Below are 118,399 nucleotides of genomic sequence, written 5' to 3'. Positions count from 1 at the left end.
AACCCCATTGGCAGGGAAAACCCCCTTGGGGAGGGGGGCAAATGAATGCACTACAACCTTCATTATATAACCCTTGGTCATCCTGTCAAGTTTGCTTGAGATTGGATAAGTAACGACGGAATGTATTGGCATCAAAAATTCATCAGACAGACGGACACACATGGCATATTTTAGTATGATTAAATCACACAGGAATAAAGACACAACAGACAAACTACCATCTGATGATAATCCACCCGTGGTTTCTGCTAACATGCTCCCTAACAAAGCACGCCATCACAGGAGGCCACAGGCCTATCAAGCTTTGCAATAGTTGCCAACCTAGGCTTGTTTATCCGTGCTCTATCCTTTTAATATGCTGAGCATCAAACAAGGAAGCAGCACGTACCATTTTCAAAGTATTTGGTATGACTCGGCCAGGATTCAAACCGCCGACCTCCGAGACTCAGAGCGGAAGCTCAAACAATTAATTACGTCACCAAGTCTGGTTTGAATTTTCTTGAAAAATTCCTACAATAAATTTTGTTTTTTAATATTACAAAAAAAACTATACATCAAGATATATTGTTGAAATGTTTATTTCAAGAAACAAAAAGCATTGTGGCAGCCATACGTATTGGGTCACTGCTATTCCAGGTTGATAAAAGAAATTAAAAAATAAAAGACCAAAGAAAATGTACCCATGGTACCAAAACATGCGTGTTGTTCCATGTTGCCGCCATTCACATATTTATGACCCTTGACAGCTTCTGCACACGATTCAGCAATAGGTCTCCCTTTTTTATCGTCTCCTGGTATTGCCAGTTTTTGCTATCTGGCCTAGATGGGGAACACGGTGACAAAACAAAGCAAACATCAAACAGTTTTACATTTGAAACAAAATCCAGCCACAGAGTCATTCCATACAGGAAGTACATTTTTATAAGCTAATTATATCTTTCGGCTTCACAATTCTTCAATAACCCTAAATTACGAAGAAAATAAAAATGGCTGGCAAAGCAAGGCCAAATAGGTAAATTGTGGAGGCGTAACATCTTATGTAATACTTTTGGTTCGTCTTACTTGCGCATCGGATCCTAAGGAAAGGAACATGATAAGGAAACTACGCAAAATTCATAAAATTGATTTCCATTCACCTGTTAGTTTCCACAATGCCGTTCACCTTGTCTATCTTGCAGTGCAGCCGCCCTGCAGCAATGAATCGTGACAGTTCTCTGTGTGGATGAAGGAGCAGGTGTGAATTGACAACTCTTTAAAAAAAAAAAAAAAACTGATATTTATTGTTATAAAGCACGTCCAAATGAGTTGGGAATAAGGAAACCAAGAACAAGCAACAAATGAATGAATAAAGATAACTAAAGTATGATGATTTAAGCATCCTAAATTGCATGAGCTCTCTCTTGGAACTCATCATGACAGTCATATATGTGAACATGTGACACTCAAATACATGACAACGCATCGTTTTGTTTACGGAGTTTGTTGGCTGGTGTGAACTCCAAGCCATTTTGGGGTTTTTTGCTCTTGTACGCAGAGCCTTCTTGATGTAGGAGGGCAAACATTTTGGTTGTGCTTTACATAATCATGAAAGTAGAGATTTTGTGCCTTTGCGAGAAGAGGGGAGGGGAAGGCCAGGGGCAAAATACAACATCATAGCTGTAAGCAATGCATCCCCTTTGGGCTGATCCAGTGCCAAAAATTGTTTTCATACATAGGGTTATAGCAAAGCTTTGTCGATAATTTTAGTCGATACAAATAGAATGTGGACAACCCAGATGTGTGAAATAGTATAAAGGCCAACACCGACGACTTGCATAGGTTTGACGAAATCTCCAAGCTCGCATGCAAAGCCAGATCCAGAATGCACGCTATTGTGGAAGTCCTAGGGACGACTCAACTACTTACGATGTAAAAAGCCAATTGCCAAGGAATTTCAGCTGCTCCCCATTTGTGTCATTTAAAGGTAGGAAGATCCTAAGCCTGGTGTTGGCTTATCAGTTAGGGTGCCGGCTTGGGATCCTAGGATCCTGGGTTCGAATCCCGGTCGATTGCTGAATTAACGCCAGGGGGGTTGACTCAGCCTGTCATCCTTCCGAGGTCGGCAAATTGAGTACCAGCTTGCTGGGATGAATGATCCCGGTGTGTACCCCGATTTAGAAGATGTACACCGTATCCCTTCGCATCGTAAGAGGCGACCAAGGGTTGGCGTCAGGAAGGGCATCCAGTCATAAAAAACATTGCCTCAAACAGGGAACCATGATTGTCATGGGGCCCGCAAGGCTAACCCCCGCTCTAGCGGGGAAAAATGGCCCTAAAAACGATCATTCATTCAAAGGTAGGAAGATCACCATATGTGGAGGTTCAGCAGCGTACTGCTCTAGAAATACAAGAGCGATTACAAAATAAACTAGAGCAACGCCATCACAAATCTCCATGCTTCCCACCTAAAGCAAAGTTGAAAGATGGCAAAAACATTCCACCAGGATTGTCCTAATATCAAATTTGAAGTTAAAATATTTTTCCTCATTTTGACCCTTTTGACTACAAGGACCCATCCCCTGGGGGCAAATCCAATAAATTGTAACATATTTCATGCGTCCCGTCCCGTCCCCCCCCCCCCCCTCCCCACTTTTGATTGCACATGAAGTTTCATTTAACAATGTTTTAAAATGTGCCCATAATTGCACTTTCCAGTATTTGACCTTTTGATCCTGCTCCAGGAAGAGGGGCCAAAAATGACACTGCTCTTGCACCTTTGTGCCATGTGTTGATCATAACGACCAAGTTTGGTGCATTCATCACTTCACTCTTTCATTCCCCTTTTCTCCCGCCTCTGGAACAAACTCCCCCCCACCCCCCCCTTCAATCCCACGCCCCCACCAGGTCTTTAAAACAGCTGTTCACCACCATCTCTTATCTTCCCCCATCCAAAACCTTGATCTTTTCTACCCCCGCTAATTCACCCCAGATCCACTTTTTTGAAATTCCAACTTCTTTCCTGGAAGTCCTTGCAATGTCCATGTGTTTTATACCTCTCACACCTCACCCAAAGCCCTCCGCCTCCCACATTTCTCCCGATGTCCCTGCTCTCAAATGTTGTGTTTGTGTCCTTCCCCATCTTGTCTGCCGCTCCCCTTATTTTGTGTTTTGTGTGTCGGTTTGACTTTTTGTGTGATTAATGTTCGCTCTTTCACGAGCCTCGATATTGTATACAAAAAAAAAAAAGAAAAAAAAAAAAGAAGAAGAATTTCTGCCCAGCACAACCGTTGAGTAGGACATCGCATGATGGACAGATAGTGATGATTACGATATAATATCCTCCCCCCCCACTCCCCCACCCCCAGTTTTTTCTAAAAACGTGGGGATAATTAATATTTCTAACATTGACGTGTGAATTTAACAGTGCTAAATCCCCACCTCTCCCCAGCCCCTCCCCCCCCCCGCCCCCCTCCCCAAAACCCATAATCTATAAGTGGAACAACAAAGAGAAAAAGCAGGTAAACTTCCCAACCAAGTGCATAAGTGTATGTTTCTCACTGATCCACAAAGTCGACGCTGGTTCCGAAGGCATCGGCCATGTAGGAGAGTGCAAGTGATCGGTACGATTCCAAAAGCTGCGAGTACACCAGGATGCGCATCTCCCTCGCATAGTATCGGTAATGGGGTGCGAACAGTCGGTCACACTTCATCCTCTGCTCCACCGCAGCTGCTCATCACAACACGCGTTTGAGCGCATCAGGGTCAAATGGGTTTCCAGCAAGCTGTTATTATTCCCAAAGCATTAAAAAATGTTTAACATCACTGGCTCGTTCCATCTCCCGAAAAATCACAGCAATCACAGGTTGGAAGAAAAAGTATTGAATATAGGAAGTGTCTTCTGAATCGAATCCATGAGAAACAGGAATGAAAGAAAGTGAAGAAGAAGATGAAGGAGGAAGAGTTCTTGCTTTCATTTAAATTGAAACCGCCACATCTATCGTCACCTTACTCAACTATATCATACTATTTGCAGATTGCACAGCATCTGATTGCTAACGCTGCCAATTTTGTAACGGGGGGGGGGGGGGAGGGGGCGGTGGAGGGGTTACCGTTATTGCCTGATTATGATAATAGTTAACGGCCAGACGCAGGCACACCACGACTGAGCTCCTTTTGTATATTCGATGTAGAATACAGTACTCGTATAATCAGGATGAACAGTGTTACATTAAATTTTTGTAACAATTAAAATTACTTGGCAAAAATGTACCCTTTGCAGTGTACTTGGAATTAAAATAAAGGGTGAAACCGATGGTAATAATAACAAGACCGAAAGTCGAACAGCGACGCAGCGGGGCTTGTAAAATATTATAAACCACAAACACACATGATTAGCTTTTCAAACAGTCGCTAATGCTGTTTATAACATTAAACAAAGAAATTTGGAGGAATCCCGACATTGGTGAGGTAAGTTTTACTTGCAGAACTGAGCGAAGATCTACTGTAATCTATATACCCCACAAGGGTTGGGTAAATAACATGACCCTTCCTGCCACTAAAGTGGCCTTTTGAAACCCACCAATTAAGTTTTTGTTTTGAAAACCACCAATGAAACCCACTTTTCCTGCTGTTTAACATGAAATCGAAAGGGAAGACGACCAGGGTGTTCTCATTTACCAAGCACATAGCTCATCAAGCAGCGCTTGCCAAGCCAGCCATTCCTTAACGGTTTTGAATGGAGTGCTTGCTCGAATGCTTAAACCAAATGGCAATCTCTCCACAAGAAATTTGGTAAATAAACACACCCAATGTTTTTGAGACCCGACCATAGATCGACTGCAATCTATATACCCCAAAGAGGAATGACCCTTCCTGTTGCTCACATAGTGAGCGTATGCACTAGGAAATTAAAATGTTGGTCGGTGGAGTCAACCGTCGTACGCCGTAATGACATCATAGACGTAATGACGTAGCGTGACGGACGGACACAAAACTGCCGCTACTTTAATATATGGAAGATGAATTAGATGATATACTTTAACCTCCAGTAACTTTGCAGTCACTACGAAGGGATTAGTGTTACAATTAGATTTACGATAATATTAACGTTACGTTATCTATTTCGAAAATGATATTACTATAAAAAACGGAGGCGAATTACTTACCTCCGCGGTTATTAGTACCGTACACCGCTTATCATCAATTCATGAACCATACACTGCTACAATCCATTAGCTTTGCATTCACAACATTGGGATTATAGTGTTACGGTCATATTTGCTATATTATTATTATTACGAAAACCAAACTACTGAAACGATACACTACTGTATTAAGAAACCTGGGCTGGATTTGTCCAAAGTGGCCTGAAGGTGAGGCATAAAGCCTAAAGCCTATACCTACGGTGTTGTTGGAAGAGCCGTAACGCTTATGCTTTCGATATTTGATGGTCATTTTAACAATCGGTTTGTTTGTGTTTCACACTGAATGAAAAAATGTAAAGGTAGAGCATGGCGATTGTGATGCATGACAGGTTCGACGATATGTTCGGCCTGAACGAAATTGAAATCAAAATGGCGGTGTGCGGAGCCAGCCACCGTCCCGCCGTAATGACATCAGACGAAATCGCATCAGACGACAACACCGTCATGTGACCAGATCCTCAGCTCTGATTGATATACGTTTAGGGGACATACATACATACATACAGACTGACTGACTGAGTGACTAACTAACACTGCGCTAGACAGTTTTGCCCTATGTGCTACGCTGTAAAAATCACAATCTTCGCATTTCTCCATACATATACCCAACATCAACTCATCTCGTGAATGGAATTCCTTCTTTCCTATCAAAATGCAAAGTACATCCACCCTCTTCTTACTTGCATCTACCAATATTCCTCCTTCTGATATATTTTCTTTCATCCCATCCCTTCTCCATTGTGAATGCGATGTGCTCGTGAAAGTCCACCCATTCCACCCATTCCTTCACAATTTTCACTCATGTAGTTTCGTACCGAGCGCTTGAAAAAATTCCGCGTAGTGGCACTCGTACAAGGAGAACAGGAACCTCCGAATGTCAGGTAAACCATGCAGAACCTCCAGGATCTCAGCACCCTTTATCACCTGAGGTGCAGAACGTCAGGAAGCAATCACTAAACACTAAATCTTAAACCGTACATCAGTGAATGCAAGTTTGAATATGGTGCTTTGCTAGGGATGTGAACACGAATGATGCACACAAAGCGCCAGAAGAGTAGCACATCACAAACATCATCAAGATGATAGTTTATATAAAAGTGCACATGGGAGTGCAATGGGCCTTAAGAATACAAAAAATATATTGACACCTGAAAGACATCAAAACTGTAATTCGGCGACGATGTTTTACTGAGCAATTATTTTTTCCAACAACTTCTTAGTCTTCTCCTCCTTCTCTTCCCATCATAAGTGGTGAGGGCCAATGGTACCACGCTTCTGTCCTACCTTGACCACGATACTCCTCCACTCCCATCTGTCCTCAGCCAACTCACTCCACTCTCCAACCATCCTCACCTTACTGATACCCTTCCTCACACAACCCTCCCATCTCAATCGCCATATACAGTACCTCCTTTCCTCCTACCTTGCTCCCTCAAACTATCTCCTTGAAAATAAAATGGCCAATTCAGTCGTTTCCAGTGCATTGCGTAACTCACGATCTGCCCCCCCCCCCCCTTTTTTTTTTCTTTTTTCTTTTTACTTCAATGATGATTCAAAATGTTGCGCCAATGTGCGAATAGTCTCACAGCATTGTCTCTGCACAAATTTCCAACAAACGATAAATATCGCTTTTGGACGATAGAGCTTTGAACAACACAGGTGCGTTCCAAAGCAGCCATCCCAGGTCACGTGTAAATGTTTACTCTCTTGCAAAGCTGATGCCTGGATAGTTCAAAGCGAACATGCACTTTTTACAAAATCTTAAAAGAAGAGATCAAGCCTTCTTATATTTATCTAAGGTATTCTACTGCAAGTATGCAGGTGTCCTTTCGGTGTGGTAATGCCTTCCAGAAATACACACATCTTGAGGAGACGTCATTCATTATTATAGGACGTGTCATAATCCACAATCTCTGGTGTTGGGCTAGCGGCTAGGGTGCCGGCTTAGGATCCAAGGATCCTGGGTTCGAATCCCGGTCGATCGCTGAATTAACGCCAGGGGGGGTTGACTCAGCCTGTCATCCTTCCGAGGTCGGCTAATTGAGTACCAGTTCACTGGTAATTCCCTGTTTGTCGTTAAAGGCGGCAAAAAGGGTTGGCGTCAGGAAGGGCATCCGGCCGTAAAACATTGCTTCAAATAGGGGACCGAAAAACAACAACAACCACGGTTCCCGAAAAAGGCCAACCCCCGCTTTGCGGGGAAAAATGGCCTCTAAAGGTGGTTTTTATAGGACGTGTAGGATGTGTCATTCCAGAAGCTGCCATTCCATGACAAATGCTTTTACACCTTCATCACTTCGAAACCTGATGCCACTCAGATGCTCAAGTATTCCGAAGAGATGGAGCGGCTAAAGGGCATTAGCACAATATATATTTTTAATCAAAGGAAGTTGCTTGGTATGTGTATAACGAAGCCGTTTACGATGAACTCAGCATAAAATACAGGTAATGAAGCTATAATCCACAATTATTTTTTTTCCTCTGTAAATTGACTTTCGGAAAAAATTACATGGCCACACTAACAGAAGTGATACAGACCTACCGAATAGCTTCAGCATCAAGCATCCACTTGCATACAACTCAGTGCGGAGAGGTGTTCCTGCGAGGAAGGGTACGATGGATACAGGAAGCGGGGTTTGAGACCTTGGCCTCTTGCGAGTTAAGGCACTCGGCCTTTGCACGATGGGTATAAATCATGACTCCATCCTTGAACTTGAACAGACGAGGTGCAAGCACCAGAAACGGACTTGAGCAACTCGCTACATTTTAGAGGGTGGTGAGAATCCCGAAATAATGGACCTCAAGTGAACCCAATGTTTAGGTATGGTTTGTCTGAAAGCCGATACACAACAATTGCAAGCTACAGAGAGAGAGTGCAGATTCTCATCAGTTGGTTTGGTTTTCCAAGTGAAAAAGGCAAGGCATTTTCTTACGATTGCCTCACATCAGAGATGGAATGTTGAACACAGGATAGCTGAAGGTGTGAAGGGATGAACTGAAGAAGGAAATAGAGGACAATGTTGTGAAAAGAGACCGTTTTCAAAGATGAAGAGAAAGTAGAACAATCTGTGGAAAAACGCAGAATGTAGGCCAGACCAATTTCCTGGATTACACCACCAGGTGCAGCGGTGACTTGGCAGTTCCCTGAAGACAGCCAGACACACAGCCATTTTCAAGAGAAGATGATCAGAAGAACCATAGGTTGTTGTCTGAAGAACCATAGGAATAGTAGGAGAGGTCGGAACAGTGAAGGTTTGACAATCAGGTCTATCAAAGTCGAAGCCATTAAAATTAAATGGATAGATTTTGAATCCAACAGACTGGGTGGGGCACATTTTGTTAAAGATTCAGATTCGGCACCATGGGAAGCAATTTTATCATCGACCGTGGGACGGCTGGATTGGCGGCAGTTGTAGTCAACACCGACTAGGAAAAGAGAGATGGGCCTGGCGGAGATTTATATTTTGAAGTTAGCCGAGAGGATCGCATACACAGTCATCACAGTTAAGAGCATTAAACCAAATGCTGAACCAATACATTGTTGGTGAGACAACTTGGATCCAGAGGTAATAGGTCAGGATTGATATGGAAAAGGTGTTCTGGGGAAGGAAGCCAGTGACACACTGCAATGCGGCCGCCAGCACAATGAAGGTGTCCATCAAAGCAGTACAATGAATAACCAGAAAGAGAAAAGAGGACAGCTAAAGGATGTCCTGCGAGAAAAGAATTCATCAGAAGGATGACACCTGGAGATGACATAACCAACTCGAGAGTAACATTAACAAAGTTGGAGTATACTGCTTTGTTACTGTTTACCGAGTTCACTGCTTGGACCTTTACTGCTTGACAGACTATGTTTAACTGGGTGAGTGGAAGGAGAGTAGATCAGAAGGAGGTGATCAGTTATGATAAAAACAAAAAGTGCAAGTTAACCGTCAACTTCCCCAATTCCACGAGGTAAAGGCTCAAGAACAAATGGCATGTAACAAGTTGAAGCAGATTTTAATCACTCACTACTTTCTTCTTTAAAATGTGCAACGAGAGACTACAAACAATCAAAAAGGTGAAAATGAAAAACCTCATGAATGATGTAAACTACATGTACAACCTAGAAGTGTTTTGCATCAAAACATTACCTCTCATGCACCTTCAAAGCTTTCCAGAGCTCATCACAAATGGCGAGCGATCGCTCGCACGGATCCGATACTGTACTCGCTTTGCATTTGTTTGGGTGAGTAATTTTTGCTTGTGGTTTTTTTTATTGTAAAGACAGTCAAGGTTTGTGGAAGACCTGGCACACTGAAGAGATCAGGATGCAACAGTACCAAAGGCTAAAGGATGAAGTTTACTTCTTCTTTAGCCTTCAAAGGCGAAAGTTTACTTTAAAACAGCTGTTCACCACCATCTCTTATCTTCCCCCATCCATAACCTTGATCTTTTCTACCCCCACTAATTCACCCCAGATCCACCTTGTTTGAAATTCCAACTTCTTTCCTGGAAATCCTGGCAGTGTCCATATGTTTATACCTCTCCCACCGCCCCCCCCCCCCCTTCACATGCCTCCCCCCCAAAACCCTCTCCCTCCCACAGATCTCTCGATGTCTCCATGTCTCTCGGTCCCTGCTCTCAAATGTTGTGTTTGTGTCCTTCCCCCTCTCTCCCCATCTTGTCGACCGCTCCCGATGTTATTTGTTTTATGTGTCTGTTTGTCTTTCTGTGCGATTAATGTTCGCTCTTTCACAAGCCTCGATCTTGTATACAAAAAAAAAAAAAAAAGGAACAGTAGAGAGAGAGGGGGGGGAGGAAGGAGGGATACTATTAGCAGAGTTGAAGGACAAGATAGAGGGAGACTAGGACAAACAATGGGGATGGGAAGGAATTGGGGGGGAGGAGGGGAACAGGAAAGGACATGTGGGATGGACAAGATGGATACAGAAGGAAACTCTCAGGAAGGAAAAACTGAAAATTTGGAAGGAGGGCTTGGCGAGTTAACGAGGGTAGAAAATATCATGGTTTTGGTTCGGGGATGATCTGAGAATGTGGTGAACAAGCGTATTGAAGACTTGGAGGGATTATCTCCCCTTTGCCTTCCCAGCCCACACATTAATTGAGTAGCCCGTCCAAGACATGAAGTCTTGGGAGCCTTTAGTCCCTCTACTCTCAAAATGCACCATCAAATTGTCTGTGTACATTCATTATTTCACGAATGTTCTGTAATGATTTCTTTCGTTATTACTCCTGTATTCATCATTACTTTGGTTTCAAGTTAACAAGTAAACTCCTGTGAATTTACAAGATCATTTGATCATTTACTTTTTGATCAGATAGTTTGATCACGACTAGATCGTTTACCTTTTGCTTATTAGCTTTATTGCTTATATGGAGTTACTTCCGCTTAAATTTAATCACTCTTCTGCTCGTCTAGGAGAAAATTTGAGTAATCACTTAATGCTGGTCAGAGCAGGAATTTGTAATTTGTTCATGGTGCTGGCGATCCCTCTGCTGGATAGGGAGGAATTTGTAATTTGTTCATGATGCTTGTGATCCCTCTACTGGATAGGGAGGAATTTGTAATTTGTTCATGGTGCTGGCGATCCCTCTGCTGGATAGGGAGGAATTTGTAATTTGTTCATGGTGCTGGCGATCCCTCTGCTGGATAGGGAGGAATTTGTAATTTGTTCATGGTGCTGGCGATCCCTCTGCTGGATAGGGAGGAATTTGTAATTTGTTCGCGGTGCCGGAGAAAGCTCCCCTACTCTTCGTGAAGGGCAAAAATGGGGTCTTTAACGTTCACCAACTAATGCCAGCAGACGGGACACCCAGTTTAACGTCCATCTGAGAGACAGCATAAACACTGACAAATCACCCTGCCTGTGAAACACCGGACTGACCGTTTGCGGCTGGGTCGGGATTCAAACCCAGACTAGACGCGGCTTAGAGGAGGGTGTGCGTACCTCTAGTCTAGGCCATCCTGTCAGCCGCTTCCCATAATATACACAAAGAATTAAGTTAAGCACCCCCCCCCGTTTTTTCACAACCTCGCACATTACAAGTTTGTTGTCGTCAAAACAGTGTAATATACCCATGATATTGCTATATTTTCTGGAGAAGTGATATTATGGTCACATAAAAACATAACAATCATGCCGTTTTCAATATTTTATTCTGAATAATTTAAGGTGAAAATTTTTGGGAATTTTAGGCATATTTCCACCTCAATTTAAGTATGGAGCTATAGGTCCATCACGGACAGTGTGGATGACGTTTATGTTTTCTAACGTACAGTCATTGTTCTGAGAAGACCTCTAGCGATCTTTGCGTCAATAACGTGTGTAGGACCCACGTGATCGGATCACTGACTCAACCCTACGTCTCATAGACCCTGTAAGCCGTCGTATGCGTTGCTGTGGCAGGTTGAACCCCCTCGAGCACGTTTGGGACATGTCGGGACGACAAATTGCGAAGATGGTCCCTCCAATAGCCAATCTGGATGAATTGGAACGTGCATTACATCGGGAATGGAACAACCTGCCACAGCAACGCATACGACGGCTTACAGGGTCTATGAGACGTAGGGTTGAGTCAGTGATCCGATCACGTGGGTCCTACACACGTTATTGACGCAAAGATCGCTAGAGGTCTTCTCAGAACAATGACTGTACGTTAGAAAACATAAACGTCATCCACACTGTCCGTGATGGACCTATAGCTCCATACTTAAATTGAGGTGAAAATATGCCTAAAATTCCCAAAAAATTTCACCTTAAATTATTCAGAATAAAATATTGAAAACGGCATGATTGTTATGTTTTTATGTGACCATAATATCACTTCTCCAGAAAATATAGCAATATCATGGGTATATTACACTGTTTTGATGACAACAAACTTGTAATGTGCGAGGTTGTAAAAAAACGGGGGGGGTGCTTAACTTAATTCTTTGTGTATAGAAAGCAATAATTTATACACACAGAAGTACAATTATATTTCACGCATAAATATTAAAAGTACAAGGGAATAAAGCTGAGGCAATGCATTACACAACTTTATTTGGAAACCTATACCATGCACAAATATCGAGTACAGGTAGCCAACATACTCACCTTTTCACGGAGTTCAGGCCGGGCGAGAGCGATCATGCAAACATAGACAGTGTATGTGACAAAGGTCTTGTAATCCATCAGCTCATATGACGTGAAGGTGGAGACCGTGTCCAGGAACAGTTCTGCTGCACTCTTGAAATCGCGAATGGCAAGAGAGTAAAGACCTTGGTAGACTTTCAATCGATTGCGTCGATCCCAATCACCTCCTTCCTCGATGAGACTAGCAGTGGGGAGGTTTGGACACGACAGACGAGTCAAAGCTCAAGGTTACTCAAGAGGCTTTGACTTGACAATACACGATTCAACAAACTTCAATTCATCATAATTATATAATGCACAATGCAATTATACACAATGTAAACTGTTACGTCGGCTTTTGAATGGAAAACCAAATGCTCTAAAATGCAAATCCCAATTTCAAAAATCTCATTGTATGGGGTTAAGTGCCTTGAGCAGTTTTAAAAGTTATGCATTCCAAGTTGACAACAGACATATTTAATTGAATAGAACAAGTCAACATAAAATTGAGGAATCGTGAGGTTTATTGCAGAAGATAGTGGATTAATCCGATAGGGAGGATAAATGTTTGATAGATATTAAAACAGGTTTTTGCTGCTATTTGTAAGCTAATATCACCAGGGATGTATTAAAATCACCAGGGATGTACATATCACCATCGATGTAATATATATCACCATAGATGTGTGAATATCACTTGTTGAACTAAGATTGCCAGGGATGTACTAATAGCACTAGTGAAACTAATATCACCATGGATGTGCAAATATCACTTGTTAAACTAGAACAGCACTCGGTAGAGCACGTACCTCCGTCAGGCTGAACAGCTTGTTTTGTATCCCAACCATAGGCCGGATCTGGATTCGGACCTGAACCAAAATCTAAACGACTTGTTCTTGTCACCTAACAAACACATCCACCTAGTTTTGTCATGAGTCATACATAAGATCTTGAGATATTGTGCTATGAATCGGTTTTATCCCCATCACTCAATGGTGAAGAATCACTTGAAAATTAAATAACTCTCGTATTCGAATCCATATTCAGATCTTCACCAAAATCGAATCGATTAGTCCTGGTCACACACACAACTTGTCCAACAAGTTTTGTCCAAATCCGTCAGCAACTTTTTGAGATATCCTGTTATATATAGTTTTTGACCCTGTCTTCCAATAGTGAAGAATCACTTTAAAAATTCAACTAGCCGGATCCAAATCCGGATCTCCACCAAAATCGAATCATTTCGTCCGTGTCACATACGCTACATCTCTGCCAAATCTCGTCCAAATCCGTCCACAACTTTTTGAGATATCTTTTTCACAGACAAACAGACAAACAAACAAACAAAAAAAACACTCATAAAGCGGCACTTGGAAAAACAGAACAAAGTAGAATGGCACTCAGAGCATCCTTTTGACCTCAAAAATAATTAGTGGTTTTATTCAGTGACCTGATATGCAAATAGTCTGCAAAGTTTAAGTTAATCAGAGAAAAATTTACAATTTCATAAATTTGGCCTATGTTGACCTTTTGGCCTATGTTGACCTCAAAAATAGTTGGTGGTTGAATTCAGTTAGCTGATATGAAAATCCTTTTCAAATTTCAAGTCAATCGGATAAAAATTTGGAATTGTTGTTGACCTTTAGCCGATGTTGACCTGAAAAATATATAGGATTGTCGGACCACGAACTCTACCATTTGGTGAAGTTTCGTGAAGATCGGTTTAAAATTGTGACCTGTAGGCAAGTATAAGTGAGCGGACAGACAAACACACACACACACACAAACCAGAGTGATCAACATCCTTCTCCAAAATTGTTATTTTTTTGCCAAGTAACAAACAGAAAGACAGATGGACAGACAGAGGTGAAAACATAACCTCCATTCACCTTTGGTGGCGGAGGTAACTAATATCACGAGGGATGTACATATCACCATCGATGTAATATATTGTTGCGGATTTGTAATTGTTGTAAATATCACCCTCTGTAAGTGTAATGAATTCTTGTAAATATCTCCGTTTTGTGTGTAAAGGTCAAAGGTCGTCCTCTTAGTTACTCCATATACATACACGTAGGCCACCATATACCCTCCTAAATAGTTATTTCCTTATTATGTGTATTAGTATCAGGTTGTGTTTCCCATTAGTTGACTCTACATTGCACCGAATTCAGATAAGACAGAATCCCTTTTCAAGTCTCCCCCAATCCTCTCAGTGCATTGGGCGGTTTTCTTCACCCCAAACTCCATTACGCACGCGGTCAAGCCCACGAACAAGGGCGTTGCCCGCCCCTCGTCATCGGAAGGTGGAGCCAGCGAGCTCCCACCAGCCAATCAGGGCTGGTGAGATACCATCACGGGCGTGGCGCGGGTTGATCTAAAAGCGCGTTATAAAAGCGCCCGCGCATGCCTTTTTGAGAGTGCGTAAGAGTCCAGTTGAGGAGAAGCAGAGAGAGGGATTTGAGGGAGGTGCGCTGGACCAGAGGCAGATTCTGCGGAATAGGAAAAGAGCGTCGGAGACGCAGGAGGCGGAGGACGCGTGAGACAGCTGCCGGTGTGAAACCAAATACGTGGAGCTGCCGGCTCCTCGCTGCCAGCCCGAAGCGGAGCTGTGTTTGCCGGGTTTTCGCCTCGACCCCAAAAGCGCGGATCGGAGCGTGCGCTTGGAGCTGGACCTCGACGCCTACCATCTGCCTGGACCCTCTTCTGCCGTCCCAAACCATTCCTGCCATTCCATCCTTTTGTGGACGTGAGTTTGTTTTGTGTGTCTTGTCCCTGGGTATAAGTTAAGCCTGTTTAGATAAGTTAGTATTTGCACTGTGTCTTCTGGTCCTTCCATCCTTTCTGTCTTTATTTTCTTATCCTTCCTTCTCCTTGGTTTCTTTTGATTGTGCACATAATATTAGTAATAAATTATATTTGTATTTCCTACCTTCGTTCTTCTTCTTCATGATTTCCCAATTGAATACCTGTGGCACGATTTGGCCAACGAATGAGAATCGGGTCTAGTTCTCGTTAATGGTTCGTGCCGCGGTTGCTAAACCGCTCGGCAATTAACATCTGTCCGCGGTTGCAAACGAGGTTGCGCACCTGCCTCTCCGGAGGGAGCTTGTGCAACTTCAGGACTCACGTCGGTCAGTCAAAAACAAAAGGGGATTAATCCCCCCTCGATAAGGGGAAAAGAGGCCGATGGAGAGATCCGCAACAATATATATCACCATGGATGTGTGAATATCACTTGTTACACTAATATCACCAGGGATGTACAAATACCACTTGTTAAAGGTACAACAACAACAACAACATGCATTTTAAAGGCCATTTTCCCTGCTAGAGCGGGGGTTAGCCTTGCGGTCCCCATGACAATCTTCTCCATTTTGCCCTATTTTCTGCATCTCTCCTTGTCAACCCCCTTGTTAAAGGTAGAAACAGTAAAAAAAAATTATCTTGCATCTCTCTGTGAATGCGTCATTCATCAGTGTGAAAACATTTTGTTGTGAAAACATTTTGATGTGAAAACATTTTGTTACCTAGGAGACATGCTGAATGGAGAAGGTGGATCAGACTCGGCAACGGTTGCTAGAGTGAGATGTGCATGGAAGAAGTTTCAGGAACTGAGTGGCGTGCTGACGAGGAGGGGAGTGTCGTTGAAGCTGAAGGGAAAGGGGTATGCTGCATGTGTGAGAAGTGTTATGATTTATGGGAGCGAGACATGGGTAATGAACGTAGAGCAGCAACGAAGGCTGGAAAGGGGTGGAAATGCGAATGGTTCGGTGGATGTGCGGAGTATCATTGAGAGAGAGGAAGACAAATGATGAATTGTGAAAGATGATGGGAATAGAGCCTGTGATTGATGCTGGGAAGAGGAACAGGTTGAGAGGGTTTGGTCAGGTGTTGAGTTAGGAGGAAAGTGACTGGTCGAGAAGAGTGATGGAAATGAATGGAGAAGGAAGTAGAGGATGGGGAAGACCGAGAAAGACTTGGCTAAAGATGGTGGAAGAAGAAATGCGGGCAAGGGGGTTAACAAGGAGAGATGCCGAAAATAGGGCAAAATGGAGAAGATTGTCATGGGGACCGCAAGGCTAACCCCCGCTCTAGCAGGGAAAATGGCCTTTAAATGCCTGTTGTCGTTGTTGTTGTCTCTGTGAATGCTCACTCAGGACGAGATTCAATACAATTTCCAAAATTCAGAGCCAGTGTACTGCTAAACTGCAGGTTTGTGTTCCGATTCATGTTCTAGTGCTAAAAACATATAATTCAATTGAAATCAAGTAGTCCCTCGATCATAGCCTCATGTTTGCAGACAGACAGAGAGAACAAATTGCTTCACCCCTCTTTGTGCTTTGCATGTGGGGTAACAATGGTACAAAAGAGTATTGGTTAATACTTGGCAAAAAATGTGAAAATGGCCCAACTGCACATTTCACTTTGACCATTAAAGCATAAACTTTCGCAAAATTCTTCACAAAATCTAAATTTTCCCATTCACATATTGCAAATCATATTTGGCACTTTTGGACCAATTCATGCAAGACGTTAAAGCAAGTTTGAGTTATTTTGTGACTTTTCTGGTTTTGGTATCTGATGTTCTTTAAAAATCATGTGATGTAAATAACAATTTCACCACTTGCAGCATCTACATCCATCCATCCATGTGATATGTGCACAACGTGGTGGCAACGAAACTGTTTTAGCTGATGGGTTACCCTAACTCGTTAATTAGCCACCTTTATTAAAAACATGGATTTTGAACGATCGGGAATCGAAGAATCATTGAATGGTCATTAATAATCTACCGGGAAGAAAAGCATATTATGAATGAACCAGAGTGACTCAAATGGATTTGATTCAAATGACAATAACGAGCATGGAAAGGGTATTATTCTCACCTCTTTGCCTTTTCTATGTTGCGTGTGACGAGGTCACTGTCCATATAAAAAAGACCGATGCGAATCAGGTAAAACACTATATCCAGACGATGTCCAAGTGCAACCGTTTTGTCAAAGGTTTTCCTGAAGGCAGTGAGGCAACGCTCCTATATGAGGAGAGAAGCATAATTGAACACAAGGAAAGAGAGTCGGATGCAGTGAGGCAGAAGGTGGCTGAGAATTATTTTTTAAAGCAAATACCTTTACGGATGCAGGAACTACTGTTACAAAATGTCAAATTAACTGGAAAAGTGTCAAACTAAAGTTTTTGTCCCACCAAACATACAAACAAAATCTGACTCTCCAGCCACTCCACTCCAGGCAACCAACCATGATAACTCCCCCATTTTGTTTTTCTCCAATGTTGAATGTTTGTTCAGTTATTCTCGATTAAACACAGTGCTTTCCCTTTAATACATCAATATCAATTCATATTCTGAGCTGGTACACCTGCTTTGATGCTTTCAAACTTATAAAATGCTAACAAATGGCTAAAACTGCAACAGTTTTTAAATGTCGATGATATAAGATCAGAAAAAAAAGAGATCAGCATTAACATAATATCAAAGATTCAAAGGGCAGGTGACATGTTTCTGTATATTTGCATTAATGACAATCAGTGCTCAAATGTGACACCACCACATCCAGCATTTACATCCACCCTCACACTGGTCCCCTTATAATATAAATCACACTGGACCCCATATAATATATTTTTGAAAAAAATCATACTGAACCCTCCCCCCCCCCCCCCCCCCCCCATTGTGCACAAATCACATGGATGGATGGATGGATGGATGTAGATGCTGCAAGTGGTAAAATTTTTATGCAATATAAATGCATACATACAGGTAGTGGACAAAAAAAAAAAAAAAAAAAATGGAAGTAGCTGGGAAACAAAAGATGAAAATTTTAACTGGACACGGACACGGACACGGACACGCACACGTGGTAGGTAATTAATTTTTTTTATGGCTGATGGGTTACCCCATTGGTACCAAAGGTGAGGCCCAGCTGACTACAATATATGCTATGTTTGTGGTTTAAGAGTAACATTCCACTTGGCTACTGAAGAGGCTTACCTGAGAAAATAGAGAAAATTCTGTTTGGCCTTAACCCTGCTTCAATGTCTGAATTCTCCACAAATAAATTTTCATCCGAATCCAGCTTAATCACATTCTCAATCGCTATTTTGCTGGTGACATCCTTTTTCATTTTACTATTCCCAGGCTTTTTGAAAACCAACACCAAAAAATATTAATAAATAAATAAATAAACGCATGGGGGAGGAGAGGATATCGTTTTAGCTCCGTCTGTCTCGCTTGTCTGTCCGTCTGTCCATCTGTCACACTATCTCCTCTGAAACAGTTGGGCAGAAATTCACCAAACTTGGTCGTTATGATCACCACATGGTGAGAAGGAGCAAGAGCAGTATCGTTTTTGGCCTCACCCCCTTGGGTGCGGTCCCCAAAAAATGCAATTGCGGGCATATTTTTAAACATCCGTTAATTAAACTTTGTACATGCAATCAACATTGGGAGATGCATGAAATATGTAACAATTTTCTGGGATGAGATCCCCCAGTTTACAATGGTTCACCATCATGCTCTGTCTAGTTGGGATTGTAAATTGAAAGGGGGTGGGGGTGAGGGAAGAGGGAATCAAATGTTTTGTTTTTTTATGTTTAACATTGTGATTAATGACTGACTTTCCATCCAATTTCTCCTGTTATTAGTCCCCTACCCGGTGTACACCGGAGGGGACTATAGGTTTGCACTCCGTCCGTCCGTCACGCAAAGAACAGTTTTCCGGACTTTTTTCTAAACTCTTAATGCTAATGATTTCAAACTTGGTACATGGTTTCCTCATGATAAGTTACAGATCAAGTTCGAACTTCACGACGTTTCGATCATTTTTGACAAAGTTATGGCACTTTGAACTTTGGTAATTTCCCCAACAGTTTTCCGGATGACAGACTGCCGGTAGGGGACATATATTGCAGCGCAATACTCAGAATGCTTGTTATTCTGACCGCTTTGTTGTCAAAGCCCAGATCACCTTGGCTATTGTAAGGGAGCAGCCTCAACAAAAGCAGAATATGGCTGTTCGCACAGTACTAATTTCTCTCTCAAAATAATTGGACCACCATTTTCACAGTACCCGATATTGATTCCACCAGGGAATATTTTCACAAAAGCCAACTTTCTCCCATGTACTCGTTTATCCCAATCCACATCAAGCTACCCGATCCATCCTCTAAGCCCTGATACACCAAATCCTCTGAAGAGGCAGTTGCAGTCAATCAGCTTGCTTTGTCAACATGGAAAGCTAACCCAACTGAGGGTAACTTTCGTTCATTACATAAGGCTCGCAACAAGTGCGTGTCTATCCCGAGGCAAGCCAGGAAACACCATCTTGCAAATCTCAAGTTTGAACTCTCCAAAAAAAAAAAAAACTCCTTCCTCCAAGTCATAGTGGTGCCTTGTCAGGTCCATCTCTGATGTATGCTCCCCCTCCATCTGTCATTCCCTCCCACACCTCAAACATCTTAAATGAAAATTCTGCTCAAGATAATGCAGAATGTCGAAATTCTGTCTTTGCCTCAAAATCTCATGCGCCCAACGCATCCCGCTCTGTCCCCATATTTCCCCCCTCAAACCCAATTTCTAATTGCCTCTGTCATTCTCACCCGAGTAGGTAGAGAAAGATCTGTCTGGCCTTTACCCTGCTTCAGTGACAGGCCCCTCACACCCTCCTATCTCCTTCCTTAACAATCATCTTGAATAAATTCAATCACTCAAATGTTTGGGCCTCACTATCAGCTATGATCTGGTTGAATGAAGCCATTAACTTTTGTAAGTCATGGTAACCGAGTAAAATTTGTACTTTATGGTCTGGTAGCTTGTGGATTCACCAATGGGTATTCACTAGCCACCAGAAGTCTATGCAATGGAAGCACGAGGACTTCTAGCCTCAAGTTTTTAACATATCATGTGCCTTCGGTACAGTCTGGCACCCCGCTCTGCTCACCAAACTCTCCTCCTATGGTATCCATGGAAATCTCCACGCATGTCTTGCTGACGTCCTCTCTGGTCGTAGTCAACGTGTGGCCCTGAATGGATTTCTCTCATCTCCCCTTCCTGTTCAGGCTGGAGTTCCCCATGGCAGTGTTCTGGGCCCTGTGCTTTTTTTTGGTTTTCATCAATGATCTCTCCGACTCTGGAAAATCCTCTCTATCACTTTGCTAATGACTCCACTCTCTGCCGCTCCATACCTCATACCTCAGATCGGCAGTCTGCAACCCCCTCACGCTCTGCAGACCTGGACAAAATCACAGACAGGTCAAACAAGTGGAACATGTCTTTCAATCCTGACAAATCTCACACTCTTACGATGTCTCTCCAAAAAGACTGACTGGACAACCCTGCAATCTACTTTCTGAATAATCCGCTCCAAGAAGTTCTGTCGCTCAAGCTTTTGGGTCTCACTATCTGCCAAGATATTTCCTGGGAAACGACATTTCCAAGCTGGCCTCCAAAGCCAGTCGCTGACTGTGCATCCTCCGTCGTGCGAAGTCCTTCCTTCGCACACCTGATCTCCTCACCACATACAAGGCTTTCCTCCGCAGCTTGATGGAATACTGTTCCCCCTCTGGGCTGGTGCTCCTGCCTCACACCGAGCTCGGCTTCATGCTGTTGAAACCAAAGTTTTCAGAATCATTGGAATCTCGCGCGATGAAGCCAACTCCGAGGGCCTTTCACTCACTCACCGCAGGCAGGTTGGTGGTCTTTGTCTTCTACCGACTCCTCTCCGGCCTAGCTCTCCCAGCTCTGTCTGTGCTCTATCCCCCCAAATATTCCTACAGGTCGCACAATATCTGCCAGCAACCCTCTTACGGTTACAACAACAACATGCATTTTAAAGGCCATTTTCCCTGCTAGAGCGGGGGTTAGCCTTGCGGTCCCCATGACAATCTTCTCCATTTTGCCCTATTTTCTGCATCTCTCCTTGTTAACCCCCTTGCCCGCATTTCTTCTTCCACCATCTTTAGCCAAGTCTTTCTCGGTCTTCCCCGTCTTCTACTTCCTTCTACATTCATTTCCATCACTCTTCTCAACCAGTCACTTTCATCCTTCCTCAACACATGACCAAACCATCTCAACCTGTTCCTCTTCACAGCATCAATCACAGGCTCTATTCCCATCATCTTTCACAATTCATCATTTGTCTTCCTCTCTCTCAACGATACTCCGCACATCTGTCGAACCATTCGCATTTCCACCCTTTCCAACCTTCGTTGCTGCTCTACATTCATTACCCATGTCTCGCTCCCATAAATCATAACACTTCTCACACATGCAGCATACACCTTTCCCTTCAGCTTCAACGACACTCCCCTCATCATCAGCACGCCACTCAATTCCCGAAACTTCTTCCATGCACATCTCACTCGAGCAACCGTTGCCGAGTCTGATCCACCTTCTCCATTCAGCATGTCTCCGAGGTAGCAAAATGTTTTCACACCTTCCAGCTTCACGCCATCTCCAAGATCCAACTCAACATTTCCTCCATCTGCAGCTCCCTCTGTGCACACCTTACATTTGAATGTAGCTGCCACACTGGTTAATGACCCTCTCAGACCACTACATTTTTGATGAACCCACTCAGCGCACATTGTACAATGAATGGAGTTCACTCTGACACCCTTCCTACACACAGCACAGGGCCACTTCCCAGTTCTTTCCACCTCACCACATGCTTTACCACTTGCCACCACCTTCGTCTTTCCGATATTCACCTTCAGACATTTTGTCTCCATACATTCCTTCCACGTGTTCATCTTTTCCTTCAGTCCATCCATACTTTCCGCAATCAACACCAGATCATCTGCATACAACAACTCCCACGGTAAACCCTCCTTTACGTTCTGAGCCAGCACCTCCATCACAGCTACAAATAGTGGTGGACTTAGTACCAACCCCTGATGCACTCCCACCTTCACCTCAAACTCACCACTGTTCCCGTCCTTCGTCCTTACAGCTGTGCGCGCTCTTTTGTACATTGCCCTCTTACGGTTAAACTGCCAAAATCAAGACTCTCTGCTCACCTTCACTCTTTCATTCCTCTTTTCTCCCGCCAATGGAACAAATTCCCTCACTCTCTTCAATCCCACTCTTCCCTCCAGGTCTTTAAAACAGCTGTTCACCACCATCTCTTATCTTCCCCCATCCAAAACCTTGATATTTTCTACCCCCGTTAATTCACCCCAGATCCACTTTTTAGAAATTCCGACTTCTTTCCTGGAGTCCAAGCAGTGTCCATATGTTTTATACCTCTCCCACCCACCCGCCTCCCCCTTCCCATGCCTCCTGCACCCCCCAAGCCCTCTCCCTCCCATAGATCTCCCGATGTCACTGTTCTCTGCTGTTGTACTTGTGTGCTTCCCCCTCTCTCCCAATCTCGTCTCCCGCTCCCTTTATCATATGTTTTATGTGTCAGTTTGTTCTTTTGTGATTAAAGTTAGCTCTTACACGAGCCTCGATCTCGTATACAAAAAAGAAAAAAAAAAGTGTAATCAGCCAAGATCATCAATCTCACAGCTGGCAAGATCATGATATCAATGTTTTGCAATGTCATGAGAATAGTTTATGGCAGCTGAAGCTGCCGGTTGGTTATTTTGCATGTACATTTCACTTTTCTTGATTCAATACCGTCACAGTTCGATTCAATACTGATTTTCATCTTACTATAATTCAACAAATGTCCATAAGTCTGTTTGAAGGTACCGTAAAAACTGCTGAACCAATCGCAAATATATTTTGGGTGGGTAATCCTGGGACCCCTGGGAGTAAAATAGGCTATTTCGTTTTCCCAATTTCAGCTTTGGTCTCCAGCATTCACAGGTTTGGACTCCTGCATAACGTTCATTGTGACGATGTTCTCATTGCGACGATGTTGTGACGATGTATGTGTTCATGGTAGTGTTTGACGTGACGGTGTGAACGTAATTTTGTAATGTTTTTCGTTTCATAATCCTTTAATGAACGTTCAATGTTTAATAAACGTTTAATGCCCTTCGATGCCCGGGGCCGCACGCGCGCTACACTGGACGGGCCAACGTGTACCTTGCCCTTCGCAGTCAAGCTCAGGTAAACCACTGAGCCCCATCCATGATGGTGACTGGGGCTTGAGACAGTGTCCCACGAACGAGGAATTCCCAGTAAGCACGAGTCATCACCTCACGTTGATTAAGTCCCTGCCCTTTGTACACACCGCCCGTCGCTACTACCGATCGGACTGTTTGATGAGATCCTCGGATCAGCCCCTGCACGGGCCGTTCTCGGCTCGTGCCGGTGCACCGAAAAGATAAGCGAACTTGACTGTCTAGAGGAAGTAAAGTCGTAACAAGGTTTCCGTCGGTGAACCTGCGGAAGGATCATTATCGGGACAACATGAGAGCGAGCGAGACGCACGTGGTACGTGATCGTCCATGTACTGTTTAGCCATGTACTGTTTAGATTTTGATGATTTGCGTGCGATATGATTCAATGGATGTTTATATGAATCGTTTAAAATAAAAAAAGCGATAAAAGCATTGAAGAGTAGAAAAGCGGGAGGGCCGACGGCAGTTGTGGGAGATATGTTTAAGGCAGCGGGAAATTGGGGTGTGAAGAGAATGACAGAGATCTGCAATCTGGTGGTGAAAGAAGGCCGCATTCCAGTGGTTTGGAAACTGAGTACCCTCGTCCCTCTATACAAGGGGAAAGGTGACCATCTGGACTGTGGCTCGTATCGAGCGATAAGGTTATTGGAGCATGGAATGAAGGTATTGGAAAGGGTGTTGGAGAGGAGGATAAGGAAGAAAGTGAAGATTGACGAAATGCAGTTTGTATTTATGCCAGGAAGAGGAACGACAGACGCGCTTTTTATTGTGAGGCAGTTGCAGGAGAAGTATATGGAGAAGAGGAAGAAGTTGTTTCTTGGGTTTGTTGATCTGGAGAAAGCATTCGATAGGGTTCCACGTGAAGTAGTGACATGGGCATTGAGGAAGATAGGAGTGGAGGAATGGTTGATCAGAGTAGTGATGGCAATGTACAAAAGAGCGCGCACAGCTGTAAGGACAAAGGATGGGAACAGTGGTGAGTTTGAGGTGAAGGTGGGAGTGCATCAGGGGTCGGTACTAAGTCCACTACTATTTGTAGCTGTGATGGAGGTGCTGGCTCAGAACGTAAAGGAGGGTTTACCGTGGGAGTTGTTGTATGCAGATGATCTGATGTTGATTGCAGAAAGTATGGATGGACTGAAGGAGAAGATGAACAAGTGGAAGGAATGTATGGAGACAAAAGGTCTGAAGGTGAATATCGTTAAAACGAAGGTGATGGCAAGTGGTAAAGCATGTGGTGAGGTGGAAAGAATTGGGAAGTGGCCGTGTGCTGTGTGCAGGAAGGGTGTCGGAGTGAATTCCATTCAATGTACAATGTGCGCTGCGTGGGTTCATCAAAAATGTAGTGGTTTGAGAGGGTCATTAACCAGTGTGGCAGCTACATTCAAGTGTAAGGTGTGCACAGAGGGAGCTGCAGATGGAGGGAATGTTGAGTTGGATCTTGGAGATGGCGTGAAGCTGGAAGGTGTGAAAACATTTTGTTACCTTGGAGACATGCTGAATGGAGAAGGTGGATCAGACTCGGCAACGGTTGCTCGAGTGAGATGTGCATGGAAGAAGTTTCGGGAACTGAGTGGCGTGCTGACGAGGAGGGGAGTGTCATTGAGGCTGAAGGGAAAGGTGTATGCTGCATGTGTGAGAAGTGTTATGATTTATGGGAGTGAGACATGGGTCATGAACGTAGAGCAGCAACGAAGGCTGGAAAGGGTGGAAATGTGAATGGTTCGGTGGATGTGTGGAGTATCGTTGAGAGAGAGGAAGACAAATGATGAATTGTGAAAGATGATGGGAATAGAGCCTGTGATGGATGCTGTGAAGAGAAACAGGTTGAGATGGTTTGGTCATGTGTTGAGGAAGGATGAAAGTGACTGGTTGAAAAGAGTGATGGAAATGAATGTAGAAGGAAGTAGAGGACGGGGAAGACCGAGAAAGACCTGGCTAAAGATGGTGGAAGAAGAAATGCAGGCAAGGGGATTAACAAGGGGAGATGCAGAAAATAGGGCAAAATGGAGAACATTGTCATGGGGACCGCAAGGCTAACCCCCACTCTTGCAGGGAAAATGGCCTTAAAATGCCTGTTGTTGTTGTTTAAAATAAAAAAAGCCTTCAATTTCTGATATTTTACCTTTTCATTTGGGCTTCCCAATTGAAGGCCCGCCCGTAGAGCGGGTACTGTTGCTAGTAGAGTAACAATTTAAAACAGCTACATTTTGCCCTCTTTTCGACAAATCCAACTTCCACCACCGAATGTTGCACCATCATTTCGTTGTCGGCGGTATAAGTAGCTCAGAGCTTTGGGTCTGAATGAAACCAAGAGTGCAACTTTTAAATGCCACAAAATAGTTTAAATTGATTATTAACTTAAACTTTTCCCGTCACTGGTTATATTAGACCATAAATCCAAATTATTGCATCAAATGGCTGATTTTTGACACCACCATTACTCAAACAATAGTGGATCAACAAAACAACTCAAACTGAAGATTCTTTAAAATAAAATAAAAACATACAAATGCATCAACACTGGCTCAAATTCTGATCCAACTGACCTTGTCTCCAATGCGGCACAAGTACTCTGCGCGTGCCAACATGGCATCACGAATCTCACTTTCTCCAAGATTCTTTTCAGCATCCTCTAGGGCAGCATCAAGTTTTACCAACTCGGCCTCATTAGCAGCCCGCATCCTCGCAAGAAGTGCTGCATCCAATGACCAGTCCAACTCTCGGCATACTTCCTCATAGTATGGTGCCATGTCTGAGGAGAGGAACAGGTGCTTGCTTGTGATTGCGAAGCAAAACCATAACAGACATGCTTAACGACCCACTCTTGTACTGGGTTAACCATACTGTAGCAAAGTGTCAAAAGAGGGGGAAAAAATAAACAAATAAATAAGATGATAACCACGGTGATAGGTGGTTTACATATTTACAATGACAATTTGCATTAGCAATGTGGATTCAATAAGCAGTAACTAGAACGGCACTCAGTAGAGAGCATACCTCCTCCAGGTGAACAGTTTATGTTTTGTATCCCAGAGTAGACCAGAAAATCACAATACAGAATCACATTTAATCAAAATCATCCGTTCACAACGTTTTGAGTTATCCTGCTTTGTATCGTTTTTGGCCCTATCTCCCAATGGTGAAGAATCACTTTAAAGTACCAGCCGGATGCGGATCCGGTTCTCCACCAGAATTGAATCGTTCTTCCTCATCACACACAACCTGTCCACCAAGTTTCGTCCAAATCCAACCACACCTTTGAGATATCCTGCTATGTATCGTTTTTGGCCTGATCTTCCAATGGTGAAGATTCACTTTAAAAAAAAAATTCTCATATCCAAATCCATATTCAGATCTTCACCAAAATGGAATCGATTAGTCCTCGTCACACACACAACCTCTTGCCCAAGTTTTGTACAAATCCGTCCACAACTTTTTGAGATATGCTGCTATGTATCGTTTTTGGCCCTATCTCCCAATGGTGAAGAACAACTTTAAAAAATTCTAGTAACTGATATTCCAGGATCCGAATCTGGATCTTCACCAAAATATAATCATTTCGTCCTTCTCACATACGCTACGTCTCTGCCAAATTTCATCCGAATCCGTCCATAACCTTTTGAGATATCTTGTTCACAAACAAACAGACAGACAGGGGTGAAAACATAACCTCCTTGGTATGCGATAGAGCAGCTTGCGTTAAAACTGACCACTGGATGAAAAGCTTTTAAGGCTGTTTATATGCTTTATTTTATGTTTGTAGGCTAATAAATTAATCAGTGGTTGAACGACATTGGCGCAGCCAGGAACAAACCGCCGGAAGAAATTAATGAGCCCTATAATTTTGCGAAGAGAGTTTGGTGAAGGAAATTTGCTGACAACTGCAACCTTGTCAGGTAGTGGTCAGATACCGTTGGGGTTCATCATGTGACCTAGGAATGTCAGTGAGGGTACTAGAAATTCACTCTTGGCTGGATTAATGAGCACCCAATACTGGGATAGGTGATCAAGCAGCAACCTTATGTGGAATTAATGTTCCTCGAGATGTGCCATCAATAAGGTTGTCAATACAAGTATAGACGAAAGGTCGACCATGGGTCACTTTGTCAATGAGGTATTGAAAAGTTTTTGTGACAATGCATAGCCCAAAGGGCAAGCGCACAAGCTCAGAGTAAGAAGGACGTGGTGATGGCTGTTTTATGCACATCTGCCATATCCACAAAAAATCTGGTGGTTGGGTTTGACGAGGTCAAACTTGGGGAGAGAGAAAAAAAAATCCCTTCAAGACCAGAGGCCAAATCTGGCAGAAGCAGATTCCATGGCCTCCAATCACTTGGCATCTTCTTCGGTACCATGTATAATGGGGATGACAAGTTGCTGCTCTAAGGTTATCAGTAGTGTATATATATGTTGCTTCTGGGACACTCATTTTCCCATTGACTTACATGTTAACTTTCCTCTTAACCTCATTACCCATTAACACCTCTATTTCTCCCACCCTCATCTTTATGAACCTTTTGTCTATAGTACCTATCCTTAATGTTGTTCATTAGACAACTCAAACACTACAAATATTTGTTTTCCCTTATAGACCTATAATCCTTCTTCTACATATCATCTGGCAGATTATCTTTGACCCACTCAAACATCGACCCATTCACTTCCATGTTAATTTTCTTCTCACCTCTTTACGAACCTTTTAGCCTTTTGACACTCAAACAATGATTCCCCCTTGGTCTTATGGTACTCTTACTATCAATGATCCCGAGTAGACCACTCAAACATCGATCCTACAAATATTTGTTTATGCGTGGGAAATAATTTAATTCTCTTGCCACTCCCTTCACCATCTAATATATTAACAAAAAAGATGTTTGAGTTTGGTTCTTTATTAAGATATTTTAACTGAGCTAAGATAAAATGGTAAACCTCCCTCAATGTTCTTGTTTGAACGCCTCCAGTGCCACACACTTTTTGGTAGGCTCTGCCCACCTTTTGTTAAGCTCCGTCCACTTTTTACTAAGCCCCGCCCACTTTTTGTTACGCCACGCCCACTTTTTGTTAAGCCACCCCCATTTTGGCTAAGCCCCGCCCACTTTTGCTAAGCCCCACCCACTTTATAAACTCTTCAGCATTGTATCATTTCCAGGTAATACATTACATCATTTTCAGGGAATTCCCATCACATCATTTCCAGTTAAGACACGCCCAGGGAATTTCCAAAGGAAATGACACACCCAGTCCTTATAAAAGGCACCGACCACACAGGCTTTTTCAAACACGCTTTCTGCTTCACTTGAGAATGGACTACTATGCCGAAATGGAATGGGATAACTTTGCTATTCCTTGGAGTCCTACTACCTGTGTAGAACTCAACCTTCAGATTGATGAACTGGACTCGAACCTCTTATCAATGGAGGTAAGTTTGTTTATTTATTTATTTATTTATTTATTTAATTAATTGTGTATTTAATTATTTATTTTAATTTTTTTTTTTTTTTAGATGAGACTCGTGTAAGAGTTAACAAAGTTTATTTTAATATTCATAGAGCTTGATTTATACAAATAAAAATATTGTATTAAATTAATACATTGTTATTTTCTTTCACAGGAAATTGTATCTACCTTCGCACAGGAAATTGTACTATTGTATTGAAATAGATACGAAATGAAAATTCTGCTTTTAACACAACTTGGGATGAAGTTATTTTTTTGTTTGAAGACATTTTGAACAACCAAGACCCCCAGAACGAGTTCTACCTTGATGACCCAGCCAAAGAGTTATACCTTGGAGATCCACAAAATCCTGAAAAAGAGTTTTACCATGATGATACTTGTTGTGAGTTATCAAAACAAAACCCACTGAACAAGTTCTACCTTGATGAGCCAGAATACAAGTCATACATTGGAGACCCACAAATTTCTGAAAATTGGGAAAGGGGAGTTCTCCCTGATGGTCCGCAGTTATACTATGTGAGACACATCATAGAAACCCTAAAAAATTGTGAAACGGGAATTCTCCCTGATGGTCCGCAGTTATACTATGTGAGACACATCATAGAAACCCTAAAAAATTGTGAAACGGGAATTCTCCCTGATGGTCCGCAGTTATACTATGTGAGACACATCATAGAAACCCTAAAAAATTGGGCAAGGAGAGTTCTCCCTGATGGTCCGCAGTTATACTATGTGAGACACATCATAGAAACCCTAAAAAATTGGGAAACGGGAATTCTCCCTGATGGTCCGCAGTTATACTATGTGAGACACATCATAGAAACCCTAAAAAATTGGGCAAGGAGAGTTCTCCCTGATGGTCCGCAGTTATACTATGTGAGACTTATCACGGAAACCCCCAATATTTCTGAAAATTGTGGTTCTACCTTGGAGACTTGGAAAGATGGTTATATTTTTGGAGACTCGGAATTGGGGTTTTGTTTTGATGACTCGGAATGTGATACCTATCTTGGAGGCTCAACAGGAATGTGGTTATACCTTGGGAACTTGGAAAGTTGGTTTTATTTTGGAGACTCTACCTGTGGGGTCCATCTTGGAGACTTTGGATTCTAAAGCAATGAACAATGTTCTTTGTTTAATGACGCTTGATTTAAGCAATATCAAGAAAGTTCGAGGAAGAAAATGCTGGAAAATTCTTTCTTCCCATTTCTACTTCTTCAAACTTGAAAGCCTTGAAAGACAGAATTGGAGGAAGAGGAAAAAAACAAAAATGAAATACGTATTTTTAAAAAAGAAGAAAAAAAAGATTATGTTAGGGTTTGGGTGGGATTTTGAATGTGAGGGTTAGGGATGGGGTTCGGTTAGGGATGGGGTTGGGTTAGGGTTGGGATTTTGAATGTGAGTGTTAGGGTTGGGGTTGGGTTAGGGATGGGATTGGGTTAGGGTTGGGATTTTGAATGTGAGGGTTAGGGATGGGTTGGGTTCGGGATGGGGTTGGGTTAGGGATGGGGTTGGGTTAGGGATGGGGTTGGGTTAGGGATGGGGTTGGGTTAGGGATGGGGTTGGGTTAGGGATGGGGTTGGGTTAGGGATGGGGTTGGGTTAGGGTTTGTATATTATTATGACTCACTCACACATACACACACAAAAGTTAAGCCCAAACTGAAAAGTTGAGGGATTCTGTGTTTGGGGTTCACAGATCTCAAGAACGTATCCCCATTATACACACACAAAAGTTAAGCCCCAACTAAAAAGTTGTGGGATTCTGTGTTTGGGGTTCACAGATTTAAAAACGTATCCCCATTATACACACACAAAAGTTAAGCCCCAACTAAAAAGTTGAGGGATTCTGTGTTTGGGGTTCACAGATCTCAAGAACGTATCCCCATTATACACACACAAAAGTTAAGCCCCAACTAAAAAGTTGTGGGATTCTGCGTTTGGGGTTCACAGATTTAAAAACATATCCCCATTACATTTTATTTATTTATTTATTATTTTCAAGGGTATTATCTGCTTACTTGTGTTTTTTGTAATTCTTGCGAGTAAAATGAACCCAAGATTTCTTCTCCATTTAAATCATATAATTTGTAGGTCCAAGGAGCTGTATCCATTACATCAATGATTTTAAATAATTCACGAGTCCATTTTTGTGTATAACCTTTCTCAAAATGACTTTTCCATTTGTATATTCTTACAATATCACCAACTTTAAACTTGGGCTTTCTCAAATTAATCTCCTTTTCATATTCTAATTTTGTAAATGTTTCCGATGGTTTTGATTTTGTTGATGAATGAACTGTATTATTGTAATTATCGACAATATCCTGAATTAAATACACCCATTTTTGAGAACCGAGTTGTGTGAATTTTTTATATAGTCTCTCTTTCAAAGTACGATTAAAACGCTCAATAACAACTGCTTTTCCTTCATTAAAGGTGCTGTATAATTTAATACCCTCCCCTTTAAGAAATTTCATAAATATTTTGTTATAGAACTCTGTTCCCTCATCGGTCCATAACTTCTTTGGTTTCCTTTTATTCCTATCAAATATTAGCTTAAAGGCTAACATTAAAGTATTACCTCTCTTGTTTTTCAAAGGAACAACCCAGGCAAATCTACTCCTCAAATCAATAACGGTTAAAGCATACCTGTATCCCTTATCATTATTTAGTTTGATTAAATCAGCGGACCATATGTGGTCGGTGTATTTAGAATAAACTTTCCTTCTTTTAAACTTTGTGATTATAGGTTTATGTAATTCATTAGCCAAAAGCTCCTCAGTCTTGATAACATCATTGGAGTTTAATAGTTTTTTGGGAAATAACCAAGACCAAGTTTCAATTTAACACTTATCATTTTTTTCACAATAAACCTATCAACTTTCTCTCTCAATGTCGGATTTCGTATCAAGGACAAATTATACAACATTTCTCTGTCTGCTTCATGTTTTTCATCCAATGTAGTGGTATTCCCATAAGCAATATCATGCTTCATACACACTTCATCAACCCTATTTATAGGTCTGGACCAAGGTTTAGGATTGTCAGCCTCATCTAATCTTTTATCCAAGTTTGTTCCTGGACCACAGAAAGAATACCCTGGAAGGTGTAATTCCCCTGGAATTCCAGTTGTTGTAAATTTACTTCCTGACAGAAACTTTTGTATGTCTCCTCCACTTTTAGGAGAGATGAATTGGCACTTTTTAGAGCCACACACTTGACATATTCCCATAAACTCTATTATTTTTAGCTTTAACATAAGAGATATTTTTAGATTTAGTTTTCTTTTTACATTTGAGACAATAACTCATATTTATTTATCAGAAAAATTCCGACAGAGTATCAAAACCTTTTTGGTTTTTAACATATACATTTCAATCTTTATTTTTAAAACATAAAGAATCCTAAGGAATGCCTTCACTCTCTCCTCCATTTATTTACAAATAAAAACTAACTAAAGTCAATTACACCGACATCATCAACCACATAATATTTTCCTTCTTCTTCTTCTTTATCACCACTTTCTCGTTTAAATCTCCTCCCTGAAACTGAAGACATTGACGTCGTTATTCTTGAAAATAATATTTTCATTAGACTTCTCATTTCTTTATTTTCCTCCTCAGTGCGTTGAGTTTGATTTATTTGCTGTAATACCTTCAATCTTTTATTAATCTCACTGATTTCCATCTTTTTATATTTTTCCTCCCTCTCTCTTTGCTCCCTCTCCTCCTTCTCTCTTTTCTCCCTTTCCTCCCTCTCTTTTCTCCCTTTCATCCCTCTCCTTTTTCTCCCTTTCCTCCTTCTCCTTTTTCTCCCTTTCCTCCTTTTTCTTTTTCTCCCTTTCCTCCTCCTTTTTCGCCCTTTCCTCCTTCTCCTTTTTCTCCCTTTCCTCCTTCTCCTTTTTCTCCCTTTCCTCCTCCTTTTTCTCTCTTTCCTCCTTCTCTTCTTCAACTCCTTCCTCATCCCTTGCTACCCTTGAGTTTGAGCCCCAAAGAATATTATACATATACTCATCTGGATTTTGAGATATTCTTGTATCTATAATAATTTTTCTCATAATAGGATACCAATAAGATTTGTTGACGATTTCTAAAAGAGTTTTATATTTCATAACTTTGAGAAGTTCATTTTTATTTAATATTTTAAACAAGTCTCTATTTGTGGGTTTAACAATATCAGTATAAGGCCAGTTTTTTATGACAAAATTCCCATGCATATGCTCCAAATCATAAGGTATGTAATACCGAGCACCCTTTTCTTGTAGGTATCCTTGAATACAAAAATTATAATTCTCTTGTAGTCTTCTTCCTGCCATTTATGTATCAGAAATATATGTGAGATTAATATTATGACAGGTAATACCACCCCATCTTCCCACTACCAAATCGGTTTGTATTCCTCGGCTTTCTATCCTTATCTCATTACCTTCCTTCTTTGTCATGCTAACCATCGCTATACTATCATATATTTTTCTTTTCTTAAAACCATGTATTTGCTGTTTATTAATTGTACTTCCACATAAATCCTTATCCTCACCAAGTGGATAATATTCTTCTTTACGAGACTGATTAAAATCATGTAGGTCTTCTATGTTTATTGAAAAAGACCAATTATACCCTAAATCAGGCATATCATACCCCCATTTATTAATTCGCATATTAACTACAGACTTGGCATTTAATATGGAATTTTTTTTTTCTTCTTGACTTGGGTTTACTTTCTTAACTCAGTATATCAATCTGGTGAGTTTCTTTTACACTTTGGTGATTTATTTGTTAAAAGAACCATGTCACTGATTGTCTGTCGCAGCAAGAAGTCAACAACAGGATTATATCACAGGTGGCGTGGCAAAATGTACAGACAGGTGCATTTGATGATTGGCTTCACAGTCGGGTATACAAGGGTTGTTGCGTTCTGTATTAGTGGAAAACATCTACAGCACGTCTCCAAAAGTTATTGCCGCTTCCTCTGGAGATGGTCCGTCAACTCGACAATGCTGTTTGTCATGGAGTGGTGGCTTTACGAAATTACGGCATGAAACAGCGTGCTATTGCTCGGCAGTATGGCATCACTCAAGGTCAGGTGTCAAAGATCCTGAAACGAAATGCTCAGAGGGGTGTCCCTACTCCAATACCGAGGCCAGGACGTCCCCGCAGAACCACAAGGAGGCATGATCGCCAGCTGAACCAGTTAGTCTGCAATGGCCGTGCCAAGTCAGCTAATCGGCTTAGAGCTGAATGGCAGCAACTGACAAATGTGCCTGTATCCAGAAGGCTAGTCAACCAACGACTGGTTCAAGCAGGCTATCGTGCCAGGCGTCCCCTGAGAAAGCCACGCCTGACCAGACAATACCGCCAGCGCCGATTGCAGTGGGCCAGAGTGCACCGTCAATGGCAGCCAGGACACTGGAATCACGTGATCTTCAGTGACGAGTCTAGATTTCTGGTCTATCGTCAAGATGGCCACGTCCGAGTGCGCAGACAAGTGCATGAAGCCTACAACAAAGATTGTATAGTGCCAAGAGTCCAAGCTGGAGGTGGTGGGGTGACCGTTTGGGCTGCTTTTCATGCAGGGGGCAAAACTGACCTGGTTGTTCTGAATGGAAACCTGAACCAGTTCAAGTACAGGGCCATTCTGGAAGAAACATTGCTTCCATTTGCTCGTGCAGCCTTTCGAGGAAACTTTGTCTTCCAAGATGACAATGCACGGCCTCATCGTGCTCGCATGATCCAACACTTTCTTGCTGACCGTGGTGTAGAGCATATGGAGTGGCCTGCCATACGGATATGAATCCGACAGAGAACTTGTGGGCAGAATTAACGCGTCAAATCGACCACTTGGACCAGCAGCCGACCTCTGTGCGTGAATTACAGCAGGCTATTGTCACTGCATGGCAAGCGATTCCTGTCCAAACCTTGACAAATCTCGTGAACAGCATGCCTCAACGTGTACCTGCTCTCCTGAATGCTCGTGGGGGTTACACGAAGTACTGAACTGTAATTTTACTGTCCGTAATCCCAGTCGTAATTTAACTTTTGTTTTTGTTAAAAAAAATTTTGGCTAATGTGCAAAATAAAGAGATACTTCTGGAAAACGTACAGAAGTTTAACACAGTAATGTCCATGAATTGAGTTCGATATCAGTTTACATCACTTTCAAGGATCAATTTATTTGTTTCGAAATATCAAATGTGGTTTTTGTTTCTTTTAAAGGTCACATTAACAAAATCTCGAATAATTTAAACATAATTCCAATGAACTTTTTGTTCTAAGACATCTTGAAAAGTAAGTTCACCCCCACAAAAAAAATATTCCATATTAAATGCCAAGTCTGTATATATGTCCTTCTTTATAAAATTCAATTGTAAGCAGGTAGTTAAATTCAATGAGGAAAGGTGTATAGTCAGTATAACCAGGTGTTGTGGTTGTAAATTTTACTTGTTTAACAAAACGTGCTGTTTTCTTTAAAAATATATATCTATCTATAATTCCAGCAATCTCTGTGTGTCTGTGTGTCTGTGTGTCTGTGTGTCTGTGTGTCTGTGTGTCTGTGTGTCTGTGACCGCTGTTTCTCGACAACCACGGGTCCGATATACTTGAAACTTGCCAGGTATATTGCTGGGGACCCGAGGATGTGCCTTTTCAAGGTTTGAAATTAATCGGACAAGTACTTACCGAGCTATGTCCAAAAAACGCTTCAACCAATCAGAGAGCAGCGAGCTATCACGTGTGCCGAACGTGGCGATCAGACTCTGCCTCGGACGGCACATTTGACAGCGTATTCATTTATTTCACGTTGGAAAACTATGTTGCCGTTAAACTATGTTTTAAAACGAATTCAAACTGCGATTAAATTAAAACGATTCATCCTAACTGCGATTTGCGAACTTCCGGACAGTGAAGACTTCACTTCCGGCAGCCAATCACAGAACGCTTTGTTGCGTAGGCGTGGCCGATGTCAGAGCGAGCGTGTGCGCCATTACGTGCCTTTTCAAGGTTTCATATTAATCGGAGGAGTAGTTACCGCGCTATGGCGATTTCTTTACCAAACTCCGCAAGCCGTTCGCTTTGGACCAAACCATTGCATGTAAATAGAGGGGGGGGATTGTCACCGGACTCGCAAGCCGTTCGCTTTGGACCAAACCATTGCATGTAAATAGAGGGGGGGGATTGTCACCGGACTCGCAAGCCGTTCGCTTTGGACCAAACCATTGCATGTAAATAGAGGGGGGGGGATTGTCACCGTACTCGCAAGCCGTTCGCTTTGGACCAAACCATTTCATGTAAATAGAGGGGGGGGATTGTCACCGTACTCGCAAGCCGTTCGCTTTGGACCAAACCATTTCATGTAAATAGAGGGGGGGGGGGGGATATAATTTTAGATATATATATAGTACGGGCATTGGCAAGGAACGGGCACCCACGTACGGGCAATGCCCTAGTTGTGTTAAATCACTAAATCTAATTAAGTCATTCGCATCTGTAGGGTTTGGATAATTGATTAATTTATAAGTATTCTTCATATTAATATTTTTACTTACACTATATTTTTGTCGTTCAGCCTGTGCCTTTGTATAATAATTTGATAAATCAATATCCTGAGAGGATTTTCCAAAGATAGAACCATCTTTTCCAACATAAGTCATTTATATTAGATTAAAAATGATATAAAAATTTTCATTATTGTTGAGTTGAAATAATACATATAAACATAATTGACCACAACATTTAGAATTAATTTCTTGAACTTGAAATGTTTGATAAACACCATTCTGTAAGAATTGTATTACTTCAACAGGTGGTGGCATACCATAACTATCAAAATAATATTTATCCTGACTATTATGAATACAAACCCAATGAGAACCATTCTGTGTGTCTAAATTCATAATAATATTCTTTGTATTCTTATTTATATGTATTAATTCATCTCTCATACAAATAACCACATTATCAATTTTTAGTGTTTTACAATACTTAGCTAGTTCTATATTTGACGTTGTATTCTTTCCAAATTGTTTAAACCATTTATCCATTTATTTATGAGAAAGATACAATCCATTACCCCATTTAGTTAGTTTAACACCCGCTTGAGCGATAGAGGTGAGCATATCTCCAACCAACAATCTAGCTTTATCAGGAAGACTTTCAAGTTTTTGAGCAAAATCTACAATTACACCACTTCCACTAATTTGTTTCTCCAACTCCTTGTTATGTCTTTCCAATTCTTTTTGAGCTTTTAGTTGTGCCTTCCTTTCGTTAGCAGTTTTTACCGCTGCTGAAATACCACCAGTCAATGCTCCCGCCGCACTTAAACCAGCAAATAAAGGAATTAGAAACGGGAGAAATCCTCCTCTTGACTCGTCTATTGAATATTTCTTTAACATAGGTTTCGTCATTTTAATTCTAAGTGAACCAGTATCATTTAGTGTTTTTACTTGTGTGTGTGTGAGTAAATCATCAATTCTTACAGCTCCTTTTCTTTGAATTGTATTAACATTAATAATACAAGGCTTTTGATTTTGAATACAAGATGTTAATTTATTCAGATTGATTTGATTAACATACACCCCTACCATTTATTTATGAGAAAAAACCTATGTGATATTAATCATAACACCATTATCTGTATTAATCTGTAATTCTGTTTCTTCCAAAAGCAAACAATAAGCATTAACTTCTTCATTCTCTCCTCTTTCAATGTATAGAGAAGTATCCACTCTATTAGACTTTATAGTTTCCTTTTGAGAACTCAGGTCAATTGTGTCGATTGTATAAAGTTTTTGAAATGCAACCATATCCAAAATAGGATCATTATTACCGTTGCTTTCACACACCTTTTGGTAAGACTTGTAGGCTTCCGCATAATCATTTTTTTCCCAATCAATTTCCAATCTATCTCGCGGATAAAATGTGCCATCAAGAGAAACCCAAAGTTGTTTCACCTTAGCATTATCACTCAGCGCATTATTCTTTTTAGTACTGTCCTCTCCATCTGGTTTTAAAAAAATGAGCCAGAGGTATCGTGGCTTTCCTTGAACACCCAAATTCCAAGTGTAGGTAGTGTGTTCCAGTTTAACGTGTTGACATCTTCTTTTAAGGTATGATACATTTAGCGGTTTCTTTGAGTTAAGTCTTCTATTTAACATCTCTTCCGTTTTAAGATTAGGAGTATATTCACTGATATACCAACACAAATCATTAATAACAAATTAATTGTTGTCTCCAAAAGCATTTTCAACCCCAAAAAGCAACCTATTTACATTATCATTCCTTTGTAGTTGAAATCTAATTTTAAGACCATACAAAACTTTGTCATAATCACAAAATCCAAATATACCTTTCAGAGGTACTGCTACGGTAAAACTATTCTCTGGTTTTGTGTCATCATTATACATTGCCTTCCTTTGACTATAACCAGGGTCTGTGTTTGTACCCGTTGACATATCAGGAATAAAACCTTCAACAGCTCCCTTACCCATTCTATCACTAAACGAATATAGTGTAAATTTCATCATTTCAGATGTAGCAGAGACATAATCAACCGCTTCAACCTCTTGTGTTCCAATATACAGGCGGACACTATCAAACATTTTCCAGAAGAAATCATTTATGAGTGTAGCATTAGTATTATTCGCAGACTTAGTGAATTTAAATTTACACAGCAAGAAACTATCAGCTATATTCAAGTAAGTTTGTTGATTATTTATTTCAAAACTTTTTGTTCCATTTGAATTCCAGTCTGTTCCTGTTATAGCATTTACCTTGAAATAGTCTTCCTTTTTAGTAGAGTTTGAAATGATAATCGTATCATCCAAATCATAGATACTATCAATCGCTTCCATACTTGTATTTATATAGCATTAAAATTGTTGAAACCCTGACCCAAGTATTTTAATGATTTTTTGTCGTTCTTGTGAAGATAGTTGAGTTTTACCTTTTTTTATTTCTTTGATTGCTTGTAATTTATGAGACTCCTTTTGAGCATCTTTTATACTCTTTATAGCACCCGCAACTGAACCCACGGCAGAAGCAGTTGAACCAATTAGGTCTTTATGTTTAAGGATGGTTGAACCAATACCCATTAGAGTATCAATTATCCCATCTCCTTTATTTCGAAATTGATGACCTACTGGTTGAACCAATACTGGTTGAATTGATGACCTACTGATGATGACCTACTGGTTGATTGATGACCTACTGGTTGATAATTGATGACCTACTGGTTGAATGGGATGGTTGAACCAATACCCATTAGAGTATCAATTATCCCATCTCCTTTATTTCGAAATTGATGACCTACACCTCGTTGTCTCTTCGGTTTATAGTATCCTCTCCCAAGAAACATACCTTCACCCTTATAGTATGGTGAAAGGTACATGCCCTCCCCTGTAATTATTTTATATTTTCCCAACTCGTGTTTTCTCACAATAACCATTATTTATTTATTGAAAAACTTCACGTAGGTGAATTCTGATGGATATAATTTCATCATTAAAGGATATCATACGATTATCTTGGTCGGTTATCCTAAAATTTACTCTGTATATGGTTTTTCCTGACACAGGTAAATAGACAAGATTTTTTGGTTCCATATTAAATTTATAACCAATCGGGGTTGAGTATGCACTGAATGAAAATATTGTATTCGTTCTTATTCCATCGTTATAAGCACCATCAATCAAATCACAATGAATTAATACTGAATTTATACCGGAGGATATTTGGATAACATTATCACTGTAAAACGTCCCGTTATTTTCAATCTTTTTTGGAGAAACCCAATAGCTCTCTAAACGAATTTTCAATCGTGAAATCAACTTTATAATTATTTTTAAGTTTAATAGTTGATTTTGAAGTGTGTTTTTGAATATCTATTACCATATTTTTTGGTTCATCACCTTTTTCTTTCATAAGGCGAGAGACTTCAGAAAATATTTGAGAAATCTCGTAAGCTCCAGGTGAAACGGTTATAGTTTTATATCCACTTCTAGGATTGTAACTAAACTTGTTGTTTTTCTCTGTGATATTAAAAAGGGTATTGTAAGTTTCCATTGACAACAAAGAAGCCTCATATTCTTTTGTGGGGTCAAGTTGTAGTGGGTAAGGGAATGAAGCTGTGTAATCACTCGTTGTGAAATTAAAACTAAGAATTGTGCTTCTCATCTTATTTAATATCTAATAAAATATCTTTGTATTGACATTTATTAATTATTTTCATATTCATCAACTGGTCTAAAATGGCAGATGTTTCATTAAAACAATTGTTGTTTCCAGCCTTCTTACTACCTAACAACAATAATAGCCTATTAACTAATTGTGATGGGTCATTTGGAAGAAAGCTAACACCCGAACCAAGCTTACTTAAAGCATCAATAATACTGTTGCGGATATGAGGAGGATTGTGTTTTTTTATTGTGTTGTATTGTATAGTAAATTGTTGTAAGTATCACCCTCTGTAAAATGTAATGATTCCTTGTAAATACCTCCGTAGTGTAAAGGTCAAAGGGCGTCTCGGTAGTTATTCCATAAACACCACATTGCAGGACCCGATAAAACCCTTGTTCAGTAGCTTATATCTTATTATGTGTCTTAGGGTAAGGCTGTGTCTCCCATTAATTTAAATACTCCATTGCACCAAGTGAAATAAGAATAGGTCCCCTTTCATTTCATTTCAATGGCCAACTGCATTTTGGGTGGTTTTCTTCAACCACCATTGGCCACGAGGCAGGGTTGGGGAAGAAAGGCGTGTCTCCACCTCGTCATAGAGGGGAGGAGTGAGCCAGCCCCGAACAACCAACCATGAACAAGGGGTTTGGCTTGAGAGGGCGGAGGAAGAGCGATCGGGGAGGTTCGCAAAGGTTGAGGGGCGGGGCCTATATAACCCGCCAGGGGGGCGTTCCCCAAGCAGATGAGCTTTTACAGAGGAGAGACGAAGAGGTCCATGACAAGAGCTGAGTTGGTCGTCAGGGGTGGTCAGTGGTTGCGTTGAGTGGTTGTGTTGGAGAAAGAGTGGTTGGACAAAGAAAGAGAGAGGAGAGAACCCGTCACGCCAGACCCCTCACCAGCGCGTCGACTCCGACCGTGATCCGACCCGTGATCCGACCCGTGATCCCGCGCACACGACAGGATCGGTGGCATCAGCGGCCGTCGAGGTCCAGCCCGACGTCCCGTGCGGAATCAAGCTCCAGCCAGCTCCGTGCCGTCCCCCCCCTCCAGCCACACACCTCCTTCCAGCCAATCCACTCTGCAATTCCCCATGTGAGTCGTCTTTGTTTGTTCTGTCCTGGGTAGGTAATTAAGCTTGTATAAGGAATTCACTGTGTCACCTGCGTCTCATGTCCCTGTACATAATCGTGACTGCTCCTTTTTGCTTGTGTGTGTAAATAGTAATAAATCCCGTTACTCTTATGTACGTCTTCTTCCTCTTTGCATTCGGTCGCTTTAGAGTTTTCCAGATTGAGTAGCTGTGGCGCGATACGGCCAACGTTTGGGGTGAATCGGGTTTTAGTCGGGGAATAACTGTTCGGCCGCGGTTACACCACCGCTCGGTAAAAATAACATCTAATCCGCGGACCGTAACAATACGTTTCTCCTTCTCATTCTTCTTACTTTTACCAGCAACAGAAACTCTATAATCAAGTGCGTTTAGTAAATCAATATATACCCTATCTTCCTCTCTTTCCATATCAAGTGGTTCCTCAAAATATTTTGAACCGCTGAATCCGGAGTTTGTTAGAAGAAACATTAATCTTGGAGTTAATGCAACATTTGGTTGAGCAGAACTTAATAACACCAATTTATCATTAAATATCAATAACTTTTCTTTCACAAGATGGAACTGTGCTGGTTCTTCTGTTGGAATGAGACCTGCTCTGGTTTTTGAACCCGCCGAATATTCATTGTTTTGAAGAGCTTCCACAACATAATTAGGTGGTTGATTTACCTCCTCAAGTTTCCGAAATAATCCTTCATCATCATATTGTAATTCTCCAAGTTCTTGCTCTGTCATTTGACTAAAATCTTTGATCATTTGAAGTTTTTTTGGAGTAAATTCTACTGTGGGAACTGTATGTGAGTGTTGAGTTTTCAAAAGTGGTTTAAAGAATTTCTCTTGTTTTCTTTCAAAGACTTCTTCGCCAGTCAGTTTTTGTCTCCGTTTCTTCTTTATCCCTTCCTGTTGTTTAACAACTTTTGAAACTAATTGTTGATGTTCCTTAAACTTTCTTGCTCTTTCTTCGGCATTCATTTAGTATTGAAAAATATCATTTAATGAATTGTAAAGATCAATGGGAAAATTTTCCTTTTCTTCATCATTATAGTAAATGTGTTGAAATAAATCCTTTTCTTTAAATATTTCATCAAATTCTTTATTGGTATTAATACGAGTTGTTATTTCTTCTTCACTAATACTTGTATCTCTGCTTTTCATACGTTTGCGTTGAGTCTCCTCATCGATATCAAAACCGAATGATAAAATCTTAACTCCATCACCACACAATTGTTTAATAATTTGTCTCATTCCTTCAGGATTAGTTTCTAAAATCCCAAGACCATTAGATTTTACTTTATTTAACTCACTCTTACAATGTGAATATTTTGTAAAACCAAGAGAGACCTCCTCAAATATTTGACCTTCGTTCCTCAATCGCATATGTTCCTCCATTGAAATGTAGGAATAATCTTTCCCTTCTACTTCTCCTGGTCGCTTTGCTCTGGTTGTAGTACTCACAAAACGAATCATAGGGTGTTTTTAAAAAAAACTTACAATCTTTTCATTTTTACTATTCAAGAGTTTAGATTTATGAAAGTTCTTTCCTGAAGCAGATTTACCCACAAGATTAATAATAATAGTTATCATTTATATATGTAATTATGTTTAAAATAAAAATACATCCTTTAATATCTCATCTCGTTTCACAACAATATATTTATATTTTCCAATCGTGTGTTTCATATAATTTTCAAATTCTTTTTTACTACATAACGTAGAGCAATTATCTCTCCAAAAATTATTTACATCTATTGAATTTAACTTAAATAAAATAAAAGTATTGGCATTGTTTCTTATTGAGTGTCGAGGGAGTTGAAAATATGACTGACTAAGATAAATACAATTACAAGAAGAATGTCTCCCTCTTGTATAGTAGCTGTCCATTACTGTTTGGTTTCTCTCATTAACACAATCATCAAAGATGACGAGGTTCTTTTTTGATTTATCTAAATCTTGAGGTGAAGGTATATCATCCGTATTATCACTGAGAATACAAGTTATGGGTTTTGGTTTCGATTTTGATTTCTGTGTATCACAAAATAATTGTATTATATCTTCAATATTATAATCATTTAGTTTGTTTTGAAGTTTAAATAAACCGATAATGTCTTCCTTTTTAAGACCCGCATTAAAACCTTGTGATAGTTAGTAGTTGATACTCGGGTTGAAAACTTGACTTCGTAAAAATTATTAAATTATCATAATCTAAAAAATTAGGACCAAGGAGCATCTTTAAAAGTAAACAGGTTTTTCCACATCCGCTTGAACCAACTATTAGACATCTCAATAATAATAATAATAATGCATTTATTTTATATAGCGCTTTTCAGGAAGGCTGTAGGCTTTTCAGGAAGGCTGTAGGCCGCACCTCATTTTGTCGAATAAAGTGGTATGCGGGTGGTTCCGGTATTTGGGACCGTAGGGACGGAAAGTGCAGGTTCGGGGTGCCAATCACTCTCGCAAGCCGGCCCGCTCTGAAGGCTCGGATCGGGACACCGGGATTCATTCCGGTCGCCCGGTCGGCCCGGAGGTGGGGGTGCGGGGCCTGTCACGGAACGTCAAAACAAACGGCCTGCCGGGGCCGCCCAAAAGTCGGGCGTGAGGGGCACGTCCACTAATGGAACGCCTCTCGCTTCCCAGATCGAGGGCCACGTGGTCAGGAGAACCTCGTCCCTTCTGGTTGCCCTGCCGTCCCGCCGTGGGCGCTGGCAGGGTGTACTTCAAACTAAGCTTAAGTGTCAAGTGTTAAGTTCCTCCTTGCCCTCGCAAGGGAAAGGCTAGGGTCAAGCTCTTCCAAATTTCCAAACACTAGGAATCGGACATCTCAAATTAATTAATTAATTTGTTAACACATCTCAGTCGCCCGCGACCTCTAGCGCGGGCGTCGAACCAGTTCATTCCCGGTGCGGCCGGGCCGAATATCGGCCCGGACGTGGCTGAAGCCATTGATTCCGCCGTAGCCCGCTAACGCGTAGGCTCGCGCGTCCCCGGTCCGCCTGGGCTCCGCGGGTGTCCTACCGTGCCCACGTCGCCATGCTCGCTGAATAAGCGAGCCAGGCGTGGTGCCCGGGGACGGACTTTCGCTGTCTAAACATGGTAGCGCTAGGCCAGTGGGACCGCCGGGACCCACGTGCACTCACAAGTTGTTCTGCGCGTGGGCGGCAGTATCAGACTGGGGCGCCCAAACGCTCCCCGGCTAAAGTTCATCCTGAAAGCGCCCACATTGTGCGGACAAACCAAGTCAAGGGCCACGTGGTCAGGAGAACCTCGTCCCTTCTGGTCACACTGTGCCTATCGGCCGGCCTCGAAGACCGAAATTGTGACAGTGTCACCCGAATTTGAATTCGAACAATGAATTTGAACAATTTGAACAATGAATTTGGAATGTTTTTATGGTTATTAAATTTTATCTTATTTTCCCAAACGGGTAAAAAATCATTCATTTATATATTTGGAAAACAAGTCATCTAACTTTTTTTGAGCTATTTTAGAAACTCTATATTTTATCCTGAGTTCGGGTTTAATTTCAAAATAAATCATTATTTTATTTGATTTGAAATCATTGCGGTCCGGTCTGAAGAGGACGCAGGCGTCACATGCTCGCCGCTTCTTCGACTGGGCCACTGTCTGTGGCTTGCTTTTTTGGTGGTCGTGCGGATTTTTTGGCCATTGAGTCTGCCCTCCGCATAGTCCCGGCTCTGCTCCTTGCTTCGCCTACCCGGCTCCTTCGCCTGCTCGCTGTTTCCTCGGGCACGCTCTCGTGGGTTGTGTCCTTCGCAGCGGTGTGGCGGCGGTTTTCCCGCCGTGATCTTGATTTGTAGCGGCAGCGGTTGATTGCCGCTGCATTTCCCGCTTTGCCGTGATCAACCTTGGCCTCGTGATCGTCTCTTTGCTCCTGTCTGCCCTCTGCTTGGTCCCGACTCTGCTCCTGGCTTCACCTACCTGGCTCCTTCGTCTCCTTCATTTCCTTGGGCCTGCTCCCATGGGTTGGGACCATTGTTTCACCTCCTCAACCTTGGCCTCGTGCTCGCCTCTCCGCTCCTGCCTGGCATGGCTCTGCGGTACTCCGCCGCAAGGCTCCTTCTGCTCAATACCCGCTCCACCCCATCATGCATCTCTGCCATCAAATCAAATGGACTCCTCCGACGACCCAGGTACATTCACCGTGGCTCCGGTCGTAAGTTTGTATATGTACAATCAGGTCACTCCATCCCCGTCCTCTGGTCGGCTCAGCGCACTCTCACTCTTCGTCCCAGCACACCTGGTCACTGCAACGCACAAAATCGCACCTCCTGCCTGTGAACCCTGGCTAAATCACCTGAATTCATCCCCGCTGTTCAAAACAACATCAAGCTCACCCTGTTCAACACCCAGTCCCTCAACAACAAATGCCTCATCCTCAACGACTACATCCTGGATAACAAACTGGACTTACTCTGTCTCACCGAAACCTGGCAACAACCACTGGACTACTACACGCTCAACCTCACCACACCCAATGGATATTCCTACGTCAATAAACCACGCTCGGAGGGCCGAGGTGGTGGAATTGCCGTTATCCACCATCAAGACATCAGGACCAGCCTCATCCCCATCGCCTCATCCTCATCCTCATCCTCATCCTTTGAACACCTGGCTTTTAAACTCTCTCGTCGCACGCAGTCAGTCATGGCTGTCGTCTACCGCCCTCCCAAACCACACCCATTATTCCTGTCTGACTTCTCCTACTTTCTGACCCAGCTATGTTCCCTCTCCCCCTCAATCCTCCTCCTTGGTGATTTCAATATCCACATGGACTCCACTGACTTCACTGATTTACTCACCTGCTTTAACCTCACTCAACATGTCAACTTTCCTACGCATATCCGTGGTCACATTTTGGACCTTGTCTGCTCCACTGGATTAATTTTGCACCATCTCTCTGGCTCCGACCTCACCCTCTCTGACCACTTAGCCATCACTATGACCATCAACATCCCCACCCCAACACCAAGACATTATCGCACTATCAACTTCCGTAAGCTAAACGCTCTTTCACCTACCTCATTCTCATCCACCCTCTCTGAAAAAATGTCCACTTCTCCCTTCATTGACCTCCACACCCCTTCCGACCTCACTGACTACTACAACCACACTCTCTCCTCCTGCCTTGACCAGCTTGCACCTGTAAAAACCAAAACAGTTTCTTTCACCCATTCTGCTCCCTGGTTTACCCCTGAACTCCGCCTGATGAAAACTCGTGCTCGCCAACTTGAAAGACTCCGCAATAAAACAGGTCTCACAGTTCACTCCCAAGCCTACAAGGACCACCTACAACACTACAAAGATGCCCTCTCCCACGACCGCTCCGCCTACTACTCTCAAATTATCCACTCTGGCTCCGGAAACCCAAAAGCACTCTTCTCGACAATAAACAAACTCCTCCGCCCCCTGGACACCACCACCCAGTCATTCACAGTAGATAACTGCATCTCCTTCCTTTCTTTCTTCCAACGCAAAATTGACAACATCTACAACAGCTTGACCACCGCCGCACCCGCTCCCCCTCCAACCACCTGCCCCCCCTTATCCTGCCTTCCCCTGTCTCAATTCTCCCCGGTCTCCCCTACTGACCTCTCTGAACTCCTCATAGGAATGAAAACTGCCACCTGCACTCTTGACCCCATCCCCTCCAGCTTTGTCAAGGCCTCCCTCCCTGCTCTCTCTCCACTTATCATTGCAACAATAAACTCCTCCTTGTCTACAGGCATCGTCCCACCTTCCCTCAAAATTGCTGCTGTCACCCCCATTCTAAAAAAACCTGGTCTAAACCCTGACACCCTAAACAACTTCAGACCCATCTCCAACCTACCCTTTCTGTCAAAAGTTTTGGAACGCGCTGTAGCCACTCAACTCAAACATCACCTCTCTGCCAATAACCTGTATGAAACATTCCAATCCGGATTCCGCTCCAACCACAGTACTGAAACTGCTCTCCTCAAAATCACCAACGACCTTCTCCTCTCCTCTGACGCTGGCAACCTCAACATTCTCGTCCTCCTCGACCTCAGCGCTGCCTTTGACACCATCGATCACACCATCCTCCTCACCCGACTTGAATCCACCTTTAACGTTACCGGCACTGCCCTCTCTTGGATTAAATCATACCTCTCTGACAGACGCCAGTTCATCTCCATCAATAACTGCAAATCCCCCACTGCTCCCCTCCCCCAAGGTGTCCCCCAAGGTTCAGTTCTTGGCCCCCTCCTCTTCATCCTTTACCTGTCCCCCCTCGGTCACTTAATCCGCCGTCATGGTCTCCAATTCCACTGCTTCGCCGATGACATCCAGCTTTTCATCTCCACCAAGTCCGTCTCCACCGACACCCACTCTATCCTGACAAACTGCATCACTGAAATAAAATCCTGGCTTCAAATCAACTTCCTCAAACTTAACTGTGATAAATCTGAAATAATCATCATTGGCCCAGAAACGCTCACAAAATCCACCCATAACTTTGCCCTCAACATCGACGGTATCCCAGTATCCACCTCCCCTCACATCCGGAATCTTGGCGTCATCTTTGACCAAACCCTCTCCTTCGACAAATACACTAAACAGATCACAAAGTCAGCCTTCTTTCACCTGAAAAACATTGCCCGTCTCCGCTCATCCCTCTCCTCCACGGCTGCAGAAACCCTCATCCACGCCTTCATCACCTCCCGTCTGGACTACTGCAATAGCCTCCTCTATGGTTCACCCTCAAAAATCACCAATAAACTCCAATACATTCAGAACTCCGCTGCCCGTCTACTCACCCATTCCCGGACCCGTGACCACATCACCCCCGTCCTTAACAAGCTTCACTGGCTCCCCATCCCCCAGAGAATCCAGTACAAAATCCTCCTCCTGACATACAAAGCCCTCCATAACCTGGCCCCATCCTCCTACCTGGCTGACCTCCTCTCCAGACACACTCCCACCCGCAACCTCCGCTCTGCTGGTACCAACCTCCTGACCCCCTCCATCCGGACCAAATTCAGATCCTGGGGGGACAGGGCCTTCTCCATCGCTGCTCCCACCCTCTGGAACTCACTACCTCACACCATCAGACTCCTCCTCACTCACCACATTCAAAACATCACTAAAGACCCACCTGTTCAACACTGCATCCAACATTCAACCCACAGCATTTAACCCCTGACTATCGCTTCTCCTCCCTCCTTTTGCTTTAAATATTTCCCTATTGATTCTTGTCTTTTTGCAATTGTTGTTTTCATGTATTGTTATGCTTTATGTTTTCCACTCTGTCAAAGCGCCTTTGGGCTTCTTGAAAAGTGCTATACAAAATAAATGAATTATTATTAATTATTATTATTATTATTATTTATATAATATCTTGTATTAACATTTCCATGAAAATTATTTTGAATAATAAATATCATTAAACCCTTATACATTTCCTCAATACAAATAGTCTCTTCCCTTGAAAGAAATGGTGTATTATCATCACAATACAGTGGAACCTTGACTTACGAGTTTAATTCGTTCTGTGACCGAGCTCGTAACTCAATTTGCTCGTTTCTCAAATCAAATTTCCCCATTAAAATGCATTGAAATGCTATTAATCCGTTCCAGCCCGCCAAAAACCACACCAATTTTTTTTTAAATATACAGTATATATAAAAATATCTCGCGCTTTATATTTCACCTGTATGCAGCATACAAGTTGGCAGGATGGCCTGGACTGGAGGTACGCACACTTGACTCTAAACTGTCCAGCCTGGGTTTGAATCCCGACCCAGCTATAACCTGTCATGGGTGAATCACAGGCAGGGTGATTCATCAATGTGTGTACCGCTAAACTGGGCGCCCCGTTTGCGTCCCATTAGTTGTTGGATGTTAAGGATCTCACCGTGTTTTCCACAAAGAGAAGGCGAGCTATCGCCGGCACTCTGAACAAGTTGTGGCCTGGCATGCTCTTCTCCTCTGCCGTTATATACGTCCTCCTCGGCATCTTTTTCCAGAAGAGCCCTGTCTCGTCACAGTTGAAGATTTGCTGGGGGATGTATCGTTCGGCTTCTATCAGTTCGGCAAAAGTTATAATAAAATCTTCAGCTGCCTTCACATCCGCCTCACCAAGTCGACAACACGCACACCTCGCTCATGTTTTTCGACGATTGCGTGTTTTATATCCAAGCACATCATCCTCTTCTTCTTCTCAGTACTGCCCTTGGCACTCAATTTCTTAGGACCCATGGTTAAAACTAAGAAATTTTCCAAAATAACCAAAATGCGAAAACAAAGCAGCAGCGATATACGGCAGAGATACTTGCACGGCAAGCTAACCACGTGACCGGAACCCACCTGGTGGCGGGTAGCGTAAGCTCCAAAATAACCAACATGCGAAAACAAAGCAGCAGCGATATACGGCAGAGATACTTGCACGGCAAGATAACCACGTGACCGGAACCCACCTGGTGGCGGGTAGCGTAAGCTCCAAAATAACCAACATGCGAAAACAAAGCAGCAGCGATATACGGCAGAGATACTTGCACGGCAAGATAACCACGTGACCGGAACCCACCTGGTGGCGGGTAGCGTAAGCTCCAAAATAACCAACATGCGAAAACAAAGCAGCAGCGATATACGGCAGAAATGCTTGCACGGCAAGATAACCACGTGACCGGAACCCACCTGGTGGCGGGTGGCGAAAGCTCGTAACTCAGATCTCGGCTCGCATCTCAAAGCAATAAACCGCCCGAGCGACGGCTCGTATCTCGGAAAACTCGTAAGTTGGTGCACTCGTAAGTCAAGGTTCCACTGTACTTAACATTCATCTCTTATTAATCTTGTAAAGTAATTCATTTTTGGTTCTAATTTAAAAGTTATATATATATATATATTTTTTATTATCATTAATTAAAATTAAATCACAGAAAATACATTGTTTATATGAACCCTCATTATTAAGCCCTATTCTATCACAAGCCGGGACAATTCTCTAATTTATCATATGGAGAGTCTGGAAATTCTAAATATCCTTCAGAACTTATCATATTTATATGGTAAATTTTTACTTAAACTAAATGCAAGTTTATTCATTAATAAATACAATGTTTCAAAGCACAAAAGACAAATTTCAATCAATCTCTACTTCGGTGAAAGATATAGAAAAATATGTCAAAGATGTTAAATTGAACAAAGATAAATATGGAAATTTTTGGTTAAAACCAGTTACGAAAAATAACATGAGCCCCTCTATTTCATTTAAAGGAAGAGCTCTAACTATACCTGGAAAGACATCCATTAAAGTAAATCTAACAAAAGTTTCTCCTCTACTCCTGGCAATTTATTCAAAGCTGTAAAAAGTGATCGATCGCGATACTTTGAAAAAGAATGATAAGACCATCAACAATACTCGTGGAGAAATTTGTATTTACTTTAATAATCCAAAGGGTGTAGATCTTAGTAAAATGAATGATGTTAATATTTCTGGTGAATTGTCATTTCGTTCTATGATAGTTAGAGATTATTTAAAGATAACTTTTGATATTAAAAATGTAGAGATTGAATCTGTTAATGAAAGAAAGTATATAGATATTGATGGGAATGTTTTTCCTGCTAATTAAATATGAGTCATTACAGCAGTGAAGATTTTACTATTTTATTGAACTCGGACGATGGTGATGATAGTATTTCATTGAACCCAAATGATAGTTATGATGCTAATAGTTTGTGCTCAAATGATAGTTATGAGAGTAGCTTTATTGATGACCGAGTATGATTCTGAGTATTCATGTGATAGTTATGACTCAGATGATTCTGAGTGAAAAAGTGTTTTAGTTTAAGTATAGTTTCATCTATCTATAATTCCAGTAATGTGTGTGTGTGTGTGTGTGTGTGTGTGTGTGTGTGTGTGTGTGTGTGTGTGTGTGTGTGTGTGTGTGTGTGTGTGTGTGTTTGTGTGTCCGCTGTTTCTCGACAACCACGGGTCCGATATACTTGAAACTTGCCAGGTATATTGCTGGGGACCTGAGGATGTGCCTTTTCAAGGTTTCATATTAATCAGACAAGTAGTTACCGAGCTATGGCGATTTAGCCGTTCGCCGTTCGCTTTGGCTTTGCGAATGGACCGAACCATTTCATGTAAATAGAGGGGGGGGGGGATTGTCACCGTACTCGCAAGCCGTTCGCTTTGGCTTTGCGAATGGACCAAACCATTTCATGTAAATAGAGGGGGGGGATTGTCACCGTACTCGCAAGCCGTTCGCTTTGGCTTTGCGAATGGACCAAACCATTTCATGTAAATAGAGGGGGGGGATATAATTTTAGATATATATATAGTACGGGCATGCCCTAGTATATAAAAAGCCTGTAAAAAGGCACTTTCTTATATAAGTGTTTTACTTTAAGCACAGTTTCATCTTTTAAAAAAGCCTCTAAAAAGGTGTTTTACTTCAAGTATAATTTTGCTATATAAATATGATCAAAGCAACGTATTGCGACGTTTGTGAACAAGAATATAAACAATACAAAAGGCACCTTAAAACTAACAAACACACATTTAATCTACTTCACCTACTATCTCCTATTCAGAAGGAAACAAAACACTGTTCTGCCTGTAATAAAAATATCCTCAAGAAAGGCTTCAAAATCCATCTTAAAACAAATCAACATTTATCAAATTGTAAAATTGTAAAATTTCTGGTGAACCGGTCCTCATGTGGGAGACAAAAGGGGGAAAAGACAGATGAGCGAGGGGCAAGGTCACAAGGGTACACATCAATAAGGCAATGCAAGGCGAAGTGCGTACGGAGAGTGAAGTGAGAAAGCTCGTCCCTACCGTACGTCACCCCCCCTGTCACCTACTCTACCCTTGCCCTTACCCCATATTTACAAAATCTACACATTTACAAATCCGTCGCTAATGTCACGTCTTTCCCATATTTCCCCTATACCAAATTCGTCTCCACAATCCCTCTATCCAAAATTTGCCATCACCCAATTCATCATCAACCCTCATAAGGAGGAAGAGATGGAACATCAAGCACAATGTCACACCCACGTCATGATGCGTCTCACATTCCAAACATTTGCATCAAAATAATAAAAACATGGCATGGTGCGGAGTTACGTCACCCCAGGTGAGTGGATGAAGATGGTGCGAGGAGACTTCATCCTAACTACTTTCTAATGACATTAACACACTTTACACTACCCGGGGTCTTTCCCTGCCAATCCATTGGCCAACTTACACTATGGGTTCTAAAAACCAATTCCCATTGACCAACCTGTGGTGCTTCTCAATTTGGGGTCTCACTCCCCCGATTCATCTCCCTGTGCCCTTGCACAATTTCCGGGCTGGGTCGTGTAGCTCTCTTAGTAGGTCTACCCACCTGCACACCTCCACCACTGTAGTTGCCACCCGAGCTTACCTAGCTCCTCACCCTAACCTATCTAACTGGGGAAGGCCCCTCCTGGCTCTGTCACCCCTTGGTGCCCTCTGGCACTGGGCTACCCGGGTCCGTCCTCCGGATCCTCGGGCCCCATCCACAACAACTCTACCGGCTCCCAGAGCCCACCTACGGCCTCACCTGGCCGACATCCCCACAGTGGTGGAGTGCCCAAACCAACTACACACACTAACAGGCTACACGCCCAGCCATTTCCACAACACTAATGCACCCATCCTAATACCATTCTCTCACCTGCACCACAGATGCCAATATCCAACCACAATTTACCTATACCCTCTACCTAACACTAAACTACCCTCCCCGGGTATTCGTGATGGGGGTCCACTCTTCCCCCATTCACGCCTCCGCACCATCCACTCCACTCCACAGTTTCCATCATACTCACTCCACGACCATCCATTCCAATACTCCATACAACATGTCTTTCACACAACCATTCTCCATACACCTGCCGTTGCACACCTGTGCAATCACACCTGGTGCCACCTGCACCCTCCTTCCTTCCTGGACCATTTGGTCAGCACAACTCACATCACTATCACTCACTCATACACTGCTCCATACACCTGTTCAGTTGCACACCTGTGCAATCACACCTGTTCACCATACACACGGCATCATCTAATCTACCTGGTGCCCTGCTAACTTAGTGCTCCCCGTCTTCCCTTTAAACTAAGCACATACCACGTCATTATCATCCACTCTAATCTACCTGCGTCCCCACTACAGGTATCATTGTCACTAACTAATCTTAACGTTACCTATTGTCATCTTCTCTAGATCCCTACACATTATTCAAACCCTCCCGGGCTAGTTTTCACTGCCATAAACCCCATAAGTCTAGTGCTCCTTTGCCCCCTCTGTGAGAGATGGCAGAGTTGCCATCCCACCACATCGGGTATCTCTCACTACCAATTTTGCACACCAAATTCCAGCCAATCAAAAATTTGCCAATCACTACCAATCCTCTGCCAATCATCACTCTGCCAATCCTTTTAGACCGCAATGCAATGAGCAGAAAGAGCTCTATTTCTTGACTTTTGCAACCACCATCTGGCAACTACTTGAAATTTTGTAGAAAGATGAGGAAAAATACATTGAATAAACACACAAAGTCATCAAGGATAAAACTTGCACATTATTTAGTAATAGTAATTTAAAATTTCAGAACTTCTGTTTGTCGCCCTCTTGAGTCCTGTTGGGGGATTGTATAATAAGGATTATTACTGACTGACTTCCAACGGAATCCTCTCCGCGGGTACGTGATATACGAATTTGGTATGAAATCTTGAAGACTCAATTTTTTTTTTTTTTTTTTTTTTTTTTTTTTTTTGGATACAAGATCGAGGCTCGTGAGAGCGAACATTAATCACACAGAAAGACAAACCGACACATAAAACATATAACATCGGGAGCGGTAGACAAGATGGGGAGAGAGGGGGAAGGACACAAACAAACACAACATTTGAGAGCAATGGACCGAGAGACATGGAGACATCGAGAGATCTGAGAGAGGGCGAGGGCTTTGGGGGGGGGGGGGGCATGGGAAGGGGGCGGTGGGAGAGGTATAAAACATATGGACACTGCCAGGACTTCCAGGAAAGAAGTTGGAATTTCAAACAAGGTGGATCTGGGGTGAATTAGCGGGGGTAGAAAAGATCAAGGTTTTGGATGGGGGAAGATAAGAGATGGTGGTGAACAGCTGTTTTAAAGACCTGGAGGGAGGAGTGGGATTGAAGGGAGTGAGGGAGTTTGTTCCAGAGGCGGGAGAAAAGAGGAATGAAAGAGTGAAGGTGAGCAGAGAGCCGAGATTTCGGCAGTTTAACCATCAGAGGGTTGCTGGCAGATCTTGTGCGACCTGTAGGAATATTTGGGGGACAGAGCACAGAGAGAGCTGGGGGTGCAAGGCCGGAGAGGAGTCGGTAGAAGACAGAAAGACCACCTACCTGCCTGCGGTGAGTGAGTGAAAGGCCCTCAGAGATAGCTTCATCGCGGGAGATTCCAATAATTCTGAAAGCTTTGGTTTCAACAGCGTGAAGCCGAGCTAGGTGTGAGGCAGGAGCACCGGCCCATAGGGGAGAACAATATTCCATTGAGCTGCGGATGAAAGCCTTGTATGTGGTGAGGAGCTCAGGTGTGCCGAGTAAGGACTTCGCACGACGGAGGATGCCCAGTCGGCGACTGGCTTTGGAGGCCAGCTTGGAAATGTGGTTTTCCCAAGAAAGATCATGGCAGATAGTGAGACCCAAAATCTTGAGCGACAGAACTTCTTGGAGAGGATTGTTGAGAAAGTAGATGGGAGGGTTGTCCAGTCGATCTTTTCGGAGAGACATAGTAAGAGTGTGAGATTTGTCAGGATTGAAAGACATGTTCCACTTGTTTGACCAGTCTGTGATTTTGTCCAGGTCTTCAGAGAGTGAGGAGGCAGCAGACTGCCGATCTGAGGGAAGAGGAATGGAGCGGCAGAGAGTGGAGTCATCAGCAAAGAGATAGAGAGGATTTTCGAGAGAGTCAGAGAGATCATTGATGAAGACCAGAAAAAGCACGGGGCCCAGAACACTGCCTTGGGGAACTCCAGCCTGAACAGGAAGAGGAGATGAGAGAAACCCATTCAGGGCCACACGTTGACGACGACTAGAGAGGAAGTCAGCCAGCCATGCGTGGAGATTTCCATGGATACCAAAGGAGGAGAGTTTGGTGAGCAGAGCGGGGTGCCAGACCGTGTCGAAGGCACGTGATATGTCGAGGGAGACAGCTCTAATTTCCTGTTTGGCATTGAGGACCTCCATCCATTGTTGAGACAGCAGAAGCAGCATGTCCAGAGTAGAGTGACCTGGTCTGAAACCAAATTGATGATCAGAGATCAAGCCATTGGAGAAGAGGAAAGATTTCATATCCGAAGCAATGATGGATTCCATGACTTTGCTGATAATTGGGAGAAGGCTGATTGGTCTGTAGTTGCTATGATCTGTTTTTGCACCTTTTTTGTGCAAAGCGGTGATGTTGGCTGATTTCCAAGCAGATGGCAGTTGACCTTGAGCAAAAGGGAGGGTGAAGAGAACAGAGAGAGGGTGAGATAGAGCAGCAGAGCAGGATTTTAGGACCCGTGGGCTGATGCCGTCGGGTCCAGTTGCAGAATCAGAGTCGAGGGTTGACAGAAACTTTTCCACCTTGTCAGGAGGAAAGGACACGGAGTCCAGGAGCAGCAGGGTACGACTGGGTATGGTGGGTACAGAGAGGGATGGGTTTGGGACACAAGATTTAGAGGCAAACACAGAGTTGAGGCATTCAGCTTTTTCACGTGCGGAGTCAGCTGTGTAGCCGTTTGAGGTAAGGGAGGGGATGGAGGGGGAACAAACACCAGAAACGGATTTGACCAGACGCCACCAGGATTTGGAAGAGGGACACAGATAAGAGAGTTCGGTCTTGAGAACGGAGAGATATTGTTTCCTGGCTCTCCTGAGGGTGGACACACACTTGTTTCGGGCATTGTGAAAGGAAATGAGATTTCCTTCCGTTGGATTTGCTTTCCAGGAGACGAAGGCAAGTTGTTTCTGGGCAACAGCCTCACCACAAGATTCCGTGTACCATGGACGGGAGGAAGGGTATGACAACTGAAGACGAGATGGGATAAATCTGTGCATGAGAGAGAGCAATTTACTTTGGAAGAATTCCCAGGATGAGTTGATGTCAGAGGTGGTAGAGATGGGAGACCAGTCCAGATGATTGATGGCTGCTTGAAGACCGTGCCAGTTGGCCTGAGTGAAATGCCAGACTCGTCGACGCTGAGCAGGCTCCCTGAGGATGGTCAGAGAGATGTCCACTTTAACAAGGACATGATCAGATGATCCGATCGGAGCAGAAGAAGAGCAGCAGACATTTTCAGGGAAGTTAGTCATAACCAAGTCCAGAAGAGAAGATGTTCCGTTGACTGAGATCCGGGTCGGGAAATTGACAGATTGTGTCAGTCCCAGTGAGTCGCAGAAGTCCTTTGCTGAGGAGCCATGGCTGGTTAGAGAGGTACCCACACCCAGCCAACTGGCATGATGACAGTTGAAATCACCACATATGAGGAAGAGAGAGTTGGGATGAGTAGATAGAAGTTGGTCCATATCATCAGACAGCGAGATGTAGATGGAGTCATCACTGTTTGGTGGACGGTACAACACACATATGAACAAGAGGTGGGAGCGAAGGGGAAGCCGTAGCCAGAGGTATTCCTGGGGGTGAGGTGGAGAGAGTGCAGTGCAGGGCGAGTGAGGAAGAGAGTTTTTGATAAAGATAGCAACCCCGCCTCCAGGACGAGGCTCAGGTCTATCATACCGGAGGAGGGAGTAGCCCGGGAGAGATACTATGGAATCAGAGACATCATAAAGGAGGAAAGTTTCTGTTAAGCAGATCACGTCTGGTTTGACAGAAGCAACCTGTATGGAGAGCTCAGTTAAGTTTGAACGAAGGCCCCGGATGTTTGAGGTCCATACCGTTAATGAAGAGGAAGGGGGAGCATCAGATACAGAACAGGGGGGAGGAGGGGTAGGGTAAGATGTGGAAGAGGTGGAAGAGGTAGGGAGAGCTGTTGAAGGTGTGTCAGAGATTTCAGAATAGCTCGGAGAAAGGGAAGGATGGGGCGGACAAAAGGTTTGATGGTGATTGGGTGAGCCACAATGAGGTGTTATTTGAGGAGGGGGAAGAGCGAGGCAGAAGGTTGGGGGAGATGGAGGTGAGAGTTTGAAGGGGGAAGAAGCGGGGAGGACGCTTTGAGGAGGGGGAGTGAGAGGGGGGAAATTGAGAAGCGATGAGGGTGGGGAGATTTGAAGGGGAGGAGTGAGGGGGGAGTTTGGGAGGGAAGGGACAAGGGGAGGGATTTGAAAGGGATGGGATATGGGGGAGATTTGGAGGGGAGGGGTGAGGCAGGAGTCTAGGAGGGGAGGGGCGAGGGGGCGTCTTGGCGGGGAGGGGTGAGGGGGCGTCTTGGCGGGGAGGGGTGAGGGGGTAGTTTAGGAGGGAGGGGGCAAGGGGGGAGATTTGAAAGGGATGGGTGATGGGGAAGATTTGGAGGGGAGGGGTGATGGGGAAGATTTGGAGGGGAGGGGTTATGGGGAAGATTTGGAGGGGAGGGGTGAGATTGGATTTTTGAAAGTGTACGATTTATGGGAAACGAACATTTATTGCAAAATGAGTTTCTTGTGACCTTCGAGTTAAAAATACGTTTAAGGACGCTGGATGGAGGATGGAGTGCAGGAGAGTTTAGGGAATGTAGAAAAAAAGCACTATAGGAGATGGATATTTTTTTTGGGATGAATTGATTTGGTGAGCAAGTCGAAAGCAGCCTTTTAAAGAAGAAGAAGAAAAAGGTGTTATAAAATATGACGGAATACATAACTTGAGGGGAAAGTGTAAACATTGAAGGTTAATGAGTGAAAACTATCTGGGGAAATGGGGGAGAAACACGTGGTCGAAGAACGAACGAATGAATAAGAATGAATAAACGAAAGAGAACAGAGAAGGGAAATTTTTTTTTTTTTGTTTTTTTTTTTTTGAGTTGAGATTTACACAAGGAAGTAGGCTATGGGTGAAAAGCCTGGGAATACAGAGAACGAAAGTTATTGGATCACAAACGACGGACCGCTGAGAGAAAAACAAAGCCTCAAGGTTGTACAGTGCACACTGTACAAGGCCTCAAGACACGACACGAATTAACACGATTTTCAATACAGGTATGAAAGATTTGCACCGAGAAATCTTCGTCGGGACACAATATACGTACAACACCATAAATAAATACAGTTTTAACGAAAATACAAATGGGAACAGTCACTTAACTTCGATTTCAAATCGTTCGCGACGCGGCAAAGGCCTTGCTCGCGACACGGCAAACAGACGATCAATTTATGAAAGATAAACACCGAGAAACAACCAAAGTTGCACACAATAACTTCACACACCGAAAGATAAATACAGTTTCAACAAAATACAATTGTGAACAGACTTAACTTCGAAAAACGTGGAGACCGTGTGGAGCTTCGAAAATCCCTCCCACCGTCTCCGAGATCTCGCGAGACCGAGATTTATTATTTTCCGAGATAATTTATTTTCTATGATCCAGGAACACATTTGAGTTTACATCCTACCCAAAGGATGCTTGGATAACTATGATTTACTGTATTTTCTTTTCTATAATCACTGGTGGATTCTTTGAATGAATAATGGCAAATAGAGCTCCCATCCATGGCATATATGTGCTATTACTCGTCAAAGAAATGTTACATGTGGGTGTTTTTTTATGCAAATTAATTTACCATGTTTGGTTTTACATCCTATCTGAAGGATGCATTGACAACTATGATTTAGTGGCTTTTTTTGGTCTAGAACCACCAGCGGATTTAAAAAAAAAGAATAATGGCACTAATAAAATACAACACCAATCCATAGCATATTTTGTATATTACAGCTTGCTAACTATCCAAGAGATGCCCCATGTATTATTTCATTTAATATTCAATTACTTTCTTTATTTTTTGTCAAAACCAGTTTGAATATTCTATGACATGGTCATTTTTTTCTCCCTCCCCTCCCCCCTTTCTCTTGTCTATTATCTGCTACATTTTATATGTTCTGCTTGAAATGAATTTTCTCTCTTCTCTGACATCGGGTTCATCAACAATTCCATTCATCTATTCCACTTCATCAAATCCACTCTTCACATCTTGTAAAATCACTGAATTTCTAATTTCCTTTCCTCTCGCAACATACTCCATTACAACAATGAACAAACTTTCCATTTCCCTTTGTCTCATTCAATTTGTTGTGAAATAACAGCTAATTAATTTAAATGCACATTCTTTTTCATTAATAAATGTTTTATTTGTGAACATGACACATGCAAACCAAGCCTCTTCATTTATTTCTGTTGTTGTTTTACTATCTTATTTGAAATTGACTAGGGCGTGCCCGTACGTGGGTGCAAAAAAACATGCGTGCAAACAACAACAACCAAAAAAAAACTTTGAAACCACGTGGCAGTAACGACCACAGAACCCCCCCCCCCCTTCTATTTACATGAAATGGTTTGGTCCATTCGCAAAGCCAAAGCGAACGGCTTGCGAGTACGGTAGAACCCCCCCCCTCTCTATTTACATGAAATGGTTTGGTCCATTCGCAAAGCCAAAGCGAACGGCGAACGGCTAAATCGCCATAGCTCGGTAACTACTTCTCCGATTAATATGAAACCTTGAAAAGGCACATCCTCAGGTCCCCAGCAATATACCTGGCAAGTTTCAAGTATATCGGACCCGTGGTTGTCGAGAAACAGCGGTCACAGACAAACACACAGACACACACACATACACACACACATACACACACACACACAGAGATTACTGGAATTATAGATAGACTAGGGCATGCCCGTACTATATATATATATCTAAAATTATATCCCCCGCCTCTATTTACATGAAATGGTTTGGTCCATTCGCAAAGCCAAAGCGAACGGCTTGCGAGTACGGTGACAATCCCCCCCCTCTATTTACATGAAATGGTTTGGTCCATGAAATGGTTTGGTCCATTCGCAAAGCCAAAGCGAACGGCTTGCGAGTACGGTGACAATCCCCCCCCTCTATTTACATGAAATGGTTTGGTCCAAAGCGAACGGCTTGCGGAGTTTGGTAAAGAAATCGCCATAGCTCGGTAACTACTTCTCCGATTAATATGAAACCTTGAAAAGGCACATCCTCGGGTCCCCAGCAATATACCTGGCAAGTTTCAAGTATATCGGACCCGTGGTTGTCGAGAAACAGCGGTCACAGACAAACAAACAAACACACAGACACACAGAGATTACTGGAATTATAGATAGACTAGGGCATGCCCGTACAAAATTATATCCCCCCCCCCCTCTATTTACATGAAATGGTTTGGTCCATTCGCAAAGCCAAAGCGAACGGCTTGCGAGTACGGTGACAATCCCCCCCCTCTATTTACATGAAATGGTTTGGTCCAAAGCGAACGGCTTGCGAGTACGGTGACAATCCCCCCCCTCTATTTACATGAAATGGTTTGGTCCAAAGCGAACGGCTTGCGAGTACGGTGACAATCCCCCCCCTCTATTTACATGAAATGGTTTGGTCCAAAGCGAACGGCTTGCGAGTACGGTGACAATCCCCCCCCTCTATTTACATGAAATGGTTTGGTCCAAAGCGAACGGCTTGCGGAGTTTGGTAAAGAAATCGCCATAGCGTGCACAACGCGCAGGAAAGCGAAAGAATCGCAAATTAGTTTTAATTAGTTTTAAAACATAGTTTAACGCCAACATAGTTTGCCAACGTGAAATAAATGAATACGCTCTCAAATGTGCCGTCCGAGGCAGAGTCTGTTCGGCACGTTCGGCACACGTGATAGCTCGCTGCTCTCTGATTGGTTGAATCGTTTTTTGGACATAGCTCGGTAACTACTTGTCCGATTAATATGAAACCTTGAAAAGGCACATCCTCGGGTCCCCAGCAATATACCTGGCAAGTTTAAAGTATATCGGACCCGTGGTTGTCGAGAAACAGCGGTCACAGACAAACACACACACACACACACACACACACACACACACACACACACACACACACACAGAGATTGCTGGAATTATAGATAGATGAACTGTCAAAGACGAGACAAAAAGCTTTAAAAGCTTTTTAAGTGCCAATATGTATCAAAACAAAACTGAAACGTTTCGGAGGCAATGTCCATCATACCATAAACCACATCCAATACTAGAATGTATCTCCAGATAAAACAATGTTATTCTTTGTGTCAAAGAAGAATAGAAATTAAGACAACAAAATTTCATAACCAAACACAGTTCAATCATTAAATTACATGTATATGGTAATTGTGCACCATATGAGATGTACACATTAATATGTTTAGTTGACAAGATAAACATTGAATATTTCATAATTTCATGGATTATGGATGCTGTTACACATACCTAACCATCTTTGTCCTGTTTCAGAATTACTTATCAATAACAAATATAAATATGCCCTTGGCCAATCACTAGCAAGCATTTTGGTGAGTTGTAACAATTGTCGGAACAAATTAAAACAACTTCTTATGAAATGAGACACTTGATTAAACTTTATGTAGTAGTTGTTGAAAATTAGATTGAGATTTATAGTGAAATCACTACAGGGATGTACATTATATAGTGGAGATATGATACTCATCCCCACATAACATCTTCCACAAATATGACCAAATGAAGATCATATATTCACAAAGTGTTTGTCATTCTACTGTTCATAAATTAATGCTTTCTGATATATCTTGCGCTCTGACAAGTACACTGGCCTTTACATTATCTAGCAAAATGTACGCATCTAGCAATTGATAAAGAGCATCAAAGGATCACCATGCATGTCTGTAGGCAATCTTTCCTCTTGTAATACCCTGATGTATCACAGGCCAGTAAAATATTCAAGTAATTGCACATTATGTATTGTATTCTTTATGACAGGAACATGTTTTTTTTACCCCTGCATGTCTGACATGACCTTTACAAGCAAAATTACATTTGTGTTCATCTATTCAACTCACATTTCATTTAGTATGTCTACAATAAAACATGATTGTACTACATGCAAAGGATGATGGCAAACTTCTAATCTATAATCATCCCAATAATAGTAATGATAAAAGGAATACATGCCCCAAATTATGGCAAAATACATGTCACACAATTATGGCAAATTGGTAAAACTATGTATGTACACAGAGGGTATTCTGGTGACATAGCTTCTGGCACTGTACATTCAGTGGTTAAACTGCAGCTTCATACATTTCAACTAAATAATGCTTAGAGCAGTGAGTAATATCTGTACCCTATTAGCAATAGTCTTTCTGTCTAGAGGTACACAACAGTACTACATACAGCATACCTCAAGGAATCTATCTAATACATTATCATTAATTGGCAACCTGTTTGTTTTTTACAGCATACATACATGTACACATCATTGCCAATAAGCAATCGGATAGGAACTTTGAATGTGGTGGTAACTTGTATATTTGGGCATTCTGTAAAGAAAAAAAAAATCATTACTTTGACTGTAAACGGCTTCAAACTATTCCAAGAAACAGAATGAAAGTGCTTCAATTAATCAATGTTTGAATGCTTCAATGAAGCTCTATCCTGTGCCCGCCTTATGGTCGTAATGTTGCAGAAATGCCGGTAACAGTCTGTGTGGTATCCTGGTTGACCACAATGTTTTCTAGATTGGAAAAAATAAGATAAAGTGTATAATAAGGAACATAGCTTTCAGGACCAGTTCGGTCCATTTTTAAAAATGAATTCATCTCATGCTGGAAATTGAGAGCGAGACATTACGTATGCTGTACACTATTGAGTACAGCTTACATCTCTTATGACAGGGCTAGTTGCTAGAACCATCGTATCCAAAAATCGACAAAATTTCACTGATTTATCATGGAAGTGTGTTGTTAAACACCATCATGGGGCATCAGAGTGTAACATCATCACCTCGTCAAATAATTTTTTCACACGACTGATGCGACAGATAAAAAGTAAAACATATCAAAAGACCAAGGTCTCGATCTATGCAACGTCAGATTTATTGGACTAGATTTGATGTGACAGATTCAACTTTGTAGCTGTGTTAACTTTCAACGTTTTAGGTACCAATTGTTTTTCCTATTAGTGGCAATGCATTAGCCTATTACTATTAGTAACCTACACCCATATGCATTACCGGTAGATGACGAAGCTGCCATTACAATGTTGCAAACATATCAGCTGAGGAAGTTTAGAAGGCACATTTCAGAATTATTCTTGCAGCTCTTTTTAAACATTTATTCAGCTTCAGCATCGTATTGTGCGATTCGTACCGTCCTCCCTAAATACTACAACAATATTCTAGATGGCAAAACTAAGCTTGTAAAAAGAGTGTGCAGACTGCTTTGGGGAACACAGTCGCGAATTCTATTGAGCATAGCCAACTTAGAAGAAACGGTTTTCTTTACGTATTGAAACATGCGGGGTCCATGATTAGATCTAATTCTTATCTGTATCGGTAGTGTAGGTTTCTGTACAATCCAGCAAGGTTATCATGACTTGAGTTGTACCTGTGTACAGTGACTTGTGCTTGTGTGCAAATTGCTGATGTTGTGCCAAATTAGTCATAAATATAAAGCTTCGTTCAACTGGGATACATTTTATTTATCCAGCTCTCATATTGCTTCCACATTTGATGAGTATTTGACACATGTTATGTCCTTCCGGCAGGACATTTCATCCACAATTGCCGCTCCTCATCAGGACGGTGAACAGGCTTTGATGAGTAACAGAATAGAATAGAAAAGAATAGAATAGAATAGACTTGTGGACCGTGGGCGGTGTAATTGTCAACTGAATTTGATTGAATTTTTTACTTTCAATCAGGATTTAGTGTTCACACTGTTCTCGTGTTGATCTGATGATCATCGATCATGAGCAGAGAAGATAACACAGGGTGACAACGCTGATACTGATAGTGATACGTGATAGACCTTGATGAGTGTTACGTTGGTAACAAATCTTGCTGCCTTCTTTCTACTCAGCCACTGCTGGCCACTCTTTGTACTCAAAGCCGAGTCAGATCATACAGAAAGTATCCTGGCCTGACTCGAACCGAAGTTGAGCCTGGCTTGACTTGACAAGAGGAGGGTCGAGACTAGCTCCGACGGTCGGCGACCGACTATAGACCCCTAATTTATTTGTTTTAAAATACAAATTAGACCTAATAAACCATGACATTATACAACGAAATTGACTCTACCAAAATACACAATCTAAAACACTGTTTACGAAGGCCTACCGTGTGGAATGTCCACTTTCAACTTCACTTGATCCTGACCCATGGCGTGATTTAATGCGAGCACCATCCCGGTCGAATTCCAGACTTTCTGCATTCACAGCAATCGCACTTTCCGGGCTCCCATCCAACTCTTTCCACAGCTCGGCACATTCTTTGAATTTTTTTAAACTTTTCTCACTGAAAGAAAGAACCTTGCCATGCGTGTCTACTGTGTGCATGTAGCAAAATGCAGAAGATTTTCCTTCGGAATCTGCCTCAGACGACATGGAAGACACATACGGCATGTAGGTCGCCATGTTGTTTAGTATCGCGCAAATGTAACAAGAGGCATAATTGGTTAAGAGGAGATGGCGATTGCGGTTTCGCGTAAGACACGCGCTGTGATTGGTCAATATTTTGGATAGGAAAAGCTAATTTTTTGTTCGTTTTTTCTCATTTTCTCTCTTTTGTGCAAGTTATATTCTTGACGAGTTTCACAAACTTACTGAAATATATTTATATACATCATGTTAGGATATTATGTAGTTGCAGCACGGTGGTCACAAAAGTGAAAGATTTTCGGGGTCAGCATGCAGTCTACAAGTCTTAACTTGTTTCGCCACATTTCATGTGAACTTGTGACCATTCTTAAGTTGCCCCATCTCGTGTCATGTGAACTTGTGACCATTCTTAAGTTGCACATCTCATGTCATGTAAACTTGACCATTCCTAAGTTGCCCCATCTCATGTCATGTGAACCTGTGACCATTCTTAAGTTGCCCCATCTCATGTCATGTGAACCTGTGACCATTCTTAAGTTGTCCCATCTCATGTCATGTGAAATTGTGACCATTCTGAAGTTGCCCCATCTCACGTCATGTCAACTTGTGACCATTCTTAAGTTACCCCATCTCACGTCACGTGACCTTGTGACCATTCGTAAGGTACCCCATCTCATGTCATGCGAACTTGTGACCATTCGTAAGTTGTCCCACCACGTCATGTAAACTTGCCACCATGTTGTTTTGTACATGGTTGTTACCATGCTGTTTAAGGAAACCTGGGGATGTTGGAAGGAGTGGGGAGGGTTGAGGGGGGGATACGATTCCCTTAGTCACTGTGGCGTCACACAAAAAGAGCAACTATGTTTGAGATACATCAAGTTTAAGGTTTATGAGACTTTCTAGTGGCAGAATTTACCTGCCCTACCTACAAGTTTATTGGCGTTACCACTTGTCCGACGGACAAAGTTCCCTGTCCCGGACAATTATTGATTTCGAGCACCGAGGTGACAAATCTCCACTTTCCAAATGTGTCTGCAAGTAGAGGAAGGTTTGGCATCGACTGGTTAAACTTCTATCGCGAATGGAAGGGACTTGTGAATGAGTCCTGATGTCACAATGAATGAAGTCATTGACAAAATAGACTTCAATAACATTAACAGTCGGGATCAAACACTTGGAATATCAATATGGGATGTCGTTAAACCCTGAGAAATCCCGCCCAAAGGACCAAATACCTCATATGATACTCAGGCCGATTCAATGCAACAAAACCGAAAAGGTTTGTGGGTAATTTCGTTGACGCATCGCACACACCGCCCATTTAAATCGCCCATTTCGATACCTTTGATTGATCGGGAGTGAACAAGAGATCTTCGGCCTAAGAAGGCAACATTGGAAACAAACATGTTCACTCAGTGTGACGTCAAAATAACCATTTTAAACGTTCCTGAACTGACCGTGCTCACGGATGTCGGCCAATAGCTGAGCGCGGGTGTCTGGGTCGTTGTGGTGATCATTTAGGCCCAGGAAGAAGCGGCCTTGAGCAACACGCAGGTCTGGGTTCTTCGGCAGGCCTTCGTCCTCCTCCGGAACGTCCTGTATCTCCACGGGCATCGTCGTGCTCTTCCTGAGAGAGAACGTCCTTTCAATAGCCGCTTCCTAGTTCCTGCCTGTTCGGCCAAGCAAACTTACTCGATTCAAATTCCGATTGATGTCCTTGTTTTGAATTATTCCTTCACGGATACGACACTTTTTAGCGAACAATTATCATCTCACCTCCACGAGGATTAATTTCTTCAAGCAAGCAATGTCCAATGAATGACACGGCGATTCGCGATAATGCGCTTCCTTCCTTTTTTAACCCTCAATATAGGGTTATTTGCAGACATTCAAAAAGAAAAGTATAAAATTAAACAGGCTAACAGTCTATTCTGCGAAATATGAGAGAGAAAAAAAAAATCTTAATCCGTTCCAAAAGACAGCAAGGAACCTACTGCGAACTATACCGTCATGGCTTTTAAACGGTGAATGAATGAGCCGGTACCTGTTTTACCCCATCACTCTGAAGGAGCTGCGCTCCAACGCGAGTCGAAAGAATTGAAGCGACCAAAGACGGAATTCGTCCGAGTTGCTTTATTGAAACAAAACAGCTCAGGTATTCTGACAAGCCCGTTTATCGGGCAGCAATATATATACACATTTATGCCGGGGCGTTTGCCCGGGAAAACCGAGACCGGGCATGCCTGGGTGTCAAGGGCGAGTCCTGGAAAGGCGAGTCTGGACATGCCCGGGTGTCCTGGACGCGGCCTGGCAAGTCGAGGCTGGGCGTGCCCGAGCGCTCTGGGCGAGCCCTGGAAAGGCGAGAGCGGGCATGCCCGGACGCTCTGGGCGAGCCCTGGAAAGGCGAGTCTGGACATGCCCGGGCGTCCTGGACGCGGCCTGGCAAGTCGAGGCTGGGCATGCCCGGGCGCTCTGGGCGAGCCCTGGAAAGGCGAGAGCGGGCATGCCCGGGAAAGACGAGACCGGGCGTGCCCAGGAGGTTCGGGCGTGCCCGGGAACAGCGAGTCCGGGCATGCCCAGGAGAGGCGCGTCTGGGCCTGTCCGGACGAGCCCGGCGTGGCGATCGCGCCCTGGCCGCGTCCTGGCAGGTGCAAGGCGATTGTGTACATTCAGCGGGAACCGCTACACACGCCCCTCCAGAATCGACCTGCACCGGCAGGGTCAATTTAAGGGGGGTCCGGATGACCCGGCTGAAGCGACCCCTAGAGGGTCGTGGGGGGGGGGGTCCGATCTGGTGGTGGGTAGTCGAGCGGGGGGAACTGTGAACGGGGGGCGGCCTCGCCGTGGAGGAAGGGCCAACCGTGGTGATCGGTCGACGTCCACGTGCGCCGGTTTGAGGCGGTCCACAGAGATCCGGTCCGACCGGCCGCCGACGTCGACGACGAAGGACTTGTCGACCCGTCGCAGGACCCGGAAGGGCCCGTCGTACGGCGGCCGGAGTGGCCCCCGGTGCGCGTCATGATGCACAAAGACGTACTCCGCTGTGCGAAGCGCCGGGGGGACATAGGACTGGGGGCCACCGTGGCGGGACGTTGGCACGGGGGCAAATCGTCGGGCGGCCTCCTGGAGGTCCGAGCGCTGGTGTGCGGCGGACCAGGGACTGGTAGCGTCGGGCACGAACTCGCCCGGGACGCGGAGCGGCTGGCCGGAGACGAGCTCGGCGGCGGACGCCCGGAGGTCCTCCTTGGGGGCCGTGCGGAGGCCCAAAAGGACCCACGGCAGCCGGTCGGTCCAACCGTCGTCCTGAAGGCCGGCCATGAGTGCGGCCTTCATGGAGCGGTGAAACCGCTCGCACAACCCGTTGGCTTGGGGGTGGTAGGCCGTGGTGCGGTGCAGCGTGACCCCCAACGAGCGGGCGACCATGCCCCAAAGTTCGGACGTGAACTGTGGGCCGCGGTCGGACGAGATGTCCGCCGGTGCGCCGAAGCGTGCGACCCAGGTGGCGATGAACGCCTGCGCCACGTCGGCGGTGGTGGTGGAGGTGAAGGGCACGGCCTCCGGCCACCTGGTGGTCCTGTCCACCATGGTGAGCAGGTGGGTGAACCCCCGCGATGGGGGCAGGGGACCCACCAGGTCCACGTGGACGTGGTCGAAACGCCGTGCAGGCACGGTGAAAGGTGCTAGCGGGGCCTGGGTGTGGCGGTGGACCTTGGCCCGCTGGCAGGCCGTGCAGGCGTTGGCCCAGTCGCGGATGTTCCGTCGAAGGCAGTGCCAGACGAAACGCGCCGACACCAGCTTCTGAGAAGCTTTCCGGCCCGGGTGAGAAAGGCCGTGGATGGAGGTGAAGATGCGGCGCTGCCAGGAAACGGGCACGATGGGGCGAGGCTGGCCCTGGGAGACGTCGCAGAGCAGGACGGTGCCCGCGAAGGCGATGTCGGCCAGGCGGAGGCCCGTGTCCGCCGCCCGGAGGGCCTGCACCGAGGTGTCGGTGGTCTGGTCGGCGGCCATGAGCGCGAAGTCCACGCCGAGGTGGACCGCGTTTGCGCTGGCCCGAGAAAGACAGTCGGCCACGGCGTTGTCTTTGCCGGCGACGTGCCGGATGTCCGTGGTGAATTCCGACACGGCGGAGAGGTGGCGCTGCTGGCGGGCCGACCACGGCTCCATGACTTTGGCCATTGCGTAGACCAACGGCTTGTGGTCGACGAAAGCCGTGAACGGGCGGCCCTCCAGGAGGTGTCGGAAATGGCGAACGGCCAGGAATAGACCGAGCAGCTCGCGGTCGAACGTGCTGTATTTTAACTTGTTCGGCCGGAGTTGCCGGCTGAAAAAAGCGAGTGGCTGCCAAACCCCATCCACCCATTGTTCATGGACGGTGCCCACCGCGTAGTTGGACGCGTCCGTAGTGAGGGCGATGGGCGCGTTGAGCACCGGGTGAGCCAGCAGCGTTGCGTCGGCGAGGTCCCCGTTTTGCGCTCGCAAAGGCCGCGTCCATGGCCGCGGACCAAACGATGTCATGCTTGGCCGGCTTGCCCCGGAGGGCCTCGTAAAGGGGCCGCATGAGCTGAGCAGCGCGGGGCACGAATCGGTGATAAAAATTCACCATGCCGAGGAACTCTTGTAGGGCCTTGATGGAACGGGGACGCGGGAACGTGGTGATGGCCTCGACCTTGGTCGGCAGCGGCACGGCCCCGGTCTTGGTGATGCGGTGGCCCAAAAAGTCAACGGTCGTCGTGCCGAAGTGGCATTTGGCCGGGTTGACAATTAAGCCGTGCTCGCTGAGGCGACCGAACAGTGTTCGGAGGTGCAGGAGGTGCTCGACGCGGGACGTGCTGGTGACGAGGATGTCGTCCAGATAGACGAAAAGAAATGGCAGGTCGCGCAGCACGCCGTCCATTAAGCGCTGGAACGCCTGGGCCGCGTTCTTGAGGCCAAACGGCATCCTCAAAAATTCGAACAGGCCGAACGGCGTGATGACGGCCGTCTTCGGGATGTCGGCCGCCCGGACAGGTACCTGGTGGTATCCCCGTATCAGGTCAATTTTGGAAAATATGACCCGTCCCGCCAAACGGGCGGAAAGGTCCTGGATGTGCGGGATCGGGTACCTGTCGGGGGTGGTAGCATCGTTGAGGCGGCGGTAGTCGCCACACGGGCGCCATCCGCCCCCCGGCTTTGGCACGATGTGCAGTGGTGAGGCCCACGCGCTATTGGAGCGCCGCACGATGCCGAGGTGCTCCAACGCGTCGAACTCGGCCTTTGCCACGGCGAGCTTGGCCGGGTCGAGGCGGCGGGCCCTGGCGTAGACCGGCGGGCCTGTAGTGGGTATGTGGTGCTCGATCCCATGCCGCACTGCGATGGCCGAAAATGTCGGCCGCGTGAGGGCCGGGAATTCCGCGAGCAGGCGAGCGAACTCGTTCGCCGTCGGGAGGGCGCACGCCAGTTCGGTCGGCGTGGAGCTGCTCATCGTGCACGCCAGGGAGCTGAAGGTCTCGGCGTTAAGGCGACGTCGTTTGACGTCGACCAGCAGCCCGTGCATGCAGAGGAAGTCGGCGCCCAGCAAAGCCATGGGGACGCAGGCGGTCACAAAGGTCCACTGAAAGCGCTGGCTGCCGAAGCAGAGGGTGACGTCGCGCGGGCCGAAAGTGCGTATGGCCGAGCCATTAGCAGTGACCAAAGAGGGGCCGCAAATGGCGTCCCGCCTGTCCTGCTCGGAGGCGGGTATGACGCTCAGTTGGGCGCCGGTGTCACAAAGGAAACGCCGCCCGGACGCTTTGTCCCGAATAAAAAGCAAGTTGCCCGAGTGGCCGGCGCTCATGGCTGGGAATGAACGCCAGCCCGGCCGTTTCCCGACTTGCCGAAAGTGCACGGGGGTCGGAACGTCCGAGCCTTGTGTCCGAACCTGGCGTGGTAATAACACCACGCCTGGTCAGGTGGAGGCCCCGGCCGTCGTGTCGGTAGCTGTCGGCGCGGCGTGGCGGCCGCCAGTTGCACCGGCAGTTCGGCCTCCAACCGCGCAGGGCGCTCGGGTGTCGTGGGCATCGCCTCGGACGGCGGCAGGCTCCAGGTAGCCGCGCCGATGTGTTGGCCCGCCGAGGAGATCTTATCGGCTTCCCTGGCGAGGGCGCGGGGATCGGTGATCGACATGCCAGCCAGGGCGAGGCGTACCGGGTGAGGCAGCTGGCGAAGGAACAGCTCACGGAACAAAAAATCCGGAGAGTGCTCACCGAGCAACGAGAGCATATAGTCCATGCGCTCGGACGGGCGCGTGTCTCCGAGCTCGGGCAGGTCGAGCAGGCACCGTGCGCGTGCCGCCAGTGAGAGGGCGAAAGCGTCGAGGAGGAGCGTCTTCAGCGCGTCATACTTGTCAGCAGCCGGCGGGTGCTCGAGGAGGCTTAGGGCGCGGGCCACGGTGGCGGAACCGAGCGCTGCCATGACATGGTGGAAGCGGATGTCGTCCGCGGTGATGCCTCGCAGGGCGAACTGGGAGTCCGCCTGGGCGAACCAAACAGCCGCGTGAGCCTCCCAGAAGGTAGGCAGTTTAAGAGTCACTGCCGTGTCCATGTCGGTAGGTCACCAGTGAAGGAGCTGCGCTCCAACGCGAGTCGAAAGAATTGACGCGACCAAAGACGGAATTCGTCCGAGTTGTTTTATTGAAACAAAACAGCTCAGGTATTCTCACAAGCCCGTTTATCGGGCAGCAATATATATACACATTTATGCCGGGGCGTTTGCCCGGGAAAACCGAGACCGGGCATGCCCGGGTGTCAAGGGCGAGTCCTGGAAAGGCGAGTCTGGACATGCCCGGGCGTCCTGGACGCGGCCTGGCAAGTCGAGGCTGGGCGTGCCCGAGCGCTCTGGGCGAGCCCTGGAAAGGGGAGTCTGGACATGCCCGGGCGTCCTGGATGCGGCCTGGCAAGTCGAGGCTGGGCGTGCCCGGGCGCTCTGGGCGAGCCCTGGAAAGGCGAGAGCGGGCATGCCCGGGAAAGACGAGACCGGGCGTGCCCGGGAGGTTCGGGCGTGCCCGGGAACAGCGAGTCTGGGCATGCCCAGGAGAGGCGCGTCTGGGCCCGTCCGGACGAGTCCGGCGTGGCGATCGCGCCCTGGCCGCGTCCTGGCAGGTGCAAGGCGATTGTGTTCATTCAGCGGGAACCGCTACAACTCCATTATTATTAGCTCACCTTGAACGAAGTTCCGCGAAGCTTATACAATGGCCGTCCGTAAAGACGTGAAACTTGTTCGCCGAAACCGCTGATGGGATTGTGACCAAATGTGGCACAAATGATATTTGTTACGTTGTGACTAAAGTTTTTTCACGGCATGAAACAATTTGGGCCCTGAAGGGGTCAAAGGGGGAGAGGGTTGCCCCCCAAAATAGGTATTTGCTTTCTTCACAGAGACTGCACATACAATTCTAATGAAACGTGACCACAACATTCCGTTCATCACCTGTGAGGTACTGTGGATGCTGCGCACACACAACTCGATTGCCAGAGAGGTAGGCCACAACGCGTTTGTATAACAAAGTCTTTATTCCAAAGCTCGTACTGCAGCACTGGGCGGGCTCGAGCTTAGAGCCCGCATATATGTGCCGAGGCCACGCCTAGTCCCCGGGCATGGCCGATCGTTCGAAGGGCGGGGCATGTGCCTTCGATCCCCGCCTGGGCGCTCGCACCACCCACTGGTGCGCGGAATTATTGCCCCTTGTGCCCGCCACATGCGCCCCCCCAGAATTCCTGTGCACCTGAAGGGTGAGTTTGCGGGGAAACCGGATGACCCGGCCGAAACGCCCCCTCGCGATGGGTGCAGGGCTGGGGGGTAACGGGCCGGCGGGGCTGGGGGATGCCGGGGGTCAGACCGCCGGGGGGCGGCCTCGACGCGGAGGCAGAGCTGCTGGCGGGGGGTGGTCTGGATCGAGGTGGGCCGGCTTGAGGCGGTCCACGGAAATGCGATCCGGGGCACCGCCGATGTCGATGGTGAAAAATTTGTCCCCGGTCTCCAGCACGCGGAAGGGCCCGTCGTACGGGAGCCGTAGCGGTGCCCGGTGGGCGTCGTGCCGGATTAAGACGTACTTTGCCGTGCGAAGCTCTGGAGCGACGTGGGAAGGCGGGCAACCGTGGTGTGCCGTTGGCACCGGGGCGAACCTCCGGGCGGTCTCCTGAAGGGCGGAGCATTGTTGCGCCGTGGACCAAGGAGCCGTGGAGTCGGGGATAAATTCACCCGGTACCCGCAGTGGTTGCCCGAAGACCAGCTCCGCCGAGGACGCGCGCAGTTCATCCTTGGGCGCCGTCCTGAGGCCAGCAGGACCCAGGGGAGTCTGTCGACCCAGCCGCCGTCACGGAGGCTGGCCCGGAGCGCGGCCTTCATTGAGCGATGAAAGCGCTCGCACAGGCCATTGGCCTGGGGGTGGGAGGCCGTGGTGCGGTGTAGTTTCACCCTGAGCCCTTGCGCCACCGCGGCCCAGAGCTCCGAGGTGAACTGGGGGCTGCGGTCGGACGACATGTCCGAGGGGGCACCGAACTGGGCAACCCAAGTGGCGATAAAGGCTTGCGCCACCTCAGCCGCAGACGTCGCCGCCAATGGGACGGCCTCCGGCCACTGTGTGGTGCGGTCGACCATGGTGAGGAGGTGGGTGAACCCCCGCGAGGGGGGCAGAGGTCCCACCAAGTCGACGTGCACGTGGTCGAACCGACGCTCGGGCACCGCAAACGGGCCCAACGGGGCCTGGGTGTGGCGGTGGACCTTTGCGCGCTGGCACGCGAGGCACGTCCTGGTCCAGTCGCGGACGTACTTCCGGAGGCCATGCCAGACGAATTTCGCCGCGATGAGCTTCTGGGATGCCTTCGTGCCCGGGTGGGACAGGCCGTGCATGGCGTCGAAAACGGGGCGCCGCCAGCCAGCGGGCACGATGGGGCGAGGCCGGCCGAGGGAGACGTCGCATAGGAGGGCCGCGCCCGCGGCGTCGAACGGCACCTCGGTGACGCGGAGGCCAGTGACGGCGGTCCACAAGGCCTGGACGCTGGGGTCGGCGGTCTGGTCCTCCGCCATCCGGGCATAGTCGACCCCGAGGTGGACCGCGTGCACGACGGACCGGGAAAGGCAATCCGCCACCGGGTTGTCCTTACCCGCCACATGACGGATGTCCGTCGTGTACTCGGACACGGCAGAGAGGTGACGCTGCTGCCGTGCCGACCATGGCTCGGTGACCTTGGCCATCGCAAACACACGGGGCTTGTGGTCGACGAAAGCCGTGAACGGGTGGCCCTCCAGCAGATGGCGGAAATGTCGGACCGCCAGGTGGAGCCCGAGCTGCTCGCGGTCGAAGGTGCTATAGCGGCGTTCGTGCGGGCGAAGCTGCCGGCGAAAAAACACCAGCGGTTGCCAAGCACCACGCCCCCATTGCTCGTGCACCGCGCCCACCGCGTAGTCCGACGCGTCGGTGGTGAGGGCGATCGGTGCATCGGGCGCCGGGTGCGCCAGCATGGTGGCGTCGGCCAGGGCCAGCATTGCGCCCGCAAACTCCACGGCCATCGGCTCCGACCAGGCGATGTCACCTTTGCCCGGCTTGCCCCGGAGGGCCTTGTGCAAGGGGCGGAGGAGCTGGGCGACGTGGGGCACGAAGCGGTGGTAAAAATTTACCATGCCCAGGAACTCCTGGAGCCCCTTGATCGTGCGGGGCCACGGGGAATCCCTGACCGCCTCCACCTTGGCCGGTAAAGGGATGGCCCCATGCCTGGTGATGCGGTGCCCCAAGACGTCGATGGTGGCGACGCCTAAACGGCACTTGGCGGGGTTGATGATTAGGCCATGCTGGCCCAGGCGTTCGAAAAGCGTGCGGAGGTGGAGCAGGTGCTCCTCCCGGGACGCGCTCCCGACTCGGATGTCGTCCAGGTAGACAAACAGGAAAGGTAATTCACGCAAGACGCTGCCCATAAGCCGCTGGAACGCCTGGGCCGCATTCTTCAACCCGAAAGGCATTCTTAGGAACTCGAAGAGGCCGAAAGGGGTGATGACGGCCGTCTTCGGGACGTCGTCCGGTTGGACGGGGACCTGGTGGTAGCCCCTGATGAGGTGCACCTTAGAAAACACGGTCGTGTTTGCCAACCGGGCGGAAAAGTCCTGAATATGTGGGACCGGGTAGCGGTCGGGGGTGGTGGCATCATTGAGCCGGCGGTAGTCCCCGCACGGCCGCCATCCCCCGCCGGGCTTTGGCACAATGTGCAGAGGAGAAGCCCAAGCGCTGTTGGAGCGCCGTACGATCCCCAGCCACTCCAGCGTGGTGAACTCCGCTTTCGCCACGGCGAGCTTCGTAGGCTCGAGTCGGCGTGCCCAGGCATAGACAGGCGGCCCGACCGTGGGGATATGGTGCTCCACCCCGTGTTTAACGGCCACCGCTGAGAAGGTGGGCCGCGTGAGGGCCGGGAAACTGGCGAGGAGGCGGGTAAAGTCGTCCGCTGCCGGAAGCGTGCAAACTAAACTCGCTGGGACGGAACCTTCCAGCAAGCCGCTTGGCAAGCCGCTCGGTGAGCCGCTCAGCGAAAAAGCGAGCGAGCTAAAGGTTTCGGCCTGGACGAGCCGTCTGCGCTTCACGTCGACCAACAACCCATTCGCACATAGGAAGTCCGCACCAAGCAGTGCCATTGGCACGCTGGCGGTCACGAACGACCATTGAAAGAGCTGCCCTCCGAACCGCAGGGAGAGGCAACGCTTCCCGAATGTGCGGATGGGTGTACCGTTGGCGGCAAGCAAAGCGGGGCCTTGGCCCGCGGTTTGCTTGTTGGACGCGGAGGCGGGGAGGACGCTTACCTGCGCTCCTGTATCGCAAAGGAAACGGCGCCCGGACAAGGTGTCCGTGATGAAAAGGAGGCTGCCGGAATGGCCGACGCTCATGGTCGCAAGTGAGCGCTGGTCGTTTCCCGACCCGTCAAAAGAGCACGGCGGGCGATACCTTTTAGCCTGCCGGCCGAACCTGGCATGGTAGTAGCACCAGGTTTGCGGCGGTAACGGCCGCGGCGGCCGTGCCAGCGGCTGTGGTGGTGGCGGCGGCGGTAGTGGACGGGGCGTAGCAGCGGCCACGAGGGAAGTCGGGAGCGCTGGAGCCTTCGCGCCGGGATCCACTACGGCAGCACCATACACCGACCGCGTGTCGCAGGCCGCGAAATACTTGTCGGCCTCTACGGCCAGGGCGCGGGTTCCTTTATTTTGGAACCGGCCAGCGCGAGGCGTACCCGTGCAGGTAGCTGGCGTAGGAAAAGCGTCCGGAATAAGAAATCCAGGGGCTGGTCTCCGAGCAAGGATAGCATGGAATCCATCCGGACGGATGGTCGTGTGTCGCCGAGGGCGGGAAGGTCCAGGAGGCGGTCGACCCGTTCGATCTCCGTGAGGCCGAACGTGGCGATGGAGACGTTTGAGCGCCTCGTACTTGTTGTCGCCCGGCGGGCGCCGAAGGATGGACACGACTCGGGCGGCAGTGCCGGGCCCGAGGGCGGCGACCACGTGGTAGTACCGGGTCTCGTCCACCGTTATGCCTCGGAGGTGGAATTGAGCTTCGGCTTGCAAAAACCAAATGTCGGCGTGCGCTTCCCAAAACTCGGGGAGTTTGACTGCGACGGCGTTGGTAGCCATGGCGCGTTCGGTGGTCAGCAACGGCTGAACCAATCGGGGTCACCAGTGTGGATGCTGCGCACACACAACTCGATTGCCAGAGAGGTAGGCCACAACGCATTTGTATAACAAAGTCTTTATTCCAAAGCTCGTACTGCAGCACTGGGCGGGCTCGAGCTTAGAGCCCGCATATATGTGCCGAGGACACGCCCAGTCCCCGGGCGTGGCCGATCGGTCGAAGGGCGGGGCATGTGCCTTCGATCCCCGCCTGGGCACTCGCGCCACCCACTGGTGTGCGGAATTATTGCCCCTTGTGCCCACCACAGTACCAAAATTTAGGCCCATATGGGGTTCTACGCGGGGGTTGTGGACCCTTTGACAGGGAGACGAGATGAAAGGGTTCTGTTGAGAGTCACACGTTGGCTGCGAGAGTAGAGGTAGTCAGTAATGCAAGAGTGGAGTTTGCCTTAGATGCCACGGACAGTTTGGAAATCAAGGCAGGCCCTGAGCTCATGAATATGTCCAGATACGGCCCTGATCTCATGTCTGACATTAAAGGCCTCAATTCATTGTTGGGAGAGTCTAAGCAGCTTGCCCAAGTTGGAATGATCTGGTCTGAATCCAAATTTATGATCTGAAATTAGGCTGATGGAGAAAAAGCAATGATTTAAGGTCAACTGCGATGATTGGAAGTTAGCTGATTTCCAAGCAGATGGAAGAAGACCGAGGGCAAATGGCAGGGTGAAAAGGAAAGAGAGAGGATGTGCAAGAGCAGCAGAAGAGGATTTTAAAACACGTGAGCTGATGCTGGGTCGTCCAAGTGCAGAATCAGTCGAAGGTTTAAATAACCTTGTCATGGGTGAGAGGTTGGGGACACAATATCTAGAAGCAAACAGAATTGAGGCATTCGGCCTTCTCACGGCTGTGATGTCATTTGAAGAGGGAAGGGATGGAAGTGGAGCATACTCTGGACACAAACCTAACAAGGCACCACCAGGTTTTAAAGGAGGGAGACAAGTTTGAAAGTTCCTTCTCGGGGCTGGACTTTGCGTTTGAGTGAAAAAAATTAAGTTTTTTAAATTTGTTTTTATTTTTGTGAAGCGAGGAGGGGGAATAAGATAACGTTGAAGTGCAGAAAGGATTAAATGTTCGGTAAAAAAAGGAAAAGAAAAAGAGGTGGACCAAGAAACAACCTCAAAAGTGAGAAACTTTGCTCGGGGTGATCTGAGGAGTAGGCCTGAGCTACAAGTAAAAATGTATAATCGGGCTACAAGTAAAAAAAAATTTTGTATGCAGCGCTTTCAGAGATATAGAGGTGCAAAGTTTTTTGGTTTTCCCAAGATGGCGGCCGAACCACTTGGACCTATGACGTCATAATTGTCATTTAAAAATTCTTCAGGTGGAGTTGCACCTATGGTGAAAATTTCCTGTCAATCGGACCAACGGTTGCAGAGAAAATCATATTTATTCTGTGCGGACAAACAGACAGACAAACAAATGAAAAATCACTCAGAGCGACACTTGGAAAAACAGAATAAAGTAGAATGGCACTCGGTAGAGCATCCTTTTGATCTCAAAAACAATTTGTGGTAGAATTCAGTGACCTGATATGCAAATTGGCTTCAAAGTTTAAGTTAATCGGATGAAAATTGACAATTTTAGAAATTTGGCCTATGTTGACCTCAAAAATAGTTGGTGGTTGGTTTCAGTTCGCTGATATGCAAATCCTATTCAGATTTCAAGTCAATCGGATGAAAATTGAGGATTTTAGAAATTTGAAATTGCTGTTGACCTTTTGGCCTATGTTTATCTCAAAAATCGTTGGTGGTTGAATTCAGTTTGCCGATATGTAAATCCTTTTCAAATTTCAAGTCAATCGGATGAAAATTGAGGATATTAGAAATTTGAAAAAAAGTGGTTGATCTTTGGCCTATGTTGACCTTTGGCCTATGTTTATCTCAAAAATAGTTGGTGGTTGAATTCAGTTTGCCAATCTGTAAATCCTTTTCAAATTTCAAGTCAATCGGATGAAAATTGAGGATATTAGAAATTTGAAAAAAAGTGGCTGACCTTTGGCCTATGTTGACCTTTTGACCTCAAATACATATATATGATTTTGTCGAGCCACGAACTCTACCATTTGGTGATGTTTCGTGAAGATCAGTTTTAAATTGTGACCTGTAGGCAAGTATAAGTGAGCGGACAGACAAACACACAAACCGGAGTGATCAATATACTTGCAAATTTTTTTTGGGTTTTGCCAAGTAACAAACGGATTCAAATGCAATACCCTCTCCTCAGGCGAGGGTAACAATGGGGGATGGGAACAGGAGGATGTGGGAGGAATAGAAACGACATGGAGGACATAAATTGAAAATTGAGGACATAAATCAATGAAAACTGCCACCTGCACTCTTGACCCCATCCCCTCCAGCTTTGTCAAGGCCTCCCTCCCTGCTCTCTCTCCACTTATCATTGCAACAATAAACTCCTCCCTATCTACAGGCATCGTCCCACCATCCCTCAAAATTGCTGCTGTTACCCCCATTCTGAAAAAACCTGGACTAAACCCTGACACCCTAAACAACTTCAGACCCATCTCCAACCTACCCTTTCTGTCAAAAGTTTTGGAACGCGCTGTAGCCACTCAACTCAAACATCACCTCTCTGCCAATAACCTGTATGAAACATTCCAATCCGGATTCCGCTCCAACCACAGTACTGAAACTGCTCTCCTCAAAATCACCAACGACCTTCTCCTCTCCTCTGACGCTGGCAACCTCAACATTCTCATCCTCCTCGACCTCAGCGCCGCCTTTGACACCATCGATCACACCATCCTCCTCACCCGACTTGTATCCACCTTTAACATTACCGGCACTGCCCTCTCTAGGATCAAATCATACCTCTCTGACAGATGCCAGTTCATCTCCATCAATAACTGCAAATTCCCCACTGCTCCCCTCCCCCAAGGTGTCCCCCAAGGTTCAGTTCTTGGCCCCCTCCTCTTCATCCTTTACCTGTCCCCCCTCGGTCACTTAATCCGCCGTCATGGTCTCCAATTCCACTGCTTCGCCGATGACATCCAGCTTTTCATCTCCACCGCCACCCACTCTATCCTGACAAACTGCATCACTGAAATAAAATCCTGGCTTCAAATCAACTTCCTCAAACTTAACTGTGATAAATCTGAAATAATCATCATTGGCCCAAAAACGCTCACAAAATCCACCCATAACTTTGCCCTCAACATCGACGGTTTCCCAGTATCCATCTCCCCTCACATCCGGAATCTTGGCATCATCTTTGATCAAACCCTCTCCTTCGACAAATACACTAAACAGATCACAAAGACAGCCTTCTTTCACCTGAAAAACATCGCCCGTCTCCGTCCATCCCTCCCCTCCACGTCTGCAGAAACCCTCATCCACACCTTCATCACCTCCCGTCTGGACTACTGCAACAGCCTCCTCGATGGTTCACCCTCAATAATCACCAATAAACTCCAATACATTCAGAACTCCGCTGCCCGTCTACTCACCCATTCCCGGACCCGTGACCACATCACCCCCGTCCATTACAAGCTTCACTGGCTCCCCATCTCCCAGAGAATCCAGTCGAAAATCCTCCTCTTGACCTACAAAGCCCTCCATAACCTGGCCCCATCCTACCTGGCTGACCTCCTCTCCAGACACACTCCCACCCGCAACCTCCGCTCTGCTGGTACCAACCTCCTGACCCCCGCCCCCCCCCCCCAATCCAGACCAAATTCAGATCCTGGGGGGACAGGGCCTTCTCCATCGCTGCTCCCACCCTCTGGAACTCGCTACCTCACACCATCAGAGACTCCTCCTCACTCACCACATTCAAAACATCACTCAAGACCCACCTGTTCAACACTGCATTCAACATTTAACCCACAGCATTTAACCCCTGACTATCTCCTCTCCTTCTCCCTCCTTTGTGCTTTGAATATTTCCCGATTGATTCTTCTTTTTTTGCAATTGTTTTTATGTTTTGCTGTGCATTATGTTTTGCTAACATAATGTGTTTTGCTAACATAATGTGTGCATTATGTGTAACCAAAAAGGCTAACCCCCGCTCTAGCAGGGAACATGGCCTTAAAATGCATGTTGTTGTTGTTGTTGTTGTGCATTATGTTTTGCACTCTGTCAAAGCGTCTTTGGGCTTCCTGAAAAGCGCTATATAAAATAAATGCATTATTATTATTATTATTATTATAAAAGAAATGATAAAAGTAATGCAGGTGCAGATCCGGCCTATCAGTGGGACACAAAACGTACATGTTCAGGTTGGGGGAGGCATGCGCTCAACCGAGTGCTCTTAGTTCGACATTCATCCTTTACCCACCACCAATTCAGTATAATCATTACATTACAACTATTTTGTGGGTTACCTGAGTTAAAGGATTTTTTTTTTACAGAAAATTACATGAACAAGCCAAAAGACTTTTCAGATGATTTTGGTTCCATAAAACGTTCACATGAAAATACATTGGCATTATGTTTTGGGTTTGTCCATCTGTCGGTACGGGCTAAAACTCGTTTTTCTCAGCAACCACATGTCCGATTGAGACAAAACTTTTTCATGGTAGGAGTGACACCCATGCAGAATGTTTTTATGATAATTGTGACGTCATAGGTCACATGGTATGGCAGCCCATCTTGGATTAAACGCAAATAAATAAATAAAATTTCTCAGAAACCGTTGAATGGAAAAATTTGAAATTTGCCACATTGTCAAGTATGCCCAATGGGGGAAAAAGCACGATAATGATGACATCATAGGTGAAGTGGCATACCAGCCATAAATGTTTTAATCAAATGCCTTATCCTAAAAATCTGAAATTGCATACACATGATCTGACCCATTTGTATTGAAATATTAAATTTATGACATCATAGGTCACATGCTTTCGCAGAGATATTGGATTGAAGGAAAATATTAAATAATTATATCATTGAAACCGCTTACCCTATCAATGCGAAATTTTACAAATATCATCTAACAGCACTGTTACATATAGTATGAAAATGATGACGTCGTAGGGCACGTGGTTTGGCAGCCATCTTGGATAGGAAAACGAACCTTATCCGATCAACACGAAACGTCACAAACGTGATCCCCTCCCCAAACATATGCAGAGTGTACATTTTTGACGTCATATGTCATGTAGTTTGGCAGCCATATTAGCTTGAAAGCAGTTTTTTTTTTATTATCCCTTCTCCGAAAACGCTTCTCTGATCGATGTGAAACCGGTCCTGTGGTAAAAAATGTGATGCTTCAAAACAGCTGAAGGGATTTAAACCAAACTTGTTTATTTTAGGACAGTGAATGAGGGCATCTACCCATTGTCACGGGCAGGGACTACGTGGAGGCATATTGGTGACACAGTCACTGTTTTTGTATAAAATGTTTAACATCACTTAGCAAATCATTATGTATCTTGAGAGAGGTTTAGCCATACTTTACATCAAGGATATGAGTCAAGGATGGAGAAAATAAATGTACAACTTGAAGACATACAATACCATCAAGGAAATAGTGTACGTCGTGTCAAACAAGCAACATGGGCAAGTGCTAGGATAGCCTAGGGACCTAGGCCCTAGTGGGTATGTGCATTCGCTTGCCTTTGAGCTCTCTAGCCTGGGTTTGAACCTCAACCCAGCTACAAATGGTCATCCTCCCGTTTCACTTTAGGATAACATCATAATAGTTTAGAGGTGTACCAGTGTGTGCGCCATCTGTCGGATGGACATCAGCACAGAGGATCCACCTGCCCAAACACACTGTATGTGGTCCATGTTAAAGATGCCACAATGTCTTTCGCAGAGAGTAGCCTAGTTATCATAATTACCCTGAAACAAATTCCAAATTCCTCTTACCTTCAGTCAAACATCAGGCCTAGCCAGCCGATTCGTGAAAGAATTGGACCAAAAACGTACCCTGGCCCACCCTACCAAAAAGGTAAGAATAATTGGGGCTGTTGAAAAGAATAATCACAGTAGAAGTAAAAAAACAACAATAATTTGTAGCTCAGCTGGAACGAAGTTCAGGGGAGCTTATGCGATGGCACGTCGTCCGTCCGTAAACACTTGCAACTTCTTCTCCGAAACCGCTGAAGGGATTGTGACCAAACTTGGCACAAATTATATTTGTTGTGTTGTGACTAAAGTTTTCACGGCATTTCAAAAGGAAAAAGAAAAAAAAGAAAAATCGGGTTCTGAGGGGGTTTACCGGGGTCAAAGTGGATCCAGGTTTGACCCCCCAAAAGAGGCTTTGGCTTTCTTCTCAGAAACTACACACACAATTTCAATGAAACTTTACCACAACCTTCACCACCCTTGATGTACCAAAGCTTGTTCACGGCATTTAAAACATATGCCCCTTTGGGGGTCTATGGGGGGGGGGGTTGCCCCCCAAATTAGGTATTTGCTCTCTTAGAAACTACACAAGCAATTTCTATGAAACCTCACCACAACCTTCATCACCAGTGATGCATGATGTGCCAATGTTTGCTGAAAGCATCAGAAAAATTTGGGGTCTGAGAAGATATATGGGGTTGGGGGGGGGGGGGGGGGGGAGGGTAGAGAGAGACTGCCCTCCCAAATAGGGTTTTTTTTTGTTGTTTTTTTGTCATGATTATGTTAGTGTGATTCTCCATGCTGCCCTGTCTTCTAGCAACCATTGAAATTGGTTTAAAATACCTTTAGTCAGTGCAGTATATTGTTTATTCTACAAGGTGAGCACCAGGGGTATTGCCCCTATGTTTTCTAAATTATACTGTAGAGATATTTTAATGCAATTCCTTTCTCAACCATGACCAAAAGGATTAAGCATACAATTATGATTACTTCTTGGTTCTGCACATTGATTTGCCAAATTTCATACATTCAAAAGCTCCAGGTTTTCACACAACGTTTTGTCACCGTATCGAATGTTAACGTGATAATGAAAAAAAGGTATCCCGATTTACGAGAGTTGCAATTGTTGTTCAGCTCGAGGAGAGCAAATCCAAACATGGATTCGTTAGTGACGAAGTAGAGCAAGCGCACATGGAATTCACACTGCATCTTCAGCCTCACGATGTATTTTCCCACTGTATTTGCCTCTCGTCGCCTTTGGCAGCTCAACCAGACTCGGACAAGGGACCTGGCCAGGAACCTCACAGATGCAGCGGCGCAAGCAGTTGTGGACTCGAGGACCAAAGTTTGCAGTATTCATCTCTTGCTTCGTCTCACTTGCCTGTATGTCCTCTCTGCACGACACAAAACAATATTAAAGCTACAGGGAGCCCCGAACATTTACGAACACCCGGACTTACGAACCAACCTCCATTCGGTATTCTTATTATTGTTATTTATTTAATCTTTTTTAGCGTCCGAGATATGAATGTCCGCTCGGACGTATGAACCGATCGTGGTCAGAGCCACTCGGGACTCATTGGTTTGGCTCACTCTCTTCAGCGAGATGTAAAGAGTCTGAGCATCATATGGTCTACAGTATCCCATGTACTGTACAGTAGTACTGTACTGCTCGCAGCTGCATTCATAGTGCTACAGATTTTATTGTGACAACACACAGTACTAATAAATATGAATTTATATATGACATGATTTATATATAACATTTATATAACATTTACATATTTCATGATTTATATTCTAAATCGGGGTACACACCGGGATCATTCATCCCAGCAAGCTGGTACTCAATTAGCCGACCTCGGAAGGATGACAGGCTGAGTCAACCCCCCTGGCATTAATTCGGCGATCGACCGAGATTCAAACCCAGGATCCTAGGATCCTAAGCCGGCACCCTAGCCGCGAGCCCAACACCAGGGATTTAAGATGGAAAACCAGGGAAACACCAGGGGAAAGGCAGAGTTAAGGTGATGGAAATAACAGGGAGCGATTGTTAAATGTTTGGATCAAAGATGAAGGTCAATGGAGCGTGCCTGCGAGTTTGATGATGAATTAATAAATGAATGATCGTTTTAAGGCCATTTTTTTGCGGGCACCATGACCTCATGGTTCCCTTTTTGAGGCAATGTCTTTATGGCCGGATGCCCTTCCTGACGCCAACCCTTGGTCGCCTCTTACGATGCGCAGGGATACGGTGTACCTATTCTAAATCGGGGTACACACCGGGATCATTCATCCCAGCAAGCTGGTACTCAATTTGCCGACCTCAGAAGGATGACAGGCTGAATCAACCTCCCTGACGTTAATTCAGCGATCGACCGGGATTCGAACTCAGGATCCTAGGATCCCAAGCCGGCACCCTAACCGCTAAGCCAACACCAGGCTTCCGCGAGTTTGATGACGATACAGGAAAAAGCAAAATAGCTATTTCGGGACTTAAAGAATGAGCATGCCGAGAGTTCAACGATGGAAACCCTATCGGCAAGCAGTGGTTGCTTTCATGGGTTCACACATCGTTTCAACATAACATAAATAAAATGACTGGTGAGGCCGTAAAGCAATACCAGCAACATCTTAAGTGGGTAAAAGAAGAAGGTGACTACTCTCCCCAGCATTTTTTCAATTCAGACAAAACCGGTTTACATTGGAAATGAATGCCGGCTCGCACGTACCTCCCCAAAGAAGAAAAGTTAGCCCCAGGCTTTAAAGTTGCTAAAGATCGCACGACTTCTACTTGGTGGCAATGCTTCAGAGGAGGTGTAAAGCTCAAGCCTTTATCAGCGTACCATTCAGAGACTCCATGGTCCTTAAAAGGCTATTCCAAGAATAACCCCCCCTGTCACTTTGGGGAGCAAATAAAAAACCCTGAATGACGATGTCTGTGTTCTGTGTCTTTTTGACATCATACAATAAATTAATTAATCACAAAATCTAAATCAGTTACTTTTTTCCTCAAAGTGTACAATTCATTGAAAGGCAATCCTAATTAAAAGAATGAATTAATAACAAATCCTAACCCCACCATTCAATGCATCGAACTTTTAGCGAAAAGCATTGGTGAAGTCTAACTTCATAATTTGTAACTTGGGCACAAATTTAGTGATATTGTAGGCCCACAAATCAGTTCCCAAAGATATCCGGCAAATTGAATGCCCATGCAAACTTTTCCCCCAATGGCTTCCTTACTGAGACCGGCCGACCAACGCTTGCACACGCTCGTGGATTTCCATGAAGGTCTTTCCTTCGACATCCAGCATAATCTGTTCACCGTTGTCTGTAAAGTGGAAATACTTCATTCACTCATGTTTTTTTTCCAATCAGCAGTAACAATATCTGAGGTTACATTTTAGAACGTTTGATTACACAACTTACCGAGGTAGAAACATAGAAATGGCGATGGTGTTATGTTCCTGAACATCACGATCTGGACTCTGGGGTTTTTGTACTGGATCTGAGGAACCTTGAAAGTTATATAGTTCCTAGCAAGACAAAGGTTGGTGTTAATGGTTACAAGGTCATCAAATGTAACTTGCATCACCTTCAGTACTCGGTGCAAATCTATTATTGTGGAAATATATGAGTGAGGTGCGTGAGTGAGTGAGGTGCGTGAGTGAGTGAGGTGCGTGAGTGAGTGAGATGCCTTTTCTTTGATTTCCATGAAATTCCACACCACTGTGCCAATCTCCCCCAAATTTTGCAAATGTGTTGGGGTACCAAGGTTCGGTCATGGGCAAGAAACCCTCCCCCTACCTCGCAGGAAAATAACGACAACATAAGACTACTCAATGAGGTCATTTGGCCTGAAATTGCTGTGCTGCACTCCCAGGTTAATCTCTGCTATCACCGTTAAGCATGAATCTTCTTGATGGTTTATCAAAAGTCTAAATAACCTGGTCTTGATCAGGTGACCCAACTTGTCTCTATAAATTTACATCGTGAAATAAAACGATGCTCGCATATACATATGCGTGGCTTTCAAAGACTTCGTTGTTAAATTGCCAGCCCAATCGCTTGAGGGAGAGGAATCAATCCACGGACACATTTTTTGATCAATGAACGTCATCCCTCTTTTTGTTTTGTTTTTAAGTTGAAAGAGAAAAAGCATTTTAACGAAGATAAGCACATGTTATTATAGCCCCAAGACTAAAATAAACCATTAAACAAAGCTTAACTCAAACTAATAGTAAAACTGTACACATGTACCTTTCCCATCAGGCCAAAGTTCATGGTCATACAAAAATACGTACACCTTAGCCTGAAGGACCAAAATACTGTAGTACATGGTTATCCTGCACAAAAATTATCCTACGTTGAAGAAACTTTTTTAAAACATCAGTTAAATTCTCCTATCTTACTATAATTCACCAAATGTCTGTCCGTCTGTTCCCAGGTACCGGAAAAACGGCTGCACCGATCACAACGAAATTTTGGGTGGGTAATCCTGGGACCCCCTGGAGTAAAATAGGCTATGTTGTTTTTCCAACTTTTCCAATTTTCCCAAACACGATGGAATAATATTTACCGATATGAACAGTGACGTGGCTTTTATTGAAATTCTACAAATACTGTTTAGATTTTGATGATTTGCGTGTGATGTGATTTAACGAATGTTTATATAAATAGTTTAAAATAAAAAAAGCCTTCAATTTCTGATATTTAACCTTTTCATTTGGGCCTCCCAATTGAAGCCCCGCCTCCCAATGGAAGCCCCGCCTCCCAACTGAAGCCCCGCCCGGCGCCCATAGGCCGGGTACAGTTGCTAGTTATTTACATTCTCCCAACCCTGTGACGTCACACGTGCCTTGCCTCAATCAACGTTACGATCATGATCTCGTTTTCCCGCAATATTTGCACCACTTGGATGCATTCCAGACATTCCCGCGAAATCTCCCAATTCAAGCATGTCGTCGCAAACCCAGAATCGCACGCAACATCATGTTAGTGAATAGTGGGGTCACCCACTCAACATGCGATGATGAGCGCGAATCGCCATCGACGTCACTCTGGTGTCCTCAAACCCCATCCATTCCTGGTCCAGGAACGCCCAACAACCAAATCGATGTCTGCGCCGGTTTTATGAACGAACCGCACAACTGCTAGGCCTCGCACTCGACTAGCCAGCCGTGCGAGGTTCGGGGCTCGAAGAGCCGGCGGGACCCACTCACCTTGCGCCTGCGCTTGCCTCGCTCCGGTTCTGATAATTCACCGTCATAACCTTCACCATCGTTTTCAAAACCACGTCTCCTTCACGCAGATATTGCAACGTTCGCGTCACCGGGTATCTTCCTTTCATCAACATTGTCCTAATATAGTAATAAGCGTGGTAACGTTCGACTCCTCTTGATAACCAATAATTATTTAATTTACTTAAACTATGGAGTATGGAGGAACCGCAAGATTAGTGTTGATTTAATTTTAGAGTTCGACACCGTTTATCATACATTTATATATTTAATGTTGCACGGACTCTTTTTCATAAACTTTTCTCGGTAATTCGACGACGAGACACGAAACCACCAAGAACAAGCGCAGCTTATACACCGCTTGTCACGCTCCCCTTTATTTCACAAACTCGCCGTAACTCTGGCAGGATTGTGACGAAAAACTACAAACAACTACATGGTATTCATAGAATACTTACCCTGCGCAGTCAACTTGTTGTGAGCCAACTCTTCTGTTTTTGAACATTGTTTTTCTTTCATCCAACATGGCTGCCAGACTACGTGAGCGATGACATCATAAATTTATATTCTCTAATATAATTGTTGCATAGATCACGCTCAATACATTTCAAACTGATCAGACTAAGCGTTGTCCCTGTCGAATTATGACGTCATAATTATGGCACCAATGACGTCATCGTTAACAACATCTATTCCCCATATGGAGTTCTTTCCAATGAGCCATGTTTAAATTTTTTCCAAGCAGTGGTTTTGGAGATATAGAGGTGCAACATTCTTCGGTTTTTCCAAGATGGCGCCTGTACCACATGACCTATGCCGTAATGATTATCATTAAAATATTCTAAAGAAGGAGGCGCTCCTATGGTGAAAATTTCGTGTCCATCAGACCAACAGTTGCTGGAAAAAAAATTCACAATGATCGGATGGATGTGTTGTATTTATCGAATTATGATGTCATAACAAAGGCACCGATGGCATCATCATTAACATATCTTACTCCCCTTTGGGAGTAGTTGACTGAGCCAGGTCTCAATTTTTTCCATTGAGTGGTTTCAGAGATATAGAGGTGTGAAGTTTTTCCAAGATGGCGCCTGTACCACATGACATATGACGTCATGATTATCACTAAAATATTCTACGTGAGGAGGGCCTCCTATGGTGAAATTTTCGTGCCCATCAGACCAACAGTTGCTGAGAAAAGAAATTCACAATGATCGGATACGTGTTGCACTTGTCGAATTATGACGTCATAACGAAGGCACAGATGACATCATCATTAAAATATCTTATTCCCTAAGGGGGGTGCTTGACAATGAGCCATCTTTCAATTTTTTCCATGGCGTGGTTTCAGAGATATAGAGGTGCAACTTTTTTCGATTTTTCCAAGATGGCGTCTGTACCACGTGATCTATGACGTTATAATTATCACTAAAAAATTCTACAGGAGGAGCCGCTCATATTGTGAAAATTTCGTGTCCATCGGTCTAACAGTTGCAGAGGAATTTTTGTTTTATTCATACTGATAATTATTCATACTCGTCCACTCCTCCCTCCAGGTCTTTAAAACAGCTGTTCACCACCATCTCTTATCTTCCCCCATCCAAAACCTTGATCTTTTGTACCCACGTTATTTCACCCGATACACTTTTGTGATATACCAACTTCTTTCCTGGAAGTCCTTGCAGTGTCCATGTGTTTTATACTTCTCCCACCCCCCAGATCTCCCGATGTCCCTGCTCTCAAATGTTGTGTTTGTGTCCTCCCCCTCTCTCCCCATCTTGTCTACCGCTCCCCTTATTTTGTGTTTTATGTGTCGGTTTGATTTATTGTGTGATTAATGTTAGCTCTTTCACGAGCCTCGATCTTGTATACAAAAAAAAAAACTAATAAAAAAAAACTGATCAGATCAAGCATTGAAAATGTCGAATTATGACATCATAATTAAGGCACCTATGACATCATCATCAACATATCTTATTCCCCATGGTAAGTACTTGACAATGAGCCATATTTCAATTTTTTCCATTGAGTGGTTTGGGAGATAGAGGTGTGACGTTTTTCCAAGATGGCGTCCGTACCACGTGACATATGACGACATAATTATGAATAAAAGAATTATACAGGCGGAGGCGCTTCTATGATAAAATTTCGTATCAATCGGACCAACGTTTGCTGAGAAAAGGAATTTTTAAAATGCAGACAAGTACGGCCCACGGCGCACGTACGCACATGAATGCTTAACTCTGATTTTCGCTTCGCGAGCGCAGGGTAATAGCAATTAGCAGCAAAATGAGAATCAAGACACGACAAACAACACAATAAAACAACAAAGCATCCCAAAATACATAGCAGGCCGTGTCTAAAGTAAAACCTGGCGAAAACAGCTGAAAATTTTTACTTACAAAATGGATGATTTTTCAAGTATATATTAGTCGGTTGACTGTTTTTCTGTCTGGTTTTTGTCACTCACCTACAGGTCAAATTCTAAACCGATTGTCATGAAAGTTTACCAATGTGCAGAGGTAGTCACAACTGAGAATTCACAACGAGAGGTAGTCACAACTGAGAATTCACAACGAGGGAGTCACAACTGAGAAATCACAACTAGAGGTAGTCACAACTGAGAATTCACAACTAGAGGTAGTCACAACTGAGAAATCACAACTAGAGGTAGTCACAACTGAGAATTCACAACTAGAGGTAGTCACAACTGAGAATTCACAACGAGAGGTAGTCACAACTGAGAATTCACAACGAGAGGGAGTCACAACTGAGAAATCACAACTAGAGGTAGTCACAACTGAGAATTCACAACTAGAGGTAGTCACAACTGAGAATTCACAACTAGAGGTAGTCACAACTGAGAATTCACAACTAGAGGTAGTCACAACTGAGAATTCACAACTAGAGGTAGTCACAACTGAGAATTCACAACTAGAGGTAGTCACAACTGAGAATTCACAACTAGAGGTAGTCACAACTGAGAATTCACAACTAGAGGTAGTCACAACTGAGAATTCACAACGAGAGGTAGTCACAACTGAGAATTCACAACGAGAGGGAGTCACAACTGAGAAATCACAACTAGAGGTAGTCACAACTGAGAATTCACAACTAGAGGTAGTCACAACTGAGAATTCACAACTAGAGGTAGTCACAACTGAGAATTCACAACTAGAGGTAGTCACAACTGAGAATTCACAACTAGAGGTAGTCACAACTGAGAATTCACAACTAGAGGTAGTCACAACTGAGAATTCACAACTAGAGGTAGTCACAACTGAGAATTCACAACTAGAGGTAGTCACAACTGAGAATTCACAACTAGAGGTAGTCACAACTGAGAATTCACAACTAGAGGTAGTCACAACTGACAATTCACAACTAGAGGTAGTCGCAACTGCAAATTCACAACTAGAGGTAGTCACAACTGAGAATTCACAACTAGAGGTAGTCACAACTGAGAATTCACAACTAGAGGTAGTCACAACTGAGAATTCACAACTAGAGGTAGTCACAACTGAGAATTCACAACTAGAGGTAGTCACAATTGAGAATTGCAGAGGTTCATTTTTCATCCGATTGAGGATTTGCAAATTGGGTCACTGAACTGGGAAACCCTGTGTAAGGTCAAAATTATAATTGTCAACTCAAGGTCAAACTTTTTAAAATATCAATTTTCATCCGATTGACTTGAAGATTAAGCAGCAATTGCATATTGCACCACTGAATTGGGAAAAACTATCTCATGACTCATCAGCAAAGTCTCATGACTTATTGCCAAAACACACAAAGCAAAGTTCTCTCTTGCTTTGTCTGGGTATTTATCGACGTGAATAATGAAAATGTTTTTGTCCAAATCAAATTTTTCTTCATCCTGTACTGCCAGGGGCACTTGCTGATTGATATTGATGTGGTAATGATTCCTACTGGGTTAAAGATGCTCAATATAGCGTTGGGAATTTTGAGGTAGGGGCATATATAGATTTAGGTAGATCTGAATTGGTATCATGCTTCGACTGCCATGATAGGGAATCTTGATGTAATAAGTTCTGTAGCCCGAATGTCGGATTAAGCTTGTGTCTTCGTCCCCGCCACGTGGGGGGTGGGGGGGGGGGGGCTTGTTAACCAGAATTAGGGCATAAGGATAAGATTCCATTGTACGTCGTCCCCTCTGTGATCATTCCTGTGTCCCGTATGGCAATGCACTAATAGACAGTAGATAGATCCATTAGTGCACACACTAATTAAATCCCCCTCCGCCACAGGACGATAAAACTGACCGGAAAAGCAGACAGGAAGCGGTCATGCACGACCCCGGCATGCCAGGCAGACATCGGACAGGCAGGCTGAGGCCACGCCCACCTCGGGATGGATTAACACCACGGCGCAAAGCGCTCGGCCAATGGGAAGAACGGACGCGAGAAGAACATTCGAGAGGTCGAGAAGCGAGGCGGGGATTGGAGAAAAAGAGGGCTTACGACGGGCGAGCCGACATTTTCCCTTCTCGTCCCTGGATCCATCCTATCCGGACCTCTGTCTTAACCCTTCTTCTTGCCCTTGTTCATCTGCCTTTGCCTTGCCCTGCTCATTTGGTACCTTCACCTTCGACCCTCTCGCCACGAACGTTGGGTGCATTGGAGGGCCGTGCCGAATCCGAGAGGACGTTGCATGGCTGCGGAGGCCGGTTGCACGCCGCTCGCCTGCTTCGCGCGGGAGGCCTTGTCGGGGCCTAGTGGACGGGGGAGGGGGCGTCGAGGCCTGCTTGGGCCGACGCCAGAGCCGCGCCTGGACGACGTGAACGGACCCTGACTACTGATCGAGCTAAGACGCATCACACAGAACACAACGTTTTATTTTATTGATTCCTCCTTTGTCCTGTTGTTTAAGTCTGGTGTGGGGACGTCCCAACTTAGGATTTCGTTTTTATCGTCGCGTTTCCTTGTCCCAATAGTTCTTGTAAATAAACCTTTTATTATTTTCCCTTTCTATTCGAAATCCGTGTTCGGTTTGGATTATTTCCCGCAGGTTGAAGACTGCGCGAGATCACTACAGGTAAAAGCTTCCCGCTTCTTCTTCCTCCCTTCCGCCCGCACATACAGAGTGAAGTCCGCCATTGATCGTCGCCTCATTAACACTCGATTGCCATTCGTGATTTCCCCGGTCTTAACCGAGTGGGAGTCGTGTGACAATAGCATAGTTATTTCCTCAAAGTGAATGCCTAGCAGCAGCAATTAAGTAATGTAATTAGTTGTGATATTAGATATGTGTTGCTTATGCAATAGCTCGTCGACGGCTACCCATCCCTATGTCTGTTTTTAAAATCATCAACCATTTTGACCCCATTTTTACCATTATCCCTTCTGTAATATGTCATTTACAGTGCCTTCAGAAGGTATTCACACCCCTTGACTTATTTTGCACCGTGCTCCTTTCCTATTCCATCTCCAGGCGCTCCACGACGTCATCGCCTGGCACCGATGGGGGCCCGGTGATGATGTGCGCTGAAAGGGAGGACTCAATTTTCACTCAGGTTGTTTGTTTGTTTGTTTTCTTGCTTTCTTGTTTGTTTGTTTGTCCAGGCGATATCTCAGCCATCCTTTGAGCTAGGGAGCTGAAATTTGGGCACAATAGTGAGTAAGTGCTTTGGCAAAAACGGTATTTTTTTTTTATTTTGATTTTATTATTAATTGATTTATGAAGCACTTATTTATTTTCTTTCTCATCTGGGCAATATCTCAGGCACCTTTTGAGCTAGGAAGCTGATATTTGGACATGACAATGACCAAGTGATGTGGCTGGCTATAAAGGGTATTTTTGATTTATTGATTAATCAATTAATTGATTAATTATTTAATTGCTTAATTACTCAAAAAGTTACACATTCGGATGAAACGGTGGTGGTTTGGGTATTCTCTTAGCCAATTGATTAATAATTGAATTATTTTACAATTATTATTTATTTATTTTCATTTTAATCACTTAATTCTATCTCAGGCTCATTATTTCATTTTCACCCCAATTCCACTTTTTTGAAATACCAACTTCTGTCCTGGAAGTCCTTGGTGTCCTTGTGTTTTATACTTCTCCCACCCGCCCCCCACCCCCAACCCCCTTCCCACGCCTCCTCCCTCCAAGCCCTCTCCCTCCCACACATCTCCCTGCTCTCAAATGTTGTGTGCTCTCAAGTGTTTGTGTGTTTCCCCTTCTCTCCCCATCTTGTCTTCCGCTCCCTCTTTCTGTGTATTTTGTTTGTCTGGTTGATTTGTTTGTGAAGTAAATATCAGCTCTTTCACGAGCCTCGATTCAGTATACAAAAAAAAAAAAAAAAAAGGCACCTTTTGATATTTCGACATGACAGTGACCAAGTGATTTGGCTGTAAAGAATATTTTTGATTTATTGATTAATCATTAATTGATTAATTATTTATTGATTAATCAATTAATTATTTCATTTTTTCTATTAATGACTTATTTAATTAATTTTCAAAAAGTTACAGCTTCGGATGAAACACAGGTAGTTCAGGTATGCTATTAGCCAATTGATTAAGAAATTAATTATTTTACAATTGTCATTTATTGATTTTAATTACATAATTAATCAAACCATTTTTGTACACCTCTCCCTCCCAATACCGTCTCCATGTGCTGCATGGCGGTATCACCCCGGCAATGCCGCGCCCTGGATGTTATTTATTTATTTGGCATGGGAGCGGTGTACTTTGAATGTATCTGTACTTGTTTCATTTTAAATGATTTTATAATAGTTTCTAAAAACAAATTCCACTTTGACATAATGCGCAGATCAGTGCCAAAAAAAATCTCCATTTTAAATTCAGGTTATAACATAACAAAATGTGAAAAAAGTCAAGGAGTGTGAGTACTTTCTGAAGGCACTGTGTGTGTCGTTTTCATGTTCACTTGGCCACCAGGCGCAAGTCCAGGTGGCAACGGAAACAAACGTCGCGATCGCAGCCACGGTTTGTGCCCGAGCTGTGGGGGGAAAGATTGAGGCGGTGTCGTTTTGCCCATCAGAACAATCAGTACCAAATGGTAAGTGGGTGGGGGTGAAAGACGATAAAATCGCACAGAGTGGGGTCAAGGAGGGGGAGTGATGAGGAGATGCTCGGGATGAGTAACGAGGAAGACTGCTCGTTGTAAACTGCTCACACTGGGGAAAGCCGTGCCCCACCCAGACGGCCACGCCTCTACTCCTCAAGGACGTCACTGCACGGTGATCTCCACATCACATAGAAGACTGCGTTGTGTGAATTTGGTTGCTCGACCTAATTCGAGTCACGTGATGCTGGACCATTTTGGGGCTCCCAATCTGGATGGTAATGCAGCATTCAGATGGAGATCCGACAGGGGGAAAGGGAGAGGAGAGGGCGTCTTCAAAACGGTCGACCATCATGGGGGCATTGACGTGACCCACCAGGTTTGAACCAGGTGACTGGGACGAGTCTGACAGCTGCAACAATATGGTACCATTTTCAACTTTGTGCGACCAGTGGTTTGGAAAGAGATACAAAACTGACACACAGACATTGGATGTTATTATACAGATAAGATAAGATAATTATATAATTATACATTATACAATTATATAATGTATAATATAATTATACAAAATGATTGAAAAATTAGTTTACTTAGGTCAAAATGGATAACAATAGTGTAATATATTACTTCATACACAAAGTGATGGACACGTGTTTTTTCACCAATGAACACGATTACCAGCATTTATCAATTCGATCATATTAACAGCTGTTATGTATAGTGCACCTGGGTGATTGGAATAGAATCAATAGATCTGATGTTCAGATGTGCAAGAAACAGTAGCCAGTTGATGTTGTCTGCACAAGTGTGTTGTGTATTGTGCAGCCTAATCCTATGTTTGATCCATGCATTGTGTTTGCTGCAATTCAAAAAGGGATGGACCAAGTTGTGAGATTCGGCCACTCCCCAGGCATTCTTCCCCTTTGTAAAAAACAGCGAACTGTAAAAAAGAAAAGGAACAGAAAAAGAGTAAACATATAAACTATAATGGTTAAAGCTATTTGTTTCCATTGCAGGCCTCGAATACACAGTCACAACAGAGCAAATGTACAAAGAGACATGATTATCATCTGATTTAATGTTACTGTAAACTGGACATCACTGCCTTCCCAAAGATAATAAATACAAGTAATATGCAAACATCTTCGTGTCCCATTTTGAGAAGCAAACTCTTGCCAATGAATGACAATGCAGCCACAATGACACTATTTATAGAACACTGCCTCATCCTGTATTGGTCCCCACCTTCACCTCATCCTGTATTGGTCCCCGCCCTCACCTTTTTTTTTCTTTTTTTTTGTATACATAATCGAGGCTCGTGAAAGAGCTAACATTTATTTCACAACAAACAAATCAAACAGACAAACAAAATATATAAAAAGAGGGAGTGGAAGACAAGATGGGGAGAGAAGGGGAAGCACACAAACACAACATTTGAGAGCAGGGAGATGTGTGGGAGGGAGAGGGCTTGGGGGGAGGAGGCGTGGGAAGGGGGGAGGGGAGGTGGGAGAAGTATAAAACACAAGGACACCAAGGACTTCCAGGACAGAAGTTGGTATTTCAAAAAAGTGGATTTGGGGTGAAATTAGCGGGGGTAGAAAAGATCAAGGTTTTGGATGGGGGAAGATAAGAGATGGTGGTGAACAGCTGTTTTAAAGACCTGGAGGGAGGAGTGGGATTGAAGAGAGCGAGGGAGTTTGTTCCAGAGGTGGGATAAAAGAGGAATGAAGGAGTGAAGGTGAGCAGAGAGCTTGATTTTGGCAGTTTAACCATAAGAGGGTTGCAGGCAGATCTTGTGCGACCTGTAGGAATATTTAGGGGACAGAGCCCAGAGAGAGCTGGGGGGGCAAGGCCAGAGAGGAGTCGGTAGAAGACGGAAAGACTACCCACCTGCCTGCGGTGAGTGAGTGAAAGGCCCTTGGAGTTAGCTTCATCACGGGAGATTCCAATCATTCTGAATGCTTTGGTTTCAACAGCGTGAAGACGAGCTAGGTGTGAGGCAGGAGCACCAGCCCAGAGGGGAGAGCAGTATTCCATTGAGCTGCGGATGAAAGTCTTGTATGTGGTGAGGGGCTCAGGTGTGCCAAGGAAGGACTTCACACGACGGAGGATGCCCAGTCGGCGACTGGCTTTGGAGGCCAGATTTGAAATGTGTTTTTTCCAGGAAAGATCATGGCAGATAGTGAGACCCAAAAGCTTGAGTGACAGAACTTATTGGAGAGGATTATTCAGAAAGTGGATGGGAGGGTTGTCCAGTCGGTCTTTTCGGAGAGACATCGTAAGAGTGTGAGATTTGTCAGGATTGAAAGCTCATCCTGTATTGGTCCCCACCTTCACCTCATCCTGTATTGGTCCCCACCTTCACCTCATCCTGTATTGGTCCCCACCTTCACCTCATCCTGTATTGGTCCCCACCTTCACCTCATCCTGTATTGGTCCCCATCTTCATCTCATCCTGTATTGGTCCCCATCTTCATCTCATCCTGTAATGGTCCCCACCTTCACCTCATCCTGTATTGGTCCCCACCTTCACCTCATCCTCTATTGGTCCCCACCTTCACCTCATCCTGTATTGGTCCCCATCTTCATCTCATCCTGTATTGGTCCCCACCTTCATCTCATCCTGTATTGGTCCCCACCTTCACCTCATCCTGTATTGGTCCCCACCTTCACCTCATCCTGTATTGGTCCCCACCTTCACATCATCCTGTATTGGTCCCCACCTTCACCTCATCCTGTATTGGTCCCCACCTTCATCTCATCCTGTATTGGTCCCCACCTTCACCTCATCCTGTATTGGTCCCCACCTTCACCTCATCCTGTATTGGTCCCCACCTTCACATCATCCTGTATTGGTCCCCACCTTCACCTCATCCTGTATTGGTCCCCACCTTCATCTCATCCTGTATTGGTCCCCACCTTCATCTCATCCTTTATTGGTCACCATATTCACCCAACCCTCATCTTTGGCTCCAATTAGCTGTTCGCTTGTGGCAGTGGCCACACCCCAGTAAACAGCTTCGACAGACGGGCAGAACCACATGAGGGTAGCTGTCGGGTCGCCTACCCTCGGTGACGTTGGGATTTGTCTACCCGAGCATGCAAACACTGATCCTGCTGATTGGACGGCTTAAACAAACCTAAGGTCCAACAGTCTTGAGGGCCGTTCAGCACCATGTTATGTAATGTGCAGGGCACAATGAGACACAGAAATCATCTTGGTCATCCACTTCTTCTATCTCCAGCCGTCTAGACTCGTCTTTCCACTGAATAGGTCAGGAAAAGAGAGTGAGGCTGACCATGTGCAACTGTCCCTCACTATAATACAATTCACACGCAACTCATGTTCATAATCTTTCATCATCATCTTCATCTTTCATCTTCATTTATCCATCGTTTGTCGCCAAGTCCTGTAGCGATGGCGAGAGGCGTAGCAGAAGATGTGGATATATGGGGATCTGTAGCCGTGAACCTGCGCACAGGCAGTTCAGGCCAATGGGTCGTTTTTCACTTGAAGGAGGCAGAAATGGAAATCGGCAGCGACTGATCAGTCCATTTCAGGCTCACTTCCCGAGCATGAGGAAGAGGTTAGAAAAGCTGCCCTAAACATTGCTTGCTTCACTTATCCTGGCCAGCAGGCCGCAGCTGGCGGGAAACCTACTGAAGCGGTCGAAAGTCAATCTCGAAAAAGAAAGTAAAGGCGACACCGCACCCACTACCAAAGCACACACGCACACAGGCAAACAGGTTTTCTTTAGGAATCACTCAAAAATGCTACATGGCCGAGTTTATATTTCAATTATACAACAACAACAACAACAACAACAACAACAACATGCATTTTAAGGCCATTTTCCCTGCAAGAGCGGGGGTTAGCCTTGCGGTCCCCATGACAATCTTCTCCATTTTGCCCTATTTTCTGCATCTCCCCTTGTTAACCCCCTTGCCCGCATTTCTTCTTCCACCATCTTTAGCCAAGTCTTTCTCGGTCTTCCCCATCCTCTGCTTCCTTCTACATTCATTTCCATCACTCTTCTCAACCAGTCACTTTCATCCTTCCTCAACACATGACCAAACCATCTCAACCTGTTCCTCTTCACAGCATCAATCACAGGCTCTATTCCCATCATCTTTCGCAATTCATCATTTGTCTTCCTCTCTCTCAACGATACTCCGCACATCCGTCGAACCATTCGCATTTCCACCCTTTCCAACCTTCGTTGCTGCTCTACATTCATTACCTTCGCAAAAGCGGAAGGTTATGTTTTGATCGCTGTGTATTTATTTGTATGTCTGTGTGTGTGTGTGTATGTTATTCGCATAACTCAAAAAGTATTCAACCGATTCGCATGAAATTTGGTGGGATGATAGGTTATTATCCGGGAACCATTTGATTAGATTTTGGAATCGATCGGGTCAAAGGTCAAGGTCAAGGTCATGAAAAGGTCAAAATCGTCTTTTTACCATAGCGCGGTCAATTTGTGTCCAATTTGTATGAAACTAATGCCAAAATGCTTTGCTACACAGATCTTGTAGTCTTTTATTTTGGCAACAAAAGTAGCTGCGGCGAAGGTATGCGCTCTACCGAGTGCCCGTTCTAGTTACCCATGTCTCGCTCCCATAAATCATAACACTTCTCACACATGCAGCATACACCTTTCCCTGTAGCTTCAACGACACTCCCCTCATCATCAGCACACCACTCAGTTCCCGAAACTTCTTCCATGCACATCTCACTCCAGCAACCGTTGCCGAGTCTGATCCACCTTCTCCATTCAGCATGTCTCCGAGGTAGCAAAATGTTTTCACACCTTTATATTTCAATTATGTTGTTTGATAATAACAAAATGTTATTCTCCAAAGAAGGAACACAAGTGCAATGTACTAATTGTACTATCCACAAATTGTTCCATAAAAAAAGAAAATTTATAACAAAAATCGTTTTTCCTAAAGTACTAAAAAAGTAAAACAATAATCATGTGACCATCAATTTCATGTCTCACCTGTCCAGGTGTTATTGCACGAGCTGGTTTTGTGGCCCTCACCCAAGCTGCACCATCATCCAACAGTTTCAGGGTGCAGGGAGCTATACACATGGTTGAAGAACACACAAGGGGGAAGGAGTAAAAGGGTGATGGTGAGGGGCCATTGTGAGGATGAGAGTGTTGTGTAACACGTTATAGATCCTCAACACCCACTCATAACCATTCTCTGTACAATCACAGAGAAGTACATCATTCTGTATGTAGATGAGTTAATCGTGGTGCCACAAAAAATAAATGGAGCAACAAAAAAAGGTTCTTAACAACTACTAACAACAAACATAAATGCAAGTGCAAGTAAATCATTCATTAATCTTCCATTCATCATATGTACTGCCATTGGATCAAAACTAGTGAGGAAACATTTAGACTGGGTCCCAATGGAGCGATAATGCTTCCCAGACGGAAGAAGCTCAAAAAGCAGATTTGCCAGGTGATATTGGTCCCGAATTATATCAACAGGTCAGCCAATTACCTGACTGTTATACAAGGACTGCACATTATGCAGTCCACCACTGCCAACTGTCCGCTGTGCAGTCCACACAATTTTGTGAATCCAGCATCGATCGTCCACCACAGCATTGCCATACCAGAGAGTGATAGAGAGCATCAAGATGCGTCGATCGTCCATCACAGCATTGCCATACCAGACAGCGATAGAGAGCGTCAAGATGCGTCGATCGCCACCACAGCATTGCCATACCAGACAGCGATAGAGAGCGTCAGGATGCGTCGATCGTCCATCACAGCATTGCCATACCAGACAGTGATAGAGAGCGTCAAGATGCGTCGATCGTCCATCACAGCATTGCCATACCAGACAGCGATAGAGAGCGTCAAGATGCGTCGATCGTCCATCACAGCATTGCCATACCAGACAGCGATAGAGAGCGTCAAGATGCGTCGATCGTCCATCACAGCATTGCCATACTAGACAGCGATAGAGACCGTCAAGATGCGTCGATCGTCCATCATAGCATTGCCATACCAGACAGCGATAGAGAGCGTCAGGATGCGTCGATCGTCCACCACAGCATTGCCATACCAGACAGCGATAGAGAGCATCAAGACGGGTCGATCGTCCACCACAGCATTACCATACCAGACAGCGATAGAGAGCATCAAGATGCATCGATCGTCCACCACAGCATTGCCATAAAAGACAGCGATAGAGAGCATCAAGACGGGTCGATCGTCCACCACAGCATTGCCATACCAGACAGTGATAGAGAGCGTCAAGACAGGTCGATCGCCACCACAGCATTGCCATACCAGACAGTGATAGAGAGCGTCAAGATGCGTCGATCGTCCACCACAGCATTGCCATACCAGACAGTGATAGAGAGCGTCAAGACGCGTCGATCGTCCACCACAGCATTACCATACCAGACAGCGATAGAGAGCGTCAAGATGCATCGATCGTCCACCACAGCATTACCATACCAGACAGCGATAGAGAGCGTCAAGATGCGTCGATCGTCCACCACAGCATTACCATACCAGACAGCGATAGAGAGCGTCAAGATGCGTCGATCGTCCACCACAGCATTACCATACCAGACAGCGATAGAGAGCGTCAAGATGCGTCGATCGTCCACCACAGCATTGCCATACCAGACAGTGATAGAGAGCGTCAAGATGCGTCGATCGTCCACCACAGCATTGCCATACCAGACAGTGATAGAGAGCGTCAAGACGCGTCGATCGTCCACCACAGCATTGCCATACCAGACAGCGATAGAGAGCGTCAAGATGCGTCGATAGTCCACCACAGCATTGCCATACCAGACAGCGATAGAGAGCATCAAGATGCGTCGATAGTCCACCACAGCATTGCCATACCAGACAGTGATATAGAGCATCAAGATGCGTCGATCGTCCACCACAGCATTGCCATACCAGACAGCGATAGAGAGCGTCAAGACGCGTCGATCGTCCACCACAGCATTGCCATACCAGACAGCGATAGAGAGCGTCAAGACGCGTCGATCGTCCACCACAGCATTACCATACCAGACAGTGATAGGGAGCGTCAAGATGCGTCGATCGTCCACCACAGCCTTGCCATACCAGACAGCGATAGAGAGCGTCAAGACCCGTCGATCGTCCACCACCACATCGCCATACCAGACAGCGATAGAGAGCATCAAGACGCATCGATCGTCCACCACAGCATTGCCATACCAGACAGCGATAGAGAGCGTCAAGACGCGTCGATCGTCCACCACAGCATTGCCATACTAGACAGTGATAGAGAGAGATAGAGAGCGTCAAGATGCATCGATCGTCCACCACAGCATTGCCATACCAGACAGTGATAGACCGTCAAGATGCATCGATCGTCCACCTCAGCATTGCCATACCAGACAGCGATAGAGAGCGTCAAGATGCATCGATCGTCCACCACAGCATTGCCATACCAGACAGTGATAGAGAGCATCAAGATGCGTCGATCGTCCACCACAGCATTGCCATACCAGACAGCGATAGAGAGCGTCAAGATGCGTCAATCGTCCACCACAGCATTGCCATACCAGACAGCGATAGAGAGCGTCAAGACGCGTCGATCGTCCACCACAGCATTGCCATACCAGACAATGATAGAGAGCGTCAAGATGCATCGATCGTCCACCACAGCATTGCCATACCAGACAGCGATAGAGAGCATGAAGACGCGTCGATCATCCACCACAGCATTGCCATACCAGACAGTGATAGAGAGCATCAAGATGCGTCGATCGTCCACCACAGCATTGCCATACCAGACAGCGATAGAGAGCGTCAAGACGCGTCGATCGTCCACGACAGCATTACCATAACAGACAGTGATAGAGCGTCAAGACGCGTCGATCGTCCACCACAGCATTGCCATACCAGACAGCGATAGAGAGCGTCAAGATGCATCGATCGTCCACCACAGCATTGCCATACCAGACAGCGATAGAGAGCGTCAAGACGCGTCGATCGTCCACCACAGCATTGCCATACTAGACAGCGATAGAGAGCATCAAGACGCGTCGATCGTCCACCACCACATTGCCATACTAGACAGTGATAGAGAGTGATAGAGAGCGTCAGGATGCATCGATCGTCCACCACAGCATTGCCATACCAGACAGTGATAGAGCGTCAAGATGCATCGATCGTCCACCACAGCATTGCCATACCAGACAGCGATAGAGAGCGTCAAGATGCGTCGATCGTCCACCACAGCATTGCCATACCAGACAGTGATATAGAGCATCAAGTTGCATCGATCGTCCACCACAGCATTGCCATACCAGACAGTGATAGAGAGCGTCAAGATGCATCGATCGTCCACCACAGCATTGCCATACCAGACAGCGATAGGGAGCGTCAAGATGCATCGATCGTCCACCACAGCATTGCCATACCAGACAGCGATAGAGAGCATCAAGATGCATCGATCGTCCACCACAGCATTGCCATACCAGACAGCGATAGAGAGCATCAAGATGCATCGATCGTCCACCACAGCATTACCATACCAGACAGCGATAGAGAGCGTCAAGATGCATCGATCGTCCACCACAGCATTACCATACCAGACAGTGATAGAGAGCGTCAAGATGCATCGATCGTCCACCACAGCATTACCATACCAGACAGCGATAGAGAGCGTCAAGATGCTCTCCACCACAGCCCGATATAACTTAACCAACAGTGAATGATCAGCACCAAAACTCTGAAGGCGTCTCAAAAAATTACAATCGTTGCTGCGCTTCTTTATCACAATGATCACTATGGACTGACCATTTCAGATCTGCTGAAATAAAAATTCCAAGGATTTTAAAAGATTCAACAATCTCGACTCTATTCCCATCTATAAAAAGAGGTTGGATTTCAGAATCATTTCGCCGAAAGTCCACAATAAGTTCCTTGGTTTTCACAACATTGAACCCCAGATTGTTTTGAGAACAGCAGTAAACTATAATTTCCACTTGATCATGAACGCTTGGATCATTGATCATGAACCATACACCGCTTCAATCCATAAACCTTCAATTCACGACATTGGGATTAAAGTATTATGGTTATATTTACTATATTATTATTATTACTTTTACAAAAACGATACTACTGAAACGATACACTACTGTATGAAGAAACCTGGGCTTAATTTGTCCAAAGCGGTCCGAAGATGAGGCATAAAGCCTAAGGCCTATACGTACCGTTTTGTTGCAAAAGACATAACGCCGATGCTTTCGCTATTTGATGGTCATTTTAACAATCAGTTTGTGTTTCACACAGAATGAAAAGCATAAAGGTAGAGCATGGCGATTGTGATATATGACAGGTTCGACGATATGTTCGGCATGAACGGCATATACATCAAAATGGCGGTGTGTGGAGAGTCAGCCGCCGTGCCGCCGTAATGACATCAGACATAATCACAACCCCCTGTCATGTGACCAGATTCTCAGCTCTGATTGGTATACATTTGAGGGGACATACATACATACGTACAGACATACATACATACATATGGACGGACAAACACTGTTCTAGACGGCTTTGCCCGATGGGCTACGCTATAAAAATAAAAATGTAAGAACAGCTGTATACACAAAGGCACAATAATGTATGTGGAGTAATCCTAAAAAAAAACTTCAATATCCCAGTTTCAGAAAAATAATGGAAGCCCAAACAAAAAGTGACAGTTGAAAATGAGGTCATGGTTGTCACGTACAACCTGACCATCCCAGGAACCATGCACACAAAAACAAAGCATTCAGATCAGACGGACAGTACTCAAAAAGGAAAGGACGGCATTGCTAATCCAGTTGTCAGTACCCAGCGACTTTGGTCTAAATAACATGGAAATTAGAAAAGTGACCAAGTACCAAGATCTGAAAAATGAAGTCAAAAGCAATAATTGGAAGCTGAAGAACGCTAACATGGTAGCAGAAATAGTTGGAGCAATGGGAGTAATAAAGAAGAACCTGTATGAGATCTTAAAACTATACTGGGGGAAATGACTACAAACATACTACAATTGCAGGATGTCCAGGTTTCAGTGACAATTGTGAAAAGAACCCTCGGATCAAAACGATGATAACAACCAAACTTCACAACTTGGTCGATGAAACGTGATCCTTTTCAGAAATCCATGAACAGAAATCCATGCAAATGGGGATTACAACCAACGAATGTTCATTAAGAAATAAGACAACAGGATAAAATCCCTGGACAGCAGGAGAGGCTCTCTAATCGTCAATAGGAGGAAAGAGTCAAATATAACAAGACACAAAAAATTGCTACACCATGTGGTGAAACATACCACAAATCAGCACAAGGGTAAATGCCGGGTGGACGATTGGAGAGGGTGAAGAAGGCAATGTTAAGCCGAAAAGAGACTGAATGCAGGTGGCAAGTGGAACACGGACGGGCAGGAAATGCAAAAATACTCAAATTCAATGTAACAAGAACCGCACGGAGCAGAGGCGTCAGGAGATGGACAGATTGCTCAGGAAACGTTTTTACCACATTTTGCACACGGTCGCTTGAGGGATTCCAGGTCATCACATCATAGTTCAAACTCAAGTGGCCGGAGGCTTTTCACAACATAGTCCACACAAATTTAACAGTTTCTCTCCCATAATAATGAGGGCCAGGGTGACTGAATGACTAGGGCTGCAAAATCCTGGTATAAATGGGTCATTTGTGTACACATGGACAGACCATGTTGCAATTTATTTGTTGAACTTATCAAAAACAATATCCTTTTTTTGTATATAGTGCCGAGGATCGAAGAGGAACTACAATACAGAACCAATCAGGATTCAACAAAACGATAAGCACAGCAGAAATAGAGGTGGGGAAACATGGTGTTACGCAGAAAGGGGTGGGGCGTGGATCCATAGCTTGACTGTGGTAAGTGTAGGATGTATGGTCCGTGTGTTTCTAGTAGGTTTTTTTTTTTGTTTGTTTGTTTGTTTTTGTATACAAGATCGAGGATCGTGTAAGAGCTAACATGAATCACAAAAGGACAAAATGACACATAAAACATAAGATAAAGGGAGCGGGAGACAAGATGGGGAGAGGGAGGGAAGCACACAAGTACAACATTTGAGAGCAGGGACATCGGGAGAACTGTGGGAGTGAGAGGGCTTGGGGGGAGGAGGCACGGGAATGGGGGCGGGGGGTGGGAGAGGTATAAAACACATGGACATTGCTTGGACTTCCAGGAAAGAAGTCGGAATTTCAAAAAGGTGGATCTGGGGTGAATTAACAGGGGGAGAAAAGATCAAAGTTTTGGATGGGGGAAGACAAGAGATGGTGGTGAACAGCTGTTTTAAAGACCTGGAGGGAGGAGTGGGATTGATGCTCTCTATCACAGCACCTTTTTATCCACTTGGTCTGTTCTGAACTGTGAGTCTTGTGCACGTTTTCCCCGCATCTATATATACTAGGGCATGCCCGTACGTGGGTGCCCGTTCCTTGCCAAAAAAAAAAAAAAACGCTACCCGTACGCTCTACCCCGCCCGTACGCCCGTACGCCCGTAAACAAAAAAAACAATGCTCTTCGCTTCCGCCCTTCGCTCTGACTGAATTGGGAGAAATAATGCGCATAAGAAATCGAGAAATTATTATTTTCTCCGGAAGAAATCGAATTACGAACCGTAATGGCGCACGCGCTCGGCTCGGCTCGCTCTCACATCGGCCACGCCTACGCAACAACGCGTTCTGTGATTGGCTGCCGGAAGTGCAGTCTTCACTGTCCGGAAGGTCGCAAATCGCAGTTACGATGAATCGCAAATTAGTTTTAATTAGTTTTAAAACATAGTTTAACAGCAACATAGTTTTCCAACGTGAAATAAATGAATACGCTCTCAAATGTGCCGTCCGAGGCAGAGTCTGTTCGCCACGTTCGGCACACGTGATAGCTCGCTGCTCTCTGATTGGTTGAATCGTTTTTTGGACATAGCTCGGTAACTACTTCTCCGATTAATATGAAACCTTGAAAAGGCACATCCTCGGGTCCCCAGCAATATACCTGGCAAGTTTCAAGTATATCGGACCCGTGGTTGTCGAGAAACAGCGGTCACAGACATACAGACATACAAACATACAAACATACAAACATACACACAGAGATTACTGGAATTATAGATATACACAAAGAATTAAGTTAAGCACCCCCCCCCCCCCCCCCGTTTTTTTACAACCTCGCACATTACAAGTTTGTTGTCGTCAAAACAGTGTAATATACCCATGATATTGCTATATTTTCTGGAGAAGTGATATTATGGTCACATAAAAACATAACAATCATGCCGTTTTCAATATTTTATTCTGAATAATTTAAGGTGAAATTTTTTGGGAATTTTAGGCATATTTTCACCTCAATTTAAGTATGGAGCTATAGGTCCATCACGGACAGTGTGGATGACGTTTATGTTTTCTAACGTACAGTCATTGTTCTGAGAAGACCTCTAGCGATCTTTGCGTCAATAACGTGTGTAGGACCCACGTGATCGGATCACTGACTCAACCCTACGTCTCATAGACCCTGTAAGCCGTCGTATGCATTGCTGTGGCAGGTTGAACCCCCTCGAGCACGTTTGGGACATGTTGGGACGACAAATTGCGAAGATGGTCCCTCCAATAGCCAATCTGGATGAATTGGAACGTGCATTACATCGGGAATGGAACAACCTGCCACAGCAACGCATACGACGGCTTACAGGGTCTATGAGACGTAGGGTTGAGTCAGTGATCCGATCACGTGGGTCCTACACACGTTATTGACGCAAAGATCGCTAGAGGTCTTCTCAGAACAATGACTGTACGTTAGAAAACATAAACGTCATCCACACTGTCCGTGATGGACCTATAGCTCCATACTTAAATTGAGGTGAAAATATGCCTAAAATTCCCAAAAAATTTCACCTTAAATTATTCAGAATAAAATATTGAAAACGGCATGATTGTTATGTTTTTATGTGACCATAATATCACTTCTCCAGAAAATATAGCAATATCATGGGTATATTACACTGTTTTGACGACAACAAACTTGTAATGTGCGAGGTTGTAAAAAAACGGGGGGGGGTGCTTAACTTAATTCTTTGTGTATAGATAAAACACAGTTTGTGTGTGTGTGTGTGTGTGTGTAATGTTACCGATAGACTCCGAAACGGAGAGGCTCACGTGCTTGATATTTGGCATAGACATGGCCATTGAGCCTGGGACGAACATGGCCGAGACAATATTTGACGAGATCCATATTTTTAATTAATATTTACCTCAGCGCATTTCAGCGAAGTAACCGCTAATCTCAGCCAGTGCGAGCAGCTCGCTGATTCGCTCAGAGCGATCACGTGATGTTCCATCCCGTCACACGTCACACGTCATTCAGGGCGAAAAGCCATTGCGTTTTTCACCTTTATGCGACCGTGTTTTGTGTCGACTTTGTGCGATATGAATTAAATTTTAATTCATATTTAGTGTTTACGAATTCGAATACGAAGGATTTCCCCTTTCCCCTTTCGATTTCGAATACGAATCGAATACGAGCTTGAGTCGAGAGGGCGAATGTACGGGTTGGGAATGTACGGGTCTCCCCTCCCCCACCCGGCAATGCCGGGTACTTCTGCTAGGATCACGTGATGTTCCAACTTTGCCGCCATAATCTCACAGTTATGCGTTCGCACGTAATTCAGTTTTTTCACATTTCGGCAAGGAACATTGCCATTCACACCACATAGGTTTTTTTTCACTTTCATCTGATATTTGTGATTTATTTCAAACAAACTGTATTTCCCATCTACACGGCCATGTATTCCTATTAACGTTATGTAAAGTACATAAATTGTGTGGATTACATCATTTCTGGATGTGATCAATTGCCAGTAACCATCTATATCCCTCCCCTCCCCTTCCCTCCTCCCCCTCCCTTTCCCCCCTCCCCCTCTCCCTACCCTTCCCCCTCCCTTCCCCCTCCACCCTACCCTCTCCCCTTCCCCCTCCACCCTACCCTCTCCCCTTCCCCCCTCCCCTCCCTTTCCCCCATGCCCCTCCCTTTCCCCCCTACCCCTTCCTTTCTGCCCTACCCCTTCCCCATCCCCTCCCCCTCCCTTTCCCCCATGCTCCTCCCTTTCCCCCCTACCCCTTCCTTTCTGTCCTATCCCTTCCCCTCCCCCCCACCCTCCCACTCCTCTCCCCCTCCCATCCCTCCCCTCCCCCCTCTCCTCCCCTCCCCCCTCTCCTCCCCTCCCCCTCCCTCCCACTCCTCTCCCCCTCCCATTCCTCCCCCTCCCCCCTCTCCTCCCCTCCCACCCCCTCCCCTCCCCCCATCCCCCATCCCCCCTCCCCCCTCTCCTCTCCCCCTCCCCTCCCCCTCCCTCCCCCTCCCCTCCTCCCCCTCCCTCCCCCTCTCCCTCCCCCTCTCCCTCCCCTCCCCCTCCCTTCTCCCTCCACCCTACCCTCTCCCCTTCCCCCCTCCCCTCCTCTCCCCTCCCCCTCCCTTTCCCCCATGCCCCTCCCTTTCCCCCCTACCCCTTCCTTTCTGCCCTACCCCTTCCCCATCCCCCTCCCTTTCCCTCATGCTCCTCCCTTTCCCCCCTACCCCTTCCTTTCTGTCCTACCCCTTCCCCACCCCTCTCCCCCTCCCCCTCACCCTCCACCTCCCCCACCCCCTCCACCTCCCCCACCCCCCTCGCCCTTCCCCTCCACCTCCCCCTCCTCCCTCCCCCCACCCTCCCACTCCTCGCTCCCCCCACCCTCCCACTCCTCCCTCCCCCCACCCTTCCACTCCTCTCCCCCTCCAATCCCCCCCTCCCCCCTCTCCTCCCTCCCCTCCCCCTCCCCCCCCGTTCCCCTCCCCCCTCCCCTCCTCCTCCCCTCCCCCCTCCCTCTCCCCTCCCCCCTCTCCTCCCCTCCCCCCTGTTCCCCTCCCCTTCCCCCTTCCCTCCCCTCCCCCGCCCGGCAATGCCGGGTACTTCTGCTAGTTTTCAATAAAACAAGCGTTACGCCTAGGTCCCCCGTCGGGGAAGTGATGTGAGTTGACAAAGTGGAAGACGCAGAAAACATGCTTTGATATGATATTTCGCTCACAAGGTTCAGACATACATGGCGGCGGCCATCTTGGATTTTGACGTGGCGACCCAATTTTCAATAGGGTTCTTCCTTATGCCTATATACACCCACACACCAGATTAGAAGTTAGTAGTTCGTTTATTTTTCCAAGATATTCTGCTCACAAGGTTCAGACATACATGGCGGCGGCCATCTTGGATTTTGACGTGGCAACCCAATTTTCAATAGGGTTCTCCCTTATGCCTATATACACCCACACACCAGATAAGAAGTTGGTACTTCGCTCATTTTTCAAGATATTTCGCTCACAAGGTTCAAACATATATATGGTGGCGGCCATCTTGGATTTTGACGTGGCGACCCAATTTCCAAGAGCGTTCTTCCTTGTACCTAGATACACCCACACACCAGATTAAAAGTTGGTACTTCGCTTATCTTTCAAGATATTCAGCTCACAAGGTTCAGACATACATGGCGGCGGCCATCTTGGATTTTGACGTGGCGACCCAATTTTCAATAGGGTTCTTCCTTATGCCTAGATACACCCACACACCAGATTAGAAGTTGGTACTTCGCTTATTTTTCAAGATATTTCGCTCACACGGTTCAGACATATATATGGTGGCGGCCATCTTGGATTTTGACGTGGGTTGCACCCACACACCAAATTCGAATTCTCATGACCCGAGATGGTGGTGATTAGCTGTCTTTTAAGACCTTGAGGGAAGGAAGAGATTGAAGAGACTGATGAAGTTGGTTCCATAGGTAGGAAACAGCACAAACAACAACATGCATTTTAAGGCCATTTTCCCTGCTAGAGCGGGGGTTAGCCTTGCGGTCCCCATGACAATCTTCTCTATTTTGCCCTATTTTCTGCATCTCTCCTTGTTAACCCCCTTGCCCGCATTTCTTCTTCCACCATCTTTAGCCAAGTCTTTCTTGGTCTTCCCCGTGCTCTACTTCCTTCTACATTCATTTCCATCACTCTTCTCAACCAGTCACTTTCATCCTTCCTCAACACATGACCAAACCATCTCAACCTGTTCCTCTTCACAGCATCCATCACAGGCTCTATTCCCATCATCTCTCGCAATTCATCATTTGTCTTCCTCTCTCTAAACGATACTCCGCACATCCACCAAACCATTCGCATTTCCACCCTTTCCAGCCTTCGTTGCTGCTCTACGTTCATTATCCATGTCTCGCTCCCATAAATCATAACACTTCTCACACATGCAGCATACACCTTTCCCTTCAGCTTCAACGACACTCCCCTCCTCATCAGCACGCCACTCAGTTCCTGAAACTTCTACCATGCACATCTCACTCTAGCAACCGTTGCCGAGTCTGATACACCTTCTCCATTCAGCATGTCTCCGAGGTAGCAAAATGTTTTCACACCTTCCAGCTTCACACCGTCTCCAAGATCCAACTCAACATTTCCTCCATCTGCAGCTCCCTCTGCGCACACCTTACATTTGAATGTAGCTGCCACACTGGTTAATGACCCTCTCAGACCACTACATTTTTGATGAACCCACTCAGCACACATTGTACATTGAATGGAGTTCACTCCGACACCCTTCCTGCACACAGCACATGGCCACTTCCCAGTTCTTTCCACCTCACCACATGCTTTACCACTTGCCATCACCTTTGTCTTTCCGATATACACCTTCAGACCTTTTGTCTCCATACATTCTTTCCACTTGTTCATCTTTTCCTTCAGTCCATCCATACTTTCTGCAATCAACACCAGATCATCTGCATACAACAACTCCCACGGTAAACCCTCCTTTACGTTCTGAGCCAGCCCCTCCATCACAGCTACAAATAGTAGTGGACTTAGTACCGACCCCTGATGCACTCCCACCTTCACCTCAAACTCACCACTGTTCCCGTCCTTCGTCCTGAGAGCTGTGCGCGCTCTTTTGTACATTGCCATCACTACTCTGATCAACCATTCCTCCACTCCTAACTTCCTCAATGCCCATGTCAATACTTCGCGTGGAACCCGAACGAATGCTTTCTCTAGATCAACAAACCCAATCAACAACTTCTTCCTCTTCTCCATGTACTTCTCCTGCAACTGCCTCATAATAAAGAGCACGTCTGTCGTTCCTCTTCCTGGCATAAATCCAAACTGCATTTCGTCGATCTTCACCTTCTTCCTTATCCTCCTCTCCAACACCCTTTCCAATACCTTCATTCCATGCTCCAATAACTTTATCGCTCGGTACGAGCCACACTCCAGAGGGTCACCTTTACCCTTGTATAGAGGGACGAGGGTACTCAGTTCCCAATCCACTGGAATGCGGCCTTCTTTCACCACCAGATTAGAGATCTCTGTCATTCTCTTCACACCCCAACTTCCTGCTGCCTTCAACATATCTCCCACAACTCCCGTCGGCCCTCCCGCTTTTCTAATCTTCATTGCTTTTATCGCTTCCTCAACCTCCTTCTCAGTTATCTTCTCTGCCGGTCCTAAAACTGGGTTACTCTCTATGTTGCCATCCCATTCATTCTCTGCATTCAACAGCATTTCCATATATCTCTTCCATCTTCCTTTAATTCCATCTGGGTCCACAACGATTTGTCCCACTTCATCCTTCAAGCAACTCACCCCCATCACATCAAACCTCTCTTTCGCTATCTGCTTTGCAATCCTGAATACCGCTCTCTGACCCTCTTCCGAATCCAAGCGTTCTCCGAACATTTTCCTACATGCCTCCTGCGCCTTTGCTACCTCTTTCTTTGCAGCCTTCTAACTTTCATGCTCTGCTTTTTTTGCTCCCGTACCCTTCGCCTTCTGCCACTCCTTGAACTTATTCCTCTTCTCGTCAATCCTCTTTCCAACTTCACCATCCCATCACCATGTTTCCGAGTGCCTCGGTGGTCCTTTTGTCCATCCACATACCTTACCAACGGCTCCCAACAGAATATCTTTCATTGACATCCAACCACTTTCAAGCTCAACCACATCATCCTCTGCCCTACTCAGCCTCTCTTTTAATCTCTCCCTCACTGTCACCTCTTTAAACATCCACACCATCATTCTCGGTTGGTACTTCACCCGCCGAGCTCTCCTCGCACCTTGCACCCTTATGTCGCAGACAACCAAGTGGTGCTGTGAAACAGCCTCCTCCCCCGGGATCACCTTTGTGTCCCGGAGGTGCCCCCTATCTCGCCTACGCACAATCAGGTAGTCAACGGTTGTCGTCGACCTACCTGACGTGTATGTAACAAGCTTATTATCCTCTTTCTGGAACTGAGTATTACAAATCAACAAATCAGCTCCATCAGCAAACTCCAAAATCCTTTCACCTTCTCCATTTCTCACACCATATCCGTAACCCCCATGAACTCCCTCAAAACCGTCCATACTCCTTCCCACATGTCCATTTAGGTCTCCCCCTACTACAACAACTTCCTCATCTTTCACGTTTTCCATCAGCTTCTCTATCGCACACCAGAACTTGTCCTTCTCTTCATCGCTCCGACCAACCTGCAGAGCATATCCCGAGATGACGTTCACCAAGAGCTTTCCAATCATCATTTTCACCATCATCAACCTATCACTCACTCTTGTCACACTCACCACACTGTCTACAAACTCCTCACAAAACGGGACACCAACACCATTCACGCCCTCCGGGCACCCTTGCCACACAAACTTGTATTTCTGTCCCTGCCTACCCTTCACTATTCTCACACCACTTCCCTTCCATCTCGTCTCTTGCACACAACATATGTCCACTCTTCTTCTGACCAATACTTCCACCACTTCTCCTGATCTCCCTGTCATTGTCCCTACATTCTATGTCCCAAACCTCAGAAACGGATCTCCACTTCGGGCTGTACCCTCCCCATATGTAGTTGTAATTGTCATGGTTCTCTTTTTGAGGCAATGTTTTTATGCCCTTCCTGACGCCAACCCTCTTAGTCGCCTCCTACGACACACAGGGATACGGTGTACCTATTCTAAACCAGGGTACACACCGGGAAACGTTTAAAACATGGAAATTCTGGGGGGGGGGGGGGGGGGGGCGTCAGCATCACGGCTGCGGGGGCCCGGTCAGCACCACACCACACACCACGTCGGCCCGATCAGCACCACACCACGTCGGCCCGGTCAGCACCACACCACGCCGGCCCGGTCAGCACCACACCACGTCGGCCCGGTCAGCACCACACCACGTCGGCCCGGTCAGCACCACAGCCGGCGGCCCGGCCCGGCAGGAAAATAGGAACAAATAATTGGAGATGAACAGTGAGTCTGGATTCTGTGAGTTTCACCACAAAGGGGTTACTCGCAGACCACATGCACCCTCCAGAAACCTGGGTAGACCAGCGACCTGTCCGCGATGGGAAAGTGATATGCCCAGAGACTCATTGCAGGAGATTGCAATGATGTTTAAGGCCTTGGTTTCCACAGTGTCATGCTGAGCAAGGTGTGAGGCAGGGGTGGAAGCCCATAGGGGAGAGCAGTACTCCATCAAGCTGCAGATGAAGACCTTGAGGGTAGATAAAAGTGCAGGTGTACAAAGGAAGGATTTTACATGACAGAAGATGCCCAGTCGGTGAATGGCTTTGGAGGACACCTTAGAAATGGGGTTTGCCCAAGAAATATCATGGCTGATAGTAAGAACCAGGAGTTTGAGTGTCTGAACTTTAAGAGAATTATTGAGGAAGTATATGGGAGGGATTGCCAGATGGTATTTTTGAAGAGACAGAGTCAGGGTGTGAGATTTGTCAGGAATAAAAGACATATTCCAAGTGTTTGACCAGCTTGTGATCCTATCAAAGTCTAAAGAAAGGTAAGAGGCTGTTGCATGCCTACTTGAAGGATGAGGGATGTCATGGCAGAGGGTGGAGTCATCAGCAAATAGATAAAGAGGATTTTCCAGAGAGCCAAAAAGATCATCGATGAAGATCAAGAATAGGATGGCACCCTGAACACTGCCCTGTGCACTCCAGCCTTGAGAGGGATGGGAGATGAAAGGATTCTGTAGAGACCACACATTGGCTAAAAGAGTAAAATAAGTCAGTAAGGCATGTAGGAAGTTGGCCTTGGATGCTATCGGCAGAGATTTTGGAGGGTAAAATGGGGTGCCAGACTGTGTGGAATGCTCAAAATATGTCCAGAGAGACGGCCCTGATCTCATGTCTGATATTGAGGGCCTCCATCCATTGTTGGGAGGGCAGAAGCAGCATCTCCAGGTTAGAGTGACCAGGTATTAATACAAATTGATGGTTTGAGATCAGGCTGTTGGAGTTAACATTTATTCATTGAATAAGTTACCATTTTCTTGGGGAGTTTTCTAATGACAAAAATGCAAATTGACAACAGTTATCACAAAGTGCTCTGGTAACCTTTTCTTACATTCAGCAATAATAACTTTTATATACATGTTTTCATTTTCTTTCAAAAGCAAAATTTACTTTCAAAAATACTGCTTGGAATAAAGAAATTCTTCAATGCGTCACTAATTTCTCACCAAGAGACATTTGATGCCGAAAACGGAATTCACATTCCATTTCCGTTGCAGACACCAGCTCTTCCGGTATCAGCCCGGATATCCAGTGAACCTGCCGCATTCCAAATGAGTCTCGAAAGAGAGCAGGATGTCTGCTACCAGGTGCCTTGAGGTGAAAAGGACGAGGAACAAGGAAATGAGTGGAGAAACAGAGAGGGAGAAAACACAGAAACTTGGACACCAAGATCCAGGGGTACTTTGTTGTACTCCTGTGCTCAAAGAGGTCAACAACAAAGTTTTCAACCGGATCTGGGTCTCAAAAAACGTCAACCGCATCCGGATCTTCACCCAAATCGAATCAATTTGTCCTCGTCACACACCCAACCTGCCCATCAAGTACCATTCAAATCCATCCATAACTTTTTGAGATATCATGCTCACACACAAACAAACAGACAGACAGACATACAGACGAACAGGGGTGGAGACATAACCTGCAAATTAGAGTTCAAATTGGAGAGAGAGAAAATGGAGATAAGAAGAAGAGAGACAATATCAGATACTTCTAACTCGAGTTATGGTCTACATTATGATTTTCAATTATCGGGTGCCCAATGTTAGACCTTGGACCTTGGATCTGTTGAACCCCAAATCCAATCAATGAATCCTTGTATTATGACTCACACTTGTGCCAAGTTTAGTTCCTGCAGTGGTTCACGAGGTATCATGGAAACAAAAACCGATAATGGATGGACACATGATTGGACGGTCAACCCGAAAACATAACGCTTTCAGCCTTCGGCTGCGGAGGCATAAAAATTACCACAAACACATCTCCAGTGTGAGGATTCTTGTTCACCACAAACCACGCTTCAGAATCAACTGCAATCTTAGCCCGTTGGCCGATGGTAAAGAGAAATTGTCCTGCACAACAGAACAACAAAAAGAGCAGGTTTATAACATGGCGAGAACAGGCTGGGCACAGATCACTATGAGACTGCACGGGTTCAGCCAGTGACGTTTCCAGTGATGAATGTCATTGTTTTTGCTCTGCTGCCCGCTGGTGTGGTAGGACGTGCCATTATGCGTTCCCATCTTCCTCCCTTGCTCCACACAGACAAAGTTTCCTGGTCTCGGATCCAAATACTGTCGGAGAAAATCCAAGATAGGGTGGTGATGAGAATAACAAAGGGTGACAACAAAGGTAAGCTGCTAATTATTGCACTTGTAAACACAAAAGTCAATGTGCATGCTTTTTAAACAAGGCTGAAGCGTGTATTTAAACTTTACCAGCGAGACCCGTGGAAAATTCCACTTTTAAAAACGTAGGTTAAAGGAAAAAAGTGAGTGTACAAAACATGTCACAAAAAGAGTTTGTACACCGAAGTTTGGACAATACATCACCCAGGTTATGGACCTTGACAGGTTTATATCCATTTGGTGACATTATTGAGTCCCCAAAAGAAAGACCGATGTGTAACGTTGACTATCTCTCTCCAGACTGTGACCCTGTGGTAGTGTGGTATATTCACTACTTTTTCCGAGAGGAGATTTAGGCTGGGTTCAGTGTACGTTGCATGCCAAACAACCTCGATTCTGATTCTGCAACTGGACCAGACGGCATCAGCCCACAGGTCCTAAAGTCCTGCTTTTCCGCTCTATCTCACCCTCTCTCTGTTCTCTTCACCCTCTCTCTTGCTCAAGATCATCTGCCATCTGCTTGTAAATCAGCAAACATTATGGCTTTACACAAAACATGTGCAACAACAGATCATTGCAACTACAGACCAATCAGCCTGCTCCCAATCATCAGCAAGGTCATGGAATCCATCATTGCTTCGGATATCAAATCCTTCCTCTTCTCCAATGGCTTGATCTGGGATCATCAATTTAGATCCTGACCAGGACATTATACTCTGGACATGCTGCTTCTGCTGTCTCAACAATGGATGGAGGTCCTCAATGCCAAATAGGAAATCAGAGCTGTCTCCCTTGACATATCTCGTGCCTTCAATACGGTCTGGCACCCAGCTCTGCTCACCAAACTCTCATCCTATGGTATTCATGAAAATCTCCATGCATGGCTTGCTGACTTCCTTTCCGGTCGAAGTCAATATGTGGCCCTGAATGGAATTCCTCATCTCCCCTTCCTGTTCAGGCTGGAGTTCCTCAAGGCAGTGTTCTGGGCCCTGTGCTTTTTCTGGTCTTCATCAATGATCTCTCCGACTCTCTCGAAAATCCTCTCTATCTCTTTGCTGATGACTCCACTCTCTGCCTCTCCATACCTCATCCCTCAGATAGGCAGTCTGCAGCCTCCTCACTCTCTGCAGACCTGGACAAAATCACAAACTGGTCAAACAAGTGGAACATGTCTTTTAATCCTGACAAATCTCACACTCTCACTTTGTCTCTCCGAAAAGACCGACTGGACAACCCTCCCATCTACTTTCTCAACAATCCTCTTGAAGAAGTTCTGTCACTCAAGCTTTTGGGTCTCACTATCTGCCATGATCTTTCTTGGGAAAACCAGATTTCCAAGCTGGCCTCCAAAGCCAGTCACCGACTGGGCATACTCCATCGTATGAAGTCCTTCCTTGGCACACCTGATCTCCTCACCACATACAAGGCTTTCATCCACAGCTTGATGGAATACTGCTGTCCCCTCTGGGCTGGTGCTCCCTGCTCTGTCTCTGCTCTGTCCCCCAAATTTCCTACAGGTAGCACAAGATCTGTCAGCAACCGTCTTCTGGTGAAACTGCCAAAATCAAGACTCTCTCTGCTCACCTTCACTCTTTTATTCTTTTATTCCTCTTTTTTCCCGCTTCTGGAACAAACTCCCTCACTCTCTTCAATCACACTCCTCCCTCCAGGTCATTAAAACAGCTGTTAATCACCATCTCTTATCTTCCCCCATCCAAAACCTTGATCTTTTCTACCCCCGTCAATACACCCCAAATCCACATCTTTCAATCTCCGACTTCATTCCTGAAATTCCTTGTAGTGTCAATTTGTTTTGTACCGTGTACCGCTCTCCCCCCCATCCCCCCCCCCCACCTCCCCCCACTCCAGCCCTCTCCCTTCGAACAGATCTCCCGATGTCCCTGTGCTCCACTGTTGTGCACTTGTGTGCTGCCTTCTCTCTCCCCCATCTTGTCTCCCCTCCCTTTATTGTTTTATGTGTCCGTTTATATTTTTTGTGTTTTATGTGCTAATATGTGTTTGATGTGCTCGCTCTTAAACAAGCCTCAATCCTGTATTCAAACAAACAAACAAAAAAAAACCATCAAACTGCTCAAAGGCAAATGGTCCGTTCA

At 45.3% G+C, this 118,399-nt stretch overlaps 3 protein-coding genes across 3 annotated transcripts; all 3 read right to left on the bottom strand.

The window, feature by feature from the left end:
- Positions 1-562: 562 nt before the first annotated feature.
- Positions 563-66,656, bottom strand: PSMD6 (proteasome 26S subunit, non-ATPase 6). Its single transcript, XM_068097653.2, has 9 exons — positions 66,493-66,656; positions 66,174-66,343; positions 25,945-26,150; positions 17,194-17,339; positions 12,287-12,506; positions 5,999-6,107; positions 3,538-3,706; positions 1,137-1,214; positions 563-819 (listed from the first exon to the last, which is right to left on the bottom strand). Exons 2-9 carry the CDS (start codon positions 66,328-66,330, stop codon positions 723-725), a joined length of 1,182 nt encoding a protein of 393 aa, XP_067953754.1. The 5' UTR covers positions 66,331-66,343; positions 66,493-66,656; the 3' UTR covers positions 563-722.
- Positions 66,657-81,628: 14,972 nt separating this feature from the next.
- On the bottom strand, positions 81,629-87,787 carry MRPS25 (mitochondrial ribosomal protein S25). The gene is made up of 4 exons (XM_068097652.2): positions 87,425-87,787; positions 85,632-85,738; positions 85,446-85,533; positions 81,629-83,593 (listed from the first exon to the last, which is right to left on the bottom strand). The coding sequence occupies exons 1-4, from the start codon at positions 87,556-87,558 to the stop codon at positions 83,398-83,400; spliced, it is 525 nt and encodes a 174-aa protein (XP_067953753.1). The 5' UTR covers positions 87,559-87,787; the 3' UTR covers positions 81,629-83,397.
- Positions 87,788-95,074: 7,287 nt separating this feature from the next.
- On the bottom strand, positions 95,075-116,266 carry LOC137412383 (mitochondrial tRNA-specific 2-thiouridylase 1-like). Its single transcript, XM_078775425.1, has 5 exons — positions 116,165-116,266; positions 115,909-116,009; positions 115,107-115,251; positions 99,508-99,590; positions 95,075-95,444 (listed from the first exon to the last, which is right to left on the bottom strand). The coding sequence occupies exons 1-5, from the start codon at positions 116,178-116,180 to the stop codon at positions 95,337-95,339; spliced, it is 453 nt and encodes a 150-aa protein (XP_078631551.1). The 5' UTR covers positions 116,181-116,266; the 3' UTR covers positions 95,075-95,336.
- Positions 116,267-118,399: the final 2,133 nt, after the last annotated feature.

The sequence above is a fragment of the Myxine glutinosa genome, chromosome 4 (genome assembly GCF_964187855.1).
Source record: "Myxine glutinosa chromosome 4, kmMyxGlut1.1, whole genome shotgun sequence".
Taxonomy (NCBI): Eukaryota; Metazoa; Chordata; class Myxini; order Myxiniformes; family Myxinidae; genus Myxine; species Myxine glutinosa.
The sequence above is the reverse complement of the archived record's forward strand: the minus strand, read 5'-3'. Positions and strand labels throughout refer to the sequence as shown.

Excerpts from the sequence above, each read along its gene's own strand:
- MRPS25 (XM_068097652.2), bottom strand. The coding sequence starts at position 87,558 with ATGTTGATGAAAGGAAGATACCCGGTGACGCGAACGTTGCAATATCTG. Across the intron at positions 85,739-87,424 it reads GAGGCAAGCGCAGGCGCAAG|GAACTATATAACTTTCAAGG; the intron begins GTGAGTGGGTCC and ends TTGTCTTGCTAG. Across the intron at positions 85,534-85,631 it reads ATTTCTATGTTTCTACCTCG|ACAACGGTGAACAGATTATG; the intron begins GTAAGTTGTGTA and ends TCCACTTTACAG.
- LOC137412383 (XM_078775425.1), bottom strand. Across the intron at positions 115,252-115,908 it reads ACACTGGAGATGTGTTTGTG|GCACCTGGTAGCAGACATCC; the intron begins GTAATTTTTATG and ends TTTCACCTCAAG. Across the intron at positions 99,591-115,106 it reads TCGGCATCAAATGTCTCTTG|CTCCCTGCACCCTGAAACTG; the intron begins GTGAGAAATTAG and ends CCATGTGTATAG.
- PSMD6 (XM_068097653.2), bottom strand. The coding sequence starts at position 66,330 with ATGCCCGTGGAGATACAGGACGTTCCGGAGGAGGACGAAGGCCTGCCG. Across the intron at positions 6,108-12,286 it reads GGCCTGAACTCCGTGAAAAG|GTGATAAAGGGTGCTGAGAT; the intron begins GTGAGTATGTTG and ends TCTGCACCTCAG. Across the intron at positions 1,215-3,537 it reads AGCGTCGACTTTGTGGATCA|AGAACTGTCACGATTCATTG; the intron begins GTGAGAAACATA and ends TCATCCACACAG.